Genomic DNA, 138,589 nt, shown 5'->3' with positions numbered 1-138,589 from the left:
TTTTTTCCTGCTGATCCTTTTTTTTGTGCCGGATCAGTTTTTTTCTAAGCCAGATCCGTTTTTTTTTCCGCCGGATCCGTTTTATTTTGCTGATCTTTTTTTTTTTGCCAAATTTGTTTTTTCCCGCCGATCCGTTTTTTTTGTGCCGGATCCGTTTTTTTTTACGCCAGATCCGTTTTTGTTTTTTTTTGCCGAATCCGTTTTGTTCCCGCCGATCGGGTTTTTTTTTCGCCAGATCCGGTTTTTTTTTGCCGATTGTTTTTTTTTTGCTTAATCCGTTTTTTCTCGCCGATCCGTTTTGTTCCCGCCGATCGGTTTTTTTTGCACCGGATCCATTTTTTTACAAGCCAGATCCGTTTTTTTTTCCGCCGGATCAGTTTTATTTTGCCGATCCGTTTTTTTTAACAAAATCCGATTTTTTTCGCCTATCCGTTTTTTTCCGCCAGATCCGTTTTTTTCCGCCGATCCGTTTTTTTTTTTTTGCCGAATCCGTTTTGTTCCCGCCGATCGGGGTTTTTTTTGCGCCGGATCCGTTTTTTTACAAGCCAGATCCGTTTTTCTTCTGCCGGATCCGTTTTTTCCTGCTGATCCGTTTTTTTTGTGCCGGATCCGGTTTTTTTTACCTAATCCGTTTTTTTTTGCTGATCCGTTTTTTTTGCGCCAAATCCGTTTTTTTACGCCAGATCAGTTTTTTCCGCCGATCCTTTTTTTTTTTGCCGAATCCGTTTTGTTCCCGCCGATCGGGTTTTTTTGCGCCGGATCCATTTTTTTACAATCCAGATCCGTTTTTTTTTTGCCTTGAATCCGTTTTTTTTTATGCCAGATCCGTTTTTTTCTGCCGATCCGGGGTTTTTTTTGCCGATCCGTTTTTTTTTTGCGCCGAATCCGTTTCTTTTACGCCAGATCCGTTTTTTTTTCCGCCGGATCAGTTTTATTTTGCCGATCCGTTTTTTTTTTTACCTAATCCGTTTTTTTTTCGCCTATCCGTTTTTTTTGCGCCAAATCCGTTTTTTTCCCGCCACAACCGTTTTTTTCCGCCAGATCCGTTTTTTTCCGCCGATCCGTTTTTGGTTTTTTTTGCCGAATCCGTTTTGTTCCCGCCGATCGGGGTTTTTCTTCCGCCGGATCCGTTTTTTCCTGCTGATCCATTTTTTTTGTGCCGGATCCGTTTTTTTTTTACCTAATCCGTTTTTTTTGCCGATCCGTTTTTTTTGCGCCGAATCCGTTTTTTTTACGCCAGATCAGTTTTTTCCGCCGATCTGGTTTTTTTTTTTGCCGAATCCGTTTTGTTCCCGCCGATCGGGTTTTTTTGCGCCGGATCCATTTTTTTACAAGCCAGATCCGTTTTTTTTTCCGCCGGATCCGTTTTATTTTGCTGATCCGTTTTTTTTGCCGAATAGTTTTTTTTTTTTGCCGATCCGTTTTTTTTTGCGCCGAATCCGGTTTTTTTACGCCAGATCCGTTTTTTTCTGCCGATCCGGTTTTTTTTTGCCGAATCCCTTTTGTTCCCGCCGATCGGGTTTTCTTGCGCCGGATCCATTTTTTTACAAGCCAGATCGGTTTTTTTTTCCGTCGGATCAGTTTTATTTTGCCGATCCGTTTTTTTTACCTTATCCGTTTTTTTCGCCTATCCGTTTTTTTTGCGCCGAATCTGTTTTTTTTTCCGCCACATCCGTTTTTTTCCACCAGATCCGTTTTTTTCCGCCTATCCGTTTTTTTTTTGCCGAATCCGTTTTGTTCCTGCCGATCGGGGTTTTTTTTGCGCCGGATCCGTTTTTTTACAAGCCAGATCCGTTTTTCTTCCGCCGGATCCGTTTTTTCCTGCTGATCCGTTTTTTTTGTGCCGGATCCGTTTTTTTTTACCTAATCCGTTTTTTTTCGACGATCCTTTTTTTTGCGCCGAATCCGTTTTTTTTTTACGCCAGATCAGTTTTTTCTGCCGGGTCCATTTTTTTCCGCCGATCCGTTTTTTTTTTCTGATGCTGCATGTGTGTGTGTCTGATGCTGCATGTGTGTGTGTGTGTGAGATGCTGCATGTGTGTGTGAGATGCTGCATGTGTGTGTGTCTGATGCTGCATGTGTGTGTCTGATGCTGCATGTGTGTGTGTGTCTGATGCTGCATGTGTGTGTGTCTGATGCTGCATGTGTGTGTGTGACTGATGCTGCATGTGTGTGTGTGTCTGCTGCATGTGTGTGTGTGTGTGTGTCTGATGCTGCATTTGTGTGTGTGTCTGATGCTGCATGTGTGTGTGTGTGATGCTGCATGTGTGTGTGTGTGTCATGTGTGTATGAGGTATCTGGGGTGTATGTGATGGCTGCGTGTGTGATGGGTGTGTGTGATGGCTGCGTGTGTGTGATGGCTGCGTGTGTGTGTGATGGCTGCGTGTGTGTGATGGCTGCGTGTGTGTGTGATGGCTGCGTGTGTGTGATGGCTGTGTGTGTGTGATGGCTGCGTGTGTGTGTGTGATGGCTGCGTGTGTGATGCATTTGTGTCAAAGCTGCATGTGTTTGTGAGCTGCGTTTGTGATACTGCGTGTGTGTGTGATACTGCGTGTGTGTGTGTGATGCTGCGTGTGTGTGTGATGCTGCATGTGTGTGTGTGATGGCTGCGTGTGTGTGTGTGATGGCTGCGTGTGTGTGTGTGATGGCTGCGTGTGTGTGTGATGGCTGCGTGTGTGATGCATTTGTGTCAAAGCTGCATGTGTTTGTGAGCTGCGTTTGTGATGCTGCGTGTGTGTGTGATGCTGCATGTGTGTGAGCTGCGTGCGTGTGTGAGCTGTGTCTGTGAGCTGTGTGCCTGTGTGAGCGTGTGTGTGAGCTGCGTGCCTGTATGTCATTATACAGTATGGAGAACTGTGGCCATTATACAGTATAGAGCATCATGTGCAGTCATTATACAGTATGGAGCATCATGTGCGGTCATTAGACAGTATGGAGCACGATGTGTGGCCATTATACAGTATGGAGCATCATGTGCGGTCATTATACAGTATGGAGCATCATGTGCGGCCATTATACAGTATGCATGCGGTCATTATACAGTATGGAGCGTCATGTGTGTTCATTATACAGTATGGAGCGTCATGTGTGGCCATTATACAGTATGGGGCATCATGTGTGGTCATTATACAGTATGGAGCACTGTGTGGCCATATTTTTTTGTTTATAATTATTGTATATGAAACAGTATGATCAGCAGTGCTAAATGGGTGTGATTGGGATGTAGATATGGGTGTGACTAATTATGAATGGGTGTGGTCAGAGGCGTGGCCTAAAATTTGCCACGGCGCGCCTTGCGCGCCGCAAACTTTGTCCCTCTTTCCCGTCTTCAAAAGTTGGGAAGAATGTACAAACCGATAGCTGCTATTGCACAGGTGCCCCAAGTGCCACTGACAAAATTGATATTTTATTTTTGCTCAAGTAAATCTGCAAAAGGGATTAAGTGCACAGTAACCATGCAATTATGCTGCAGTGCAGGGGCCAAGGCTGGCATCTGCCTGCAAAAGCGTTTATTTTTTTTATTCACTATGTGATTGTATTCATTATGGAAACTAGGGGGCGGGTCAGTGAGGGATCAGTGACCTGTCAGCATTTTGCATTATGAATAGCTAATCGGAGCATCACATGAAGACCCCCACAGGCCGCCCCGAAGGCTGAAGCACAAGCATATCATTAACTCAATACTGAAAATAAAGATTAAACAACAACCACAAGACGGATTTCAGCACCAGGTCTCACTGTAATCAGTATAACGGCGCCGACCTGACACTGTGTGTAGTTTGCTGAACACAATCCTGCTGACAGGTTCCTCAGAGCACGTGGGGAACGGCATAAAATAAAAGCCATAAAACTGTGACAAAATTGAATTTTCTTTTCAAATTGCACCCCATTTTGCTTTTTTTTCTGCTTTCCACTTGAACCTAATATTAAGTGCAGCCATTAGAACTTACAAATTGTCCTGCAAAAAGATAAGCTGGTCATAAAACTATATGAATATATAAAGCTATGGCTGCGAGAATGGCGGGAGTGGAAAACGATAAACCAAAAATATAAACTTTTATTTTCCCCTTTTTTTCTCAAACTTCCTTTGTCCCTTTTTTGCTTCTTAAACGGGCTGTTTCACATTAATAAATGATATTGACTGTGTACAGAAAGTAAATCTATGGCACTTACTAGTATTTTGTAATTGTCCACATTGCCTCCTTTGTTGAGTTGACTCATCTTTCTATTGCAGTATACACTTCTCATTTCCATGGTTACAGACTACCCTGCAATACAGCACCAGTTGTATTAGGCTGCTTTCACACTAGCGTCGGTACGGGGCTGTCGCACTGTGTCGGCCTGACATACCGACGAATACTGTGAAAAAAATGCCCGACGTGGCAGCGGAAGCAGTCTTACGACGCTTCCGCTGCCCCATTGCAAGGTCCGGGGAGGAGGGCACGGCGTTTTGGCCGCGCATGTGCAGCGCCCCAGAGTCCTGTTCATTGCAGTATTGTTGCTCCGCCACTAAGGGGGGCTATTGCACCTACGCTATTGCAGTATACACTTCTCATTTCCATGGTTACAGACTACCCTGCAATACAGCACCAGTTGTATTAGGCTGCTTTCACACTAGCGTCGGTACGGGGCTGTCGCACTGTGTCGGCCTGACATACCGACGAATACTGTGAAAAAAATGCCCGACGTGGCAGCGGAAGCAGTCTTACGACGCTTCCGCTGCCCCATTGCAAGGTCCGGGGAGGAGGGCACGGCGTTTTGGCCGCGCATGTGCAGCGCCCCAGAGTCCTGTTCATTGCAGTATTGTTGCTCCGCCACTAAGGGGGGCTATGGTACGTCTGATGGCACTGAAGGAGTTCACCTGACCAGGTATCACAGACACCAATACACTTCACAGTCTGGCCTCCAGGGGGAGCTAAGGGCGCTATGTATTAGGCCACTCCTCACAATTTGGTAAAACTGGGGTTTAGATAGGAAGTTAGAGAGAAAGCTGACTAGGTTGGAACCAGGCAACATCCTGTGGCAGAGGGTGTTGCAGGGGAAGATTCAGGGGGGTCCCTGTCAGGGGTGGGATCCTGACAGAGGCCTAGCGAACAGAAAGGCCTTACTTCAAACCTACGGCAGGACAGTCAGTTCTAGGCAGGCTGTCTCACCCAAAATCACCTAAGCAGACACAGGGGGCAACATTTTGAGAGGGGCGACTCTAGGGTCTCGGAAGAACTCCGAGCCCACCTGTCATACGGGTGCGTCCTATCCATAGCATCTGGGGGACGAAGAAGAACATCATAATCGAGTTGTGAGGGAACACGAGAAACAGACACAACAGTTGTGAGGACTATCCCGTAAGCACAGCAGGGAAGGACTACAACACATAAGCGCTAGAAGGTAGGCACAGTTTTCCACCTGCAAAGGGAACTCTGGAGGTGCCATTGGACCGGCCGGACTCAGGCAGCCCGGTTAACCGTATTCTGGACTGAGGATCCTGAAGCCTTCAGTAAAGAGGTAAAGAGACTGCAACCTGGTGTCCTCGTTATTCACCGCGACGTGCACCGCACACCAACATCATCACTTTCCATCTTCACTGCACGCCCCTCAGCAGGGTCACGGACCACGTCTAGCCACCGTGACAACCCCAGAACTGAGACAGAGAGGCCTGGTACCGGGTACCCCTCCGCCCTGCGGCAGTGGGGGCGCTCCACATGCGCGGTTGAAAATGGCAGACTAGACGCACAAAAAAACGTTACATGTAACATTTTTTTGTTGCGGCGGTCCCCAAAACACGACGGTTGCGACGTCTGGCAATATGTCGCAATTAGTGTTGAGCGATACCTTCCGATATCGGAAAGTATCGGTATCGGATTGGATAGGCCGATAATCAAAAAATATCGGATATCGCCGATACCGATACCCGATACCAATGCAAGCCAATGGGACCAAAATATCGGAATTAAAATAAACCCTTTCTTTCCTTGTAGGTTCATTCTACATGAAGGAAAATTACTAAGAATAATGTAGGATGTATTGGGGGAGGTGGCGGAGACATTAAAGGCATAGAGGTTTAGCCCAATCAAATAGAATAGCAGGAATTTTAAAAAATTTTTAAGATGTTCGGAGTTACAAAGATATTGACTATGTTAAGATTTTTTTAATTTGTCAGATATTGATGTTTCACTACTTCCATGCCCTTCACCTTCTTTTTTACTTCTCCCACACTTTCTTCTTCATCATCCTCAGCAGCATCTTTGACATCAACTTCTTCTTTACCTTGTTCATCTTCTTCTTCATCTTCTACCTATTATTTTTTTTGTTACATTCTTCATATTCTTTTTATTAAACTATTATTCTTCTTCATATTATACTTCTTCATCATATTCTTATTTGTGACAGGCATTCCTGTAGTTGTTATCTATAAAAGTTTGAAGATTACAACTTCCGTTCTGCCTGTCACAAAAGAGTTACAACAGGATTTGTCCGTGTTCAGTTAGGCCTGCAGCAGCAGGCTTTTTCCAGGGGCACCACGAGGAGGAACGGACTCACCCCCATACACTGCTTAGTCTTCTTCTGCTTATAATTAAGATAATATTGCTTGCTCTGATGTTTAGTCTTATGCTTAATGTTCTTCTGCTCTTTGTTCTGCAGCCTCTTGTTCTTCTGCTTCTCGGTCTTCCGTGTCGTCGTCTCCAGGGTCGTCGTCTCCGGGGTCGTCGTTGTCATCGGGGTGGTCTTCAGGGTCGTCGTCTCCAGGGTCGTCATCTCAGGGGTTGTCGTCTCTGGTGTCGTCGTCATCTTAGGGGTGGTCTTCAGGGTCGTCGTCTTTAGGGTCTTGAACTTGGAAATGTAGCAGAAGGTACAAGAAGGCTGAGAAAATGCCGAGAACCAGCTGATGGAACTGGAACCCGGATGGCTACCCGAAGGTCCAAGAGCCAATGGAACTACCGAGGACCAGCTGACGTTACTGGAACCCGGTTAGTAAGCAGGAGGTACCCGTGCCAGAAAGCACTACCAAGGACCACCTGACGTTGGTGGAACTCGGATACCCAGAAGGAGGCACCTAAGCCAAAGGCTCTGCCCGGAACCAGCTGACGGTACTGGAACCAGGATGGGGGCCTATTCAAGATTGTCATCCTACAGCCCCTAGCGGTGTTGGAGCCCAGGGTCAGCAGGAGGAGCAGAGTGCAGGCCGAAGCCTGCACTGGAGGCACTTTAATATCTGATGGAGTGTCAGCGTGGCGGTCGCACGACACATTGCAGGTTACACAGCAGGGGAGCAGCTGACGTTACTGAAAAAATTAGCAAAATTTGGGCGCTGTTGCTATTAAATTTAAGGGTTAAATTGCGGAAAAAATTGGCGTGGGCTCCCACGCAATTTTCTCCGCCAGAGTAGTAAAGCCAGTGAATGAGGGCAGATATTAATAGCCAGGAGAGGGTCCATGGTTATTGGCCCCCCCGGCTAAAAACATCTGCCCCCAGCCACCCCAGAAAAGGCACATCTTTAAGATGCGCCAATTCTGGCACTTGGCCACTCTCTTCCCACTCCTGTGTAGCGGTGGGATATGGGGTAATGAAGGGTTAATGTCACCTTGCTATTGTAAGGTGACATTAAGCCAGATTAATAATCGAGAGGCGTCAATTATGACACCTATCCATTATTAATCCAACTGTATGAAAGGGTTAAAAAAACACATACACATTATTAAAAAGTATTTTAATGAAATAAACACACAGGTTGTTTTAATATTTTATTGCTCTCTCAATCCACCTAAAGACCCTCGCTCTGTAACAAAGGAAAAATAATAAACCAACAATATACATACCTTCCGATGATCTGTCACGTCCCACGATATAAATCCATCTAAAGGGGTTAAAATATTTTACAGGCAGGAGCTCTGCTAATGCAGCTGTGCTCGTGCCTGTAAAAAACCCCAGGGAATGAAGGTAATGTAGGTCAACGACCTGTATTTACCTTCATTCGCGGTGATGCGCCCCCTGCTGGATGTCCCTAGAACGTGGGAAAATATTCAGAAAAGTTACCAGGCTCGAGGTCATATGAGGACATCTAGCAGAGGGCGCATCACCGCGAATGAACTGTATGTAAACCATGTCTCATATCATGTCGGGTTATGATATTAACATAATAACTATCACCTCTGCCTTTATCACCCACTCATGGTTTTGGATTACAAAAAATGATATTAAATACAGATCAAATACTGCCAGTTTTAGGACAACCTTGGTTTGGAGAGGAAAAAGATAGGAGAGACGGTCAACACAAACAAAACTAAAGTTTATTAATAATGAGAAATATTATTATCATTGTAGAAAATTACTGGTACAGATATAATTACAACAGGACATTTACACAACATTGTCCTGCCATGAAACACGTCCAATATCTGAATCAAAAAAGGCAGCAAATTGGTCCCGTATGTGACCAGCGGCTGCAGGTGACCGCAGCGGGTGATACTGGAAATCGGGGAGTGGGTGTGCTACTGGTTCATCCTGTTCAAAATTGGGTCGCTCCTTAGTCATTATGTAATTGTGGAGAACCACACAGGCTTTGACCACCTCGTCGACTGTTTCCACTTTTAGATTTATGGCTGATGCAAGAATTCGCCATTTAGCGACCAGAATGCCAAAGGTACACTCTACTGTTCTTCGGGCCCTGGTCAATCTGTAGTTAAAGATCCTTCTAGTGTGGTTCAAGTCCCGACTGGAATAGGGCTTCAGTAGGTTTTCACACATCTGGAAGGCCTCATCCCCAACCATAACGAATGGCAGAGGTGGACCTTGAGTGTTGGGGAGAGGTTGTGGCGGGGGAAAATTGAAATTTTGGCCATACACACGCCGGCCCATATCTGAGTTCTTGAAAGTCTGGGAATCGTTGAAACGGCCAAAAGCTCCAATGTCCACGGCGATGAAGCGACAAGCTCCAATGTCCACGGCGATGAAGCGACATTCCGCATCAGCTATTGCCATGAGCACAACAGAAAAATATTTTTCATAGTTGAAGTACTCCGATCCTGTCCTGGCAGGTTTGATAATGCGGATGTGCTTTCCATCCACCGCTCCTAAACAGTTGGGGAAATCACAAACACTCCAGAATTTTTCAGCTATTTCAAGCCACATGTCCATGGTGTATAAACTCATCCCGGAGTACATTCCACAAAGTCCGGCAGGTGTCCGCAACTATTCCGGAAAGGGTGGATATTCCAAGCCGGTATTGGATGATAAACTCTCTCCGGTTGCCAGAAATCTGTAAGAAAAACAGAAACAAAAAACATTACAATCTATTCTATTTATGGTGTGTTAACACTAAAGAAAGATAGGTAAATAGCCAAAACATACATGTGTGAAAACAAAAAATTTGGACTGTCATTGGGTTTAGATTTGTAACGTACCTTAATGTAACCAGCAAACGTTCCTCCGGTGGAATCGCTCTACGGAGCTGGGTGTCCTGTCTCCGTATGGTTCCTTGGACATGAGCAAGCAAATCCTGGAATGAGTCTTGCGACATCCTTGTATATGCGTGAAATTTCTCCGGGTTGGCATTAAGCTCGGCATAGAGCGTGTGATAAGCTCCACGGCTCTCACGTACTTCGATAATGGGGTGCCTCCAAAAACGCCTACGTTGTCTCCTTCTCCATCTTTCGCGATTTCTGTCTTGCTCCCAAGCAAAAGCACAGGCAAGAAACAGCTTGAAGCTGAAATCCAGGTTGAAACAAAAGCTCTCCATGCGAAGATCCATCATGACACAGGATACAGTAGCAAACTGTTAAAATTTCAGTAGCCCTAGGGTCTAAATATAGAGATCCCAACATATACGCCCTCTTTAGTCCCATTGGCGGTGTCTGGTTATCTTGATTTTTCTCTTGTGAAATTTCTCTTCATGGGAAAAAAAACACAAACGCAGGAAAAAATGCATGTAAACGCGTACAAACGCTGCGTTTTTTTACCGCATGCGAAAACGCATGCGTCTAAAAAACGCAGCGTTTGTCCGCGTTTACATGCGTTTTTTACACCACCTGCGTTTGCATTTTAAACGCTGCCTTTTTAAACGCAAATGTGAAACTAGCCTTAGTGAGTCGCCCACCAGGGCAGCAGGGTACTCGGTATCGGGTTCGGTCGATCTTAAAGGGGATGTCGCGGTGGCTGCGACCTGGCCCGTGGCCCTGGGACTTGCTGAAAAAGTGGATCAGTCTTTTAAGGGGTTGTTGAATAAAGTTTGTCGCGACACCCCCTGTGGTGTTCGGTCAGTGGGGACTGACGCAGCTTAAAAGGGGTCCTCTGGGGTGATAATATGGCGGCCAGATGGTGACGCTTCCCACAGGTGAAGCAGGGTCCCCAGGGCTCCCAGTGTATGGCAATGATGGTGTATGCCGGTAGATGAGAAAAGGACACAGCGCTGCAGTCTTTACCTGGTTTACTGAAGTTGTAACAGGCCTCAGTCCAGGGTACCGGCAATAGGTATACAAGAAGTCTAGGGAGACCGGAAACAAGTGAATTCCCCTTGGCAAGTCAGGTTGGGAGCCTTCCACTTTGCGCTCGCTATAGTCCCTTGCTGCCTGAAGTGTCCTAACAAGGTCCTGAACACACATTTGGAACCGCAGGATTCAGTCTATTCAGAAGATCGGGAGTGTGGTACCAAAACATTAATATCTTATACTGATTCTCTTTATAGGGGGTACTGATAGATGATTTAGCCACCATTTCCCAAATGATATGCCATTTTTGCGTTGAGAGTTCTTTTCCCAGAATGGATTCCCATCTGCTCATGTAAGGATGCCTTGGTTGACGACCATCTTGGGTGGAACAGAGAATTTTTTAGATTTCTGAAATCAAACCTTTAGTCGTCATCCCCCTCCTGCAGAGCCTCTCAAAATCAGTTGGCAGACAGATTCCCAAGGAGCCAAAGAGGGAGGAGGCAAAATTCTTGATTTGTAAGTATTGGTAAAATTCTTTATTAGTAATTGAGAATTTAGATTTAACTTCATCAAATGAAAGCTGCCCAAGCGTGTCCCTGTCCACCACATCCGCAAACCTAAATAGACCTGCAGAGGACCATTCATGGGCCATTGCATGTTCCAGACTGCTTGGTAACAGGGGTTGGAATATGAAGGAAATCATAGGCGAATTTTGAGAGGCTAATCCGAACTTCTTCATACATGAGTGCCAAATTTCCCTTGTAAATTGAATGGAGCCCAAAAGGGGCTCCGGGACAATCGCAGTCCTCTTAGACTGTAGCAGAAAATTAGGATGGATTGAGGCCAACCAAAACTTCTCTATCTCTGTCCATTTATCGTATGCCCAAAAGGAGGCCAACAAAGGGATTCTACGAAGATGAGCAGCCCAAAAATATTTCGTTATATCTGGAACCGATAGTCCCCCCGTGACTTAAGGGAGACGAGAACACGCTTAGAGATCTCATCTCATCATAGCCGCCTGGAGGGACGTGAGCTCACTCGTAGGAACCTTGACCGGTAAGGTCTCAAAATCATAGAGTAGTTTGGAGAGGAGGGACATCTTGACTGAGGAAATCCCACCCAAAAATGATACTGGGAGCTACTTCCATTTATCTAACAATCTCTTCAACTAAGACAGGAGTGGCGGAAAATTGGAACTATATAGGTTGTCATAAGAGAAGGAAAGTTTGACCCCCAAGTATTGAATATTCTCAACTTTCCACCTGAATTTAAAATTCAACTTCAGATGATCCAGTACATCTGGTATGTTCAATGGAAGGGCCTCAGTTATTGACGTGTTCAAATTATACCCCGACAAATCACCATATTGTTTAAGGTCATCCATCAGATTAGGAAACATAGCATGGAGATTAGTCAGAGTCAAAAGAACATTGTCAGCAAATAGGGAGATCTTACACACCTTATCCCGAACCTCTATCCCCGAAATGTTCGGGTTTTGCCTGACTATAGCCGCTAACGGCTAAATGCATAAGGCATATAATATGGGTGATAGAGGATAACCCTGATGGGTCTCATTGGATATTTTAAATGGGGAAGACGAATGGAAGGGGAGCTTGATTGAGGCAGTGGGAGCGTTGTACAGTACTCTTATAGCTGCTAGGAAGGGGCCCAAAAAGCCAAAGGCCTTTAACCCCTTCCCGACCTGTGACACAGCGTATGCGTCATGAAAGTCGGTGCCAATCCGACCTGTGACGCATATGCTGTGTCACAGAATGATCGCGTCCCTGCAGATCGGGTGAAGGGGTTAACTCCCATTTTACCCAATCTGCAGAGACAGGGGGAGTGGTACTTCAGCCCAGGGGGGGTGGCTTCACCCCCCCGTGGCTACGATCGGTCTGATTGGCTGTTGAAAGTGAAACTGCCAATCAGAGCGATTTGTAATATTTCACCTAAAAAACAGGTGAAATACTACAATCCAGCCATGGCCGATGCTGCAATATCATCGGCCATGGCTGGAAATACTGAAGTGGCCCCCCCCACACCCACCGATCGCCCCCCCAGTCCTCCGTTATGGGGTCCGGTTCCCTCCGTCCGCCTGCCGGCTCCCCCGTCCTGCTGTCCGCTCCCTCCTTGTTTGGATTCACCCCCCCTGTGGTCCGATCACCCCCCCGTGCTCCGATCCACCCCCCCACCACCCCTTCATACTAACCGATCCTCCCGGTGTCCGTACGTCTCCTCGCTGGCCGCCGCCATCTTCCAAAATGGCGGGCGCATGCTCAGTACGCCTGCCGAATCTGCCAGCCGGCAGATTCCTTACAAGTACATTTTGATCGCTGTGGTAGGTTCTATCACAGCGATCAAAATAAAACAAATAATAAATAAACCCCCCCTTTATCACCCCCATAGGTAGGGACAATAATAAAATAAAGAAAATATTATTTTTTTTTTTTTCGTTTTCCACTAGGGTTAGGGTTAGAACTAGGGGTAGGGTTAGGGGTAGGGTTAGGGTTACGGGTAGGGTTACGGGTAGGGTTAGGGTTACGGGTAGGGTTAGGGTTATGGCATGTGCACACAGTGCGGATTTGGCTGCGGATCCGCAGCGGATTGGCCGCGGATCCGCAGCGGATTTGGCTGCGGATCCACAGCGGATTGGCCGCTGCGAATTCGTAGCAGTTTTCCATCAGGTTTACAGTACCATGTACACCTATGGAAAACCAAATCCACTGTGCCCATGGTGCGGAAAATTCCGTGCAGAAACGCTGCGTTGTATTTTCCGCAGCATGTCAATTCTTTGTGCGGATTCCGCAGCGTTTTACACCTGTTCCTCAATAGGAATCCGCAGGTGAAATCCGCACAAAAAAACACTGGAAATCTGCTGTAAATCTGCAGGTAAAACGCAGTGCCTTTTACCTGCATATTTTTCAAAAATCGTGCGGAAAAATCTCACACGAATCTGCAACGTGGGCACATAGCCTTAGGGTTGGAATTAGAGTTAGGGTTGGAAATAGGGCTAGGGTTGGAAATAGGGTTAAGATTAGGCTTGTGGTTAGGGTTACGGATAGGGTTAAGGGTGTTTTGGGGTTACAGTTGTGGTTAGGGTTGGGATTAGGGTTAGGGTTGGAATTAGGGTTACGGGTGTGTTGCGGTTAGGGTTGTGGTTAGGGGTGTGTTGGGGTTAGGGTTGTGATTAGGGTTATGGCTACAGTTGGGATTAGGATTAGGGGTGTGTTAGGGTTAGTGTTGAAGTTAGAATTGAGGGGTTTCCACTGTTTAGGCACATTAGGGGTCTCCAAACGCAACATGGCGCCACCATTGATTCCAGCCAATCTTGCGTTCAAAAAGTCAAATGGTGCTCCCTCCCTTCCAAGCCTCAAAGTGCGCCCAAACAGTGGTTTACCGCCACATTTGGGGTACCAGCGTACTCAGGACAAACTGGGCAACAACTGTTGGGGTCCAATTTCTCCTGTTACCCTTGCAAAAATAAAAAATTACTTGCTAAAACATAATTTTTGAGGAAAGAACAATTATTTTTTATTTTCACGGCTCTGCGTTATAAACTTCTGTGAAGCACTTGGGGGTTGAAACTGCTCACCACACATCAAGATAAGTTCCATCGGGGGTCTAGTTTCCAAAATGGGGTCACTTGTGGGGTGTTTCTACTGTTTAGGCACATCAGGGGCTCTGCAAATGCAATGTGACGCCCGCAGACCATTCCATCAAAGTCTGCATTTCAAATGCCACTACTTCCCTTCCGAGCCCCGGCATATGCCCAAACAGTGGTCTACCCCCACATATGGGGTATCAGCGTACTCACAACAAACTGGGCAACAAATATTGGGGTCCAATTTCTCCTGTTACCCTTGGGAAAATAAAAAATTGTGGGCTAAAAAATCTTTTTTGAGAAAAGAAAAATTATTTTTTATTTTCATGGCTCTGCGTTATAAACTTCTGTGAAGCACTTGGGGGTTCAAAGTGCTCACCACACATCTGGATTAGTTCCATGGGAGGTCTAGTTTCTAAAATGGGGTCACTTGTGCGGGAGCTCCAATGTTTAGGCACACAGGGGCTCTCCAAACGCGACATGGTGTCCGGTAATGATTGGAGCTAATTTTCCATTCAAAAAGCCAAATGGCGTGCCTTCCCTTCCGAGCCCTGCCGTGCGCCCAAACAGTGGTTTACCCCCACATATGGGGTATCATCGTACTCAGGACAAACTAGACAACAACATTTGGGGTCAAATTTCTCCTATTACCCTTGGGAAAATAAAAAATTCTGGGCTAAAAATCATTTTTGAGGAAAGAAAATTTTTTATTTTCACGGCTCTGCGTTATAAACTTCTGTGAAGCACCTGGGGGTTATAAGTGCTCACTATGCATCTAGATAAGTTCCTTGGGGGGTCTAGTTTCCAAAATGGGGTCACTTGTAGGGGAGCTCCAATGTTTAGGCACACAGGGGCTCTCCAAACGCGACATGGTGTCCGCTAACGATTGGAGCTAATTTTCTATTCAAAAAGTCAAATGGCACGCCTCCCCTTCCGAGCCTTGCCGTGCACCCAAACAGTGGTTTACCCCCACATATGAGGTATCGGCGTACTCAGGAGAAATTGCCCAACAAATTTTAGGATCCATTTTATCCTGTTGCCCATGTGAAAATGAAAGAATTGAGGCTAAAAGAAGTTTTGTGTGAAAAAAAGTACTTTTTCATTTTTGCGGATCAATTTGTGAAGTACCTGGGGGTTTAAAGTGCTCACTATGCCTCTAGATAAGTTCCTTGGGGGGTTTAGTTTCCAAAATGGGGTCACTTGTGGAGGAGCTCCAATGTTTAGGCACACAGGGGCTTTCCAAACGCGACATGGTGTCCGCTAACGATGGAGATAATTTTTCATTCAAAAAGTCAAATGGCGCTCCTTCCCTTCCGAGCCTTACCATGGGCCCAAACAGTGGTTTACCCCCACATGTGAGGTATTGGTGTACTCAGGAGAAATTGTCCAACAAATTTAAGGATCCATTTTATCCTGTTGCAAATGTGAAAATGAAAAAATTGAGGCTAAAATAATTTTTTTGTGAAAAAAAAGTACTTTTTCATTTTTACGGATCAATTTGTGAAGCACCTGGGGGTTTAAAGTGCTCACTATGCTTCTAGATAAGTTCCTTTGGGGGTCTAGTTTCCAAAATGGGGTCACTTGTGGGGGAGCTCCAATGTTTAGGCACACGGGGGCTCTCCAAACGCGACATGGTGTCCGCTAAAGATTGGAGCCAATTTTTCATTGAAAAAGTCAAATGGCGCTCCTTCCCTTCCGAGCCCTGCCGTGCGCCCAAACAGTGGTTTACCCCCACATATGAGGTATCAGCGTACTCAGGACAAATTGGACAACAACGTCCATGGTCCAGTTTCTCCTTTTACCCTTGGGAAAACAAAAAAATTGTTACTAATAGATAATTTTTGTGACTAAAAAGTTAAACATTCATTTTTTACTTCCATGTTGCTTCTGCTGCTGTGAAACACCTGAAGGGTTAATAAACTTCTTGAATGTGGTTTTGAGCACCTTGAGGGGTGCAGTTTTTAGAATGGTGTCACTTTTGGGTATTTTCAGCCATATAGAACCCTCAAACTGACTTCAAATGTGAGGTGGTCCCTAAAAAAAATGGTTTTGGAAATTTTGTTGTAAAAATGAGAAATCACTGGTCAAATTTTAACCCTTATAACTTCCTAGCAAAAAAAAAAATTTGTTTCCAAAATTGTGCTGATGTAAAGTAGACATGTGGGAAACGTTATTTATTAACTATTTTGTGTCACACAACTCTCTGGTTTAACAGAATAAAAATTCAAAATGTGAAAATTGCAAAATTTTCAAAACTTTCGCCAAATTTCCTTTTTTTTCACAAATAAACTCAGAAATTATCGACCTAAATTTACCACTAACATGAAGCCCAATATGTCTCGAAAAAACAGTCTCAGAATCGCTAGGATCCGTTGAAGCGTTCCGGAGTTATTACCTCATAAAGGGACACTGGTCAGAATTGCAAAAAACGGCAAGGTCATTAAGGCCAAAATAGGCTGGGTCATGAAGGGGTTAAGGTTTCCAACAAGAAGGACCATTTAAGGCCACCAAATGCCTTTTCCACATCCAGACTCAATATCAGAAACTGTAGTTTATTTTTGTTAGCTACATCCTTTAAGTCTATTGCCCTTCTAGTGTTGTCTCCCCCTGCCGGTTAGGGACAAAAATCACCTGATCCTTGTTGATAAGCTGTGGAAGCCAATAGTTCAACCTACTAGCCAACAAGTGAATAAATACCTTAAAATCAAAGTTAAACAGCGCTATTGGCTGGTAGTTTGAACATTCCAGAGGATCCTTCCCCACCTTTGGGACAAGGACCAACTAGGAATGAGCCAATGCTTCCGACATGGGGGAGCCCTCCAAGAAACAGTTACAGAGATTGACCATGTGTGAGGCATCTTTTTAATGTGTGGAGAGGTTGTTTGTTTTTACTGTGTATATATATTAACATAGATTTTAATTGTTGTTGTACTAGAGAAACTTACCTCAGTGCTGGGCAGTGGATGGTCTCCATCTTGATTGACGGGGCTGTCTCCTTTCTTACTTCTGTGGCATACACCATCAGCTGTGGGACCCTTTATTGAAAGGAACTAAGGGCATCATTCTGATCTTGGAATACATCATTGGACCTTCCCCTTGTCATTTTTCTATATCATCTACCCTTTGATCCTATTTCCACGCCATCTGGACCATGCTTTCCCCAAGGATGATCAGGATGCCTTACTATTGGAACCAAAATCCCAGTATCTTTATTGTTTTCTACTTACCATTAGATGGACTCATGATGTGGACCAGGATGACTGCAGAACTATAATGGGACTGTTCTCATGTGTCAAGGGCTTAGTTTCTTCCCTTGCATCAAAAGACTATATATGACTGATCATAAATGGCAATTTTATCTGTTCACATACAACAACATACAATATTATTTCCATTGTCCAACTTAAATTTATTCACATCCTCAATTTGCCTCTTATTTAAACCTCTTTTGGTATATAATTTTGTTAATGTTTTAATAAACTTCTCAATCTTAAACCTAGATATCCAACTCTTCACGAGTCACTTTATTACATTCTCTGCAATTATGCATATATGTATTGTTCATATTTTACAACTACTCATTAGTGATGAGTGAGTGTGCTCATTACTAAAGATTTCCGAGCATGCTCGGGTTGTCTCCGAGTATTTTGGGCGTGCTCGCAGATTATGTTTGAGTCACCGCAGCTGTATGATTTGCGGCTGCTAGACAGCCTAAACTCATGCAGGGATTGCCTATTTGTTAGGGAATCCCCACATGTATTCAGGCTGTATGGCTGTATAGCAGCCGCAAATCATGCAGCTGCGGGGACTCAAACATAATCTCTGAGAATGCCCAAAATACTTGGAGAACACCTGAGCATGCTCGGAAATCTCGAGTAACCAGCACACTCACCCATCACTACTACTCATCATTTATTTGTAGATAATACTCCTATCTTTCACCATATATTAATCATTTGTGTCATGCTCTTTCATTCACCTTATTTATTACTTCTTTCACTCACTTTCACATCACATGGCATCTTCTTCCTGAGGCATCTCACTACCATTGATTTTGTATCCCTGTATAGTGTGGACTGTGGGTTTTTACATAGCCATAGGTCAGTAGTTGGTGTGAAGATGCACAACTGTCTCTTCTCTATTTCTGTTCCCTTAGTGTGTTGGCTCTCTGGACTGTGCACATGCATCCACTATCAAACCCCACGCACTTCCGGGAGCACTCGATTTATGCATGCGTTCCAGTAAGAACCATCCCGGAATTGGATTTCCATCAGAGGAGTGACACACGCCGCATGCTCCGGATAGCCCGGACAGCTGACAAGTCCATGACACCACATAAGCCCCACCATCTCCTTTTTCTATTGGCTCTTAGTCCTTTAAAAGGCTTGACTCTCCTCACCCAGACACCCCCCGGAAGGAGCAAGGGTGAAACGTATGTCAGGGTGAGGGTGAATGCACCATCAGTCCTGTTACCAAGTCCTAGTTCTTCTGTGCTCCTTTATATTCAGGCAGGGTCGGACTGGCCTGGCGGGGTATTGGAGAAATCCCAGGTGGGCCCTTGGCAGTGGGAAGGAGAGGAGAAAAAGAAAAAATAAATCTGTGGTTTTTAGGGGCATGGGCCCTTTAAAAGCGCAGACACTGAAAGTGCAGGGGCGCGCGCATGCAGCGGTCATTACCTGAATGGCGGCCTCTCACATCCCGATCGATGGTGGCAAATGTGCGCCCGTCATAACCAGCGCATGACGTCAGTGTCATGTGCTGCATGCGACAGACGCACATCAGCCGCCGGCCTCTGCTGGGTCGACGGCCATTTTACTATGTGAGCACCGGACCTGCAGAGGAGGAGAACGCTGCCTGGCGCTGGGAGGTAAGAGGAATCTTCTGTCTCTGTCTGTGTCTCTGTCTGTCTCTCTGTCTGTCTGTCTCTCTGTCTGTCTATCTCCATGAAGCCAAGATAAGAGTCCAGGATGGATATATGGGGGCAGAAAAAAAGGACCAGGACGGATACATATGAGAGGCCAGGATGCATACATATCGGGGGCAGGAAAAAAGGACCAGGATGGATACAAGGGTGGCGGCAGGATGGATATATGGGGGGCAGGACAAAGAACCAAGATGGATACACGTGAGGAGCCAGGATGCAGATATATTTGCGACCAGGATGAATATAAGGTAGAGCCAGGATGTGTGTGTGTATATATATATATATATATATATATATATATATATATATATATATATATATATATATATATATATATATATAACGCTGGGAGCGTCACTCTGTCCGAAGCCTCTATAGACTGCGCAAGCGCAAGCGCCGGCGCAGTCTGGACCGCACAGAGCGACGCTCCCAGGAGATCGCGGTATGCGTAAGCGCTGAACGCACACCGCGATCTCCACCGGACAAGCAGGGACGAGCCAGGAGGCGGAGGGTGAGTATACTTACCTGTCCCGTTCCACCGACGCGCTTCCGGGCGTGGCTGTGCTGGGCGCGGCGGCTGTGCTGGGTGCGGCCATTTTCTTGGTCCTGCTCCCGGAGTCGGCGCCTGCGCAGTCCGCGCTTTCCGGCGCCATTTTCTTGAAGACACATTGCAGTGTCTTCAAGAAAATGGCGCCGGAAAGCGCGGACTGCGCAGGCGCCGACTCCGGGAGCAGGACCAAGAAAATGGCCGCACCCAGCACAGCCGCCGCGCCCAGCACAGCCACGCACAGCCGCCGCACCCAGCACAGCCGACCATAGCCGCCCACAGCCACGCACAGGCGCCCACAGCCACGCACAGCCGCCCGCCGCACCCAGCACAGCTGCCCACAGCCACCCATAGCGACGCACAGCCGCCGCACCCAGCACAGCCGACCACAGCCACGCACAGCCGCCGCACCCAGCACAGCCGCCCATAGCCACGCACAGCCGCCGCACCCAGCACAGCCACCCACAGCCGCCGCAGCCGCTGCACCCAGCACAGCCACCGCACCCAGCACAGCCGTCCACAGCCGCCCACAGCCACGCACAGGCGCCCACAGCCACGCACAGGCGCCCGCCGCACCCAGCACAGCTGCCCACAGCCACCCATAGCCACGCACAGCCGCCGCACCCAGCACAGCCACGCACAGCCGCCCACAGCCGCCGCACCCAGCACAGCCGACCACAGCCACGCACAGCCGCCGCACCCAGCACAGCCGCCCATAGCCACGCACAGCCGCCGCACCCAGCACAGCCACCCACAGCCGCCGCAGCCGCTGCACCCAGCACAGCCACCGCACCCAGCACAGCCGTCCACAGCCGCCGCACCCAGCACAGCCGCCCATAGCCACGCACAGCTGCCGCACCCAGCACAGCCACCCACAGCCGCCGCAGCCGCTGCACCCAGCACAGCCACCGCACCCAGCACAGCCGCCGCACCCAGCACAGCCGCCGCACAGCCACGCACAGCCGCCCACAGCCACGCACAGCCGCCCACAGCCACGCACAGCCGCCTACAGCCACCGCACCCAGCACAGCCACCGCACCCAGCACAGCCGCCGCACCCAGCACAGCCGCGCACAGCCGCCGCAGCCACGCACAGCCGCCCACAGCCACGCACAACCGCTGCACCCAGCACAGCCGCCGCACCCAGCACAGCCGCCGCACCCAGCACAGCCGCCGCACCCAGCACAGCCGCCGCACCCAGCACAGCCGACCATAGCCGCCCACAGCCACGCACAGGCGCCCACAGCCACGCCCGCCGCACCCAGCACAGCTGCCCACAGCCACCCATAGCCACGCACAGCCGCCGCACCCAGCACAGCCGCCGCACCCAGCACAGCCGACCACAGCCACGCACAGCCGCCGCACCCAGCACAGCCGCCCATAGCCACGCACAGCCGCCGCACCCAGCACAGCCACCCACAGCCGCCGCAGCACCCAGCACAGCCACCGCACCCAGCACAGCCGTCCACAGCCGCCCACAGCCACGCACAGGCGCCCGCCGCACCCAGCACAGCTGCCCACAGCCACCCATAGCCACGCACAGCCGCCGCACCCAGCACAGCCACGCACAGCCGCCCACAGCCGCCGCACCCAGCACAGCCGACCACAGCCACGCACAGCCGCCGCACCCAGCACAGCCGCCCATAGCCACGCACAGCCGCCGCACCCAGCACAGCCACCCCCAGCCGCCGCAGCCGCTGCACCCAGCACAGCCACCGCACCCAGCACAGCCGTCCACAGCCGCCGCACCCAGCACAGCCGCCGCACAGCCACGCACAGCCGCCCACAGCCACGCACAGCCGCCCACAGCCACGCACAGCCGCCTACAGCCACGGACAGCCACCGCACCCAGCACAGCCGCCGCACCCAGCACAGCCGCGCACAGCCGCCGCAGCCACGCACAGCCGCCCACAGCCACGCACAACCGCCGCACCCAGCACAGCCGCCGCACCCAGCACAGCCGCCGCACCCAGCACAGCCGCCGCACCCAGCACAGCCGACCATAGCCGCCCACAGCCACCCACAGCCACGCCCGCCGCACCCAGCACAGCTGCCCACAGCCACCCATAGCCACGCACAGCCGCCGCACCCAGCACAGCCGCCGCACCCAGCACAGCCGACCACAGCCACGCACAGCCGCCGCACCCAGCACAGCCGCCCATAGCCACGCACAGCCGCCGCACCCAGCACAGCCACCCACAGCCGCCGCAGCCGCTGCACCCAGCACAGCCACCGCACCCAGCACAGCCGCCCACAGCCACGCACAGGCGCCCACAGCCACGCACAGCCGCCCGCCGCACCCAGCACAGCTGCCCACAGCCACCCATAGCCACGCACAGCCGCCGCACCCAGCACAGCCACGCACAGCCGCCCACAGCCGCCGCACCCAGCACAGCCGACCACAGCCACGCACAGCCGCCGCACCCAGCACAGCCGCCCATAGCCACGCACAGCCGCCGCACCCAGCACAGCCACCCACAGCCGCCGCAGCCGCTGCACCCAGCACAGCCACCGCACCCAGCACAGCCGTCCACAGCCGCCGCACCCAGCACAGCCGCCGCACAGCCACGCACAGCCGCCCACAGCCACGCACAGCCGCCTACAGCCACGCACAGCCGCCTACAGCCACGGACAGCCACCGCACCCAGCACAGCCACCGCACCCAGCACAGCCGCCGCACCCAGCACAGCCGCGCACAGCCGCCGCAGCCACGCACAGCCGCCCACAGCCACGCACAACCGCTGCACCCAGCACAGCCGCCGCACCCAGCACAGCCGCCGCACCCAGCACAGCCGCCCACAGCCACGCACAGCCGCCGCACCCAGCACAGCCGCCGCACCCAGCACAGCCACCCACAGCCGCCGCACCCAGCACAGCCACGCACAGCCGCCCACAGCCGCCGCACCCAGCACAGCCGCCCACAGCCGCCCACAGCCGCCCACAGCAACGCACAGCCGCCCACAGCCACGCACAGCCGCCGCACCCAGCACAGCCTCCCACAGCCACGCACAGCCGCCTACAGCCACGCACAGCCGCTGCACCCAGCACAGCCACCGCACCCAGCACAGCCGTCCACAGCTGCCGCACCCAGCACAGCCGCCCGCACCCAGCACAACCACGTCACATACAGCCGCCCGCACTCAGCACAGCCACATACAGCCGCCCGCACTCAGCACAGCCGCCCGCACTCAGCACAGCCGCCCGCACTCAGCACAGCCACATACAGCCGCCAGCACTCAGCACAGCCGCCCGCACTCAGCACAGCCGCCCGCACTGATGGGGGCGCAGGATGGAGCAGCACGTGATAGGATGGGGGCGCAGGATGGGAGCACATGACAGGATGGGGATGAGGATGGAACAGCACATGACACGGTGGAGTGGCACATGACAGGATGGGGGCGCAGGATGGAGCAGCACATGACACGGTGGAGCAGCACATGACAGGATGGGGGCGCAGGATGGAGCAGCACATGACACGGTGGAGCAGCACATGACAGGATGGGGATGCAGGATGGAGCAGCACATGACACGGTGGAGCAGCACATGACAGGATGGGGGCGCAGGATGGAGCAGCACATGACACGGTGGAGCAGCACATGACAGGATGGGGGCGCAGGATGGAGCAGCACATGACACGGTGGAGCAGCACATGACAGGATGGGGGCGCAGGATGGAGCAGCATACGACAGGATGGGAGCAGCACATACCAGGATGGAGACCATATTCCAATATAAATGCTCGCCACCCGGGCGTAGAACGGGTTCAATAGCTAGTATATATATATATATATATATATATATATACACAGTATATATATATATATATATATATATATATATATATATATATATATATATATATATATATATATATACTGTATATACATATATAGGAATATACAGTATATGGGAACCAGGATGGATTTATGGGGGGGAGAGCAGGACAAGGAAACAGGATGCATATATATAGTGGGCCAGAATGCGTATATATGTATATATGAGGGAACCAGGATCAATATATGGAGAGTCAGGATGGACTCATCGGGGGGCAGGACAAGGGAATAGGATGAATATATATGGGGGGCCAGGATGCAGACATATGGGCGACCGGGATGGATATAAGGTAGAGCCAGGATGCATATACAGTACAGACCAAAAGTTTGGACACACCTTCTCATTTAAAGATTTTTCTGTATTTTCATGACTGAAAATTGTACATTCACACTGAAGGCATCAAAACTATGAATTAACACATGTGGAATTATATACTTAATAAAAAAGTGTGAAACAACTTATGTCTTATAGTGGCACAAATTGGAGAACCATGAGTCAAAAAAGTGACCAAAATCAGGTTTAACGAAAAATACAAAAGTTTATTAAAGGCACATAACTGCCATAAGTAAAACATTACCAGTTAACACAAAAGTAATGAAGTGACTAAATCCGTGGTTACAATAGTGAGCTGAGAACACCAGTACGGGACAAATGCAATCATTATTTTATAAACATGCAATGAATGTGCTATCAACAAAATGCACTTAGGCTATCCACCAAACGCTGGCAGCCCGGCTAGATAAATGTGAATATATGCATCAGTGTTACAATAGTAGCCAGAAGCCAAAAATGCACATAATATAAATAAAAGAGATTAATTACCCATGTGGGATGAAGTAGAAGTCCCGTCCGGATCCCAGTCACATACCCCAACGCGCGTTTCGCGTTTGAACGTTACCGCTTCCTCAGGGGGTGTGGCTTAATAGAGGTCTCAGTCTCATATAAATAGCGGTCACATCCGATCATGTGACCAAGTGAAAACGTGAAAATTGCGCATGCGTGAACCGCAGGACCCACTGTATGCATCCCAAGCCTCATTCTCATAACGTCAGTGCCGGTCATGTGAGCGGGCTGGCGCCACGCCCACAACACATGACACGGGACCGCCGCACAGAGAGATGGCCGAGAAGACAGTGAACACCACAAGATAATATGCGAAGACACAAAAGAGCACAGTGAGGTCAAAAATACTATGTTGTAAAAAAAAAAAATCACAGTAATCAGCAAGTGCTAGTCAAAAGATGAAAAGAAAACAGGGTATTTAGTTGATACATTTTTTTGCAAAAAAATGTATACTAAGCTGCTCCACCAAATCGTCAAGGTATACCCTTATAGAGCAGTCCTAACTAATGTATAAAATCCCTATCTGATATATTTAAAACCTGATAATCTGTATAGTACCTGAATAAGCAGGGTTCAGAGAAGGACTATCCATGTGGACATGCAGGATGGAACAGCTTAAATGCAAATGACCCACAGAGGAGTGGTGGACTCCCCAGTCTTGTAGAAACAAGAGAACAATTAGAGAACCAGAAACACATGGGCCAGTTGCACATTGAACAAGTCTATAGGAACCTGTTCACACCACCAGAAAACTTGAAGACACAAAAGAGCACAGCGAGGTCAAAAATACTATGTTGTAAAAAAAAAATCACAGTAATCAGCAAGTGCTAGTCAAAAGATGTAAAGAAAACAGGGTATTTAGTTGATACGTTTTTTTTGCAAAAAAATGTATACTAAGCTGCTCCACCAAATCGTCAAGGTATACCCTTATAGAGCAGTCCTAACTAATGTATAAAATCCCTATCTGATATATTTAAAACCTGATAATCTGTATAGTACCTGAATAAGCAGGGTTCAGAGAAGGACTATCCATGTGGACATGCAGGATGGAACAGCTTAAATGCAAATGACCCACAGAGGAGTGGTGGACTCCCCAGTCTTGTAGAAACAAGAGAACAATTAGAGAACCAGAAACACATGGGCCACTTGCACATTGAACAAGTCTATAGGAACCTGTTCACACCACCAGAAAACTTGAAGACACAAAAGAGCACAGTGAGGTCAAAAATACTATGTTGTAAAAAAAAAAATCACAGTAATCAGCAAGTGCTAGTCAAAAGATGTAAAGAAAACAGGGTATTTAGTTGATACGTTTTTTTGCAAAAAAATGTATACTAAGCTGCTCCACCAAATCGTCAAGGTATACCCTTATAGAGCAGTCCTAACTAATGTATAAAATCCCTATCTGATATATTTATAACCTGATAATCTGTATAGTACCTGAATAAGCAGGGTTCAGAGAAGGACTATCCATGTGGACATGCAGGATGGAACAGCTTAAATGCAAATGACCCACAGAGGAGTGGTGGACTCCCCAGTCTTGTAGAAACAAGAGAACAATTAGAGAACCAGAAACACATGGGCCACTTGCACATTGAACAAGTCTATAGGAACCTGTTCACACCACCAGAAAACTTGAAGACACAAAAGAGCACAGTGAGGTCAAAAATACTATGTTGTAAAAAAAAAAATCACAGTAATCAGCAAGTGCTAGTCAAAAGATGTAAAGAAAACAGGGTATTTAGTTGATACGTTTTTTTGCAAAAAAATGTATACTAAGCTGCTCCACCAAATCGTCAAGGTATACCCTTATAGAGCAGTCCTAACTAATGTATAAAATCCCTATCTGATATATTTAAAACCTGATAATCTGTATAGTACCTGAATAAGCAGGGTTCAGAGAAGGACTATCCATGTGGACATGCAGGATGGAACAGCTTAAATGCAAATGACCCACAGAGGAGTGGTGGACTCCCCAGTCTTGTAGAAACAAGAGAACAATTAGAGAACCAGAAACACATGGGCCACTTGCACATTGAACAAGTCTATAGGAACCTGTTCACACCACCAGAAAACTTGAAGACACAAAAGAGCACAGTGAGGTCAAAAATACTATGTTGTAAAAAAAAAAATCACAGTAATCAGCAAGTGCTAGTCAAAAGATGTAAAGAAAACAGGGTATTTAGTTGATACGTTTTTTTGCAAAAAAAATGTATACTAAGCTGCTCCACCAAATCGTCAAGGTATACCCTTATAGAGCAGTCCTAACTAATGTATAAAATCCCTATCTGATATATTTAAAACCTGATAATCTGTATAGTACCTGAATAAGCAGGGTTCAGAGAAGGACTATCCATGTGGACATGCAGGATGGAACAGCTTAAATGCAAATGACCCACAGAGTTTTCTGGTGGTGTGAACAGGTTCCTATAGACTTGTTCAATGTGCAAGTGGCCCATGTGTTTCTGGTTCTCTAATTGTTCTCTTGTTTCTACAAGACTGGGGAGTCCACCACTCCTCTGTGGGTCATTTGCATTTAAGCTCTTCCATCCTGCATGTCCACATGTCTTGATGTCAAGAAAGTCCACCTCAGTTTTGCTCATCTGATACGTCAGTTTGTACGTATTCTCATTGAGTTGATGCATGAACTCATGTAGGGCCACATCAGGTCCTTGCCATATGATGAATAAATCATCAATATAGCGTAGCCAGCACTGCACATGGTCCGCAGCCCGCGGCCCCCCTCCGCCAAACACCTCCCTCTCCCAATAACCCAGGAAGAGATTGGCGAAAGAGGGCGCACAGGCCGCGCCCATGGCAGTGCCGCGCTGCTGTAAATAAAAAACATCCTTAAAGACGAAAAAGTTCTTAGTCAAAATAAATGTCAAGAGTTCCATGATCAACTCACAGATAGCGCCATCCCAGTTGCTGGCATCCAGGAAGAAGCGGACCGCCTCCAATCCGTCCCTATGACCGATACAAGTATACAAAGACTGTATATCTGCGGTGACAAGACACATGTCCTCCTCTAACTGTATCCCATTGATCCGACGGAGGACGTCCGACGTGTCCCTGGCATAAGAGGGGAGCGACTCGACCAACGGCTTTAAATAATAGTCCACAAACTTGCATATAGGGTCACTCAACCCTCCCATACCAGAGACTATCGGACGACCTGGTGGATCAATGGGATTTTTATGGATCTTAGGAATGAAGTAGAGTGTTGGGACCCTAGGGAATTTGGTAAGAAGACCATCCAACACATGTTTGGGGATAATGCCCCTATCATGGGCATCAACCAAAATTCCCTCCAATTCATGGGAGAAAGCATCAGTGGGGTTATAATCAAGTTTTTTATACGTCTCCTTATCTCTGAGATGTTTAAATGCCTCTCTCTCGTAGAGAGTATTAGGCCAAAGTACCACGTTTCCCCCCTTGTCCGCCGGTTTGATGACTATGTCGTCATACTTTTGTAGTTGTTCCAAGGCCAATCTTTGTTTAGATGTTAAATTATCATATCTACGCCTTGTTGAAATTTTTTGGAAATCCTGCAACACCATCTTAGTAAAGATTTCCACTGCCGGACAAGCAGACAAGGGGGGAAACCTGGTAGACCTGGGCCGACAATCATGTGGAAAAGTACCTACCACTCCAGATGTTTGCTAATCCAGGAGATCCTCCAGTGCCATGAGCGCCTCCCTTTCCACATCATCACTTGTCAACAAGCAGTTGTCTTTCTCAAATAATTTCTTAAAGATCAATTTCCTTGAGAACAAGTATAAGTCCTTGGTAGCTGTGAAAAGATTGAATTTATTAGTAGGGGAGAATGTCAGACCCCTCTGTAAGACATCCAATTGATCATTAGAAAGCATGTAATGGGAAAGGTTGATTACCTCAAGGCCCTTATAGCCTTTTTTTATTTTTTTAGGTAGCTTGAGCGTTTTTACGCTTAGCCATGCTTCTCTCACGGTTGAGACCAGAATTGCGTAGATCATAAAATTTTGGTTGATTTTTATTTGACTCTTCACTTGAGGCAATAGATACCGTGGAGGCAGATCTGGCACGGGAGGATCCCCTCGATCGATTTCCACTTCTATTCCATCTATAGACCATATTGGACTGTCGGTCACTCAAGTCACGTTGGAATTTTCTTGATTTGTTTTCACATATACTTTTCTCCCACTTACTGAATTCATTGTCCAATGTGTTGTGGGCGTGGCGCCAGCCCGCTCACATGACCGGCGCTGACGTTATGAGAATGAGGCTTGGGATGCATACAGTGGGTCCTGCGGTTCACGCATGCGCAATTTTCACGTTTTCACTTGGTCACATGATCGGATGTGACCGCTATTTATATGAGACTGAGACCTCTATTAAGCCACACCCCCTGAGGAAGCGGTAACGTTCAAACGCGAAACGCGCGTTGGGGTATGTGACTGGGATCCGGACGGGACTTCTACTTCATCCCACATGGTTAATTGATCTCTTTATTTATATTATGTGCATTTTTGGCTTCTGGCTACTATTGTAACACTGATGCATATATTCACATTTATCTAGCCGGGCTGCCAGCGTTTGGTGGATAGCCTAAGTGCATTTTGTTGATAGCACATTCATTGCATGTTTATAAAATAATGATTGCATTTGTCCCGTACTGGTGTTCTCAGCTCACTATTGTAACCACGGATTTAGTCACTTCATTACTTTTGTGTTAACTGGTAATGTTTTACTTATGGCAGTTATGTGCCTTTAATAAACTTTTGTATTTTTCGTTAAACCTGATTTTGGTGACTTTTTTGACTCATGGTTCTCCAATTTGTGCAACATTTATGGTTGAGTCGCCATTTTTTTCTAAAATACACAGCTGATGTTCTTTTATGTGCATATTTATTTATGTCTTATAGTCTAGGTTCTTCAAAGTAGCCACCTTTTGCTTTGATGACTGCTTTGCACACTCTTGGCATTCTCTTGATGAGCTTCAAGAGGTAGTCACAGGGCATGGTTTTTAATTCACAGGTGTGCCCTGTCAGGTTTAATAAGTGGGATTTCTTGCCTGATAAATGGGGTTGGGACCATCAGTTGTGTTGTGCAGAAGTCTGGTGGATACACAGCTGATAGTCCTACTGAATAGACTGTTAAAATTTGTATTATGGCAAGAAAAAAGCATCTAAGTAATGAAAAACGAGTGGCCATCATTACTTTAAGAAATGAAGGTCAGTCAGTACGAAAAATTGGGAAAACTTTGAAAGTGTCCCCAAGTGCAGTTGCAAAAACCATCAAGTGCTACAAAGAAACTGGCTCGCATGAGGACCGCCCCTCGGAAAGGAAGACCAAGAGTCACCTCTGCTTCTGAGGATAAGTTTATGCGACTCACCAGCCTCAGAAATCGCAGGTTAACAGCAGCTCAGATTAGAGACCAGATCAATGCCACACAGAGATCTAGCAGCAGAAACATCTCTACAACAACTGTTAAGAGGAGACTGTGCAGCAGGCCTTTATGGTAAAATAGCTGCCAGGAAACCACTACTAAGGACAGGCAACAAGCAGAAGAGACTTGTTTGGGCTAAAGAACACAAGGAATGGACATTAGACCAGTGAAAATCTGTGCTTTGGTCTGATGAGTCAAAATTTGAGATCCACCATGTCTTTGTGTGACGCAGAAAAGGTGAACGGATGGACTCTACATGCCTGGTTCCCACCGTGAAGAATGGAGGAGGAGGTGTGATTGTGTTGGGGTGCTTTGCTGGTGACACTGTTGGGGATTTATTCAACATTGAAGGCATACTGAACCAGCATGGCTACCACATCATCTTGCATCGGCCTGCTATTCCATCAGGTTTGCGCTTAGTTGGACCATAATTTATTTTTTCACAGGACAATGACCTCAAACACACCTCCAGGCTGTGTAAGGGCTATTTGACCCAGAAGGAGAGTGATGGGATGCTACGCCAGATGTCCTGGCCTCCACAGTCACCAGACCTGAACTCAATCGAGATGGTTTGGGGTGAGCTGGACCGCAGAGTGAAGGCAAAAGGGCCAACAAGTGCTAATTATTTCTGGGAACTCCTTCAAGATAGTTGGAAGACCATTCCTGGTAACTACCTCTTGAAGCTCATCAAGAGAATGCCAAGAGTGTGCAAAGCAGTCATCAAAGCAAAAGGTGGCTACTTTGAAGAACTTAGAATATAAGACATAATTTCAATTGTTTCACACTTTTTTGTTAAGTATATAATTCCACATGTGTTCATGTGTTAATTCATAGTTTTGATGCCTTCAGTGTGAATGTACAATTTTCATAGTCATAAAAATACAGAAAAATCTTTAAATGAGAAGATGTGTCCAAACATTTGGTCTGTACTGTATGTGGGGGGCCAGGATGTGTAGTATATATATATATATATATATATATATATATATTACACATATATATATATATATATATATATATATATATATATAGGGCAGCCAGGATGGTTATATATGGGGGAGCCAGGATGCATATATATGGGGGGCCAGGATGGCTATACAGGGAGCCAGGATGCATATGTAAGTGGGTCCAGGATGGATGTATGGGGGGAGGCCAGGACAATGAACCAGGATAGATATATGGGGGGCAGGACAAGGGACATATGGGGGCCAGTATGGATAGCTGGGGGGTAGGATGGGTTTCTGGGGTGCCAGGCTGCACAAGGTACATAGAGGCCAGGGACATAGGGCCCAGGTTGGGGTATATTATAAAATAAAGGGGGCCAGGCTGGGCAATATTAAATAAATGGGGCCAGGATGAGGGACTTAATTACTGTTCGGGGGCCAGTATGAGGAGCATGCTATATTAGTTTATGGTGACAAGAGAGGAGCATAATTTCTTTAGGGTCCAATTAGGGACATATTGCTACTGTAATATAATTTACTTTTTAGGGGTCCTGTTACTGTGCAGGGCGGCACTATGTGGCTTTTTTTCTTCATGAATATTTCTTCTAGTGTAGAAGTCAGGGGAAAAGTGGGGAAAGTGATCTGGAAGTGATCAGCTATTGAAGACTGTGTGCTATTTTTTGCAGAGATGAGTCCAGGCTGGAAGAAGCAGGTCTGTATTTGCCACTAGGCACTTGAGGGCATTATACAGTATGGAGCATCATGTGAAGCCATTATACAGTATGGAGCATCATGTGGGGTCTTTATACAGTAGTGAGCATCATGTGTGGCTAATAGACAGTGTAGAGCACTGTGTGGTCATTATACAGTATGGAGCATCATGTGTGGCCATCATACACTATCAAGCACTGTGTGGCTATTATACAGTATTGAGCATCATGTAGGACATTATACAGTATGGAGCACTGTGTGGCCATTATACAGTATGGAGCATCATGTGTGGCCATTATATAGTATAGAGCACTGTGTGGTCATTATACAGTATGGAGCACTGTGTGATCATTATACACTATGGTGCACTGTTGTCATGTTCCCAATGGCAGGGAATTAACAAAAGAACACGAGCAAAAACAGGACGAGCTCTAGGGTGATGGAACCTGAGCTGACCGCGATCCTGAACCTCAACACACAACTAGCAGCAGCCGGGGAACGTTCCTGGGGGGGCTCTAGACGTCTCGCGCCAGCCGGAGATCTAGCTTCCCCTATCAGAAGAATCACAGACCTCTCTTGCCTCCAGAGAAATATTCCCACAGAAATAGCAGCCCCCCACATGTAATGACGGTGAAATGAGAGGAAGGCACAAACGTAGTTATGAAAACAGATTCAGCAAAATGAGGCCCGCTAAAGCTAGATAGCAGAGGATACAAAAGGTGAACTGCGCGGTCAGCTTAAAACCCTTCAAAATACCATCCTGAAATTACTTGAACTCATGTGCCAACTCATGGTACATGAGTGGTAATTTCAGCCCACTAGAGCAACCAGCAGCAGAGATTTACATATCTGCAAGCTGGACTAAAAACATGAAAGCAAACATGAAACAGGGAAATCCAGACTTAGCTTGTCCTGTAGGCTTTAGGAGCAGGTAGCAAAGGTAACAGAGACACACTGATACATTGATAGCCGGCGAGGGAATGACAGAGAAGCCAGGTTAAATAGGAACTCCCACTTCCTGATGGAACAGGTGGATGCCAGAGACTGTAGGGAACGCAAGTCACCCAGTACCATCTGCAGCCACCAGAGGGAGCCCAAAAACAGAATTCACAACAGTACCCCCCCCTTGAGGAGGGGTCACCGAACACTCACGAGAACCACCAGGGCGATCAGGATGAGTCCTATGGAAGGCACGGACTAAATCAGTGGCATGAACATCAGAGGCGACTACCCAAGAATTATCCTCCTGACCATAACCCTTCCACTTAACCAAATATTGGAGTCTCCGTCTGGAAACACGAGAATCCAATATCTTCTCAACAACATACTCCAATTCACCCTCCACCAGCACCGGAGCAGGAGGCTCCACCGAAGGAACAACCGGTACCTCATACCTCCGCAATAACGACCGATGGAAGACGTTATGGATAGCAAACGATGCTGGGAGGTCCAAACGAAAAGATACAGGGTTAAGAATCTCCAAGATCTTATAAGGACCGATAAACCGAGGCTTAAACTTAGGAGAGGAGACCTTCATAGGAACAAAACGAGAAGACAACCATAACAAGTCCCCAACACGAAGTCGAGGACCCGCACGACGACGGCGATTAGCGAACTGCTGAGTCTTCTCCTGGGACAACTTCAAATTGTCCACCACATGACTCCAAATCTGGTGCAGCATATCCACCACCATGTCCACTCCAGGACAATCAGAAGTCTCAACCTGACCAGAGGAAAAACGAGGATGAAACCCCGAATTACAAAAGAAAGGAGAAACCAAGGTAGCAGAGCTAGCCTGATTATTGAGGGCAAATTCAGCCAGGGGCAAAAAGGCAACCCAGTTGTCCTGATCAGCAGACACAAAACACCTTAAATAAGTTTCCAAGGTCTGATTAGTTCGTTCCGTCTGGCCATTCGTCTGAGGATGGAATGCAGACGAAAAAGACAATTCAATGCCCATCCTAGCACAGAACGCCCGCCAAAATCTAGACACAAACTGGGATCCCCTGTCAGAAACGATGTTTTCCGGAATCCCATGCAAACGAACCACGTTCTGAAAAAACAGAGGGACCAACTCAGAGGAGGAAGGCAACTTAGGCAAGGGTACCAGATGAACCATTTTAGAAAAACGGTCACACACAACCCAGATGACGGACATTTTCTGAGAGACAGGGAGATCTGAAATAAAGTCCATGGAAATGTGCGTCCAAGGCCTCTTCGGGATAGGCAAAGACAACAACAGTCCACTGGCCTGAGAACAGCAAGGCTTAGCCCGAGCACAAATCTCACAAGACTGCACAAAAGAACGCACATCCCTTGACAAAGAAGGCCACCAAAAGGACCTGGCCACCAAGTCTCTAGTACCAAATATTCCAGGGTGGCCCGCCAACGCAGAAGAATGGACCTCAGAGATGACTCTACTGGTCCAATCATCCGGAACAAACAGTCTTTCAGGCGGACAATGATCAGGTCTATCCGCCTGAAACTCCTGCAAAGCACGACGCAAGTCTGGGGAGACAGCAGATAATATCACCCCATCCTTAAGGATACCAGTGGGCTCAGAATCTCCAGGGGAGTCAGGCGCAAAACTCCTAGAAAGAGCATCCGCCTTAACATTCTTTGAACCTGGCAGGTATGAGACCACAAAATTGAAACGGGAGAAAAACAACGCCCAACGAGCCTGTCTAGGATTCAGACGCCTGGCAGACTCAAGGTAAATCAGATTCTTGTGATCAGTCAAGACCACCACACGATGTTTAGCACCCTCCAGCCAATGACGCCAGTCCTCAAATGCCCACTTCATGGCCAAAAGCTCCCGATTACCAACATCATAATTCCGCTCGGCGGGCGAAAATTTTCTAGAAAAGTACGCACATGGCCTCATCACCAAGCCATCGGAACTTCTCTGCGACAAAACCACCCCCGCACCAATCTCGGAAGCATCAACCTCAACCTGAAAAGGAAGTGAAACATCTGGCTGGCGCAACACAGGAGCAGAAGAAAACCGGCGCTTAAGTTCCCGAAAGGCCTCCGCAGCCGCAGGAGACCAATCAGCAACATCAGCACCCTTCTTAGTCAAATCAGTCAAAGGTTTAACCACACTAGAAAAATTAGTTATGAAGCGACGGTAGAAATTAGCAAAGCCCAAGAATTTCTGAAGACTCTTAAGAGAAGTAGGTTGCGTCCAGTCACAAATAGCCTGAACCTTGACAGGATCCATCTCAATAGTAGAAGGGGAAAAGATGTACCCCAAAAAAGAAATCTTCTGGACCCCAAAAAGACATTTTGAGCCCTTTACAAACAAAGAATTGGCCCGCAAAATCTGAAATACCTTCCTGACCTGTTGGACATGGGATGGGACTCCCAATCATCAGAAAAAATCAAAACATCATCCAAATACACAATCATAAATTTATCCAGATATTCACGGAAAATATTGTGCATAAAGGACTGGAAGACTGAAGGAGCATTAGAAAGTCCAAAAGGCATTACCAAATACTCAAAATGGCCCTCAGGCGTATTAAATGCGGTTTTCCACTCATCCCCTTGCTTTATTCGCACAAGATTATACGCACCCCGAAGATCTATCTTAGTAAACCATTTAGCCCCCTTAATGCGAGCAAACAAATCAGTCAATAATGGCAAAGGGTACTGATATTTGACTGTAATTTTATTCAAAAGACGATAATCTATACAAGGCCTCAGGGAACCATCTTTTTTGGCCACAAAAAAAAAACCTGCTCCTAAAGGGGATGAAGATGGACGGATATGTCCCTTTTCCAAGGACTCCTTAATATAATCCCGCATAGCAGTATGCTCTGGCACAGACAGATTAAACAAACGACCTTTAGGAAATTTACTGCCAGGAATTAAATCTATAGCGCAATCGCAATCCCTATGAGGAGGGAGCGAATTGAGCTTAGGCTCCTCAAAAACATCTCGATAGTCAGACAAAAACGCAGGGACCTCAGAGGGAGTAGACGAAGCGATGGAAATCGGAGGTGCATCATCATGAACCCCCTGACATCCCCAGCTTAACACAGACATTGTTTTCCAGTCAAGGACTGGATTATGAGCTTGTAACCATGGCAGACCAAGCACTAGGACATCATGTAGATTATACAGTACAAGGAAGCGAATCACCTCTTGATGAACGGGAGTCATACGCATAGTCACATGTGTCCAATATTGTGGTTTATTCCTAGCCAATGGTGTAGAGTCAATTCCCTTCAAGGGGATAGGGACCTCCAGAGGCTCCAGACAAAAACCACAGCGCTTGGCAAATGACCAATCCATAAGACTCAGGGCAGCGCCCGAATCTACATAGGCATCTACGGAAATGGATGACAATGAACAAATCAGAGTCACAGACAAAATGAACCTAGACTGCAAAGTGCCAATGGCAAAAGACTTATCAACCTTTTTTGTGCGTTTAGAGCATGCTGATATAACATGAGCTGAATCACCACAATAAAAACACAACCCATTTTTCCGTCTATAGTTTTGCCGTTCGCTTCTGGACAGAATTCTATTACATTGCATAGTCTCAGGTGCCTGTTCAGTAGACACTGCCAACTGGTGTACAGGTTTGCGTTCCCGAAAACGCCGATCAATCTGAATAGCCATTGTCATAGACTCATTCAGACCTGTAGGCGCAGGAAACCCCACCATAACATCTTTTACTGCCTCAGAAAGGCCCTCTCTGAAATTAGCAGCCAAGGCGCACTCATTCCACTGAGTAAGTACTGACCATTTCCGAAATTTCTGACAATATATTTCTGCTTCATCTTGCCCCTGAGAGAGAGCTAATAAAGCTTTTTCAGCCTGAATCTCTAAGTTAGGTTCCTCATAGAGCAAACCCAATGCCAGAAAAAACGCATCCACACTGAGCAACGCAGGATCCCCTGGTGCCAATGCAAATGCCCAATTCTGAGGGTCGCCCCGCAGGAAAGATATAATAATCTTAACCTGCTGAGCAGGGTCTCCAGAGGAGCGAGATTTCAAAGAAAGAAACAATTTGCAATTGTTCCTGAAATTCAGGAAACTAGATCTATCCCCAGAAAAAAACTCTGGGGTAGGAATTCTAGGTTCAGACACAGGAGCATGTACAACAAAATCTTGTATATTTTGCACCTTAGCAGCAAGATTATTCAGGCTGGAAGCCAAACTCTGGACGTCCATGTTAAACAGCTGAGGTCAGAGCCATTCAAGGATTAAGAGGAGGAAAGAAGCAGCAGGCTGCAATTATGGCTAGGCAGCACACTCTGAGTAAGAGAGAGGAAAAAAAAAGAAAAAAAGAAAGGTTCCTCAGACTTCTTTTCCTCCTACTTCAGCCAATACAATTAACACTTTGTGGGCCGGCTATACTGTCATGTTCCCAATGGCAGGGAATTAACAAAAGAACACGGGCAAAAACAGGACGGGCTCTAGGGTGATGGAACCTGAGCTGACCGCGATCCTGAACCTCAACACACAACTAGCAGCAGCCGGGGAACGTTCCTGGGGGGGCTCTAGACGTCTCGCGCCAGCCGGAGATCTAGCTTCCCCTATCAGAAGAATCACAGACCTCTCTTGCCTCCAGAGAAATATTCCCACAGAAATAGCAGCCCCCCACATGTAATGACGGTGAAATGAGAGGAAGGCACAAACGTAGTTATGAAAACAGATTCAGCAAAATGAGGCCCGCTAAAGCTAGATAGCAGAGGATACAAAAGGTGAACTGCGCGGTCAGCTTAAAACCCTTCAAAATACCATCCTGAAATTACTTGAACTCATGTGCCAACTCATGGTACATGAGTGGTAATTTCAGCCCACTAGAGCAACCAGCAGCAGAGATTTATATATCTGCAAGCTGGACTAAAAACATGAAAGCAAACATGAAACAGGGAAATCCAGACTTAGCTTGTCCTGTAGGCTTTAGGAGCAGGTAGCAAAGGTAACAGAGACACACTGATACATTGATAGCCGGCGAGGGAATGACAGAGAAGCCAGGTTAAATAGGAACTCCCACTTCCTGATGGAACAGGTGGATGCCAGAGACCGTAGGGAACGCAAGTCACCCAGTACCATCTGCAGCCACCAGAGGGAGCCCAAAAACAGAATTCACAACAACTGTGTGGTCATTATACAGTATGGAGCATCATGTGTGGCCATTATACAGTACTGAGCATCATGTGGGGCCATTATACAGTTTGGAGCACTGTGTAGTCATTATACAGTATGGTGCACTGTTTGGCCATTACACAGTATGGAACATCATGTGTGGTCATTATACAGTATTGAGCATCATGTGTGGCCATTATGCAATATATAGAGCACTGTGTGGCCTGTTGTGAATTCGGTTTGTGGGCTCCCCCGGTGGTCTGTTATGGTAGTGTCTCTTATGTGCCTTCCTCCATCTCTGATTACCTGTCGCCACCCTCTAGGGGAGTTTCCTATTTAAGGCTGCTTGGCTGTTAGTCATATGCCGGCCAACAATGTGCTAGTAGCATTCTGTTGCATTCACCTGCCTCAAGTCCCAGTTCAGCTAAGTTGAATTTTGTTTCTTGTTTTGCTATTTTTGTCCAGCTATCTGCAATGTGACTCTTCAGTGCTGGAAGCTCTTGTGGACAGAAAATTACCACTCCAGTGGCATGAGTTGTCACTGGAGTTTAAAGTAATTTCTGGATGGTGTTTTTGAATAGTGTTTTTTTAGGTTGACCGTGAAGTAACTCTTTCCTGTCCTTCTGCTATCTAGTAAGCGGACCTCACTGTGCTAAATCTGCTGTTCATCCTACGTATGTCATTTCCTCTGAACTCACCGTCAATATCTGTGGGGGCCTACTATCATCTTTTGGGGTTCCTCACTGGAGGTAAGGCAGGCCTGTATATTCCTCTTATAGGGGTAGTTAGATCTCCGGCTGGCGCGTGGTGTCTAGGGCATCGTAGGTACATCCCCCGGCTACTGTAAGTGTTGTGTCAGGTTCAGGTCACGGTCGACCTTAGTTTCCATCACCCGAGAGCTAGTCCGTTTAGTATTTTTATTTCCCTGGTCTTTGGGGGTAACCATAACAGTTTGGCCGGCCAGTAAAAAATCTATGTGTTAAAATATGCACTAAAGCAGGAAGGAGGAGAAAGGGTTTTTTTTTTTTTCTGTGTTTGAAAGTGCACTTAGTTTGCTCATTTGTATTCCTTGCTTAAACTGCAGTCTTCAGCCCTTTTTTTTTTTCTCTCTCCTCTTAACCTCTGAATGCTTGGGTTACACCCATTTGAAACATGGATCCACAGAGTTTAGTTGCAGGTTTGAATAACCTTGCGACAAAAGTACAGAACCTACAAGATTTTGTTGTACGTACTCCAATGTCTGAACCTAAGATTCCTCTGCCTGAATACTTTACCGGAGACAGATCCCGGTTTTTGAGTTTCAGAGAAAATTGCAAATTGTTTTTGTCTCTGAGATCTCACTCTGCTGGTGATCATACTCAACAAGTTAAAATTGTTATCTCTCTACTGCGCGGCGACCCACAAAGTTGGGCATTTGCATTGTCGCCAGGGGATCCTGCGTTGTTAAATGTAGATGCGTTTTTTCAGGCTTTGGGGTTGCTTTATGAAGAACCTAATTTGGAGATTTTGGCTGAGAAAGCCTTGATAGCTCTTTCCCAAGGGCAAGATGAAGCTGAGATATACTGCCAGAAATTCCGTAAATGGTCGGTGCTTACTAGATGGAATGAGTGCGCTTTAGCAGCTATTTTCAGAGAAGGTCTCTCTGATGCCGTGAAGGATGTCATGGTGGGGTTCCCTGTGCCTACAGGTCTGAATGATGCCATGAAATTGGCCATCCAGATTGATCGGCGTTTACGGGAGCGCAAATCTGTGCACCATATGGCGGTATCTTCTGAGCAAAAACCTGTGCACCATATGGCGGTGTCTTCTGAGCAAAGACCTGTGCACCATTTGGCGGTGACCTCTGAAAAGGCATTAGAGCATATGCAATGCGATCGTGTTTTGTCTAGAGGCGAACGTCAAAATTACAGGCGCAAAAATGGATTGTGTTTCTACTGTGGAGATCCAGCTCATGTTATATCAGCATGCTCTAAACGTATAAATAAGGTTGATAAAAAGGTTGATAAATCTTTTTCAACAGGTACCTTGCAGTCAAAATTTCTTTTGTCCGTGACATTGATTTGTACCTTATCATCTGTTACTGTGAATGCTTATGTGGATTCTGGCGCCGCTCTGAGTCTCATGGATTGGTCCTTTGCCAAGCGTTGTGGGTTTGATTTGGAGCCGTTGGAAGTTTCTATTCCCCTGAAGGGTATTGATTCTACACCTTTGGCTAGCAATAAACCACAATATTGGACACAAGTGACTATGCGTCTTACCCCAGACCATCAGGAGATTATTCGTTTCCTTGTGTTATATAACCTACATGATGTATTAGTGCTTGGATTACCATGGTTACAGATTCATAATCCCGTCTTGGACTGGAAATCTATGTCTGTGTTGAGCTGGGGATGTCGGGGTATTCATGGGGATGCACCTTTGGTTCCTATTTCTTCATCTACTCCCTCTGAGATCCCAGCATTCCTGTCAGATTTTTATGATGTCTTCCAAGAGCCTAAAGTTGATTCTCTTCCTCCTCACAGAGAGTGTGACTGCGCTATTGAATTGATCCCCGGTAGTAAGTTTCCTAAGGGTCGCTTGTTTAATTTGTCTGTGCCTGAACATACTGCTATGCGGGAGTATATCAGAGAATCCTTGGAAAAGGGTCATATTCGCCCCTCGTTGTCTCCACTAGGGGCAGGATTTTTCTTTGTAGGTAAAAAGGATGGTTCATTGAGACCTTGTATCGACTATCGACTTTTGAATAAGATTACTGTTAAATACCAGTACCCGTTACCTTTACTGACTGATCTGTTTGCTCGCATAAAGGGGGCTAAGTGGTTCACTAAGATCGATCTACGTGGTGCGTATAATTTGGTGCGGATTAAGCAGGGGGATGAGTGGAAGACCGCATTTAATACGCCTGAAGGCCATTTTGAGTATTTGGTAATGCCTTTCGGTCTCGCAAATGCCCCTTCCGTTTTTCAGTCCTTTATGCACGATATTTTCCGTGAATATCTGGATAAGTTTATGATTGTGTATTTGGATGATATTCTTGTTTTTTCGGAGGACTGGGAATCTCACGTTCAACAGGTCAGGAGAATTTTTCAGGTCTTGCGAGCTAATTCTCTTTTTGTAAAGGGCTCAAAGTGTAGTTTTGGAGTTCAGAGAATTTCCTTTTTGGGATATATTTTTTCCCCTTCATCTATGGAGATGGACCCTGTCAAGGTTCAGGCTATTTGTGAATGGATGCAACCTACTTCTTTGAAGAGTCTGCAGAAGTTCTTGGGTTTTGCTAATTTCTATCGCCGATTTATAGCGGGTTTTTCTGCCATTGCTAAACCTTTGACTGATTTGACCAAAAAGGGTGCTGATGTTGCTAATTGGTCCTCTGCGGCTGTGGAGGCCTTTCAAGAGCTTAAGCGCCGCTTTTCTTCCGCCCCTGTGTTGCGCCAACCTGATGTGTTACTTCCGTTCCAGGTTGAAGTAGATGCTTCGGAGATCGGAGCAGGTGCAGTTTTGTCGCAGAAAGATCCTGACTGCTCAGTAATGAGACCATGTGCATTTTTCTCCCGAAAGTTTTCGCCCGCTGAGCGAAATTATGATGTGGGAAATCGGGAACTTCTGGCCATGAAGTGGGCGTTTGAGGAGTGGCGTCATTGGCTTGAGGGTGCTAGACACCAGGTGGTGGTCCTCACTGACCACAAGAATCTAATTTATCTTGAGTCGGCCAGGCGTCTGAATCCTAGACAGGCGCGCTGGTCGTTGTTTTTCTCCCGATTTAACTTTGTGGTGTCATATCTGCCTGGGTCCAAGAATGTGAAGGCGGATGCCCTCTCTAGGAGTTTTGAGCCTGACTCGCCTGGTGATTCCGAACCTACCGGCATCCTGAAGGATGGGGTGATATTGTCAGCTGTCTCCCCAGACCTGCGGCGTTCTTTGCAGGAGTTTCAGGTGGATAGGCCTGATCGCTGTCCGCCTGGTAGACTGTTTGTCCCTGATGATTGGACCAGTAGAGTTATCTCGGAGGTTCATTCTTCCGCGTTGACAGGTCATCCTGGAATTTTTGGCACCAGGGATTTGGTGTCTAGGTCCTTCTGGTGGCCTTCTTTGTCTCGAGATGTGCGCATGTTTGTGCAGTCTTGTGATGTTTGTGCTCGGGCCAAGCCCTGCTGTTCTAGGGCCAGTGGGTTGTTGTTGCCCTTGCCTATTCCTAAGAGGCCTTGGACACACATCTCTATGGACTTTATTTCTGACCTTCCGGTTTCTCGTAGGATGTCTGTCATCTGGGTGATTTGTGACCGTTTTTCCAAGATGGTTCATTTGGTACCTTTACCCAAATTGCCCTCCTCCTCTGAGTTGGTTCCTCTATTTTTTCAGAATGTGGTGCGTTTGCATGGTATTCCTGAGAATATAGTGTCTGACAGGGGTACTCAGTTTGTGTCTAGATTTTGGCGGACGTTCTGTGCCAGGATGGGTATCGATTTGTCTTTTTCGTCTGCATTCCATCCTCAGACTAATGGCCAGACTGAGCGTACTAATCAGACCTTGGAGACTTACTTGAGGTGTTTTGTGTCCGCTGATCAGGATGATTGGCTTGACTTTTTGCCGTTGGCAGAGTTTGCCCTTAACAATCGGGCCAGTTCTGCCACTTTGGTTTCTCCATTTTTTTGTAATTCAGGGTTTCACCCTCGGTTTTCGTCCGGTCAATTGGAGTCTTCGGATTGTCCTGGAGTGGATGCTGTGGTTGATAGGATGCATCAGATTTGGGGACAGGTTGTGGACAATCTGAAGTTGTCCCAGGAGAAGACTCAACAGTTCACTAATCGTCATCGGCGTATTGGTCCTCGTCTTTGTGTTGGGGACCTGGTGTGGCTGTCTTCTCGATTTGTTCCTATGAAGGTCTCGTCTCCTAAGTTTAAGCCTCGGTTTATCGGCCCTTATAGGATTCTGGAGGTTCTTAATCCTGTGTCCTTTCGTTTGGACCTCCCAGCATCTTTTAATATCCATAATGTTTTCCATCGGTCATTATTGTGGAGGTATGAGGTACCGGTTGTTCCTTCTGCTGATCCACCTGCTCCTGTGTTGGTTGAGGGTGAATTGGAGTATGTGGTGGAAAAGATCTTGGACTCCCGTGTTTCCAGACGGAAACTTCAGTATCTGGTTAAGTGGAAAGGTTATGGCCAGGAGGATAATTCTTGGGTGACAGCATCCGATGTTCATGCTCCCGATTTGGTTCGTGCATTTCATAGTGCTCATCCAGATCGCCCTGGTGATTCTGGTGAGGGTTCGGTGCCCCCTCCTTAAGGGGGGGGGTACTGTTGTGAATTCGGTTTGTGGGCTCCCCCGGTGGTCTGTTATGGTAGTGTCTCTTATGTGCCTTCCTCCATCTCTGATTACCTGTCGCCACCCTCTAGGGGAGTTTCCTATTTAAGGCTGCTTGGCTGTTAGTCATATGCCGGCCAACAATGTGCCAGTAGCATTCTGTTGCATTCACCTGCCTCAAGTCCCAGTTCAGCTAAGTTGAATTTTGTTTCTTGTTTTGCTATTTTTGTCCAGCTATCTGCAATGTGACTCTTCAGTGCTGGAAGCTCTTGTGGACAGAAAATTACCACTCCAGTGGCATGAGTTGTCACTGGAGTTTAAAGTAATTTCTGGATGGTGTTTTTGAATAGTGTTTTTTTAGGTTGACCGTGAAGTAACTCTTTCCTGTCCTTCTGCTATCTAGTAAGCGGACCTCACTGTGCTAAATCTGCTGTTCATCCTACGTATGTCATTTCCTCTGAACTCACCGTCAATATCTGTGGGGGCCTACTATCATCTTTTGGGGTTCCTCACTGGAGGTAAGGCAGGCCTGTATAGTCCTCTTATAGGGGTAGTTAGATCTCCGGCTGGCGCGTGGTGTCTAGGGCATCGTAGGTACATCCCCCGGCTACTGTAAGTGTTGTGTCAGGTTCAGGTCACGGTCGACCTTAGTTTCCATCACCCGAGAGCTAGTCCGTTTAGTATTTTTATTTCCCTGGTCTTTGGGGGTAACCATAACAGTGGCCATTATACAGTATTGAACATCATGTGGGGCCATTATACAGTATGGAGCACTGTGTGGCCATTATACAGTATAGAGCACTGTGTGGCCATTATACTGTACACAGCATCATGTGGGGCCATTATGCAGTATTGAGCATCATGTGGGGTCGTTATACAGTATGGAGCACTGTGTGGCCATTATACAGTACTAGATGGTAGCCCGATTCGAACGCATCGGGTATTCTAGAATATGTATGTAGTTTATTTATGAAGATTTTAGAATAATACATTGAATACACAGGATTCATACACTGCGTCTGTCGCTGATTGTTCGCAGCCGACCATGTAGTATATAACAGCCCACGTAGTATATTGCACAGCCACGTAGTATATTGCACAGCCACGTAGTACATTGCACAGCCACGGAGTATATAGCACATCCCACGGAGTGTATAACAGCCCACATAGCATATAACAGCCCACTCACGCAGTGTACAACACAGCCCACGTAGTGTATAACACAGCCCACGTAGTGTATAACACAGCCCACATAGTGTATAACACAGCCCACATAGTGTATAACACAGCCCACGTAGTGTATAACACAGCGCACATAGTGTATAACACAGCCCACGTAGTGTATAGCACAGCCCACGTAGTATATTGCACAGACCACGTAGTATATAGCACAGCCCACGTAGTATATTGCACAGCCCACGTAGTATATTGCACAGCCCACGTAGTATATTGCACAGCCGAATGAAGCAAACGCATGAGACCTGTTGATGCTTCTGATATTTTCCATGAAATTTCTACTGTGTTGATGCATTCCTTTCATTAACTGCTCAAACAGATCTTGAGTAAACTGATTGTCAGATGGTTTTTCATCAATGAAATTCAGAGAGTCGCATTTAGAGCAAACTGCATTCATATTCCCACACTAGTATTCATGAATTGTACTTTCATTGTCTGTTACGTAATGTGCAAGTTGTTGAATATTGTCCTGGTCGTGCCTTAGTTGGTAGAGCATTCGTTTTTTTATGAATTTGACGATCATGTTGTTCCTGTCATACAACAGTTTGTTGTGGTGTCTCCGGTTGGTGATGGTGTCTGTTAGATTCCGCATCCTGGGCTTGTCTGGCGGCAGTTTGTTGTGGTGTCTCCTGTTGGCGACGTTGTCTGTGAGATTCCACATCCTGGGCTTGTCTGGCGGCAGTTTGTTGTGGTGTCTCCGGTTGGTGACGGTGTCTGTTAGATTCTGCATCCTGGGCTTGTCTAGCAGCAGTTTGTTGTGGTGTCTCCTGTTGGCGACGTTGTCTGTGAGATTCCACATCCTGGGCTTGTCTGGCGGCAGTTTGTTGTGGTGTCTCCTGTTGGCGACGTTGTCTGTGAGATTCCACATCCTGGGCTTGTCTGGCGGCAGTTTGTTGTGGTGTCTCCGGTTGGTGACAGTGTCTGCGAGATTCCACATCCTGGGCTTGTCTGGCGGCAGTTTGTTGTGGTGTCTCCTGTTGGCGATGTTGTCTGTGAGATTCCACATCCTGGGCTTGTCTGGCGGCAGTTTGTTGTGGTGTCTCCTGTTGGCGACGTTGTCTGTGAGATTCCACATCCTGGGCTTGTCTGGCGGCAGTTTGTTGTGGTGTCTCCTGTTGGCGACGTTGTCTGTGAGATTCCACATCCTGGGCTTGTCTGGCGGCAGTTTGTTGTGGTGTCTCCTGTTGGCGACGTTGTCTGTGAGATTCCACATCCTGGGCTTGTCTGGCGGCAGTTTGTTGTGGTGTCTCCTGTTGGCGACGTTGTCTGTGAGATTCCACATCCTGGGCTTGTCTGGCGGCAGTTTGTTGTGGTGTCTCCTGTTGGCGACGTTGTCTGTGAGATTCCACATCCTGGGCTTGTCTGGCGGCAGTTTGTTGTGGTGTCCCCTGTTCCCGATGTTGTCGTTTTCTTGCTGCTGCTGCTTTTCTGTCATCCTCATTGGCGTATTTTCGTTTACGACCTATTCTAAGATAGAAACACAGGGAGATGCCACCCATACAGGGAGATGCAGGCACGCACCCTACACAATGGCGGCACTTGACAGCAGTGGAGGACAATGATGATTCCAGAATTCGCGGCAGACTGTGCAAGTCGCTGATTGGTCGAGGCCGGCTGGCAAGGCGGGATTTCCGAGACAGACAGACAATTAGACCCTTAGACAACACAATGGCGGAACTTGACAGCAGTGGAGAACAATGATGATTCCAGAATTTGCGGCAGACTGTGCCCGTCGCTGATTGGTCGAGGCCGGCTGGCTGTGCCCAATCAGCGACGCGGGATTTCCAGGACAGACAGACAATTAAACCCTTAGACAATTATATATATAGATTATATTACTGCTTTTTATTTTTAACACAGATTGTTATATGGGGAAAAAAAACATTGACCAAAAAAACCTGACAATACATTATTCCCTGATGATGGCGGCACTGCAACCTTATTATAACGGGAATTGCTCAGTGTGAGTGATTACTGTTCTGTCCTGAAGGTTTAGACCAGAGCGGTCTCTACTGGTAATAACCAGTACTGCACACAGATAGAAGCATTTTCTTAGTTCTACCAGTAGGTGTCAGTAGCGCTCAGGGTAACGGCATCACATAGAGATCAGGAGGCAGAAAAGCAGAATATGGAGAAATAGTGAAAAAGTACAAATACATGGATAGATACGTATTTTATGAAAAATGTAGAAGTTTTGTACAGTTTATTATCTCGAGCTTCCAATCAATATTAATCATTCCAGATGTATTTGAGGGTATAATGATGATATGACTGAGGGTAATGATATAATGATGATTTTGTGCTATAAATTGAATATTTTCTGCATGTATAAAAAGTTTGTGTCACGCTGTGTTGTCCAGGATGCTCTACACTGGCTATTCACAGGCACGGTCCCACTACTGATAGGCACGGGGGTTTTGACCTGCTCCGTTTCCGACCTGGGCCGGTTCACCCCTCATTAGGACAACCTCGTAGCTCCGAGCTCCCCCAGAGTCACTATAAATGCACTCAATACTTGGTCAGGGCTCCTTTTGCATCAATTACTACATCAATGCAGCGTGGCATGGAGGCGATCAGCCTGTGGCACTGCTGAGGTGTTATGGAAGCCAAGGTTGCTTTGATCGCAGCCTTCAGCTTGTCTGCATTGTTGGGTCTGGTGTCTCTCATCTTCCTTTTGACAATCCCCATAGATTCTACATGTGGATATGGTCAGAAAGAAACACTTGAAATAGATCACTCTGTTTGTAATGACTATAAAATATATGAGTTTCACTTTTTGTATTGAACAACTGAAATAAATTAACTTTTTGATGATTTTCTAATTTAGTGAGAAGCACTTATACATATATGTGTCAGTATACTCCTGCATGTATGTGTTAGGCTAAGTTCACATTAGCGTTCGGGGGTTTGCGGAGGGCTGCATACGTCCTCTTTTAAGCCCCGCCTACTTCTGCATACTTCTACATTCATCCCGCGTACCTATCTTTAACCCCTTCGCGCCATGCGCCGTACTAGTACTGCGCTGCGGGAGGTGCATTTGTGCCAGCCGCAGTACTAGTACAGCGCCGCCATTTTCCGGTCACCGCAAGGCATCGCGCGGCGATCGGGTTCCGATCACTGCTGTCCCTGACAGCAGACCATCTCTGCACGTAGCCCCGGGGGGCTGCACCGCCCCCCGCATCAGCGATCGCTGTGATTGGCTGGTCAATTCTGGCCAGCCAATCTCAGCGACATGACAATAAAGTAAAAAAAACAAAACGACTGGCTGTGATTGGGGCTGTGTGACGTCGCACCATTCACAGCCGTCACAGTAGGTGGGGTGATCGCCACGTCACGTCACCTGATTAACCCCTATGGCGCTGATTGGCTGAACAATAGCTTCTAGCCAATCAGCGCCAAAGGGGTTAATTTAAAATACCGATCACTGCCCTGCACGCCATCTTTCTCTCAGATTTGGCGTGCAGAGCGGTTGTCCAAGCCCCTCTGTCTGACCTGAGTGAAGGAATCCATTGGTGGCCAGTGTGACCAACCCGGCGATCTCCTGCCCTCCTGTGCTGTGTGCTGCTCCAGCTCCGTGCTCTCTGCTGCCATCTGCCTGCTGTGTGAGGCCTGTGATCACAGCAGCAGCAGCAGCACCTCCCCACCCCTTTCCCATCCCTGTTCCAGTACCCCCACCCTCCAATTGATTTTTTAGCGCACTTTTTTGCGCTTTTTTTCCTGTGCGCGGCGTCCCGCGCAGAGCATTCGTGCTCTTCCCGTGTTCGCAGTGCTCTGATCAGTATCGCTGCTGATCAGAGACTGTGCCACAGGACTTCTTTTTTTTTTAGCTAGTTAGCGTAGCAGACATTGCAGTCTAAGCGACGTCCTTTTTTTTTTTTTAGAAAAAAAATAGTAGCAAGTACAGTGTAGTTTTAGACGTAACAAGGTAGCGTAGCCGGCGTCAATATTTGGTGACGTCCCTCCATCCCTGTTCCAGTACCCCCCTCCAATTCAATTTTTAGCACACTTTATTGCGCTTTTTTTCCTGTGAGCGGCGTCCCGCGCAGTGCATTCCTGCTCTTCCCGTGTTCGCAGTGCTCTGATCAGTATCGCTGCTGATCAGAGACTGCGCCACAGGGCTTTTTCTTTGTTTAGCTAGTTAGTGTAGTGGACTTTGCAGTCTAAGCGACGTCCGATTTTTTTTTTTACAAAAATATAATAATAGTAGTTAGTAGAGTGTAGTTTTAGACGTAGATTAGCTGGTGTCACAGCGTTAGTGACGACCGGTCTTTTTTTTTTAGAGAAAAAAAAAATTGTACAGAGTAGTTTAGTGGTAGCTTGTTAGTGTAGCCGGCGTCACAGCGTTAGTGACGACTGATCATCTTTTAGAAAAAAAAAATCATACAGAGTAGTTTTATAGGTAGGGAGGTAGCGTCTTTTCTGCATCAAAAAAATCTGCTATCGCTAGATAATCTCTAGTGCATTAGGGGAGCGTACGTCACACTGTTAGTGGCGTTCGCTTTTCTTTTGTACAAAGAATAATTAGTTGCGTCGTCTAATTTTTAGCGAGTGCATTAGGGGAGCGTACGTCACACTGTTAGTGGCGTTCGCTTTTCTTTTGTAAAAAGAATAATTAGTTGCGTCACCTAATTTTTAGCGCGTTCATTAGGGGAGCGTATGTCACACCGTTAGTGGCGTTCGTTTTTTCTTTTGTAAAAAGAATAATTAGTTGCGTTGTCTAATTTTTAGCGAGTGTATTAGGGGAGCGTACGTCACACTGTTAGTGGCGTTCGCTTTTCTTTTGTAAAAAGAATAATTAGTTGCGTCGCCTAATTTTTAGCGCGTTCATTAGGGGAGCGTACGTCACACTGTTAGTGGCGTTCGTTTTTTCTTTTGCAAAAAAAAATGTAGTTGCGTAGGGTAAATTTATACTTTTTTTATGCAAACTTATTTTTTTACATCTGATTTTTCTTTTCATCTTTTTTTCTTGTTTCTTCTACATTTTTTCTCACTACTTGTTTTTTTCTCTCTGATTGGTTATAATAAAGAGTACCCTATACAAAAGCCCCACACATTACACGTGTAAAAGCACCACCTACACACACATCCCCAGGGTTTGGGGAAAAAAAATGGCCCATTCGTCAACGAGGCGCTATTCACCAGAGGAGGCTTACGCCATCCTTGCGTCCGACACGGATACAGCCAGTGAGGAAGATCCCACATTCCTCTATTCCTCCTCCTCCTCATCTGGTGAGGAAGGACCCCCAACAAGGCGCCCTAGGACCCAGGCAACTCCTGCAGCAATCGATCCCATATGGATTGCACCCCCTGAAAATTTTCAGCCCGTCATTCCGGATTTCAGCAGCAGCTCAGGAATCCAGTTTGACACGACTGACCTCACTGAAATTGATTTCTTCAGTGATGAAATAATAAATCTTATGGTGGCCCAGACGAACCTGTATGCCCAACAATTTTTCACCCAAAATCCCACGTCATCACACGCCAGATGGACCCCACGTAAATGCAGCAGAGATGATGACATTTTGGGGAATTGTGCTGCATATGGGCATAATCAAAAAGCCAAAGCTTCGGCAATACTGGAGTACTGACATTGTCTACAGTACACCGGTATTCCGCATGGCCATGAAAAGGACACGATTTGAAGGGATCCAAAAAATGTTGCATTTCAGTGATAATGCTCCTCGAGACGATCCAAACTTTGATCGTCTATATAAAATTTGGCCAGTGATTGAACACTTCAGCAGAAAGTTTGCTGAGGCATACACACCCCAGACGGACGTCGCTATAGATGAATCTCTCATTCACTTCAAAGGGAGGCTAAAATTCCGACAGTACTTGCTCAGTAAGAGGTCCAGGTACGGAATAAAGCTGTACAAACTGTGCGAGAGTACCTCAGGGCTGTCATGTTCTCAATGGCAAGAGAACATAGCATCAGCATATATAGGAACTAGCTCTTGGAAGATGGGAACTGAACTGACCATGAACTAAACCTACCGCACAACTAGAAGTGGCCGGGTAGCATTCCTGCTTTTTATCCCTATATGCCCAGCGCCAGCCGGAGGACTAAATAATGCTAGCAGAGGAAAATATTAGTCCTAGCTCACCTCTAGAGAAATACCCCGAAAGGAGACAGAGGCCCCCCACATGTATTGGCGGTGATTTAAGATGAAATAACAAACGCAGCATGAAAATAGGTTTAGCAAATTTGAGGTCCGCTTACTAGATAGCAGAAGACAGAAAGGACACTTTCATGGTCAGCTGAAAACCCTATCAAAACACCATCCAGAAATTACTTTAAGACTCTGGCATTAACTCATAACACCAGAGTGGCAATTCCTGTACACAAGAGCTTTCCAGACACAGTAACGAAACAACAGCTGTGAACTGGAACAAAACTGCAAAAACAAACATGGACAAAAGTCCAACTTATCTAGTTGTTGTCTAGGAGCAGGAACAAGCACAGAGAGGCTTCTGATAACATTGTTGACCGGCAAGCAACTAACAGAGAAGCAAGGTTATATAGCGACTCCCACATCTTGATGGGAACAGGTGAACAGAGAAGATGATGACACAAGTTCAATTCCACCAGTAGCCACCGGGGGAGCCCAGAATCCAAATTCACAACAGTACCCCCACCTCAAGGAGGGGGCACCGAACCCTCACCAGAACCACCAGGGCGATCAGGATGGGCCCTATGAAAGGCACGAACCAGATCGGAGGCATGAACATCAGATGCAGTCACCCAAGAATTATCCTCCTGGCCGTATCCCTTCCACTTGACCAGATACTGGAGTCTCCGTCTGGAAACACGGGAGTCTAAGATTTTCTCCACAACGTACTCCAACTCACCCTCAACCAACACCGGAGCAGGAGGCTCAACGGAAGGCACAACCGGTACCTCATACCTGCGCAATAATGACCGATGAAAAACGTTATGAATAGAAAAGGATGCAGGGAGGTCCAAACGGAAGGAAACAGGGTTAAGAATCTCCAATATCTTATAAGGGCCGATGAACCGAGGCTTAAACTTAGGAGAAGAGACCCTCATAGGGACAAAACGAGAAGACAACCACACCAAATCCCCAACACAAAGCCGAGGACCAACACGACGGCGGCGGTTGGCAAAAAGCTGAGTCTTCTCCTGGGACAACTTCAAATTGTCCACCACCTGCCCCCAGATCTGATGCAATCTCTCCACCACAGCATCTACTCCAGGACAATCCGAAGATTCCACCTGACCGGAGGAAAATCGAGGATGAAACCCCGAATTACAGAAAAACGGGGACACCAAGGTGGCAGAGCTGGCCCGATTATTGAGGGCGAACTCCGCCAATGGCAAAAAAGCAACCCAATCATCCTGGTCAGCAGACACAAAACACCTCAGATATGTCTCCAGGGTCTGATTAGTCCGCTCGGTCTGGCCATTAGTCTGAGGATGGAAAGCAGACGAAAAAGATAAATCTATGCCCATCCTAGCACAGAATGCCCGCCAAAATCTAGACACAAATTGGGTTCCTCTGTCAGAAACGATATTCTCAGGAATACCATGCAAACGAACAACATTTTGAAAAAACAGAGGAACCAACTCGGAAGAAGAAGGCAACTTGGGCAGGGGAACCAAATGGACCATCTTAGAGAAACGGTCACACACCACCCAGATGACAGACATCTTCTGAGAAACAGGCAGATCTGAAATAAAATCCATCGAGATGTGCGTCCAAGGCCTCTTAGGAATAGGCAAGGGCAACAATAATCCACTTGCCCGAGAACAACAAGGCTTGGCCCGAGCACAAACGTCACAAGACTGCACAAAGCCTCGCACATCTCGTGACAGGGAAGGCCACCAGAAGGACCTTGCCACCAAATCCCTGGTACCAAAAATTCCAGGATGACCTGCCAACGCAGAAGAATGAACCTCAGAGATGACTCTACTGGTCCAATCATCAGGAACAAACATTCTATCAGGTGGGCAACGAACCGGTCTATCCGCCTGAAACTCCTGCAAGGCCCGCCGCAGGTCTGGAGAAACGGCTGACAATATCACTCCATCCTTAAGGATACCTGTGGGCTCAGAGTTACCAGGCGAGTCAGGCTCAAAACTCCTAGAAAGGGCATCCGCCTTAATATTCTTAGACCCCGGTAGGTATGACACCACAAAATTAAACCGAGAGAAAAATAATGACCAGCGCGCCTGTCTAGGATTCAGGCGCCTGGCGGTCTCAAGATAAATCAAATTTTTGTGGTCAGTCAATACCACCACCTGATGTCTGGCCCCCTCAAGCCAGTGGCGCCACTCCTCAAAAGCCCACTTCATGGCCAAAAGCTCCCGATTCCCAACATCATAATTCCGCTCAGCGGGCGAAAATTTACGGGAAAAGAAGGCACAAGGCCTCATCACGGAGCAGTCGGAACTTTTCTGTGACAACACTGCCCCAGCTCCGATCTCCGAAGCGTCGACCTCAACCTGAAAAGGAAGAGCAACATCAGGCTGACGCAATACAGGGGCAGAAGAAAAACGGCGCTTAAGCTCCCGAAAGGCCTCCACAGCATCAGGGGACCAATCAGCAACATCAGCACCCTGCTTAGTCAAATCGGTCAATGGCTTAACAACATCCGAAAAACCAGCAATAAATCGACGATAAAAGTTAGCAAAGCCCAAAAATTTCTGAAGACTCTTAAGAGAAGAGGGCTGCGTCCAATCACAAATAGCTTGAACCTTAACAGGATCCATCTCAATGGAAGAGGGAGAAAAAATATATCCCAAAAAGGAAATCCTCTGAACCCCAAAAACGCACTTAGAACCCTTCACACACAAAGAATTAGACCGCAAAACCTGAAAAACCCTCCTGACTTGCTGGACATGAGAGTCCCAGTCATCCGAAAAAATCAGAATATCATCCAGATACACAATCATAAATTTATCCAAATAATCGCGGAAAATGTCATGCATAAAGGACTGGAAGACTGAAGGGGCATTTGAAAGACCAAAAGGCATCACCAAATACTCAAAGTGGCCCTCGGGCGTATTAAATGCGGTTTTCCACTCATCCCCCTGCCTGATTCGCACCAAATTATACGCCCCACGGAGATCAATCTTAGAGAACCACTTGGCCCCCTTTATGCGGGCAAACAAATCAGTCAGCAACGGCAATGGGTATTGATATTTAACCGTGATTTTATTCAAAAGCCGATAATCAATACATGGTCTCAAAGAGCCGTCTTTTTTTGACACAAAGAAAAAAACGGCTCCTAAGGGAGATGACGATGGACGAATATGTCCCTTTTCCAAGGACTCCTTTATATATTCTCGCATAGCAGCATGTTCAGGCACCGACAGATTAAATAAACGACCCTTTGGGTATTTACTACCCGGAATTAAATCTATGGCACAATCGCACTCTCGGTGCGGAGGTAGCGAACCAAGCTTGGGTTCTTCAAAGACGTCACGATAGTCAGACAGGAACTCAGGAATTTCAGAGGGAATAGATGATGAAATGGAAACCAAAGGTACGTCCCCATGAGTCCCCTTACATCCCCAGCTCAACACAGACATAGCTCTCCAGTCGAGGACTGGGTTGTGAGATTGCAGCCATGGCAATCCTAGCACCAAAACATCATGTAGATTATACAGCACCAGAAAGCGAATAATCTCCTGGTGATCCGGATTAATACGCATAGTTACTTGTGTCCAGTATTGTGGTTTATTATTAGCCAATGGGGTGGAGTCAATCCCCTTCAGAGGAATAGGAGTCTCCAAAGGCTCTAAATCATACCCACAGCGTTTGACAAAGGACCAATCCATAAGACTCAAAGCGGCGCCAGAGTCGATATAGGCGTCCGTGGTAATGGATGACAAAGAGCAAATCAGGGTCACAGATAGAATAAACTTAGACTGTAAAGTGCCAATGGAAACAGATTTATCAAGCTTTTTAGTGCGCTTAGAGCATGCTGATATAACATGAGTAGAATCACCACAATAGAAACACAACCCATTTTTCCGTCTAAAATTCTGCCGCTCGCTTCTGGACAGAATTCTATCACACTGCATACTTTCTGGCGTCTTCTCAGTGGACACCGCCAGATGGTGCACTGGTTTGCGCTCCCACAGACGCCTATCGATCTGAATAGCCATTGTCATGGACTCATTCAGACCCGCAGGCACAGGGAACCCCACCATAACATCCTTAATGGCATCAGAGAGACCCTCTCTGAAAGTCGCCGCCAGGGCGCACTCATTCCACTGAGTAAGCACAGACCATTTACGGAATCTTTGGCAGTAAATTTCAGCTTCATCTTGCCCCTGAGATAGGGACATCAAAGTTTTTTCTGCCTGAAGCTCCAAATGAGGTTCCTCATAAAGCAACCCCAAGGCCAGAAAAAACGCATCCACATTGAGCAACGCAGGATCCCCTGGTGTCAATGAAAAAGCCCAGTCTTGAGGGTCGCCCCGGAGCAAGGAAATCACAATCCTGACCTGCAGTTACACTCTGAAGATCCATTACAAACAGGTGAACACAGAGCCATTCAAAGATTAGAAGGAGAGAAAGAAAAAAAAAAAAAAAGGCTGCAGATAGACAGACTGGCAAGAGGTCCAATTAAGAGCACACTCAAAACTAGAGGGAAAAAAAAAAAAAAATTCAGCAGACTTCTAATTTCTCTCCTTTCTCAGCCAAGGATTTTAACCCTTTAATGGGCCGGTCAAACTGTCATGTTCTCAATGGCAAGAGAACATAGCATCAGCATATATAGGAACTAGCTCTTGGAAGATGGGAACTGAACTGACCATGAACTAAACCTACCGCACAACTAGAAGTGGCCGGGTAGCATTCCTGCTTTTTATCCCTATATGCCCAGCGCCAGCCGGAGGACTAAATAATGCTAGCAGAGGAAAATATTAGTCCTAGCTCACCTCTAGAGAAATACCCCGAAAGGAGACAGAGGCCCCCCACATGTATTGGTGGTGATTTAAGATGAAATAACAAACGCAGCATGAAAATAGGTTTAGCAAATTTGAGGTCCGCTTACTAGATAGCAGAAGACAGAAAGGACACTTTCATGGTCAGCTGAAAACCCTATCAAAACACCATCCAGAAATTACTTTAAGACTCTGGCATTAACTCATAACACCAGAGTGGCAATTCCTGTACACAAGAGCTTTCCAGACACAGTAACGAAACAACAGCTGTGAACTGGAACAAAACTGCAAAAACAAACATGGACAAAAGTCCAACTTATCTAGTTGTTGTCTAGGAGCAGGAACAAGCACAGAGAGGCTTCTGATAACATTGTTGACCGGCAAGCAACTAACAGAGAAGCAAGGTTATATAGCGACTCCCACATCTTGATGGGAACAGGTGAACAGAGAAGATGATGACACAAGTTCAATTCCACCAGTAGCCACCGGGGGAGCCCAGAATCCAAATTCACAACACAGGGCACACCCACAGATGTAGGGTCTACGAGGGGAAGGACACTCAGATTAACCCCCCTGAATGCCCTCCTGACCTGGGGGTGAGTGGGAAAATTGTGTGGGAATTGCTGCACCCACTGCTGGATAAGGGTTATCACTAGTGTTGAGCATTCCGATACCGCAAGTATCGGGTATCGGCCGATACTTGCGGTATCGGAATTCCGATACCGAGATCCGATATTTCTGCGATATCAGAAATCGGAATCGGAAGTCCCCACAGTGCTAAAATCACTATAATGTAAAGTGGGCGGTGCGTGGGCAGAGACTGCGTGTCTCTGTGCGGGCGGAGTCTGTGCAGGCCTGCCAGGGATCTCATTCTATGCAGCCGGCGCTGTATCCGGGCTGCCCAGGCTTGATGCGGCGTGGGAGGGCTCTGCGGCGTGCTGGGGGGTCTCTGCGGCGTGCTGGGGGGTCTATAAGGCGTGCTGGGGGGGTCTCTGCGGCGTGCGGGGGTCTCAGCGGCGTGCGGGGGTCTCTGTGGCGTGCTGGGGGGTCTCTGCGGTGTGCTGGGGGGTCTCTGCGGCGTGCTGGGGGGTCTCTGCGGCGTGCTGGGGGGTCTCTGCGGCGTGGGGGGGGTCTCTGCAGCGTGGGGGGGGTCTCTGCGGCGTGGGGGGTCTCAGCGGCGTGCGGGGGTCTCAGTGCGGGCATCGTCCGATGGGACTACAAGTCCCATCGGGCTATGCCTGCTACACTGACAGTGATTGCCACATTAGCCAATGATGGGACAGTAGTAGTCCCATCATCCGGCTAATGTGTTGAATGAAAAAAAATAAAAAATACTCCATACATACATTCTACATACATACATATAGACATACAGTACATTCATACATTACATACATGACATACATGACATACATTACATTAAACATAGATTACATACTCACCATTACTTGTCATTTTGATCCCCGAAGCCAGTGTCATCTATAAAAAATGTGAAAAAAACAAACAACCAATATACTCCCTGTCCGCAGAAATCCACGAGTGTCCCACGACGATCTCCCGTGGAGAGCAGCAGCATCAGATAATGCGACCGCTCTCTAGGGGCTCAGAAACACAATGACGGGAGGAAGGTATCCTTCCGCCACTGTATTCCTCCGCCGCTGTAAAAAAAAAAAAGTCCCTAGTCTCACTTTATGGCATTGCTGTATGAGACATTTTCCCATGCAGCAATTATATAAAGTGACACTTTGAACTCAGGTAACCTCAGTGATGCACTGCAGGAGCCATTGTCTCCTGTCAGTGTGTCACATAGGGTCCTATAGAGCAGTGACATCACCCGATGTCACTGTTCTATAGGGGAGATCGTCGTGGGACACTCGTTATTAATTGGACTACGGCGGACAGGTAGTATGCGGTTTATTATTTTACGTTTTTTGCAGGCGCTGAAGTATGGTAAGTATGGTGAAATGAAGAATATTAAAATACTTTTACCTAATGTGTGCGTGTTTTATTAACCCTTTTCTTACTATTGGATTAATAACGGATAGGCGTCTTATTGACGCCTCTCCGTTATTAACCCGGCTTAATGTCACCTTACGATAGCAAGGTGACATTAACCCCTTATTACCCCATATCCCACCGCTACACGGGAGTGGGAAGAGAGAGGCTAAGTGCCGGAATTGGCGCATCTTACAGATGTCGGACAGATGTCGGACACCGTCAGACTGGGGCACCGGAGAATCCTCCAGGGGGCCCCGCCCCCCAGCCCCTGCCTCCTTCATTTGTGCCTGCCCTGCATAGCTGCGGGGAGCAGGGCTCACTTTACTGTATAGCCGGCAGCGGCTGGCAGACTGCACAGGTGATGGGAAGTGCAGGCGCAGCTCCTTCACATCACCTTCTGCCGCTGCCGGCTTCTACTCTGCCAGGAGCTGTGTGTGTGTGTGCCGACCCTCACTTCAGCCAGCACAGTCAGCAGAACAGCTGACTCTGAGGCTGAGAGGAGACGAGCACTTGCACACTACAGTTTGTCCCGCAGTCACCTGTCTCATCCTGTGCTCTGTCCCTCTGCTCCTCTTCCACAAAGCCCTGGGCAGCAGTGTAAACGCTGATTGGCTGCAATTCAGCCAATCAGCGTTAGTTTTCTTTGTGTGAGCTCACAGCACAGCTCAGGCAAGGAGCTGTGCTGTGATTGGTCAGCAGTCCTACCCAAGCAGCACACGGCCGTGTATTGTGCAGAGGGATGGCTCGCTGCAGTCAGTGGTGTGAGTGTAAGTAAATAAACAGTTATGATGCCTGCACCCTGAGGAGTAGATCAGTGGCCATAGAGGCAGTTAGGCGAGGGGGCCCCATGCATCCTTAAGGTAATACAGGGGAGGGGGCCCACAGTGATATTATAATTTTCTTGTGAGCCCTCTCCCCCATTGTGTCAACCACCTCTATTTTACTGTGGCTCCCCTTTCCCCCTCTCAGTAAGCCCACAGGAAATCAGAGGTGAAATAGTGGGGGAGGGGGCCCACAGGATATTGGGTGACAGTGGTGAAGGGAGTCCTCAGGTAATTAACACCTTTACGACATCAGCCTTACATGTATGGCGCGTGTTAAATGCCAGTGTCAATCTCTGACAGCAGCATATAACACATGCCAACATGCGTGCACATCATTCTCTCACCCATTGGCACCCATGATGTGATCGTGGGTCGCCGATGGGTTGTTATGACAGCCAGGGGTCTTCTTCCTGTGGCCAGGCTTTAAAGGAGACCGTGATTTTTGCTATGTGCAGTGATGCTGTGGTATCACTGTATATAATAGCACATGCGATCGGATGATCGCATTTTCATGTCCTCTAAGGGGGCTAACTGTACCAGTGAAAGGAAAAAACAAAATTTTAAAAATTCCTAAAAGTTTAAATCACCCCTTTTTATCCAATTGAAAATAAATATATTTAAAAAATAAAAAACAACACATATTTGGCATTGCTGGGTTCAGAAAAGTATGATATATCAAAATATAAAAACAATTAACTCGATCAGTAAACACCGTAAACAGAAACAACTCAAGAACGCCAAATGTCCTTTTTTCTGTTCGCCACAATTACACAAAAAAAGCTATAACAAATGATGAAAAAAAATCACATCTATCCTAAAATGATACTAATAAAAACAATGTCTCGCCCCCAACAGAAAGCTTCCCTGTGTGTAATAAAATATGCAGCAGTCGCCGTCTTCTGCCGCTGTGTCGTTGCTTGTGTCTTCTTCATTGCAGTGGAATATGGCCACCGGTAAGTATTTTACTACACACAGTGGACCTACATTACTGCTGTCCTGTGTAGTGTAGTATATAGAGGATCTGTCAGCTCTCCCGTGTGGTGTATAGAGGATCTGTCAGCTCTCCCATGTGGTGTATATAGAGGATCTGTCAGCTCTCCCGTGTGGTGTATAGAGGATCTGTCAGTTCTCCTGTGTGGTGTAGTATGTAGAGGATCTGTCAGCTCTCCTGTGTGGTGTATAGAGGATCTGTCAGCTCTCCCGTGTGGTGTATAGAGGATCTGTCAGCTCTCCCGTGTGGTGTAGTATATAGAGGATCTGTCAGCTCTCCCGTGTGGTGTATATAGAGGATCTGTCAGCTCTCCCGTGTGGTCTAGTATATAGAGGATCTTTCAGCTCTCCCGTGTGGTGTAGTATATAGAGGATCTGTCAGCTCTCCCGTGTGGTGTATAGAGGATCTGTCAGCTCTCCCGTGTGGTGTATAGAGGATCTGTCAGTTCTCCTGTGTGGTGTAGTATGTAGAGGATCTGTCAGCTCTCCTGTGTGGTGTAGTATATAGAGGATCTGTCAGCTCTCCCGTGTGGTGTAGTATATAGAGGATCTGTCAGCTCTCCTGTGTGGTGTAGTATATAGAGGATCTGTCAGCTCTCCCGTGTGGTGTATAGAGGATCTGTCAGCTCTCCCGTGTGGTGTATATAGAGGATCTGTCAGCTCTCCCGTGTGGTGTATAGAGGATCTGTCAGTTCTCCTGTGTGGTTTAGTATGTAGAGGATCTGTCAGCTCTCCTGTGTGGTGTAGTATATAGAGGATCTGTCAGCTCTCCCGTGTGGTGTAGTATATAGAGGATCTGTCAGCTTTCCTGTGTGGTGTAGTATATAGAGGATCTGTCAGCTCTCGTGCGTGGTGTAGTATATAGAGGATCTGTCAGTTCTCCTGTGTGGTGTAGTATATAGAGGATCTGTCAGCTCTCCCGTGTGGTGTAGTATATAGAGGATCTGTCAGCTCTCCCGTGTGGTGTATAGAGGATCTGTCAGCTCTCCCGTGTGGTGTATAGAGGATCTGTCAGCTCTCCCGTGTGGTGTATAGAGGATCTGTCAGCTCTCCTGTGTGGTGTAGTATATAGAGGATCTGTCAGCTCTCCCGTGTGGTGTAGTATATAGAGGATCTGTCAGCTCTCCTGTGTGGTGTAGTATATAGAGGATCTGTCGGCTCTCCCGTGTGGTGTAGTATATAGAGGATCTGTCAGCTCTCCTGTGTGGTGTAGTATATACAGGATCTGTCAGCTCTCCTGTGTGGTGTAGTATATAGAGGATCTGTCAGCTATCCCGTGTGGTGTAGTATATAGAGGATCTGTCAGCTCTTCTGTGTGGTGTAGTATATACAGGATCTGTCAGCTCTCCTGTGTGGTGTATATAGAGGATCTGTCAGCTCTCCTGTGTGGTGTAGTATATACAGGATCTGTCAGCTCTCCCGTGTGGTGTAGTATGTAGAGGATCTGTCAGCTCTCCCGTGTGGTGTAGTATATAGAGGATCTGTCAGCTCTCCTGTGTGGTGCAGTATATAGAGGAGCCATGAGCTCTCCTGTGTGGTGTAGTATATAGAGGATCTGTCAGCTCTCGTGCGTGGTGTGGTATATAGGATCTATCCTGTGTGGTATTTTTAAACGGTATGGTGGGCCCCAAGAAAGATTTTTCTCTGGTGGGCCCAAGGTACTCCAGTCCGACGCTGCTTGTGCTCCCTTTTTTTTGGTGTTTTAAATTCACTGAAAAAGGCCTCATATATATATATCTGTGCTCCATGTTTGGTCATTGGAGGCCGGTGTACTTATTTTTTGACTGTGATAGTCAAATTCTATACAGCACTATTTTGTATCAAAAAAATTCAAAGGCCACAGATTTGCCAGTGTGGTGTTTCCGTTACAGCCGTCATATATCTCTGTGCTCCAAGTTTGGGCATTGGAGGCTGGTGTACTTATTTTTTGGCTGTGTGATACTCAAATTCTATACAGCACTATTTTGCATAAATTAACTTAAAAAAAATTGAATACAGTCTGTTCGGTTAGGCTGAGGCCTGCCTGGTGTTTGGTTTTGAAAAATCATAGATTTGCAGGCATAGTGATCACATATTATTTCGCTACTAATAAAGACATTTGTGTTGAGCATTTGAAATAGTGCAGTAGTCCATTTAAAATGGTTAAGGCAAGGGGCAAAGGACGGGGAAGTGGACGTGATGCTGATGGTGCATCCAGAGGATGAGGCAGTGGGCAAGGTGAAAGTGGGCCACAACAAAGACCCACATCTTCTCGCTCGACATTCCTGTCCCAGTTTCTAGGGGACCGCAGCACACAACTATTGAAGCCAGAGCAGTGTGTAACGGTTGTTGGTTGGATAGCGGATAATGCTTCCAGTCACTTAGCCACCACCACCTTGTCTTCCACACGGTCAAGTCTGAGTAGCCGTGAGTGAGGCCAGGATATTCCTCACCCTGATCCTCCTTCCTCCCACCATGCCGAGTGCCCTGAGACAACTGATGCCACACTTGGACACTCTGAAGAGCTGTTCAGTTTTCCATTTCAAGATTCAGAAATCTCTGCCGGTCAACTTGAAGTGGGGAAAGATGAGATCGCATGTAAAGCTGCCCAAAGCTTTGACCAGCCCCAGTCACACGAAGGCAATGGTGGGAAAGTGTCACAAGAGGTGGACCATGACGAGTTCTAATTTCTAGAAAGTCAGGAGGAGGAGCAGGGTGCACATGTGGAAGAGGAGGTGGTGGATGTCATAGTAAATGACCCAAGCTGGCAGGAGGACATGCGTAGCGAGGACAGCAGCACAAATGGGGAAGGAGGCATATCCCCCAACAGGCAGGAAGAAGCAGTGTGGTGGCCACAGACAGAAGGCGTGCATCCGTTCCCTGTAAGGGTATGTGCACACTTTGCAGATTTACCTGCGGATTTTTCTGCACTAAATCCGCAGTTATTGGCAGAAAACGCAGGTGCGTTTTTGGTGCGGTTTTCAGTGCGTTTTTCTGCAGATTGTCTGCGTTTTTGACATAAATAAAGGTTTACAAACTTGAAAAAATTCAGTAACAAAAAAAAATGTCACTTCCTTGTCCAACCCCTTCTTCTTTCATCCTCCATGTTGTGAAAACATCAAATTGAGTGGAAGCAACCACAGCATGCCGCAGATACAGCTCCACAGGCCGCACCGTATACTTATGCTGGGGTTGCTGCTGCAAATATTGAATAATCATAGACAGCATTTAAGTGCCACGTATTTAAGTGCCACGTGTCATGTATTTAAGTGCCACATGTCACGTATTTAAGTGCCACGTGTCACGTATTTAAGTGCCACGTATTTAAGTGCCACGTATTTAAGTGCCACGTATTTAAGTGCCACGTATTTAAGTGCCACGTGTCACGTATTTAAGTGCCACGTATTTAAGTGCCACGTATTTAAGTGCCACGTGTCACATATTTAAGTGCCACGTGTCACGTATTTAAGTGCCACGTGTCATGTATTTCAGTGCCATGTATTTAAGTGCCACGTGTCACGTATTTAAGTGCCACGTATTTAAGTGGCACGTATTTAAGTGCCACATATTTAAGTGCCACGTATTTAAGTGCCACGTATTTAAGTGGCACTTAAATACGTGACACGTGGCACTTAAATACGTGGCACTTAAATATGTGACACGTGGCACTTAAATACGTGGCACTTAAATACGTGCCACATGGCACTTAAATACGTGACACGTGGCACTGAAATACGTGACACGTGGCACTTAAATACGTGGCACTTAAATACGTGGCACTTAAATACGTGGCACTTAAATACGTGACACGTGGCACTTAAATACGTGACACGTGACACTTAAGTACGTGACACGTGGCACTTAAATACGTGGCACTTAAATACGTGGCACTTAAATACGTGGCACTTAAATATGTGGCACTTAAATACGTGGCACTTAAATACGTGACACGTGGCACTTAAATACGTGGCACTGAAATACGTGGCACTGAAATACGTGACACGTGGCACTGAAATATGTGACACGTGGCACTTAAATACGTGACACGTGGCACTTAAATACGTGGCACTTAAATACGTGGCACTTAAATACGTGGCATGTGGCACTTAAATACGTGGCACTTAAATACGTGGCACTTAAATACGTGACACGTGACACTTAAATACGTGGCACTGAAATACGTGGCACTGAAATACGTGACACGTGGCACTGAAATATGTGACACGTGGCACTTAAATATGTGACACGTGGCACTTAAATACGTGGCACTTAAATACGTGGCACTTAAATACGTGGCATGTGGCACTTAAATACGTGACACGTGGCACTTAAATACGTGGCACTTAAATACGTGACACGTGGCACTTAAATACGTGGCACTTAAATACGTGACTCGTGGCACTTAAATACGTGACACGTGGCACTTAAATACGTGACACGTGGCACTTAAATACGTGACACGTGGCACTTAAATACGTGGCACTTAAATACGTGACACGTGGCACTTAAATACGTGGCACTGAAATACGTGACACGTGGCACTGAAATATGTGACACGTGGCACTTAAATACGTGACAAGTGGCACTTAAATACGTGGCACTGAAATACGTGGCACTGAAATACGTGGCACTGAAATACGTGACACGTGGCACTTAAGTACGTGGCACTTAAATACGTGGCACTTAAATACGTGGCACTTAAATACGTGGCACTTAAATACGTGACACGTGGCACTTAAATACGTGGCACTTAAATACGTGACACGTGGCACTGTAATATGTGATACGTGGCTCCTAAATACGTGGCACTAAAATACAATAAAAATAAAAAAACAAACACTTGGAAAAAATATTTTAATGAAATAATGACACACACTTTTTGACAATCCCTTTATTACACGGGTAATCCACCTGAAGACCCTCGACCTGTAACAGAAATAAAAAAACAAACCAAATTCATACTCCCTGGCCCTGTCCGCAGAAATCCAACGAGGGTCCCACGTCGATCTGCCATGGAGAACAGACACATCCGGAGATGTGTCTGCTCTCCACGGCTGCAGCAACACACTGACAGGTGCTTTGGCACCTGTCGGTGTGTTACTGTGCATGCGCTAGAGTTTACCGGCGGTCATTGACCCCGGTACTCTCGCTTTACGGCACTAGAGCGTGGGAAAGTTCACACGCACCTGTAGTGCCGCAAATAGAGACGCCGGCGCCATTGAACTCCGGAACAGTGCACGATACACTGCTAGGAGCTTCGCTCCTGGCAGTGTATCGCCGGAGAGCAGGGGATCGGCGTGGGACACTCGGTATTGGATTCTGCGGACAGGGAGTATGGATTTTGTTTATTTTTTTTGGACTTTTTCCCTAGGGCGAGGGCTTCGCGTACCAGTGTGCTGTATGGTGAGTATATGCTCTGTTATATGTTGTATGTAATGTCTGTCATGTATGTTACGTTTATTGTGTGTGTATTGTGTGTGTTTGTGTTACTTACAATTGTGCTAAGTCGCCGGAAACACAGGGACAACTCTCCCATCCTAATATTGGATCGGAGTAGTAGTCCCATACGGCGACTTAGCACAATGGTGGCACTATCGTCGCATGGGGACACACACACATACACAGACACACACACAGACATACACAGACATACATACCAGATCTATCAAACGGCTGACATCGATCCCCATGCGACGATATGTCTCCATGATGACAGTCACACTCCGCCCACGCACTTCCGCCCACGCACTTCCTCCCGCTTCCCCGCACTTCCTGCTGCAGCTGTTTCTACACCCCAAACCGCATAAAACCCGCAGATATTTTTTCTTCTGCGGGTTTGACACTCACAATGGAGTTCTATGGGTGCAGAACCGCTGCAGTTCCGCACAAAGAAGTGACATGCTGCGGGTTGTAAACCGCTGCGTTTCTGCGCGGTTTTTCCCGCAGCATTTGCACAGCGGTTTGCGGTTTCCATAGGTTTACATATAAATGTAAACGCAATGGAAACTGCAGCGGACCCGCAGCGGCAAAATCGCGGCGGTTCCGCGGTAAAAACCGCAAAGTGTGAACATGGCCTAACACCAACGTGAGTGAAGTTGCCATTCCACCTGTGAGATCTTCCCGAGTCTGGCTATTTTTTAACCCCTTAAGCCCGTATGACGTACTATCCCGTCGAGGTGGGGTGGGCCTTAATTCCCGGTGACGGGATAGTACGTCATACGCGATCGGCCGCGCTCACGGGGGGAGCGCGGCCGGGTGTCGGCTGCATATCGCAGCTGACATCCGGCACTATGTGCCAGGAGCGGTCACGGACCGCCCCCGGCACATTAACCCCCGGCACACCGCGATCAAACATGATCGCGGTGTACCGGCGGTACAGGGAAGCATCGCGCAGGGAGGGGGCTCCCTGCGGGCTTCCCTGAGACGATCGGTACAAGGTGATGTACTCACCTCGTACCGAACGTCTTCTCCCTGCAGGCCCCGGATCCAAAATGGCCGAGGGGCTGTATCCGGGTCCTGCAGGGAGCACTTCCGGGTCGGAGCAGGCTGCAGATGAAAGCTGCAGCCTGCACGGCTGTAAGTGAGATCGGAGATCTCACAGAGTGCTGTGCACACTGTGAGATCAGCGATCTGTAATGTCCCCCCCTGGGACAAAGTAAAAAAGTAAAAAAAAAAATTTCCACATGTGTAAAAAAAAATAAAAAAAATTCCTAAATAAATAATAATAAAAAAAAAAATATTATTCCCATAAATACATTTCTTTATCTAAAAAAACCAAACAAAAACAATAAAAGTACACATATTTAGTATCGCCGCGTCCGTAACGACCCAACCTATAAAACTGGCCCACTAGTTAACCCCTTCAGTAAACACCGTAAGGAAAAAAAAAAAAAAACGAGGCAAAAAACAACGCTTTATTACCATACCGCCGAACAAAAAGTGGAATAACACGCGATCAAAAAGACGGATATAAATAACCATGTTACCGCTGAAAACGTCATCTTGTCCCGCAAAAAACGAGCCGCCATACAGCATCATCAGCAAAAAAATAAAAAAGTTATAGTCCTGAGAATAAAGCGATACCAAAATAATTATTTTTTCTATAAAATAGTTTTTATCGTATAAAAGCGTCAAAACATAAAAAAAATGATATAAATGAGGTATCGCTGTAATCGTACTGACCCGACGAATAAAACTGCTTTATCAATTTTACCAAGCGCAGAACGGTATAAACGCCTCTCCCAAAAGAAATTCATGAATAGCTGGTTTTTGGTTATTCTGCCTCACAAAAATCGGAATAAAAAGTGATAAAAAATGGTCACGTGTCCGAAAATGTTACCAATAAAAACGTCAACTCGTCCCGCAAAAAACAAGACCTCACATGACTCTGTGGACCAAAATGTGGAAAAATTATAGGTCTCAAAATGTGGAGACGCAAAAACTTTTTTGCTATAAAAAGCGTCTTTTAGTCTGGTTTCACACTTGCGTTTTTATCTGCATGCGTTTTTTTAAAAAACCGCATGTGTGAAAAAATGCATGTAAACGCGGTAAAACGCATGCGTTTTTATAGAAAAACACAAGAAAACAAGAAAAAAACAAAAAACCCTAACCCTACCCCTAACCTGAAATACGTGGCACTGAAATACGTGGCACTGAAATATACGTTTATATACGTATATACGTATATAAGTGCCACGATATTTCAGTGGCCACGTATATAAGTGCCACGTATTTAAGTGCCACGTATTTAAGTGCCACGTATTTAAGTGCCACGTATTTAAGTGCCACGTATTTAAGTGCCACGTATGTACGTGCCACGTATGTACGTGCCACGTATGTACGTGCCACGTATGTACGTGCCACGTATGTACGTGCCACGTATTTAAGTGCCACGTATTTAAGTGCCACGTATTTAAGTGCCACGTATTTACGTGCCACGTATTTACGTGCCACGTATTTTTCAGTGCCTGAAATACGTGGCACTGAAATACGTGGCACTGAAATACGTGGCACTGAAATACGTGGCACTTAAATACGTGGCACTTAAATACGTGGCACTTAAATACGTGGCACTTAAATACGTGGCACTTATATACGTGGCACTTATATACGTGGCACTTACATACGTGGCACTTACATACGTGGCACTTACATACGTGGCACTTATATACGTGGCACTTATATACGTGGCACTTATGACTGTCAGAAAATGTTCAGTAAACGGTTAGGGGTGAGGTTAGGGGTAGGGTTTCAGGTAGAATTGGGGAGTTTCCACTGTTCAGGCACATCAGGGGCTCTCCAAACGCGACATGGCGTCCAATCTCAATTCCAGCCAATTCTGCGTTGAAAAAGTAAAACAGTGCTCCTTCCCTTCTGAGCTCTCCCGTGCGTCCAAAAAGGGGTTTACCCCAACATATGGGGTATCAGCGTACTAGGGACAAATTGAACAACAACTTCTGGGGTCCAAGTTCTCTTGTTATCCTTGGGAAAATAAAAATTTGGGGGGCTAAAAATCATTTTTGTGGGAAAAAAAATATGTTTTATTTTCACGGCTCTGCGTTGTAAACTGTAGTGAAACACTTGGGGGTTCAAAGTTCTCACAACACATCTAGATAAGTTCCTTGGGAGGTCTAGTTTCCAATATGGGGTCACTTGTGTGGGGTTTGTACTGTTTGGGTACATCAGGGGCTCTGCAAATGCAACGTGACGCCTGCAGACCAATCCATTTAAGTCTGCATTCCAAATGGCGCTCCTTCCCTTCCGAGCTCTGTCATGCGCCCAAACAGTGGTTCCCCCCCACATAGGGGGTATCAGCGTACTCAGGACAAATTGGACAACAACTTTTAGGGTCCAATTTATCCTGATACCCTTGTGAAAATACAAAACTGGGGGCTAAAAAATCATTTTTGTGAAAAAAAAAATAATTTTTATTTTCACGGCTCTGCGTTATAAACTGTAATGAAACACTTGGGGGTTCAAAGTTCTCACAACACATCTAGATAAGTTCCTTGGGGGGTCTAGTTTCCAATATGGGGTCACTTGTGGGGGGTTTGTACTGTTTGGGTACATCAGGGGCTCTGCAAATGCAACGTGACGCCTGCAGACCAATCCATTTAAGTCTGCATTCCAAATGGCGCTCCTTCCCTTCTGAGCTCTGTCATGCGCCCAAACAGTGGTTCCCCCCCACATAGGGGGTATCAGCGTACTCAGGACAAATTGGACAACAACTTTTAGGGTCCAATTTATCCTGATACCCTTGTGAAAATACAAAACTGGGGGCTAAATTTCATTTTTGTGAAAAAAAAAAAAAAAATTATTTTCACGGCTCTGCGTTATAAACTGTAGTGAAACACTTGGGGGTTCAAAGCTCTCAAAACACATCTAGATAAGTTCCTTAGGGGGTCTACTTTCCAAAATGGTGTCACTTGTGGGGGGGTTTAATGTTTAGGCACATCAGGGGCTCTCCAAACGCAACATGGCATCCCATCTTAATTCCAGTCAATTTTGCATTGAAAAGTAAAATAGCGCTTCTTCCCTTCTGAGCTCTGCTATGCGCCCAAACAATGGTTTACACCCACATATGGGGTATCGTCGTACTCAGGACAAATTGCACAACAACTTTTGTGGTCTAATTTCTTCTCTTACCCTTGGGGAAATAAAAAAATGGGGGTGAAAAGATCATTTTTGTGAAAAAATATGATTTTTTATTTTTACGGCTCTGCATTATAAACTTCTGTGAAGCACTTGTTGGGTCAAAGTGCTCACCACACATCTAGATAAGTTCCTCAGGGGGTCTACTTTCCAAAATGGTGTCACTTGTTAGGGGTTTCAATGTTTAGGCACATCAAGGGCTCTCTAAATGCAACATGGCGTCCCATCTCAATTCCAGTCAATTTTGCATTGAAAAGTCAAATGGCGCTCCTTCCCTTCCGAGCTCTGCCCTGCGCCCAAACAATGGTTTACACCCACATATGGGGTATCAGCGTACTCAGGACAAATTGCACAACAATTTTTGGGGTCCAATTTCTTCTCTCACCCTTGGGAAAATAAAAAATTGGGGGTGAAAAGATCATTTTTGTGAAAAAATATGATTTTTTATTTTTACGGCTCTGCATTATAAACTTCTGTAAAGCACTTGTTGGGTCAAAGTGCTCACCACACATCTAGATAAGTTCCTTAGGGGGTCTACTTTCCAAAATGGTGTCACTTGTTAGGGGTTTCAATGTTTAGGCACATCAAGGGCTCTCTAAATGCAACATGGCGTCCCATCTCAATTCCAGTCAATTTTGCATTGAAAAGTCAAATGGCGCTCCTTCCCTTCCGAGCTCTGCCCTGCGCCCAAACAATGGTTTACACCCACATATGGGGTATCAGCGTACTCAGGACAAATTGCACAACAATTTTTGGGGTCCAATTTCTTCTCTCACCCTTGGGAAAATAAAAAATTGGGGGTGAAAAGATCATTTTTGTGAAAAAATATGATTTTTTATTTTTACGGCTCTGCATTATAAACTTCTGTAAAGCACTTGTTGGGTCAAAGTGCTCACCACACATCTAGATAAGTTCCTTAGGGGGTCTACTTTCCAAAATGGTGTCACTTGTTAGGGGTTTCAATGTTTAGGCACAACAGGGGCTCTCCAAATGCAACATGGCGTCCCATCTCAATTCCAGTCAATTTTGCATTGAAAAGTCAAATGGCGCTCCTTTGCTTCCAAGCTCTGCCATGCGCCCAAACTGTGGTTTACCCCCACATATGGGGTATCAGCGTACTCAGGACAAATTGTACAACAACTTTTGGGGTCTATTTTCTCCTGTTACCCTTGGTAAAATAAAACAAATTGGAGCTGAAATAAATTTTGTGTGAAAAAAAGTTAAATGTTCATTTTTATTTAAACATTCCAAAAATTCCTGTGAAACACCTGAAGGGTTAATAAACTTCTTGAAAGTGGTTTTGAGTACCTTGAGGGGTGCAGTTTTTAGAATGGTGTCACACTTGGGTATTTTCTATCATATAGACCCGTCAAAATGACTTCAAATGAGATGTGGTCCCTAAAAAAAAATGGTGTTGTAAAAATGAGAAATTGCTGGTCAACTTTTAACCCTTATAACTCCGTCACAAAAAAAAATTTTGGTTCCAAAATTGTGCTGATGTAAAGTAGACATGTGGGAAATGTTATTTATTAAGTATTTTGTGTGACATATGTCTGTGATTTAAGGGCATAAAAATTCAAAGTTGGAAAATTGCGAAATTTTCAAAATTTTCGCCAAATATTCGTTTTTTTCACAAATAAACGCAAGTTATATCGAAGAAATTTTACCACTATCATGAAGTACAATATGTCTCGAGAAAACAATGTCAGAATCGCCAAGATCCGTTGAAGCGTTCCAGAGTTATAACCTCATAAAGGGACAGTGGTCAGAATTGTAAAAATTGGCCCGGTCATTAACGTGCAAACCACCCTCGGGGCTTAAGGGGTTAAATACTCTGCCGCTAACCCTAAACAGGCCATTTGCAGCACCTGCCATGCCTGCTTCAGCAGGGGTAGCAAAACAACCAGCCTGACCACCAGCATGATCAGGCACATGTAAGCAAAGCACCTGACTTTGTGGGCCGAACCCCAGGCTCGAGGACCACTGCATGCTGGTCACACCACTGCTTCTTCCACTGTTTTGCATAGAAGCCAATCCCTAGTACACCGTGCATGTGAAGATGCCTCTAGCTCTGCACCTGTTGTGGCCCACAGTCAAGCAGCACCATCAGCAAGCCCGTCCACGTCCTTGACGCAGCACAGCGTTCAGTTGTCTAAAACCCAGTCTTTGGAACACAAGCAGAAATACCCAGCCAACACCCCACAGGCCACAGTCTTCAATTCTAATATTTCTATTCTGCTTGTGCTAGAAATGCTGCCTTTTAGGCTTGTTGAGACGGAAGCATTCCGCAACCTGATGGGGGCGGTCATCCCAAGGTACTCGGTCCCCAGTCGCCACTATTTCTCCCGGTGTGCCGTAATGGCATTACACCAGCATGTGTCCCACAACATTACCCGTGCCCTCAACAATGCTGTTACCGGGAAAGTCCACCTAACCACGGACACGTGGACAAGTGCTTGTGGGCAGGGACGGTACATCTCAATGATGGCACACTGGGGTAACTGTTGTGAATTTGGATTTGGGCTCCCCCGGTGGTTACTGGTGGAATTGAACTTGTGTCATCATCTTCTCTGTTCACCTGTTCCCATCAAGATGTGGGAGTCGCTATATAACCTTGCTTCTCTGTTAGTTGCTTGCCGGTCAACAATGTTATCAGAAGCCTCTCTGTGCTTGTTCCTGCTCCTAGACAACAACTAGATAAGTTGGACTTTAGTCCATGTTTGTTTTTGCATTTTTGTTCCAGTTCACAGCTGTTGTTTCGTTACTGTGTCTGGAAAGCTCTTGTGATCAGGAATTGCCACTCTGGTATTATGAGTTAATGCCAGAGTTTTAAAGTAATTTCTGGATGGTGTTTTGATAGGGTTTTCAGCTGACCATGAAAGTGTCCTTTCTGTCTTCTGCTATCTAGTAAGTGGACCTCAAATTTGCTAAACCTATTTTCATGCTGCGTTTGTTATTTCATCTTTAATCACCGCCAATACATGTGGGGGGCCTCTGTCTCCTTTCGGGGTATTTCTCTAGAGGTGAGCTAGGACTAATATTTTCCTCTGCTAGCATTATTTAGTCCTCCGGCTGGCGCTGGGCATCTAGGGATAATAAGTAGGAATGCTACCCGGCCACTTCTAGTTGTGCGGTAGATTAGTTCATGGTCAGTTCAGTTCCCATCTTCCAAGAGCTAGTTCCTATATATGCTGATGCTATGTTCTCTTGCCATTGAGAACATGACAGTTTGACCGGCCCACTAAAGGGTTAAAATCCTTGGCTGAGAAAGGAGAGAAATAAGAAGTCTGCTGAGATTTTTTATTTTTTTTTTTTCCCTCTAGTTTTGAGTGTGCTCTTAATTGGACCTTTTGCCAGTCTGTCTATGCTGCAGCCTTTTTTTTCTCTTTCTCTCCTTCTAATCTTTGAATGGCTCTGTGTTCACCTGTTTGTAATGGATCTTCAGAGTGTAAATGCAGGTTTGAATAATCTCGCCACGAAGGTACAAAATTTGCAAGATTTTGTTGTTCATGCACCTGTGTCTGAGCCGAGAATTCCTTTGCCGGAATTTTTCTCGGGGAATAGATCTGGTTTTCAGAATTTTAGAAATAATTGCAAATTATTTTTGTCCCTGAAGTCTCGCTCTGCCGGAGACCCTGCACAGCAGGTCAGGATTGTGATTTCCTTGCTCCGGGGCGACCCTCAAGACTGGGCTTTTTCATTGACACCAGGGGATCCTGCGTTGCTCAATGTGGATGCGTTTTTTCTGGCCTTGGGGTTGCTTTATGAGGAACCTCATTTGGAGCTTCAGGCAGAAAAAACTTTGATGTCCCTATCTCAGGGGCAAGATGAAGCTGAAATTTACTGCCAAAGATTCCGTAAATGGTCTGTGCTTACTCAGTGGAATGAGTGCGCCCTGGCGGCGACTTTCAGAGAGGGTCTCTCTGATGCCATTAAGGATGTTATGGTGGGGTTCCCTGTGCCTGCGGGTCTGAATGAGTCCATGACAATGGCTATTCAGATCGATAGGCGTCTGCGGGAGCGCAAACCAGTGCACCATCTGGCGGTGTCCACTGAGAAGACGCCAGAAAGTATGCAGTGTGATAGAATTCTGTCCAGAAGCGAGCGGCAGAATTTTAGACGGAAAAATGGGTTGTGTTTCTATTGTGGTGATTCTACTCATGTTATATCAGCATGCTCTAAGCGCACTAAAAAGCTTGATAAATCTGTTTCCATTGGCACTTTACAGTCTAAGTTTATTCTATCTGTGACCCTGATTTGCTCTTTGTCATCCATTACCACGGACGCCTATATCGACTCTGGCGCCGCTTTGAGTCTTATGGATTGGTCCTTTGCCAAACGCTGTGGGTATGATTTAGAGCCTTTGGAGACTCCTATTCCTCTGAAGGGGATTGACTCCACCCCATTGGCTAATAATAAACCACAATACTGGACACAAGTAACTATGCGTATTAATCCGGATCACCAGGAGATTATTCGCTTTCTGGTGCTGTATAATCTACATGATGTTTTGGTGCTAGGATTGCCATGGCTGCAATCTCACAACCCAGTCCTCGACTGGAGAGCTATGTCTGTGTTGAGCTGGGGATGTAAGGGGACTCATGGGGACGTACCTTTGGTTTCCATTTCATCATCTATTCCCTCTGAAATTCCTGAGTTCCTGTCTGACTATCGTGACGTCTTTGAAGAACCCAAGCTTGGTTCGCTACCTCCGCACCGAGAGTGCGATTGTGCCATAGATTTAATCCCGGGTAGTAAATACCCAAAGGGTCGTTTATTTAATCTGTCTGTGCCAGAACATGCTGCTATGCGAGAATATATAAAGGAGTCCTTGGAAAAGGGACATATTCGTCCATCGTCATCTCCCTTAGGAGCCGTTTTTTTCTTTGTGTCAAAAAAAGACGGCTCTTTGAGACCATGTATTGATTATCAGCTTTTGAATAAAATCACGGTTAAATATCAATACCCATTGCCGTTGCTGACTGATTTGTTTGCTCGCATAAAGGGGGCCAAGTGGTTCTCTAAGATTGATCTCCGTGGGGCGTATAATTTGGTGCGAATCAGGCAGGGGGATGAGTGGAAAACCGCATTTAATACGCCCGAGGGCCACTTTGAGTATTTGGTGATGCCTTTTGGTCTTTCAAATGCCCCTTCAGTCTTCCAGTCCTTTATGCATGACATTTTCCGCGATTATTTGGATAAATTTATGATTGTGTATCTGGATGATATTTTCCTGTGAGCGGCATCCCGCGCAGTGCATTCATGCTCTTCCTGTGTTCGCAGTGCTCTGATCAGTATCGCTGCTGATCAGAGACTGCGCCACAGGGCTTTTTCTTTGTTTAGCTAGTTAGTGTAGTGGACTTTGCAGTCTAAGCGACGTCCGATTTTTTTTTTTACAAAAATATAATAATAGTAGTTAGTAGAGTGTAGTTTTAGACGTAGATTAGCTGGTGTCACAGCGTTAGTGACGACCGGTCTTTTTTTTTTAGAGAAAAAAAAAATTGTACAGAGTAGTTTAGTGGTAGCTTGTTAGTGTAGCCGGCGTCACAGCGTTAGTGACGACTGATCATCTTTTAGAAAAAAAAAATCATACAGAGTAGTTTTATAGGTAGGGAGGTAGCGTCTTTTCTGCATCAAAAAAATCTGCTATCGCTAGATAATCTCTAGTGCATTAGGGGAGCGTACGTCACACTGTTAGTGGCGTTCGCTTTTCTTTTGTACAAAGAATAATTAGTTGCGTCGTCTAATTTTTAGCGAGTGCATTAGGGGAGCGTACGTCACACTGTTAGTGGCGTTCGCTTTTCTTTTGTAAAAAGAATAATTAGTTGCGTCACCTAATTTTTAGCGCGTTCATTAGGGGAGCGTATGTCACACCGTTAGTGGCGTTCGTTTTTTCTTTTGTAAAAAGAATAATTAGTTGCGTTGTCTAATTTTTAGCGAGTGTATTAGGGGAGCGTACGTCACACTGTTAGTGGCGTTCGCTTTTCTTTTGTAAAAAGAATAATTAGTTGCGTCGCCTAATTTTTAGCGCGTTCATTAGGGGAGCGTACGTCACACTGTTAGTGGCGTTCGTTTTTTCTTTTGCAAAAAAAAATTTAGTTGCGTAGGGTAAATTTATACTTTTTTTATGCAAACTTATTTTTTTACATCTGATTTTTCTTTTCATCTTTTTTTCTTGTTTCTTCTACATTTTTTCTCACTACTTGTTTTTTTCTCTCTGATTGGTTATAATAAAGAGTACCCTATACAAAAGCCCCACACATTACACGTGTAAAAGCACCACCTACACACACATCCCCAGGGTTTGGGGAAAAAAAATGGCCCATTCGTCAACGAGGCGCTATTCACCAGAGGAGGCTTACGCCATCCTTGCGTCCGACACGGATACAGCCAGTGAGGAAGATCCCACATTCCTCTATTCCTCCTCCTCCTCATCTGGTGAGGAAGGACCCCCAACAAGGCGCCCTAGGACCCAGGCAACTCCTGCAGCAATCGATCCCATATGGATTGCACCCCCTGAAAATTTTCAGCCCGTCATTCCGGATTTCAGCAGCAGCTCAGGAATCCAGTTTGACACGACTGACCTCACTGAAATTGATTTCTTCAGTGATGAAATAATAAATCTTATGGTGGCCCAGACGAACCTGTATGCCCAACAATTTTTCACCCAAAATCCCACGTCATCACACGCCAGATGGACCCCACGTAAATGCAGCAGAGATGATGACATTTTGGGGAATTGTGCTGCATATGGGCATAATCAAAAAGCCAAAGCTTCGGCAATACTGGAGTACTGACATTGTCTACAGTACACCGGTATTCCGCATGGCCATGAAAAGGACACGATTTGAAGGGATCCAAAAAATGTTGCATTTCAGTGATAATGCTCCTTGAGACGATCCAAACTTTGATCGTCTATATAAAATTTGGCCAGTGATTGAACACTTCAGCAGAAAGTTTGCTGAGGCATACACACCCCAGACGGACGTCGCTATAGATGAATCTCTCATTCACTTCAAAGGGAGGCTAAAATTCCGACAGTACTTGCTCAGTAAGAGGTCCAGGTACGGAATAAAGCTGTACAAACTGTGCGAGAGTACCTCAGGGCACACCCACAGATGTAGGGTCTACGAGGGGAAGGACACTCAGATTAACCCCCCTGAATGCCCTCCTGACCTGGGGGTGAGTGGGAAAATTGTGTGGGAATTGCTGCACCCACTGCTGGATAAGGGTTATCACTAGTGTTGAGCATTCCGATACCGCAAGTATCGGGTATCGGCCGATACTTGCGGTATCGGAATTCCGATACCGAGATCCGATATTTCTGCGATATCAGAAATCGGAATCGGAAGTCCCCACAGTGCTAAAATCACTATAATGTAAAGTGGGCGGTGCGTGGGCAGAGACTGCGTGTCTCTGTGCGGGCGGAGTCTGTGCAGGCCTGCCAGGGATCTCATTCTATGCAGCCGGCGCTGTATCCGGGCTGCCCAGGCTTGATGCGGCGTGGGAGGGCTCTGCGGCGTGCTGGGGGGTCTCTGCGGCGTGCTGGGGGGTCTATAAGGCGTGCTGGGGGGGTCTCTGCGGCGTGCGGGGGTCTCAGCGGCGTGCGGGGGTCTCTGTGGCGTGCTGGGGGGTCTCTGCGGTGTGCTGGGGGGTCTCTGCGGCGTGCTGGGGGGTCTCTGCGGCGTGCTGGGGGGTCTCTGCGGCGTGGGGGGGGTCTCTGCAGCGTGGGGGGGGTCTCTGCGGCGTGGGGGGTCTCAGCGGCGTGCGGGGGTCTCAGTGCGGGCATCGTCCGATGGGACTACAAGTCCCATCGGGCTATGCCTGCTACACTGACAGTGATTGCCACATTAGCCAATGATGGGACAGTAGTAGTCCCATCATCCGGCTAATGTGTTGAATGAAAAAAAATAAAAAATACTCCATACATACATTCTACATACATACATATAGACATACAGTACATTCATACATTACATACATGACATACATGACATACATTACATTAAACATAGATTACATACTCACCATTACTTGTCATTTTGATCCCCGAAGCCAGTGTCATCTATAAAAAATGTGAAAAAAACAAACAACCAATATACTCCCTGTCCGCAGAAATCCACGAGTGTCCCACGACGATCTCCCGTGGAGAGCAGCAGCATCAGATAATGCGACCGCTCTCTAGGGGCTCAGAAACACAATGACGGGAGGAAGGTATCCTTCCGCCACTGTATTCCTCCGCCGCTGTAAAAAAAAAAAAAGTCCCTAGTCTCACTTTATGGCATTGCTGTATGAGACATTTTCCCATGCAGCAATTATATAAAGTGACACTTTGAACTCAGGTAACCTCAGTGATGCACTGCAGGAGCCATTGTCTCCTGTCAGTGTGTCACATAGGGTCCTATAGAGCAGTGACATCACCCGATGTCACTGTTCTATAGGGGAGATCGTCGTGGGACACTCGTTATTAATTGGACTACGGCGGACAGGTAGTATGCGGTTTATTATTTTACGTTTTTTGCAGGCGCTGAAGTATGGTAAGTATGGTGAAATGAAGAATATTAAAATACTTTTACCTAATGTGTGCGTGTTTTATTAACCCTTTTCTTACTATTGGATTAATAACGGATAGGCGTCTTATTGACGCCTCTCCGTTATTAACCCGGCTTAATGTCACCTTACGATAGCAAGGTGACATTAACCCCTTATTACCCCATATCCCACCGCTACACGGGAGTGGGAAGAGAGAGGCTAAGTGCCGAAATTGGCGCATCTTACAGATGTCGGACAGATGTCGGACACCGTCAGACTGGGGCACCGGAGAATCCTCCAGGGGGCCCCGCCCCCCAGCCCCTGCCTCCTTCATTTGTGCCTGCCCTGCATAGCTGCGGGGAGCAGGGCTCACTTTACTGTATAGCCGGCAGCGGCTGGCAGACTGCACAGGTGATGGGAAGTGCAGGCGCAGCTCCTTCACATCACCTTCTGCCGCTGCCGGCTTCTACTCTGCCAGGAGCTGTGTGTGTGTGTGCCGACCCTCACTTCAGCCAGCACAGTCAGCAGAACAGCTGACTCTGAGGCTGAGAGGAGACGAGCACTTGCACACTACAGTTTGTCCCGCAGTCACCTGTCTCATCCTGTGCTCTGTCCCTCTGCTCCTCTTCCACAAAGCCCTGGGCAGCAGTGTAAACGCTGATTGGCTGCAATTCAGCCAATCAGCGTTAGTTTTCTTTGTGTGAGCTCACAGCACAGCTCAGGCAAGGAGCTGTGCTGTGATTGGTCAGCAGTCCTACCCAAGCAGCACACGGCCGTGTATTGTGCAGAGGGATGGCTCGCTGCAGTCAGTGGTGTGAGTGTAAGTAAATAAACAGTTATGATGCCTGCACCCTGAGGAGTAGATCAGTGGCCATAGAGGCAGTTAGGCGAGGGGGCCCCATGCATCCTTAAGGTAATACAGGGGAGGGGGCCCACAGTGATATTATAATTTTCTTGTGAGCCCTCTCCCCCATTGTGTCAACCACCTCTATTTTACTGTGGCTCCCCTTTCCCCCTCTCAGTAAGCCCACAGGAAATCAGAGGTGAAATAGTGGGGGAGGGGGCCCACAGGATATTGGGTGACAGTGGTGAAGGGAGTCCTCAGGTAATTAACACCTTTACGACATCAGCCTTACATGTATGGCGCGTGTTAAATGCCAGTGTCAATCTCTGACAGCAGCATATAACACATGCCAACATGCGTGCACATCATTCTCTCACCCATTGGCACCCATGATGTGATCGTGGGTCGCCGATGGGTTGTTATGACAGCCAGGGGTCTTCTTCCTGTGGCCAGGCTTTAAAGGAGACCGTGATTTCTGCTATATGCAGTGATGCTGTGGTATCACTGTATATAATAGCACATGCGATCGGATGATCGCATTTTCATGTCCTCTAAGGGGGCTAACTGTACCAGTGAAAGGAAAAAACAAAATTTTAAAAATTCCTAAAAGTTTAAATCACCCCTTTTTATCCAATTGAAAATAAATATATTTAAAAAATAAAAAACAACACATATTTGGCATTGCTGGGTTCAGAAAAGTATGATATATCAAAATATAAAAACAATTAACTCGATCAGTAAACACCGTAAACAGAAACAACTCAAGAACGCCAAATGTCCTTTTTTCTGTTCGCCACAATTACACAAAAAAAGCTATAACAAATGATGAAAAAAAATCACATCTATCCTAAAATGATACTAATAAAAACAATGTCTCGCCCCCAACAGAAAGCTTCCCTGTGTGTAATAAAATATGCAGCAGTCGCCGTCTTCTGCCGCTGTGTCGTTGCTTGTGTCTTCTTCATTGCAGTGGAATATGGCCACCGGTAAGTATTTTACTACACACAGTGGACCTACATTACTGCTGTCCTGTGTAGTGTAGTATATAGAGGATCTGTCAGCTCTCCCGTGTGGTGTATAGAGGATCTGTCAGCTCTCCCATGTGGTGTATATAGAGGATCTGTCAGCTCTCCCGTGTGGTGTATAGAGGATCTGTCAGTTCTCCTGTGTGGTGTATAGAGGATCTGTCAGCTCTCCTGTGTGGTGTATAGAGGATCTGTCAGCTCTCCCGTGTGGTGTAGTATATAGAGGATCTGTCAGCTCTCCCGTGTGGTGTATATAGAGGATCTGTCAGCTCTCCCGTGTGGTCTAGTATATAGAGGATCTTTCAGCTCTCCCGTGTGGTGTAGTATATAGAGGATCTGTCAGCTCTCCCGTGTGGTGTATAGAGGATCTGTCAGCTCTCCCGTGTGGTGTATAGAGGATCTGTCAGTTCTCCTGTGTGGTGTAGTATGTAGAGGATCTGTCAGCTCTCCCGTGTGGTGTAGTATATAGAGGATCTGTCAGCTCTCCTTTGTGGTGTAGTATATAGAGGATCTGTCAGCTCTCCCGTGTGGTGTATAGAGGATCTGTCAGCTCTCCCGTGTGGTGTATATAGAGGATCTGTCAGCTCTCCCGTGTGGTGTATAGAGGATCTGTCAGTTCTCCTGTGTGGTTTAGTATGTAGAGGATCTGTCAGCTCTCCTGTGTGGTGTAGTATATAGAGGATCTGTCAGCTCTCCCGTGTGGTGTAGTATATAGAGGATCTGTCAGCTCTCCCGTGTGGTGTATAGAGGATCTGTCAGCTCTCCCGTGTGGTGTATAGAGGATCTGTCAGCTCTCCCGTGTGGTGTATAGAGGATCTGTCAGCTCTCCTGTGTGGTGTAGTATATAGAGGATCTGTCAGCTCTCCCGTGTGGTGTAGTATATAGAGGATCTGTCAGCTCTCCTGTGTGGTGTAGTATATAGAGGATCTGTCGGCTCTCCCGTGTGGTGTAGTATATAGAGGATCTGTCAGCTCTCCTGTGTGGTGTAGTATATACAGGATCTGTCAGCTCTCCTGTGTGGTGTAGTATATAGAGGATCTGTCAGCTATCCCGTGTGGTGTAGTATATAGAGGATCTGTCAGCTCTCCTGTGTGGTGTAGTATATACAGGATCTGTCAGCTCTCCTGTGTGGTGTATATAGAGGATCTGTCAGCTCTCCTGTGTGGTGTAGTATATACAGGATCTGTCAGCTCTCCCGTGTGGTGTAGTATGTAGAGGATCTGTCAGCTCTCCCGTGTGGTGTAGTATATAGAGGATCTGTCAGCTCTCCTGTGTGGTGCAGTATATAGAGGAGCCATGAGCTCTCCTGTGTGGTGTAGTATATAGAGGATCTGTCAGCTCTCGTGCGTGGTGTGGTATATAGGATCTATCCTGTGTGGTATTTTTAAACGGTATGGTGGGCCCCAAGAAAGATTTTTCTCTGGTGGGCCCAAGGTACTCCAGTCCGACGCTGCTTGTGCTCCCTTTTTTTTTGGTGTTTTAAATTCACTGAAAAAGGCCTCATATATATATCTGTGCTCCATGTTTGGTCATTGGAGGCCGGTGTACTTATTTTTTGACTGTGATAGTCAAATTCTATACAGCACTATTTTGTATCAAAAAAATTCAAAGGCCACAGATTTGCCAGTGTGGTGTTTCCGTTACAGCCGTCATATATCTCTGTGCTCCAAGTTTGGGCATTGGAGGCTGGTGTACTTATTTTTTGGCTGTGTGATACTCAAATTCTATACAGCACTATTTTGCATAAATTAACTTAAAAAAAATTGAATACAGTCTGTTCGGTTAGGCTGAGGCCTGCCTGGTGTTTGGTTTTGAAAAATCATAGATTTGCAGGCATAGTGATCACATATTATTTCGCTACTAATAAAGACATTTGTGTTGAGCATTTGAAATAGTGCAGTAGTCCATTTAAAATGGTTAAGGCAAGGGGCAAAGGACGGGGAAGTGGACGTGATGCTGATGGTGCATCCAGAGGATGAGGCAGTGGGCAAGGTGAAAGTGGGCCACAACAAAGACCCACATCTTCTCACTCGACATTCCTGTCCCAGTTTCTAGGGGACCGCAGCACACAACTATTGAAGCCAGAGCAGTGTGTAACGGTTGTTGGTTGGATAGCGGATAATGCTTCCAGTCACTTAGCCACCACCACCTTGTCTTCCACACGGTCAAGTCTGAGTAGCCGTGAGTGAGGCCAGGATATTCCTCACCCTGATCCTCCTTCCTCCCACCATGCCGAGTGCCCTGAGACAACTGATGCCACACTTGGACACTCTGAAGAGCTGTTCAGTTTTCCATTTCAAGATTCAGAAATCTCTGCCGGTCAACTTGAAGTGGGGAAAGATGAGATCGCATGTAAAGCTGCCCAAAGCTTTGACCAGCCCCAGTCACACGAAGGCAATGGTGGGAAAGTGTCACAAGAGGTGGACCATGATGAGTTCTAATTTCTAGAAAGTCAGGAGGAGGAGCAGGGTGCACATGTGGAAGAGGAGGTGGTGGATGTCATAGTAAATGACCCAAGCTGGCAGGAGGACATGCGTAGCGAGGACAGCAGCACAAATGGGGAAGGAGGCATATCCCCCAACAGGCAGGAAGAAGCAGTGTGGTGGCCACAGACAGAAGGCGTGCATCCGTTCCCTGTAAGGGTATGTGCACACTTTGCAGATTTACCTGCGGATTTTTCTGCACTAAATCCGCAGTTATTGGCAGAAAACGCAGGTGCGTTTTTGGTGCGGTTTTCAGTGCGTTTTTCTGCAGATTGTCTGCGTTTTTGACATAAATAAAGGTTTACAAACTTGAAAAAATTCAGTAACAAAAAAAAATGTCACTTCCTTGTCCAACCCCTTCTTCTTTCATCCTCCATGTTGTGAAAACATCAAAATGAGTGGAAGCAACCACAGCATGCCGCAGATACAGCTCCGCAGGCCGCACCGTATACTTATGCTGGGGTTGCTGCTGCAAATATTGAATAATCATAGACAGCATTTAAGTGCCACGTATTTAAGTGCCACGTGTCACGTATTTAAGTGCCACATGTCACGTATTTAAGTGCCACGTGTCACGTATTTAAGTGCCACGTATTTAAGTGCCACGTATTTAAGTGCCACGTATTTGAGTGCCACGTGTCACGTATTTAAGTGCCACGTATTTAAGTGCCACGTATTTAAGTGCCACGTGTCACATATTTAAGTGCCACGTGTCACGTATTTAAGTGCCACGTGTCATGTATTTCAGTGCCATGTATTTAAGTGCCACGTGTCACGTATTTAAGTGCCACGTATTTAAGTGGCACGTATTTAAGTGCCACATATTTAAGTGCCACGTATTTAAGTGCCACGTATTTAAGTGGCACTTAAATACGTGACACGTGGCACTTAAATACGTGACACGTGGCACTTAAATACGTGGCACTTAAATACGTGGCACTTAAATACGTGACACGTGGCACTTAAATACGTGGCACTTAAATACGTGCCACATGGCACTTAAATACGTGACACGTGGCACTGAAATACGTGACACGTGGCACTTAAATACGTGGCACTGAAATACGTGGCACTTAAATACGTGGCACTTAAATACGTGACACGTGGCACTTAAATACGTGACACGTGACACTTAAATACGTGACACGTGGCACTTAAATACGTGGCACTTAAATACGTGGCACTTAAATACGTGGCACTTAAATATGTGGCACTTAAATACGTGGCACTTAAATACGTGACACGTGGCACTTAAATACGTGGCACTGAAATACGTAGCACTGAAATACGTGACACGTGGCACTGAAATATGTGACACGTGGCACTTAAATACGTGACACGTGGCACTTAAATACGTGGCACTTAAATACGTGGCACTTAAATACGTGGCATGTGGCACTTAAATACGTGGCACTTAAATACGTGGCACTTAAATACGTGGCACTTAAATACGTGACACGTGACACTTAAATACGTGGCACTGAAATACGTGGCACTGAAATACGTGACACTGAAATATGTGACACGTGGCACTTAAATACGTGACACGTGGCACTTAAATACGTGGCACTTAAATACGTGGCACTTAAATACGTGGCATGTGGCACTTAAATACGTGACACGTGGCACTTAAATACGTGGCACTGAAATACGTGACACGTGGCACTTAAATACGTGGCACTTAAATACGTGACTCGTGGCACTTAAATACGTGACACGTGGCACTTAAATACGTGGCACTTAAATACGTGACACGTGGCACTTAAATACGTGGCACTGAAATACGTGACACGTGGCACTGAAATATGTGACACGTGGCACTTAAATACGTGACAAGTGGCACTTAAATACGTGGCACTGAAATACGTGACACGTGGCACTTAAATACGTGGCACTGAAATACGTGACACGTGGCACTTAAGTACGTGGCACTTAAATACGTGGCACTTAAATACGTGGCACTTAAATACGTGGCACTTAAATACGTGACACGTGGCACTTAAATACGTGACACGTGGCACTTAAATACGTGGCACTTAAATACGTGACACGTGGCACTGTAATATGTGATACGTGGCTCCTAAATACGTGGCACTAAAATACAATAAAAATAAAAAAACAAACACTTGGAAAAAATATTTTAATGAAATAATGACACACACTTTTTGACAATCCCTTTATTACACGGGTAATCCACCTGAAGACCCTCGACCTGTAACAGAAATAAAAAAACAAACCAAATTCATACTCCCTGGCCCTGTCCGCAGAAATCCAACGAGGGTCCCACGTCGATCTGCCATGGAGAACAGACACATCCGGAGATGTGTCTGCTCTCCACGGCTGCAGCAACACACTGACAGGTGCTTTGGCACCTGTCGGTGTGTTACTGTGCATGCGCTAGAGTTTACCGGCGGTCATTGACCCCGGTACTCTCGCTTTACGGCACTAGAGCGTGGGAAAGTTCACACGCACCTGTAGTGCCGCAAATAGAGACGCCGGCGCCATTGAACTCCGGAACAGTGCACGATACACTGCTAGGAGCTTCGCTCCTGGCAGTGTATCGCCGGAGAGCAGGGGATCGGCGTGGGACACTCGGTATTGGATTCTGCGGACAGGGAGTATGGATTTTGTTTATTTTTTTTGGACTTTTTCCCTAGGGCGAGGGCTTCGCGTACCAGTGTGCTGTATGGTGAGTATATGCTCTGTTATATGTTGTATGTAATGTCTGTCATGTATGTTACGTTTATTGTGTGTGTATTGTGTGTGTTTGTGTTACTTACAATTGTGCTAAGTCGCCGGAAACACAGGGACAACTCTCCCATCCTAATATTGGATCGGAGTAGTAGTCCCATACGGCGACTTAGCACAATGGTGGCACTATCGTCGCATGGGGACACACACACATACACAGACACACACACAGACATACACAGACATACATACCAGATCTATCAAACGGCTGACATCGATCCCCATGCGACGATATGTCTCCATGATGACAGTCACACTCCGCCCACGCACTTCCGCCCACGCACTTCCTCCCGCTTCCCCGCACTTCCTGCTGCAGCTGTTTCTACACCCCAAACCGCATAAAACCCGCAGATATTTTTTCTTCTGCGGGTTTGACACTCACAATGGAGTTCTATGGGTGCAGAACCGCTGCAGTTCCGCACAAAGAAGTGACATGCTGCGGGTTGTAAACCGCTGCGTTTCTGCGCGGTTTTTCCCGCAGCATTTGCACAGCGGTTTGCGGTTTCCATAGGTTTACATATAAATGTAAACGCAATGGAAACTGCAGCGGACCCGCAGCGGCAAAATCGCGGCGGTTCCGCGGTAAAAACCGCAAAGTGTGAACATGGCCTAACACCAACGTGAGTGAAGTTGCCATTCCACCTGTGAGATCTTCCCGAGTCTGGCTATTTTTTAAATACTCTGCCGCTAACCCTAAACAGGCCATTTGCAGCACCTGCCATGCCTGCTTCAGCAGGGGTAGCAAAACAACCAGCCTGACCACCAGCATGATCAGGCACATGTAAGCAAAGCACCTGACTTTGTGGGCCGAACCCCAGGCTCGAGGACCACTGCATGCTGGTCACACCACTGCTTCTTCCACTGTTTTGCATAGAAGCCAATCCCTAGTACACCGTGCATGTGAAGATGCCTCTAGCTCTGCACCTGTTGTGGCCCACAGTCAAGCAGCACCATCAGCAAGCCCGTCCACGTCCTTGACGCAGCACAGCGTTCAGTTGTCTAAAACCCAGTCTTTGGAACACAAGCAGAAATACCCAGCCAACACCCCACAGGCCACAGTCTTCAATTCTAATATTTCTATTCTGCTTGTGCTAGAAATGCTGCCTTTTAGGCTTGTTGAGACGGAAGCATTCCGCAACCTGATGGGGGCGGTCATCCCAAGGTACTCGGTCCCCAGTCGCCACTATTTCTCCCGGTGTGCCGTAATGGCATTACACCAGCATGTGTCCCACAACATTACCCGTGCCCTCAACAATGCTGTTACCGGGAAAGTCCACCTAACCACGGACACGTGGACAAGTGCTTGTGGGCAGGGACGGTACATCTCAATGATGGCACACTGGGGTAACTGTTGTGAATTTGGATTTGGGCTCCCCCGGTGGTTACTGGTGGAATTGAACTTGTGTCATCATCTTCTCTGTTCACCTGTTCCCATCAAGATGTGGGAGTCGCTATATAACCTTGCTTCTCTGTTAGTTGCTTGCCGGTCAACAATGTTATCAGAAGCCTCTCTGTGCTTTTTCCTGCTCCTAGACAACAACTAGATAAGTTGGACTTTAGTCCATGTTTGTTTTTGCATTTTTGTTCCAGTTCACAGCTGTTGTTTCGTTACTGTGTCTGGAAAGCTCTTGTGATCAGGAATTGCCACTCTGGTATTATGAGTTAATGCCAGAGTTTTAAAGTAATTTCTGGATGGTGTTTTGATAGGGTTTTCAGCTGACCATGAAAGTGTCCTTTCTGTCTTCTGCTATCTAGTAAGTGGACCTCAAATTTGCTAAACCTATTTTCATGCTGCGTTTGTTATTTCATCTTTAATTACCGCCAATACATGTGGGGGGCCTCTGTCTCCTTTCGGGGTATTTCTCTAGAGGTGAGCTAGGACTAATATTTTCCTCTGCTAGCATTATTTAGTCCTCCGGCTGGCGCTGGGCATCTAGGGATAATAAGTAGGAATGCTACCCGGCCACTTCTAGTTGTGCGGTAGATTAGTTCATGGTCAGTTCAGTTCCCATCTTCCAAGAGCTAGTTCCTATATATGCTGATGCTATGTTCTCTTGCCATTGAGAACATGACAGTTTGACCGGCCCACTAAAGGGTTAAAATCCTTGGCTGAGAAAGGAGAGAAATAAGAAGTCTGCTGAGATTTTTTTTTTTTTTTTTTTCCCTCTAGTTTTGAGTGTGCTCTTAATTGGACCTTTTGCCAGTCTGTCTATGCTGCAGCCTTTTTTTTCTCTTTCTCTCCTTCTAATCTTTGAATGGCTCTGTGTTCACCTGTTTGTAATGGATCTTCAGAGTGTAAATGCAGGTTTGAATAATCTCGCCACGAAGGTACAAAATTTGCAAGATTTTGTTGTTCATGCACCTGTGTCTGAGCCGAGAATTCCTTTGCCGGAATTTTTCTCGGGGAATAGATCTGGTTTTCAGAATTTTAGAAATAATTGCAAATTATTTTTGTCCCTGAAGTCTCGCTCTGCCGGAGACCCTGCACAGCAGGTCAGGATTGTGATTTCCTTGCTCCGGGGCGACCCTCAAGACTGGGCTTTTTCATTGACACCAGGGGATCCTGCGTTGCTCAATGTGGATGCGTTTTTTCTGGCCTTGGGGTTGCTTTATGAGGAACCTCATTTGGAGCTTCAGGCAGAAAAAACTTTGATGTCCCTATCTCAGGGGCAAGATGAAGCTGAAATTTACTGCCAAAGATTCCGTAAATGGTCTGTGCTTACTCAGTGGAATGAGTGCGCCCTGGCGGCGACTTTCAGAGAGGGTCTCTCTGATGCCATTAAGGATGTTATGGTGGGGTTCCCTGTGCCTGCGGGTCTGAATGAGTCCATGACAATGGCTATTCAGATCGATAGGCGTCTGCGGGAGCGCAAACCAGTGCACCATCTGGCGGTGTCCACTGAGAAGACGCCAGAAAGTATGCAGTGTGATAGAATTCTGTCCAGAAGCGAGCGGCAGAATTTTAGACGGAAAAATGGGTTGTGTTTCTATTGTGGTGATTCTACTCATGTTATATCAGCATGCTCTAAGCGCACTAAAAAGCTTGATAAATCTGTTTCCATTGGCACTTTACAGTCTAAGTTTATTCTATCTGTGACCCTGATTTGCTCTTTGTCATCCATTACCACGGACGCCTATATCGACTCTGGCGCCGCTTTGAGTCTTATGGATTGGTCCTTTGCCAAACGCTGTGGGTATGATTTAGAGCCTTTGGAGACTCCTATTCCTCTGAAGGGGATTGACTCCACCCCATTGGCTAATAATAAACCACAATACTGGACACAAGTAACTATGCGTATTAATCCGGATCACCAGGAGATTATTCGCTTTCTGGTGCTGTATAATCTACATGATGTTTTGGTGCTAGGATTGCCATGGCTGCAATCTCACAACCCAGTCCTCGACTGGAGAGCTATGTCTGTGTTGAGCTGGGGATGTAAGGGGACTCATGGGGACGTACCTTTGGTTTCCATTTCATCATCTATTCCCTCTGAAATTCCTGAGTTCCTGTCTGACTATCGTGACGTCTTTGAAGAACCCAAGCTTGGTTCGCTACCTCCGCACCGAGAGTGCGATTGTGCCATAGATTTAATCCCGGGTAGTAAATACCCAAAGGGTCGTTTATTTAATCTGTCTGTGCCAGAACATGCTGCTATGCGAGAATATATAAAGGAGTCCTTGGAAAAGGGACATATTCGTCCATCGTCATCTCCCTTAGGAGCCGGTTTTTTCTTTGTGTCAAAAAAAGACGGCTCTTTGAGACCATGTATTGATTATCGGCTTTTGAATAAAATCACGGTTAAATATCAATACCCATTGCCGTTGCTGACTGATTTGTTTGCTCGCATAAAGGGGGCCAAGTGGTTCTCTAAGATTGATCTCCGTGGGGCGTATAATTTGGTGCGAATCAGGCAGGGGGATGAGTGGAAAACCGCATTTAATACGCCCGAGGGCCACTTTGAGTATTTGGTGATGCCTTTTGGTCTTTCAAATGCCCCTTCAGTCTTCCAGTCCTTTATGCATGACATTGTCCGCGATTATTTGGATAAATTTATGATTGTGTATCTGGATGATATTCTGATTTTTTTCGGATGACTGGGACTCTCATGTCCAGCAAGTCAGGAGGGTTTTTCAGGTTTTGCGGTCTAATTCTTTGTGTGTGAAGGGTTCTAAGTGCGTTTTTGGGGTTCAGAGGATTTCCTTTTTGGGATTTATTTTTTCTCCCTCTTCCATTGAGATGGATCCTGTCAAGGTTCAAGCTATTTGTGATTGGACGCAGCCCTCTTCTCTTAAGAGTCTTCAGAAATTGTTGGGCTTTGCTAACTTTTATCGTCGATTCATTGCTGGTTTTTCGGATTTTGTTAAGCCATTGACTGATTTGACTAAGCAGGGTGCTGATGTTGCTGATTGGTCCCCTGATGCTGTGGAGGCCTTTCGGGAGCTTAAGCGCCGTTTTTCTTCTGCCCCTGTGTTGCGTCAGCCTGATGTTGCTCTTCCTTTTCAGGTTGAGGTCGACGCTTCTGAGATCGGAGCTGGGGCTGTGTTGTCGCAGAAAAGTTCCGACTGCTCCGTGATGAGGCCTTGTGCCTTCTTTTCCCGTAAATTTTCGCCCGCTGAGCGGAATTATGATGTTGGGAATCGGGAGCTTTTGGCCATGAAGTGGGCTTTTGAGGAGTGGCGCCACTGGCTTGAGGGGGCCAGACATCAGGTGGTGGTATTGACTGACCACAAAAATTTGATTTATCTTGAGACCGCCAGGCGCCTGAATCCTAGACAGGCGCGCTGGTCATTATTTTTCTCTCGGTTTAATTTTGTGGTGTCATACCTACCGGGTTCTAAGAATATTAAGGCGGATGCCCTTTCTAGGAGTTTTGAGCCTGACTCGCCTGGTAACTCTGAGCCCACAGGTATCCTTAATGATGGAGTGATATTGTCAGCCGTTTCTCCAGACCTGCGGCGGGCCTTGCAGGAGTTTCAGGCGGATAGACCGGATCGTTGCCCACCTGATAGACTGTTTGTTCCTGATGATTGGACCAGTAGAGTCATCTCTGAGGTTCATTCTTCTGCGTTGGCAGGTCATCCTGGAATTTTTGGTACCAGGGATTTGGTGGCAAGGTCCTTCTGGTGGCCTTCCCTGTCACGAGATGTGCGAGGCCTTGTGCAGTCTTGTGACGTTTGTGCTCGGGCCAAGCCTTGTTGTTCTCGGGCAAGTGGATTATTGTTGCCCTTGCCTATTCCTAGGAGGCCTTGGACGCACATCTCGATGGATTTTATTTCAGATCTGCCTGTTTCTCAGAAGATGTCTGTCATCTGGGTGGTGTGTGACCGTTTCTCTAAGATGGTCCATTTGTTTCCCCTGCCCAAGTTGCCTTCTTCTTCCGAGTTGGTTCCTCTGTTTTTTCAAAATGTTGTTCGTTTGCATGGTATTCCTGAGAATATCGTTTCTGACAGAGGAACCCAATTTGTGTCTAGGTTTTGGCGGGCATTCTGTGCTAGGATGGGCATAGATTTATCTTTTTCGTCTGCTTTCCATCCTCAGACTAATGGCCAGACCGAGCGGACTAATCAGACCCTGGAGACATATCTGAGGTGTTTTGTGTCTGCTGACCAGGATGATTGGGTTGCTTTTTTGCCATTGGCGGAGTTCGCCCTCAATAATCGGGCCAGCTCTGCCACCTTGGTGTCCCCGTTTTTCTGTAATTCGGGGTTTCATCCTCGATTTTCCTCCGGTCAAGTGGAGTCTTCGGATTGTCCTGGAGTAGATACTGTGGTGGAGAGATTGCATCGGATCTGGGGGCAGGTGGTGGACAGTTTGAAGTTGTCCCAGGAGAAGACTCAGCTTTTTGCCAACCGCCGCCGTCGTGTTGGTCCTCGGCTTTGTGTTGGGGATTTGGTGTGGTTGTCTTCTCGTTTTGTCCCTATGAGGGTCTCTTCTCCTAAGTTTAAGCCTCGGTTCATCGGCCCGTATAAGATATTGGAGATTCTTAACCCTGTTTCCTTCCGTTTGGACCTCCCTGCATCCTTTTCTATTCATAACGTTTTTCATCGGTCATTATTGCGCAGGTATGAGGTACCGGTTGTGCCTTCCGTTGAGCCTCCTGCTCCGGTGTTGGTTGAGGGTGAGTTGGAGTACGTTGTGGAGAAAATCTTAGACTCCCGTGTTTCCAGACGGAGACTCCAGTATCTGGTCAAGTGGAAGGGATACGGCCAGGAGGATAATTCTTGGGTGACTGCATCTGATGTTCATGCCTCCGATCTGGTTCGTGCCTTTCATAGGGCCCATCCTGATCGCCCTGGTGGTTCTGGTGAGGGTTCGGTGCCCCCTCCTTGAGGGGGGGGTACTGTTGTGAATTTGGATTTGGGCTCCCCCGGTGGTTACTGGTGGAATTGAACTTGTGTCATCATCTTCTCTGTTCACCTGTTCCCATCAAGATGTGGGAGTCGCTATATAACCTTGCTTCTCTGTCAGTTGCTTGCCGGTCAACAATGTTATCAGAAGCCTCTCTGTGCTTGTTCCTGCTCCTAGACAACAACTAGATAAGTTGGACTTTAGTCCATGTTTGTTTTTGCATTTTTGTTCCAGTTCACAGCTGTTGTTTCGTTACTGTGTCTGGAAAGCTCTTGTGATCAGGAATTGCCACTCTGGTATTATGAGTTAATGCCAGAGTTTTAAAGTAATTTCTGGATGGTGTTTTGATAGGGTTTTCAGCTGACCATGAAAGTGTCCTTTCTGTCTTCTGCTATCTAGTAAGTGGACCTCAAATTTGCTAAACCTATTTTCATGCTGCGTTTGTTATTTCATCTTTAATCACCGCCAATACATGTGGGGGGCCTCTGTCTCCTTTCGGGGTATTTCTCTAGAGGTGAGCTAGGACTAATATTTTCCTCTGCTAGCATTATTTAGTCCTCCGGCTGGCGCTGGGCATCTAGGGATAATAAGTAGGAATGCTACCCGGCCACTTCTAGTTGTGCGGTAGATTAGTTCATGGTCAGTTCAGTTCCCATCTTCCAAGAGCTAGTTCCTATATATGCTGATGCTATGTTCTCTTGCCATTGAGAACATGACAGGTAACATAGTGGAAGCCGTGACCCAGTTGGACCTTGAGATGGAACACATCCTCCCCACGCTGAGGATTGCTGGCCCTATGTCAATCAGGGTTGCCCCCACAGTCTACAGCTCCTGCATCTCCTCCTCCTCTTCATCCTCCATCTCTGAAATCAGTCAGAAGCTGGAAGCACTGCAGCACTGCCTCAGCCAAGCGGCAACAGGCTGTGCTGAAGATAATCTGCATAGGTGACAAACCGCACAATGCAGAAGAGTTGTGGACAGCGCTGAAAGAGCAGTCAGATGTTTGGATGACACTGCTGAACCTACAGCCAGGCATGGTCATGTGTGACAATGGCCATAACCTGGTGGCGGCTCTGAGGCAAGGTGAGCTCACACACGTACCTTGCTTGGCCCATGTGCTTAATCTCTTGGTTCAACTTTTTCTGAAAAGCTACCCGGAGCTGCCGGATCTGCTAGTGAAAGTACGCCGTCTGTCTGACCATTTTAGAAAGTCAGCTACAGCTTCAGCCGCACTTGCCGTGCTTCAGCAGCGTTTTCAGATTCCAGCTCACCGACTATTGTGTGATGTCCCCCATCCCCACGCGCTGGAACTCTACGCTGCATATGTTGGAAAGGATTTGTGAGCAGAAGAGGGCCATTGTTGACTACCAACATCAACAAGGCCATTGAATTTCAGGTCAGACTCCACACATAAGACCTCAGGAGTGGACATGGATGTCAGACATATATAACATCCTCCAAAACTTTGAGGACTGCACTAAGATGGTGAGTGGCGATGATGCCATAATTAGCATCACTATCCCGCTTCTCAGCATTCTGAAAAACTCTCTGCTCACAATCAAAGAGGATGCATTGCAGGCGGAGCACGAGGACATGGAGCAAGGAAACATACAGGGGGATTACACTCAGCCCAGTCTCATGTCTTCTCAACGTGGATTGGTAGGCAATGAGGAGGAAGAACAGGAGCTACTTTCATGTGCTATAGATGGTACTACAAACACATCTGTATTAGCTTCTGTTCAGTGGGGATGACCTGAGGACAGGGAGGAGGAGGAGGATGATGAGGAGGAGGAGGACAGCATGGTCAGTCGTCCTGTTGGTGAGGACATGGAAGTCTTGCCTGTTAGCAGTCTGGCACGCATGGCTGACTTTATGTTGCGCTGCATTTCACGTGACCCTCGGATTATCAAAATTTTGGGTGACACTCATAACTGGTTGGTGACACTTCTAGACCCACGCTACAAGGAGAACTTTCAATCTCTTCTGCCTGAGGCAGAGAGGTGTACTAAAATTTTGCAGTACCACAGGGCCCTTGTAGCGGAATTACTTAGAAAATTCCCATGTGAGAACGCTGGCATCAGACGTCGAGTTTGTTGTACAACCAAGGACTCCAAGCAAGAGAGAGAGAGAAGTACAATCCAGCTCAGGCAGGGGAACAATGGCCAAGTTCTGGGACAGTTTTCTCAGACACTCCTATCGTGGCGGCACAGAGGCAAGGGTGTTGTGAAATTGGATTTTGGGCTCCCCCGGTGGCCACTGGTGGAACTGAACTTGTGTGCATCATCCTTTCTGTTCACCTGTTCCTATCAGGATGTGGGAGTCGCTATTTAGCCTGGCTCCTCTGTCACTTCCATGCCGGTCAACATTGTAATCAGAAGCCTTTCTGTGCATGTTCCTGCTGCTAGACAACTCCCAGCTAAGTTGGACTTTAGTCCTTGTTTGTTTTGTATTTTGTTCCAGTTCACAGCTGTACTTTCGTTTCTGTGTCTGGAAAGCTCTTGTGATCTGAAATTGCCACTCTGATGTTATGAGTTAATACTAGAGTCTTAAAGTAATTTCAGGATGGTGTTTTGATAGGGTTTTCAGCTGACCATGAAAGTGCCCTTTCTGTCTTCCTGCTATCTAGTAAGCGGACCTCAATTTTGCTAAACCTATTTTCATACTACATTTGTCATTTCATCTAAAATCACCGCCAATATATGTGGGGGCCTCTGTCTGCCTTTCGGGGAAATTTCTCTAGAGGTGAGCCAGGACTATGTTTTTCCTCTGCCAGGATTAGTTAGTCCTCCGGCTGGCGCTGGGCGTCTAGGGATAAAACGTAGGCAACGCTACCCGGCTACTGCTAGTTGTGCGGCAGGTTTAGTTCATGGTCAGTTTAGTTTCCATCCTTCCAAGAGCTAGTTCTTATGTTTGCTGGGCTATGTTCTCTTGCCATTGAGAACCATAACAGTTTGACCGGCCACAAAGGGTTAAAGTAATTGGCAGAGAAAGGAGAGAAAAGAGAAGTCTGCTGAAGATTTTTTTTTTTTTTTTTTTTTGCAAGTCTGCCTATATTGCAGCCTTTCTCTCTCTCTCTCTCCTTCTAATCCTGGAATGGCTCTGTGTTCACCTGTTTAAAATGGATATTCAGAGTTTAGCTGCAGGTTTGAATAATCTCACCACGAAAGTTCAAAATTTACAAGATTTTGTTGTTCATGTTCCTATATCTGAACCTAGAATTCCTTTGCCTGAATTTTTCTCGGGGAATAGATCATGCTTTCAAAATTTCAAAAATAATTGCAAGTTGTTTTTGTCCCTGAAATCTCGCTCTGCTGGAGATCCTGCTCAGCAGGTCAGGATTGTGATTTCCTTGCTCCGGGGTGACCCGCAAGACTGGGCTTTTGCATTGGCTCCAGGGGATCCTGCGTTGCTCAATGTGGATGCGTTTTTTCTGGCCTTGGGGTTGCTTTATGAGGAACCTCATTTGGAGCTTCAGGCGGAAAAGGCCTTGATGTCCCTATCTCAGGGGCAAGACGAAGCTGAAATATACTGCCAAAAATTCCGTAAATGGGCTGTGCTTACTCAGTGGAATGAGTGCGCCCTGGCGGCGAATTTCAGAGAGGGTCTCTCTGATGCCATTAAGGATGTTATGGTGGGGTTCCCTGTGCCTGCGGGTCTGAATGAGTCCATGACAATGGCTATCCAGATCGATAGGCGTCTGCGGGAGCGCAAACCTGTGCACCATGGGGCGGTGTCTACTGAGAAGACGCCAGAGAATATGCAATGTGATAGAATTCTGTCCAGAAACGAACGGCAGAATTTTAGACGAAAAAATGGGTTGTGCTTCTATTGCGGTGATTCAACTCATGTTATATCAGCATGCTCTAAGCGTACTAAGAAGCTTGATAAGTCTGTTTCAATTGGCACTTTACAGTCTAAGTTTATTCTATCTGTGACCCTGATTTGTTCTTTATCATCTATTACTGCGGATGCCTATGTCGACTCTGGCGCCGCTTTGAGTCTTATGGATTGGTCCTTTGCCAAACGCTGTGGGTATGATTTAGAGCCTCTTGAAAATCCTATACCTCTGAAGGGGATTGACTCCACCCCATTGGCTAGTAATAAGCCACAATACTGGACACAAGTAACTATGCGGATTAATCCGGATCATCAGGAGATTATTCGCTTTCTTGTGCTGTATAACCTACATGATGTGTTGGTGCTGGGATTGCCATGGCTGCAGTCTCATAACCCAGTCCTCGACTGGAAAGCTATGTCTGTGTTAAGCTGGGGATGTAAGGGGACGCATGGGGACGTACCTTTGGTTTCCATTTCATCATCTATTCCCTCTGAGATTCCTGAATTCTTGTCTGACTATTGTGACGTTTTTGAAGAACCTAAGCTTGGTTCACTACCTCCGCACCGGGAGTGCGATTGTGCCATAGATTTGATTCCGGGTAGTAAATACCCTAAGGGTCGTTTATTTAATCTGTCTGTGCCTGAACATGCTGCTATGCGAGAATATATAAAGGAGTCCTTGGAAAAGGGACATATTCGTCCTTCGTCATCTCCCTTAGGAGCCGGTTTTTTCTTTGTGGCTAAGAAAGATGGCTCTTTGAGGCCGTGTATTGATTATCGGCTTTTGAATAAAATCACGGTTAAATATCAATATCCGTTGCCACTGTTGACTGATTTGTTTGCTCGCATAAAGGGGGCCAAGTGGTTCTCTAAGATAGATCTCCGTGGGGCGTATAATTTGGTGCGAATTAAGCAGGGGGATGAGTGGAAAACCGCATTTAATACGCCCGAGGGCCACTTTGAGTATTTGGTGATGCCTTTTGGTCTTTCAAATGCCCCTTCAGTCTTTCAGTCCTTTATGCATGACATTTTCCGTGATTATTTGGATAAATTTATGATTGTGTATCTGGATGATATTTTGATTTTTTCGGATGACTGGGACTCTCATGTCCAGCAGGTCAGGAGGGTTTTTCAGGTTTTGCGGTCTAATTCCTTGTGTGTGAAGGGTTCTAAGTGCGTTTTTGGGGTTCAAAAGATTTCCTTCTTGGGATATATTTTTTCCCCCTCTTCCATCGAGATGGATCCTGTCAAGGTTCAGGCAATTTGTGAGTGGACGCAGCCCTCTTCTCTTAAGAGTCTTCAGAAATTTTTGGGCTTTGCTAACTTTTATCGTCGATTTATTGCTGGTTTTTCTGATGTTGTTAAACCATTGACTGATTTGACTAAGAAGGGTGCTGATGTTGCTGATTGGTCCCCTGCTGCTGTGGAGGCCTTTCGGGAGCTTAAGCGCCGCTTTTCTTCCGCCCCTGTGTTGCGTCAGCCTGATGTTGCTCTTCCTTTTCAGGTTGAGGTCGACGCTTCGGAAATCGGAGCTGGGGCGGTTTTGTCGCAGAGAAGTTCCGATTGCTCCGTGATGAGACCTTGTGCTTTTTTTTCACGTAAATTTTCCCCCGCCGAGCGGAATTATGATATTGGGAATCGGGAGCTGTTGGCCATGAAGTGGGCTTTTGAGGAGTGGCGTCATTGGCTTGAGGGGGCTAGACATCAGGTGGTGGTATTGACTGACCACAAAAACTTAATTTATCTTGAGTCCGCCAGACGCCTGAATCCTAGACAGGCGCGCTGGTCGTTGTTTTTCTCTCGGTTTAATTTTGTGGTGTCCTACCTGCCGGGTTCTAAGAATGTTAAGGCGGATGCCCTTTCTAGGAGTTTTGAGCCTGACTCCCCTGGTAATTCTGAACCTACAGGTATCCTTAAGGATGGAGTGATATTGTCTGCCGTTTCTCCAGATCTGCGGCGGGCCTTGCAGGAGTTTCAGGCGGATAGACCTGATCGTTGCCCACCTGGTAGACTGTTTGTTCCTGAGGATTGGACCAGTAAAGTCATTTCTGAGGTTCATTCTTCTGCGTTGGCAGGTCATCCTGGAATCTTTGGTACCAGGGATTTGGTGGCAAGGTCCTTCTGGTGGCCTTCCCTGTCACGAGATGTGCGAGGCTTTGTGCAGTCTTGTGACGTTTGTGCTCGGGCCAAGCCTTGTTGTTCTCGGGCTAGTGGATTGTTGTTGCCCTTGCCTATCCCGAAGAGGCCTTGGACGCACATCTCGATGGATTTTATTTCGGATCTTCCTGTTTCTCAGAAGATGTCTGTCATCTGGGTGGTGTGTGACCGTTTCTCTAAGATGGTCCATTTGGTTCCCCTGCCTAAGTTGCCTTCTTCTTCCGAGTTGGTTCCTCTGTTTTTTCAAAATGTGGTCCGTTTGCATGGTATTCCGGAGAATATCGTTTCTGACAGAGGTACCCAATTCGTGTCTAGATTTTGGCGAGCATTCTGTGCTAGGATGGGCATAGATTTGTCTTTCTCGTCTGCTTTCCATCCTCAGACTAATGGCCAGACCGAGCGGACGAATCAAACCTTGGAGACATATTTGAGGTGTTTTGTGTCTGCAGATCAGGATGATTGGGTTGCTTTTTTGCCTTTGGCGGAGTTTGCTCTCAATAATCGGGCCAGCTCTGCCACCCTGGTGTCTCCTTTTTTCTGTAATTCGGGGTTTCATCCTCGATTTTCTTCTGGTCAGGTGGAATCTTCGGATTGTCCTGGAGTGGATGCTGTGGTGGAGAGGTTGCATCAGATTTGGGGGCAGGTGGTGGACAATTTGAAGTTGTCCCAGGAGAAGACTCAGCTTTTTGCCAACCGCCGGCGTCGGGTTGGTCCTCGGCTTTGTGTTGGGGACTTGGTGTGGTTGTCTTCTCGTTTTGTCCCTATGAGGGTTTCTTCTCCTAAGTTTAAACCTCGGTTTATTGGCCCATACAAGATATTGGAGATTCTTAACCCTGTGTCCTTCCGTTTGGACCTCCCTGCATCTTTTTCTATTCATAATGTTTTTCATCGGTCATTATTGCGCAGGTATGAGGTACCGGTTGTGCCTTCCGTTGAGCCTCCTGCTCCGGTGCTGGTTGAAGGCGAGTTGGAGTACGTTGTGGAAAAAATCTTGGACTCCCGTGTTTCCAGACGGAAACTCCAGTATCTGGTCAAATGGAAGGGATACGGTCAGGAGGATAATTCTTGGGTGACTGCCTCTGATGTTCATGCCTCCGATCTGGTCCGTGCCTTTCATAGGGCTCATCCTGATCGCCCTGGTGGTTCTGGTGAGGGTTCGGTGCCCCCTCCTTGAGGGGGGGGTACTGTTGTGAAATTGGATTTTGGGCTCCCCCGGTGGCCACTGGTGGAACTGAACTTGTGTGCATCATCCTTTCTGTTCACCTGTTCCTATCAGGATGTGGGAGTCGCTATTTAGCCTGGCTCCTCTGTCACTTCCATGCCGGTCAACATTGTAATCAGAAGCCTTTCTGTGCATGTTCCTGCTGCTAGACAACTCCCAGCTAAGTTGGACTTTAGTCCTTGTTTGTTTTGTATTTTGTTCCAGTTCACAGCTGTACTTTCGTTTCTGTGTCTGGAAAGCTCTTGTGATCTGAAATTGCCACTCTGATGTTATGAGTTAATACTAGAGTCTTAAAGTAATTTCAGGATGGTGTTTTGATAGGGTTTTCAGCTGACCATGAAAGTGCCCTTTCTGTCTTCCTGCTATCTAGTAAGCGGACCTCAATTTTGCTAAACCTATTTTCATACTACGTTTGTCATTTCATCTAAAATCACCGCCAATATATGTGGGGGCCTCTGTCTGCCTTTCGGGGAAATTTCTCTAGAGGTGAGCCAGGACTATGTTTTTCCTCTGCCAGGATTAGTTAGTCCTCCGGCTGGCGCTGGGCATCTAGGGATAAAACATAGGCAACGCTACCCGGCTACTGCTAGTTGTGCGGCAGGTTTAGTTCATGGTCAGTTTAGTTTCCATCCTTCCAAGAGCTAGTTCTTATGTTTGCTGGGCTATGTTCTCTTGCCATTGAGAACCATAACACAAGGGGTGCTGTCACAAGAAGTGCAATGTTTGGGAAGATGGTGAGGGAGTACCTTGCAGATCGCGCAAACATCCTCCGGGATTCCTATGTGCCTTTGAATTATTGGGTATCCAAGCTGGACACGTGACATGAACTGGCTGTCTACACCTCGGAGGTCCTGGCCTGCCCTGCTGCTAGCATTCTGTCAGAGAGAGTTTTTAGTGCCGCTGGTGGAATTATAACAGAAAAGCACATCCGCCTGTCAACTGAAAATGCTGACAGGCTGACTCCTATAAAAATTAACAAGGCCTGGATTGGGAAAGACTTCTGTACACCACCAAGTGAAAACAGCAAAACATAACCTCAAATACATTCTCTCTTTTGGGGAGGCGTATTCTTATGCACCTCTTCACAACCCAACATGGGTATACTCTTACAGATTTGGTCTGTTTGTTCTTATCCTCCTCCTTATCCTCATCCTCCTCATCCAGAACCAATATATCACCAGGGTGAACGTGGTCTGTATGGTGCATTTTGGCCAAGCATGCTGATGGCACTCTTTTATTTTTTTTAAAAAGGACAACACATTGGGGAACTGGGCATGACATTACATTGGGCCTACTTCTTAACTCGGTCTCCTGCAAACTGTCCTGTACCTGCCAGTAGATCACCAGGGTGAACGTGCTCTGTACTGTTATAGGCCAGTGAATTTTGGGCAAAGGGGCTGTGCTGGCACTATTTTTTTAAGTAAAAAAAGGACATTACATTGGGAAATTGGGCATGACATTACATTGGGCCTACTTCTTAACTCGGTCGCCTGCAATCTGTCCTGTATCTGCCAGTAGATCACCAGGGTGAACGTGCTCTGTACGGTGCATTTTGGCCAAGGGCACTTTTTTTTTTAAAAAAAAGGATCCCACATTGTGGAATTGGGCATGACATTCCATTGGGCTGTCATTGTTCCTGCCACTAGATCACCAGGCTAAACGTGCTCAGTACTGTTATAGGCCGTTAATATTTGGGCTAGGGGCATGCGATGGCACTAGTGTACTTTAAAAAAAGGTACCCCCATTGGGGAATTGTTTGGCAGATCATGCACTGCATTACAAGTCTCAGAGACCCACACCACTACATTGGCCCTAATTCTTAACTGTCTCCTGCAATGTCTCTTCCTTATCTCCGACAACATGACCTGGGTGAACATGCTTTGTATTGTTATAGGCCCGTGAAGTTTGGGCATGGGTGGCTGTGATGGCAATAGTATATTTTTAAAAAAGGTACCCCCCCATTGGTGAAACCACATCCTTGATAGCAAACACTTCACATTTGTGTACCTTAAAGAGCTCACTGGAAAAGCTCATTTTTGTGTTGCCTGGTTGCGCAAATTGGACACAATACACTTCATATAAATTTGATAATGCAATGATGTTAGTTTGGCTCAGTAGTTTATTACAAATATTTCTTTGTCCACTATATTAGTTTCTCTCCTTGAGAGCCATAACTTTGGCTGCCTCAAATGTACAAATGGCGAATATACAAATGGTGATTTGTAAACAAGATTGAAATACTGTACACCGAATGCATTCAGACAATCACATAGCTGCATGTCTTGTAAAACATTTACAGATGTGACAGACAATGCTCATAGTGACACAATCTTGATAAATGTTTGTTTTCTCACTTCAGAAACAGTTCGAAGCCTATATATGTTTGCTGTTTGTCATTGTAAAACATTAAGGTTTACTGAAACTCTGCCTGTGGTGGTTTGATCTAAATCCTTGTGGTTTTTATTTTCTAGTGGTTTATGGCCACTCGTCTCATGACTCCATGATATCTCAGTTTAATACAACCTTGAAAGCTGGCCACTTGAAGGTCTGGGTGAAACTAGAGTCACTACATAGTGTAAATCACTATATAAGACCAGAGAAACATGACTAAGACAGATGCCAAAAACTGGGGTACCTGTACATGTACAGTGTGCTGATACCTGCATAATTGGGGATGCCCATGCAGTGTAGGTAATCTCAAAGGGGTTCTCTGTCTTGGTGTTGCTTCTCGGATATTCCAGACGGATGATATTTAAAAGCCTCTTGGTGATGATCTAAGTAGACTGTATGAAGTTAATCTTCATATATACACGTAATCAGTATATTTATGTAATCCTTATATGTAATCATTAACTTTTGTATGTTATTGGTAACATATACAAAAATGTATGCACTCACACTATTCAATCTTGATATTCCTTGAATTTTGTAGTTTGCAATGAAATTGCGTTGTATTGCTAGGATTAGACTTTTTTAAAGCCGTAACTGAACCTTAGTGTTAAAAACATGGCAAACACAATTGCCAAATTCTCCTGTAAATAATTCTGCAAAGATGGAACCATCATACCATAAAAAATACGAGTGGATTTTCATGGGCACATCCAGTATGTGTGTTCCAAGGCCTAATGGGGTGCATATGACTATGCAGCAGGGCTCGCCTTCCTGCCAATGTGTAAAACAAAGGAGTATGGAGTACAAAATGCATATTGTGAAGTGGATTTTCATGGGCCCATCCACTATGTGGGGTCAAAGGCTTATTGGGGTGCATATGAATTGGTAGCAGGGCAGGCCTTGAATTCAATGCAACACTTTTTCAGGAGTCCCCCCTGGACATCTTATGACAGGGGTACTGTGGTGTGTCGTAATTCTTGGCAGCCCATCCACTCACAGCATAGGCTACAACAGCTTAGGAGACCCACTGTTTCATATTGGCCCTTTAAGAAGATTAATGCCGCCTGATGCACCAGTAAAAATAGGCTCTGTGACTTTAAGAGTCCCTCCTTTGTAAATGAAACAAGATGGGTCTGCTTATGTGTCACACACCACATGGCCAGCTAGAGGTGTTAAAGGGAACCTGTCACCCCATTTTTTCCATATGAGATAAAAAATACTGTAAAATAGGGCCTGAGCTGTGCATTGCAATAGTGTATTTTGTGGACCCCGATTCCCCACCTATGTTGCCGAAATACGTTACCAAAGTAGTCGTTTTCGCCTGTCAATCAGGCTGGTCTGGTCAGATGGGCGTGATGTCTTCCCCCAGATCTTGCTTAGTTTTCCGTTGGTGGCGTAGTGGTGTGCGCATGCCCAAGGTCCCGAATCCACTGCACAGGGGAGTGAAAAGCGCGCGATGTGCACTATTTCATTGGTGATCGGTGGGGGCGGCCATCTTCCTTTGGCTGCGCGTGCGCAGAAGCGGCGCTCTGCTGGCCGCGGCTTCAGGAAAATGGCCGCGGGATGCCGCGCGTGCGCAGATGGAGATCGCGGCAGCCATTTTCCTGAAGCAGAGATGCGAACTCTGCTTCAGGAAAATGGCTGCCGCGATCTCCATCTGCGCACGCGCGGCATCCCACAGCCATTTTCCTGAAGCCGCGGCCAGCAGAGCGCCGCTTCTGCGCACGCGCGGCCAAAGGAAGATGGCCGCCCCCACCGATCACCAATGAAATAGCGCACATCGCGCGCTTTTCACTCCCCTGTGCAGTGGATTCGGGACCTTGGGCATGTGCACACCACTACGCCACCAACGGAAAACTAAGCAAGATCCACGCCCATCTGACCAGACCAGCCTGATTGACAGGCGAAAACGACTACTTTGGTAACGTATTTCGGCAGCATAGGTGGGGAATCGGGGTCCACAAAATACACTATTGCAATGCACAGCTCAGGCCCTATTTAACAGTATTTTTATCTCATACGGAAAAAACGGGGTGACAGGTTCCCTTTAAATGTTACAATGACATTTCCCAGTGAATGCATTTGTAGTGGTTGAAAGCAATGTTAAAGTTGAAAAACGCTTCAAAAGCGCTGCGTCTGAACTAAGCCTAAGAGGGAGAGGAAATTTTCGGCCTGGGGTTAAATATTTGGCCTTACAGTCCAGCAAAACCCGTTTTGGTTTCGTTTTAATGTGTTTTTTGTGGCACCAGGAAAAATGGCATGAATCACGGGAAAAAATTATTAAGGCTGTGAACTAGGAGTCAGGAATCCTTCCAGGGGCGATCCCCATGATGTTCCTGTGTCTTTTGAGCAGTGTTTCCATCATTTTTAGACCTTAAAAGGACCCCCGGGGGGGGATCGTAGTAAAAATACTTGGGTCTCCCATAGACTTATATTGGGTTCGCTGTTCTGGCCGAGTACCCGAGTATTCCAATTTGCTCGACCCTAGCAACGAGCATTTTAATGCTCGCCCATCACTATTCAGAAATTAATATTTTGTGTAATAACCATAATTTTTAATCACAGCTTTCATGCATCTTGGCATGCTTTCCAGCAGTGTTTCACACTGCTTCTGGCACAAACATTTAAGCAGTTCTTCTTTGTTTGATGGGTTGTGACTATCCATCATCCTCTTGATTACATTCCAGAGGTTTCCAGTGGGGTTCAGGTCTGGAGAATGGGCTGCCCATGGCAGGGTTTTGATGTGGTGGTTTCTTAATTTTGGCCAGAGCTGTATATATTACCCCAATTGCCACTGCACACATGCAATCAGGAAGAGCTGAGTCAATGCTCAAGAATTAGCACTTCTAATAGATGCTCCATTTCTCGTGCGGCTGAGGACTAGTCTTATTAGTGTTGGTAGGGGCCAATATCCATGGACCTTCACAGCTTTTTAATATCAGCTTTTATCTGTCTGTTTTGCCGTAGCTGGTTATTAAAAATGGAGGGGGCCCCAATTAATTTTTTGGATGAGTCCATCCATTTTTTAATAACCAGCAAAGAAAAAGCAGACAGCTGTTCACTGATTAATAAGCTGAAAAGTTAAATGTTTATTGGGTCCTTCCCAGCATAATGAGACCAGCTCACAGCCAATGTGGTCTCGTCCTTTCGCGTGGTAAAATGGGGGTAGTAAGCGGTAAAGGTGAAAAATAGAACAAAAAGGGGGTAAGCAGGACAATAGCCCTGAAAACAAATGTGGATAGTAAGATCACTTACAATAACAGAGAATAAAAAGTAATAATAATAATCTTGAAAAAAGAGGCATAGGTTCAAATGTAGGAGGAGGTGTAGTAGGTGGATGAGCTTGAGGCGAATGTGGCGATGAAGGTGGAAGAGGCAGGGGATGAGGTATCCAACAGTTTTTTGGAGGGTTTCTTATAATTTTTTTTTTTTTTTTAGGGACAGCATTTAAAAGAACATAGTATAAAATAAAATAAAAAAGAACAATGTAGATACAGTAGTTGGATGTCCTAGTGGAGAAGGTGGTGTAGGTGGACATTGCAGTGTAGGTGGAAGAGGCAGGCCTGATGGTATCCAACATTATTTTTGTGGATTTTATTTCTCTTCCTTTTTGGTAAGGCCCCAAAATAAAACAAATGGAAAATAAAAATATAACAATGCCTGGGTGCAGATGGTACATTTGTCTGGTTTGCCAAAGGCAAAGACAAGTCCTGTGGACTCCACTCCTGGTTTCTTTTAATGAATGCAAGAGTGCCCAGGTTGTCTTTGGACAGGTGGATGCGCCTATGTGTGACTATATCCCCTGCTGTGATAAACACATGTTCCAACATTACACTTGCCACGGGGCATGCCAGCACTTCCAAGTCAAAAAGTACAAGCCTAGGCCATGTGTCCAGTTTGGAAACCAAGAAGTTAAATGGGCAGACCCATCACTTAGTACATGCAGACGTGTGGACATTGACATATACTCTTCCACCATGTTGTTATAACGCCGGCACCTGGTTGTATAGACCGTATCAGATGGTGGTGCTGAATGCTGTGTCATGCTGATTAATTTTTTTCACATTTTAGCCATGTTAACCCTCCCTTCTGAGGTGATGCCACAGCTGCGTTGGCGACTTCCTCCTCCTCTGCCTTGTGTTTCTTCTGTCAGGTGGGAACGCCGTCAGTAGTGCCTCTACCAGCATGTGCTAGTATTCACACATTTTGCAATCCCACTCCAATGACGGAACAAATAATGGTACTTTGTCTTTGCAGCAGGGATCCAGCAGGGTGGCCACCCGGTAATCAGTAGGGAAGATCTGGGCAACTCTGCGGTCGTTGCGCAGGCACAGCAGACTGTATTGGCTCATTCCGCCCTCTCTCTGTTGGAGTCCCTCAAGGCTCTGTCCTGGGGCCCCTACTTTTTTCCATCTATACCCTTGACCTAGGATAACTCATAAAGTCCCATGGCTTCCAGTATCACCTGTATGCGGACGACACTCAGATTCACCTCTCTCGCCCAGATGTCACCTCTCTGCTGTCCAGAATTCCGAAGTGTCTAGCAGCCATATCCTCCTTCACCTCTCGCTTCCTAAAACTCAGTGTAGACAATACCGAACTCATCATCTTTCCTCCATCTCGCGTATGCCCCCTACCTGATCTATCTATTATGGTAAGCGGCATCACGCGCTCTCCCACACCTGAAATATGCTGCCTCGCGGTAACTCTCGAATCTGCCCTGTCCATCAAACCGCACGTCCAAACTCTTGCCACCTCCTGTCGCCTCCAACTCAAACATATTGCCATAATCCGTCCCTTCCTCTGCCCTCAATCTACTAAAATGCTTGTGCATGCCCTCATCATCTCTCGCCTCGACTACTGCAACATCCTCCTCTGTGGCCTCCCCGCTAACTCTCTTGCACCACTCCAGTCTGTCCTCAACTCTGCTGCTCGGCTAATCCACCTCTCTCCTCGCTACTCCTGTTTCTCCCCTCCGCAAATCCCTCCACTGGCTCCCAATTCCCCAACGAATGCAGTTCAAACTACTAACACTGATCTACAAAGCCATTCACAACCTGTCCCCTCCCTATATCTCTGAACTAATCTCCCAATATCTTCCCTCACGTAATCTCCGATCCTCCCAAGACCTCCTACTCTCCTCCACACTTATTCATTCCTCACACAACCGCCTCCAAGATTTCTCCCCAATATCCCTCATCCTCTCGAATTCCACACCTCAACACGTCCGATTATCCACCACCCTCGAATCCTTCAGACGGAACCTGAAAACCCATCTCTTCAGGAAAGCCTACAGCCTGCAATAACCATTCTGCCGCCTCACCACCACCAGAGCTACTGCACCCCCGACCTTTTGTCTCTTCCCCATTATCCCATAGAATGTAAATCCGCAAGGAAATGAAATTTCAACTCATAGCTGTCAAACAAGTTTATTACAAGACGAATAGTTAGAAATAAAAAAGAGAAATATATAAGTATGCATACATACAAATCAATAATAAAGAGTTTTAGAAATCAAAACAATGAATTAAACATTAACCCCTTCCCGACATGTGACGGTATAGTACGTCACATGTCGGGACCCCCGCTTTGATGTGCGCTCCGGCGGTGAGCGCACATCAAAGTCGCGACATGTCAGCTGTTTTTTACAGCTGACATGTGCGCGCAATAGCGGCGGGTGAAATCGCGATCACCCGCCGCTATTAACTAGTTAAATGCCACTGTCAAACGCAGACAGCGGCATTTAACTACCGCATCCGGCCGTGCGGCCGGATATGAGCGCATCGCCGACCCCCGTCACATGATCGGGGGTCGGCGATGAGTCAGGAAGGTAACCATAGAGGTCCTTGAGACCTCTATGGTTACTGATTGCCGGTGGCTGTGAGCGCCCCCCTGTGGTCGGCGCTCACAGCACACCTGCAATTCTGCTGTGTAGCAGCGATCTTATGATCAGTGCTGCATAGCAGAGCCGATCGGGCTGTGCCTGCTTCTAGCCTCCCATGGAGGCTATAGAAGCATGGCAAAAGTAAAAAAAAAAAGTTTTTAAAAATGTGAAAAAAATAAAAAAAATATAAAAGTTTAAATCACCCCCCTTTCGCCCCAATCAAAATAAATCAATAAAAAAAAACCCCAACCTACACATATTTGGTATCGCCGCGTTCAGAATCGCCCGATCTATCAATAAAAAAAAAGCATTAACCTGATCGCTAAATGGCGTAATGAGAAAAAAATTCGAAACGCCAGATTTACGTTTTTTTGGTCGCCACGACATTGCATTAAAATGCAATAACGGGCGATCAAAAGAACGTATCTACACCAAAATGCTATCATTAAAAACGCCAGCTCGGCACGCAAAAAATAAGCCCTAACCTGACCCCAGATCACAAAAATGGAGACGCTACGAGTATCGGAAAATGGCGCAATTTTGTTTTGTTTTGTTTTTTGCAAAGTTTGGAATTTTTTTTCACCACTTAGGTGAAAAATAACCTAGTCATGTTAGGTGTCTATGAACTCGTAGTGACCTGGAGAATCATAATGGCAGGTCAGTTTTGGCATTTGATGAACCTAGCAAAATAGCCAAGCAAAAAACAAGTGTGGGATTGCACTTTTTTTGCAATTTCACTGCACTTGGAATTTTTTTCCCGTTTTCTAGTACACGACATGCTAAAACCAATGATGTCGTTCAAAAGTACAACTCGTTCCGCAAAAAATAAGCCCTCACATGGCCAAATTGACGGAAAAATAAAAAAGTTATGGCTCTGGGAAGGAGGGTAGCGAAAAACGAAAACGGAAAAACGGAAAAAGCTCCGGGGGTGAAGGGGTTAAAGACAGATTAATGACAAAAAAAAGAAACACATTTTGTACCAAAGTCCCCTGTGCTTTAGCTGCAAAAATTGTATTGTGGTGCTGAAAGGCAACCTGTCACCCCCAAAATCGAGGGCGAGCTAAGCCCACCAGCATCAGGGGCTTATCTACAGCATTCTGTAATGCATTCTGTAATGCTGTAGATAAGCCCCTGATGTATCCTAAAAAAAAAAATGAGAAAAAGAGGTTATATTATACTCACCCAGGGGCAGTCCCAGTCCTGTCCGATGGGCATCGCGGTCCGGAGCCTCCTATCTTCATCAGATAACGTCCTCTTCGTGTCTTCACGCTGCGGCTCCAGCACAAAGTACTGCAGTGTGCAGGCCCCAGGCCTCTCTGACCTTTCCTGGCACCTGCGCACCGCAGCGTGAAGACAAGAAGAGGAAGTCATCCTATCAAGATGGGAGGCCCAGGACCGGACCGCGACTTGGATCGGACCGCTCGCGTGAGTATAATATAACCTCTTTTTCTCATCTTTTAGGATACATTGGAGGCTTAACTACAGCATTACAGAATGCTGTAGATAAGCCCCTGACGCTGGTGGGCTTAGCTCACCATCGATTTTGGGGGTGACAGGTTCCCTTTAACACAAGGAGAGCGCGCGGGGGCGAGGCAGACGGAGAGCGCGCGGGGGCGAGGCAGACGGAGAGCGCGCGGAGGCGAGAAAAAGGGATTTTTTTTTTTTTTAGTAATTATACTCATCTATCTGACATTATCAGACGCCCACGGTGTCATCCCTTTGGGTCCTCACATGGATTGTGGGGGCACCGCCATTCCACTTGGTGAAAAGAAGTCCAGTGATGAAATTACATCTGCAGGGAGGTCTCTGCTCTGGGGGGCACAGGATGGGGAAAAGTCACAATACCTAGAATAAAACAGAAAAAAAATCATGCAGAAAACTGGATACAAGTAGTGGCTGACACCAGTGGCCACCGGGCTAATACTGACCAGCACAGCGTGCGGGCGGAGAATAAAGCCAGGGATCTGGAGACATTGTTGTAAAGCTGTTTTGCTCCCAGAGGTCAGTCATCAACCTGACAGCCTGTGTCCCCAATAATATTAATGAGAACACGTTTTATGTATTAAAAAAAAAACAACCAGGACCGACTCCTCACCATCAGGCAGAGATTCTCATGCTAAGTAAGATCAATCCCTCAGATCTCCATCATCATTCATCCCCTCTCCTGTTCGCCCCCACACACGAAGCACTATACTTCCCTGCACCCCCCACCGCAAGTGACATCACACACACTGACCTGCACAACACGTGACATCAGCCCCCCACACCACACAGACCCATGCGAGTAACATCAGCCCCATTCTGCAGGTAGACCCCCCTGCACGCAGATCCCCCACGCATGCAACATGACCCCCCCCCCTCCCAACAGAGACTCCAGCACACAGCCCCCCTTCCCAACAGACACCCAGCACCGCTAGCAAGGAACATGACCCCCTTCCCACTGAGACCCCCAGCATGCAGTCACCCTTCCCCAGGCAGGCCCCTTCAGCACGCAGTCCCATGCAAACAACATCTCCCCCTTCTCCCCAGGCAGATCCCCCCCCCCAGCATGCACATGCAGCCCCATGCAAGCAACATCACCCCATTCTCCCCAGGCAGCCCCATGCAAGCAACATCACCCCATTCTCCCCAGGCAGACCCCCCGTCCAACATGCACATGCAGCCCCATGCAACCAACATCACCCCATTCTCCTCAGGCAGACCCCCCCACCAGCAGCCCCATGCAAGCAACATCACCCCATTCTCCCCAGGCAACCCCATGCAAGCAACATCACCCCATTCTCCCCAGGCAGACCCCCGTCCAACATGCACATGCAGCCCCATGTAAGCAACATCACCCCATTCTCCCCAGGCAGCCCCATGCAAGCAACATCACCCCATTCTCCCTAGGCAGCCCATGCAAGCAACATCACCCCATTCTCCCCAGGCAGACTCCCACTTAACTTATTGTGACTTTGGAAAATGACCCCAAAATACCCCAAATCTTGCACAAAATCCAGCCATGACATCCACAGCCTCCTCCTGTCTGCTCTGCTCTATGGAGGAAGAGGCAAATCCTGCACAAAACATGCCAAAACCAAATCCTGCACGAAATCCCGCCATGATATCCACAGCTTCCTCGTGTCTGCTCTGTCTGTTCTATGGAGGAAGAGGCACCGCCCTTTTCGGTCACATGGGCATGACGTCGGCAGAGGTCCTTTAGCCGACTTGGATTTAGCCTCTACCGTTCTGTTATATACTACGGCGACTGTGCAATATACTACGTGGCTCTGTTATATACTACATTACTGTGCAATATACTACGTAGCTATGCAATATACTACGTGCCTCTACAATATACTACACGGCTCTGCTATATACTACGTCGCTGAGCAATATACTACATAGCTGTGCAATTCACTACGTAGCTGTGTGTTACATCTTTGCTTTCATCGCGGCTCCCTGATCCCTCTTGCTCTCACCTGTCTTCGGCGTGCCTCCTTTGCCACGGGTTCCCGTCCGGCGTCCTCTCATCTGCGTGCGCGTCCGGACTCTGCTCCTCCCCGGCTGCGCGCACATGCTCGGTTCAGCGCTGTGCGCGTATGTCTCTGAGAGTGTCCCTGCCGCTCTATCTTCTCTCTTTTCCCTGGAGGACCTCAACCCGGAAGTGCTCTCAGCGCTGGCCTTATTAGTCCGCCTCTTCCTTCCAACCTCACCTTGTGATCATTTGTACTTGCAACTGACCTTGGCCGCACTATTGTCCTGCGTCTCTTTTGCCTGACCTTGTGCTTCTTTCTCTATTTCCCTAGGTCCTGTCCTAGTTCCTCATCCAGTCTACCTCCACGCAGTCCTCCTTGCTTGTCCGCTTCCACTGCACCGCCCCTGCTTCACTCTCCAGCCAGTCCTCAGTTATCTTCTGGTTCCGTGCTTCTCTCTTGTACCACTTCACCATCCTGTCTTATCTATTTTAGTCTGGTATACCCTCCTGGTTCCTATTTCTTGCCCTCTCACCCTGTCTTCCAGCTGCCGTGGCGATAGTCTCTCACGGGTCTGCCCCTAACGCTCCCTGTATAGGGGGCGGTTCCATATGGTCAGCTCGCCCGTGGGAGGATCGTTGTCATGGTCCAGTGGGTCCACCCCTTCGTTCCTTATTACGTCTCCGACATTGTCACACTAGTCACAGCAGTAGTAGTTACAGGACTGCACTCGGATGACATCTGAGTGCAGCCTGATTCTTACACTGTGCAATATACTACGTGTTATATACTACGTAGCTATGCAATATACTACGTGCCTCTACAATATACTACACGGCTCTGTGTATATACTACGTGGTTGTGCAATATACTACGTAGCTCTGCAGGAGAAAAATGAGCAATCAGGTATATTAAAAGTAGAAAAGTTTATTAATATAAATCAACAACGGTTCAAAGGATCATAAAAGGTCCTGTTTGAGCAAATATCACATCCCCTTGAAAAAGCGGGTCTTCTCACCCGCGAAACGCGGGTCGGGGTACCTACACCCGGTCCAGGACCCCTGCATCTCTACCTTAGGTGAGCATTCCACCCCCAGTAAGATATTGTTACGTGCATTATTGGTAGTGCTTAATTATGGGGCTCATGGCTTTGCTGCCTATACACAATGCTGATGTCGCACTTTGCACTTTACTTGTGAAATATATCTGCTATATTCAGCAATAAGAGATAGAGGGCGGAGGTACTGTGGCGCTTTGGTGTCGTTTCCTGCAAAAAATCTTTTGTGATGACTTGTCTATATAGTGTACTTTGTTGATTTATATTAATAAACTTTTCTACTTTTAATATACCTGATTGCTCATTTTTCTCCTGAAATATAATAGCTATTCTTTGAGCGGGTCTTCTGGTGTTTTGCTGTCTTTGGGACATGCATATTTTGCTATTGGGGTTCTTGTGCCTACGTAGCTCTGCAATATACTACGTGGCTATGTAATATACTACGTGGCTTGTTGTGAATTCTGCTCTTGGGCTCCATCCGGTGGTTGTTAGTGGTAGTGCAGTTGTCTCTGGATTGTAATCCAGGGCAAGTGTTTCTGCTGATTGCAGCTCTATTAGGTATTTAGGTGTGTAGGATCCAGGACTCCCTGCCAGTTGTTCAATGTTCATGGAGGGATTGCATCTCTGTCTGGCTCCTCATGCCCTGCTGTCAATTCAGCTAAGATAAGTGTCTGGTTTTTGGTCTCTGTAGCACGCATGCAGTGTGCTTTTCTGTTCAGTGCAATTTATTGTGTTTTTGTCCAGCTTAGACTGTGTTTGGATTTTTCTGTCATGCTGGATTCTCTGGAGATGCAGATATACATTCTATGTCTTTAGTTAGATGTAGAATATTAGAATAACCTGCTGTGGATATTTTTAGGGTTTTAATACTGACCGCTTAGAATTCTGTCCTATCCTTTCTCTTTAGCTAGAAGTGCCTCTTTTTCTAAATCCTGTCTTTCTGCCTGCGTACGTATTTCCTCTTAAACTCAGTCAATATTTGTGGGGGGCTGCCTATCCTTTGGGGTTCTGCTCTGAGGCAAGATAGAACTCCCATTTCCAACTTTAGGGGTATTTAGTGTTGTGAATTCTGCTCTGGGGCTCCCTCCGGTGGTTATAAGTGGTAGCGCTGCTGTTTTCGATCGCAGCATTTCATCAGGTGTGTCCACTTAATGCATTACACTGGGCTATTTAGTTTTGTTTCACCCTTTAGTCAGTGCCAGTTGTCCATTGTTCCTGGAGGATTCACATCTCTGTCTGGTCTCTCCTGCTTTGCCGTTCATTTCAACAAAGATAAGTTCTGGCTTTGTTTTTGCAGTCCACATGCTGTGGGCCTTATAGTTCAGTGCATTTCTAGGTTTTGTCTTGTCCAGCTTGGTCTGTATAAGGTCTTGCTCATCCAAGCTGGTGTCTCTGGAGATGCAGATATACCCTCCATACCTTTAGTTAGATGTGGAGATTTTGTATTTTCTGTGGTGGATATTTTCTAGTGTTTTAATACTGACCGCATAGTACTCTGTCCTATCCTTTCTATCTAGCTAGAATGGCCTCCTTTGCTAAATCCTGATTTCAGTCTGTTTATGTTAATTCCCTCTCCTCTCACAGTCAATATTTGTGGGGGACTGTCAATCTTTTGGGGATTTTCTCTTAGGCAAGATAGTTTTTCCGTTTCTTTCTCTAGGGGTATTTATTCCTCCGGCTGTGTCGAGGTGTCTAGGGAGTGACAGGAACATCCCACGGCTACTTCTAGTTGCGGTGTTAAGTTCAGGGTCCGCGGTCAGTACAGGTACCACCTTCTCCAGAGTACGTCTCATGCTGCTCCTAGGCCACCAGATCATAACAATTTAGTCCTCCGGCTGTGTCGAGGTGTCTAGGCCGTTTTAGGAACACCCCACGGCTACTTCTAGTTGCGCTGTCAGTTTAGGTTTGCGGTCAGTACAGGTACCACCTACTCCAGAGATAGTCTCATGCGGCTCCAGGGTCACCGGATCATAACAGTAGCTCTGCTATATACTACGTGGCTGACCAATACACTAGGTAGCTGTGCAATATACTACGTGGCTATGTTATATACTATGTGGCTGTGTTATATACTACGTAGCTCTGCTATATACTACGTACGCTGTGTTATATACTACGTCGTTTGTGTTATATACTACGTCACTGTGCAATATTTTTTTTTTAATCAGATACATTTTTATTAAGGAAAAACAATTATAACAAATGACATCAAGCTGTTATTCACAGATAATCATATATTTTATGAACATAACTCCCCCACCCCCTTTTCTCTCCCTATCCCCCCCCCTTCGAGACCCCTTTAATGCCTTCCCAAATTCCCATCCGATATTCCTTCCCCAATTCAAATTCAATTGTATAGTATGAACATCATCTATAACATTATGCATCCTCCCCACAATTCTAATTCCATTCTATCCATGGCTGCCATATCTTTTGAAATACATCTAGTTTATTTCTCTTAGTATAGATACTTTTTTCCAATAAAATTATATGATCCACCTGCGTAAGAAAGTCTCGTCTAGTCGGAGGCTCCTCTCTGATCCAGAACAGAGCAAACTATTCCTTGCTATAAATAACAGTCTAGCAATCACCAGTTTAACCATAGATACCACTGCTATTTCTTCCACATAGCCTAATATACAGACAAAAGGGTCTCTGGAAATGACACATCTATATACCAATTCAATCCGATTCAATACAACTGTCCAGTAGGCAGACAATATAGGGCAGTGCCACAGCATGTGTAACATGTCTGCCTGTTCCTGCGAACATCGTGGACACTCGGAATCAGACCTCAAACCCATCTTGAACAGTCTATCGGGAGTTCTGTAAGCTCTATGAATCACATATAATTGAGACATCCTCCCAGGTTCGCTCATAGAGATGTTAGTCACATATTCTAAAATAGATTCCCATCTGTCATCATTTAACTCTCCCATTTCAGCTTCCCATTTCCCTCTAGACTTGATGGGATGTTTGACAAGAAAGGTGAATAATAAATCTCTATACACTTCTGAAATTGCCCCCCTTGTCCCGTTGTTCTCCAAAATGGAAGCCAGTGTGATATCAATCTGGATCTCAATAAGTTTTCTCCGACATTGCGACCAATACGCATGCTGAATTCTTTTATAATGATATAAATTTAACTGTGATAACTGGAATTCTGTTTGTAACTCCACGAATGACTTAAGTCCCCCTTGACCCAGTAGCTGACCCATCTTTCTAATTCCTGCCTCTCTCCATGGCCCATATCCTTGCTTAAATTCTTGTAAGTTTATATTATCCCATATAGGAGAGTATTTGGTAAGGCCCGTGGCACTCCTAATCTGTTTACCTTTTTCCCATACCTTATGAATTAGGAGAACAGTAGGAAACCGAGAACCCAGTTTCAAAAATTGCCCCCCTTCCAAACTCTCACCCAGAGGCCATTTTCCAAACAAATATCTCAAACTACTGGGCGATTGCCCCTTTCCCATCTCCTCCCCCCATCTTCCAATATGCTGGCATTGTGCTGATAAAAAAATATACCCAAGGGTTAGGGAGCGCCAAGCCCCCTTCTGCCTTTGGCCTCTGCAAAGTTTCTTGTTTAAATCTTGGGCTTCCCCCCCATATTAGTTCACCAAACAGCGATTTGATTTTACGGAACCTACTCTGCGGAATCCAAATTGTGCAGTACATATAACAACTGCGGCATCACAATCATCTTCAAAAGGTTCACTCTTCCAATTAGAGAAAGATGTAGTTTGTTCCACGCCGAAATTTTTGTACGTATTTTTTGTAGCAGAGGGCTTAGATTAAGTTCTTCAAACCTCATCAGAGGAAGGGCGATTTGTATCTCCAAATATTTAAATTTCGAAACTACCTTCAATTTTGCTGACATTTCCACCTCCCCAGTACCCCTTTCTACCTCATCAATGGGCATAATGCACTATTTGTCCCAATTTATTTTGAGTCCAGAGAATTCCCCAAATTCCTCAATTAATGCCCCCGCGTTATCCAGATTCTCCCCTGAGTCCCCCAAAAATAACAAAATATCATCAGCATACAGAGACACCTTCTCCTCCTTCATTCCATAGACAAATCCTTTTATCTCTCGTGTCTCCCTTATTTTAGCGGCCAAGGGTTCCACAGCTAGGGCAAATAGCAACGGAGACAATGGGCACCCCTGCCTTGTACCCCTATGCAATGAGAAACTATCAGATAATTTATTATTTACCGTATTTTCTGGTGTATAAGACAACTGGGCGTATAAGACGACCCCCAATTTTTCCATATAAAATATGGAATTTGGGATATGCCTGCCGTATAAGACGGGGGTCATCTTATACGCCCAGTCATCTTATACGGCGTGTGGTTCCCAGGGTCTGGAGGAGAGGAAACTCCTTCAGGCCCTGGGATCCATATTCATGTAAAAAATAAAGAATAAAAATAAAAAATATGGATATACTCACCCCTCCGACGAACCCTGGCTGTCACCGCTGCAAGCGTCTGCCTCCGTTCCTAAGAATGCAGTGTGTAGGACCTGCGATGACGTCGCGGCTTGTGATTGGTCGCGTGAGCGGTCACATGAGCGGTCACGTGACCAATCACAAGCCGCAACGTCATGGAAGGTCCTTCACTCTGCATTCTTAGGAACGGAGGCAGACGCTTGCAGCGGTGACAGCCAGGGGCCGTCCGAGGGTGAGTATATCCTTTTTTTTATTCTTTATTTTTTTACATGAATATGGATCCCAGGGCCTGAAGGAGAGTCTCCTCTCCTTCAGACCCTGGGAACATCCAGGATTGCTCCCTGCACACGCCGTACCCGGCGTATAAGACGACCCCCGACTTTTCGGACAATTTTTAAGGGTTAAAAAGTCGTCTTATACGCCGGAAAATATGGTACTCTAATTTTTGCCATTGGAAAGGAGTATAGCAACCCCACCCAAGATATAATCTTAGGCCCGAACCCAAGGCACAACAAAACTGACCACAAATAATTCCATTCTACACGATCAAAGGCCTTATGGGCATCCAAACACACCACCACTCTCTTTCCAGCATTTTCGGCTGGAATTTGCATATTTAAATATAGTCTCCTTAAATTGATTGCTGTGGATTTGTTGGGCATAAATCCAGATTGATCTGGGTGGATTACTTTATCAATCACATGGCTTAGTCTGTTGGCCAAGGCCTTCGCCAAAATCTTTATATCCGCCGTAAGGAGTGAGATTGGTCTGTAGGACTCCGGATTCAGCGGATCCTTATCAGCTTTAGGAATGACCACAACAATGGCCTCTCTCATAGATGTAGGTAGTATTCCCCTCTTCAAACAACGACTCATTAAATACCTTCTCCAATTTAGTTATTACGTCACTGTGCTATATGGTACGTAGCCTGTGATATATACTACCTACATATTCTAGAATACCCGATACGTTAGAATCGGACCACCATCTAGTGTGTGTGTGTGTGTGTGTGTGTGTGTATATATATATATCTATCTCTGTTCTGTAGATTTGTTTGATAAGGCTGCTTATTCTCTGACACTGTACACCGCTCAGTCATGTATAATGTTAGTGGTTTTTCAGGGATTTCCGTTTTAACATTTTTTTTTAGTGTCCATAGGCATGCATTAGTAAAAAATAAAATGTATTGCTGTCCACCAGTCCAGATGATCTTTGTTGATAGGCTGCAGTGCTGATGTCATAACTACAGCGAATATGATGGCTACAGCCAATCACTGGGCTCGGCAGCTGAGCGCGGTGATTGGCAGCATAGGTCCCGTATGGTGTTTTTGTGATGTCACGGTTGTAGATTGGGGGCAGAGGGGAATGACCTTTATAAATCTTTTTTTTTATCCAGCTCCTTCCTCAAACTCAGCAAGTAGAGGAGAACGTTCTGATGGTGCTGAACACTTGGTCCCGGTCTCCCCCAGTGATCTGACTACTTTCGTAATAAAGTATGTGCCTAATAATTTGAACAAAAAAAACATCATGGAGGATCACTTTAAGAAGTATGGCAAAATTCTGAGTATAACCTGCAAAGTAAAGCAAAAAATGGCCATCATTCAGTTTAATAACCATGTGAGTAAAAAAAAAAAAAAATTGTAATGTGCTTATACTTTTGATTTCTGGATCATTGGTAAAAGGGATAATCTGGTTTCATATTGGGATGTTGGTGAAGCTGGTGACGTCACTTCAAAAGATATCTCCCAGCTTGTGAGAGTGAGCGACGGGTATGGTGTACCCTTTTTGTTCATTTGGTATAGGACAGGTACACAATACCATGACAGTCGTGCAGAATTGTGGTTTGATTGGCACCTATGAGTACATTTACTAACCAAACTATGGTGGTTTATTCATCTTCAGCAGGTAAAATATATGTATTTATACATCTTTATAAATAAGGGTATGTTCACATCATGTTTTTTTCTCCTTCGCCTCATTGGGGGACACAGGACCATGGGTGTTTTTGCTGCTGCCACTAGAAGGACACTAAGCAAATAGACAAAGAGTTAACTCCTCAGCAGTATACACCCTCTGCTGCCTCTCTCATGAACCAGTTCTTGCTTAGTCTCTGTAGGAGGCACTAGGGTCTGGTTTCAGACCTCGATTTTGTTATATTATTTTTTATTTGGATTCCAGGAGCGACGGGGCCTTTTAAGGTCTTTATCTCCTAATATCAACAGGCGGGAACGCGGAGTGTCGCTTCCCCGTACCCCCTCCTGCAACCTCTGAGTCTGCCTGGGCTCTCATAGGGCGATGGATCCTTAAATGAGTCTGCTCTCCCCACACCAACAACGGACGGGAACATGAGGTGTCGCCCTCACGTACCCCCTTCCGGAGCCAGGCCTTCACCCTGAAAAGCAGACCGCGGCCCTTCATGCCCGGCTTCCTATGAAGTTACTTCAGCGGAGGCTCCCTTAAAGCATCTATGTGCCACTGCACCACCACTGTCAGAAAGCGGCTGGTGCCAGGAGGCAAACGGGCCCTCTCCACCTCCCTGTCAATGGGATGGTGGATTGAGGAAGAATGGAGTGGCACAGACCCTTCCCTTGTGGACAGCAGCCGACTCTGCTATACCGTGAGTACCTGGAGGCGGGGGATTGCACCTCCGCCGTGCACAGCCGCTGACTGCTGCCGTCACCGCCGCCTCTGCTGTGCTAGTTTCCGCTGCCACGGGCGTCACTGTTGGCCGCGGCCACTAATTTTGTTCCCGGCTTCTGGCTGCGGTAGGCCCAACAACGCCCATGGTCCCCGCCAGCTCCGCCCCCTCATGGCGACTCTGCCCCCTTTCCGAGTGCTTCTGGCCGGGTCTGCACAGAGTGGGCGGGGACTCGCTCTGCATAGTCTTCCTGGCCTCCCCTGCCTTTTCTCAGCTCACTGTCTCTGGCGCTTCTCACAGTTCACGAGAAGCCCCAATTCTCCTATCAGACCTTACTTCCTGGTGCGTCCTAGGCAGGAAGCTTGTGGGGGACGCCATTACCCTCTTAAGATCTGCGGCACAAGCACTTCTCTGGGGCACTCAGGACCTGGGAAAGATAGCCACACACCACTGCAGGTGCACGCTACTTAACTCCTCTGCTGCAGGTTCACATAATCCATATGCTGCAGGCACATCCCTTCAGCCTTTCAACAGCCTTTTGCAGCTTCCCTCGGAACTTTCAGTATGTCTCAACAACATTTTCAAATCACTGCTCTGCCCTTCGGGCCTGCCACCGCCCCCCAGAGTATTCACAAAAGTCATGGCAACCGTCATGTCTATTCTACACTCCCGGGGCGTGGTGATTCTACCCTAGCTGGATGATCTTCTCATCAAAAGTCCGTCCTATTGGGCTTGAGCAGAGAGCGTCACTCTCACCATCGACACACGACTTTCCTTTTTGGGAATGATCTTGGACACTTCCCTACGGTTGGTAATTCTCCCTCCAGAAAAGATTTCCTCTCTAACCCGGGGATTCCAAATGCTATCTCTGGCCCGCTCTCACTCCGTGCGGTTCGCCATGCAGGTCCTCGGGAAAATGGTGGCATCCATCGAGGCAGTACCGTTTGCCCAATTTCACTTCCGTCCCCTGCAGCAGACTTTGATCTCAGCCTGGGACAAGAATCCAGCCTTCCTGGGTCGCCGCTTTCGCCTGGCATCCATAATCAGGCGGTCTCTCAGGTGGTGGACTGCAACGTCGTCCTTGGATCAGGGAAGGTCCCTTCTCCCTGTACACTGGCTGGTAGTGACCACCGACGCCAGCCTCCTTGGATGGGGTGTGGTCTTTCGTCACCACACGGCTCAGGGATGTTGGTCTACTCAGGAAGCCAACCTTCCAATCAATATGCTCGAGATCCGATCGATAAGGCTGGCTCTTCATCAATTCCATCACCTTTTGGCCGGACGTCTGTTGTGAAATTGGATTCTGGGCTCCCCCGGTGGCCACTGGTGGAATTGAACTTGTGTCATCATCCCCTTTGTTCACCTGCTCCCATCAGGATGTGGGAGTCGCTATTTAACCTTGCTCCTCTGTCAGTTTCATGCCGGTCAACAATGTAATCAGAAGCCTTTCTGTGCATGTTCCTGCTGCTAGACAACTCCCAGCTAAGTTGGACTTTAGTCCTCGTTTGTTTTTGTATTTTGTTCCAGTTCACAGCTGAAGTTTCGTTTCTGTGTCTGGAAAGCTCTTGCGATCTGAAATTGCCACTCTGATGTTATGAGTTAATACTAGAGTCTTAAAGTAATTTCAGGATGGTGTTTTGATAGGGTTTTCAGCTGACCATGAAAGTGCCCTTTCTGTCTTCCTGCTATCTAGTAAGCGGACCTCAATTTTGCTAAACCTATTTTCATACTACGTTTGTCATTTCATCTAAAATCACCGCCAATATATGTGGGGGCCTCTGTCTGCCTTTCGGGGAAATTTCTCTAGAGGTGAGCCAGGACTATATTTTCCTCTGCCAGGATTAGGTAGTCCTCCGGCTGGCGCTGGGCGTCTAGGGATAAAACGTAGGCAACGCTACCCGGCTACTGTTAGTTGTGCGGCAGGTTTAGTTCATGGTCAGTTTAGTTTCCATCCTTCCAAGAGCTAGTTCTTATGTTTGCTGGGCTATGTTCTCTTGCCATTGAGAACCATGACAGACGTCTTGTCCGGATCCAATCAGACAATGCCACGGCTGTGGCATACATCAGTCGCCAGGGAGGCACGCAAAGCAGAAGAGCGATGATTGAAGTTACGCACATTCTACAATGGGCCGAGAAAAACCAATCGCTCATCTCCGCAGTTCATATTCCATGAGTAGAGAATTGGATGGCGGACTTTCTCAGCTGCCAGGGCATAGCCTCAGGAGAGTTGTCTCTTTACTCAAAAGTCTTTCATCGGATTTGCCAGCATTGGGGCACTTCAGATGTGGACCAAATGGCCTCCAGGCTGAACGCCAAGGTTCCGGCATTAGTAGCCCGATCCCGCGATCCATTCGCTATTGGCTCGGATGCTCTAGTACTTCCATTGAGCCAGTTTTGCCTCCCTTACATCTTTCCACCACTTCCGCTGATCCCAAGGGTCATCCGGAAAATCAAAGCGGAAGGCGTTCAGTGATTCTTGTCGCTCCAGACTGGCCTCGCCAAGCCTGGTATGCGGAGCTAGTACATCTAGTTGCTGACATTCCCTGGCAGTTACCGGATCTACTCTCCCAGGGACCCATTTGCCATCAGAACTTGAGAGTGCTGAGTTTAACGGCCTGGCCATTGAATCCTGGATTCTAGCCCAGGCTGGGTTCTCGCGTCAAGTGGCATATACCATGATCAACACTAGGAAGCCTGTTTCCATGCATATATACCATCATGTTTGGAAAAACATTTTTTTCATGGTGCAAGGATAAGGGTCGTTCCCCATTGGTGTTTTCTATCCCCTCCATTCTGGAGTTTCTCCAAGCGGGATTGGTTTCAGGCTTAGCACTGGCCTCTCAAGGGCCAGATCTCGGCTGTATCCGTCCTTTTCCAGCAACGGATAGCTTCCAAGCCACAAGTTAGGACCTTCATGCAGGGAGTTTCGCATCTTGTCCCTCCATACAAGATGCCTTTAGAACCTTGGGACCTTAACCTGGTCCTCAGTGCCTTACAAGAGACCCCCTTCAAGCCAATACAGGATGTTTCTCTCTCTTTCATGGAAGGTTGCCTTTCTTGTGGCAATAACATCCATCAGACGGGTCTCGGAACTGGCAGCTTTGTCGTGCAAACCTCCATTTCTGATTTTCCACCAGGACAAGGTGGTGCTCAGGACGTCCCCATCCTTCTTGCCTAAAGTCATCTCGGATTTTCAACTGAATGAAGACATAATCCTGCCCTCGTTCTGTACGGATCCAGTCCATAGTACTGAGAAAGCTCTTCACACTTTGGACCTGGTGAGGGCTCTCAGAAAGTACCGCATATACTCGAGTATAAGCCGACCCCCCTAATTTTGCCACAAAAAACTGGGAAAACTTAATGACTCGAGTATAAGCCTAGGGTGGAAAATGCAGCAGCTACTGGTGAATTTCAAAATTAAAAATAGATGCTCCATACCGTTCATTATGGCCCCATAGATGCTCCACATAAAGCTGTGCCACATATAATGCTCTGCACCATTCATTATGGCCCCATAGATGCTCCACATAAAGCTGTGCCACATATAATGCTCTGCACCGTTCATTGTGGCCCCATAGATGCTCCACATAAAGCTGTGCCACATATAATGCTCTGCACTGTTCATTATGGCCCCATAGATGCTCCACATAAAACTGTGCCATATATAATGCTCTGCACCGTTCATTATGGCCCCATAGATACTCCACATAAAGCTGTGCCATATATAATGCTCTGCACCGTTCAGTATAGCCCCATAGACGCTCCACATAAAGCTGCCCCATATATAATGCTCTGCACTGTTCATTATGGCCCCATAGACGCTCCACATAAAGCTTCCCCATATATAATGCTCTGCACAGTTCATTATGGCCCCATAGATGCTCCATAGAAAGCTGTGCCATATACAATGCTCTGCACCTTTGATTATGGCCCCATAGATGCTCCATAGAAAGCTGTGCCATATAAAATGCTCTGCACCTTTGATTATGGCCCCATAGAAAGCTGTGCCATATACAATGCTCTGCACCTTTGATTATGGCCCCATAGAAAGCTGTGCCATATACAATGCTCTGCACCTTTGATTATGACCCCATAGATAGCGTGCCATATACAATGCTCTGCACCTTTGATTATGGCCCCATAGATAGCGTGCCATATACAATGCTCTGCACCTTTGATTATGGCCCCATAGATAGCTGTGCCATATAAAATGCTCTGCAACTTTGATTATGGCACCATAGATAGCTGTGCCATATACAATGCTCTGCACCTTTGATTATGGCCCCATAGATAGCTGTGCCATATACAATGCTCTGCACCTTTGATTATGGCCCCATAGATAGCTGTGCCATATATAATGCTCTGCACCTTTGATTATGGCCCCATAGATGCTTCACATAAAGCTGTGCCATATATATAATGCTCTGCACCGTTGCCCCATAGATGCTCCATAGAAAGATGTGCCATATATAATGCTCTGCACCGTTCATTATGTCCCATAGATGCTCCACATAAACCTGTGCAATATACAATGCTGCTGCTGCAATAAAAAAAAAAAAAAAACACATACTCACCTCTCTTGCTTGCAGCTCCTCAGCGTCCCATCTCGGCGTCTCTCCGCACTGACTGATCAGGCAGAGGGCGGCGCGCACACTATATGCGTCATCGCGCCCTCTGACCTAAACAGTCAGAGCCAGAGGATGCGGAAGACAGAGCGGCGCCTGGCGTGTGGAACGAGGGAAGGTATATATGACATACTTACCTGCTCCCGGCATCCCTGGCTCCCTCTCCCGGACAGCTGGTCTCCGGGTGCCGCAGCCTCTTCCTCTGTCAGCGGTCACCGTTACCGCTGATTAGAGGAATGAATTATGCGGCTCCACCCCTATGGGAGTGGAGTCCATATTCATTTCTCTAATGAGCGGTCCCACGTGACCGCTGAACAGGGGACGAGCTGCGGCACCGAAGACCGTGGGACGGGCAGGGGGAGCGCCGGGACTAGGTGAGTATGCGACCCCACCGCCGACCGTGACTCGAGTATAAGCCGAGAGGGGCACTTTCAGCCCAAAAATTTGGGCTGAAAATCTTGGCTTATACTCGAGTATATACGGTACATTTCCAGAACAGCGTCTTAACGCAAATCTGATGCTCCTTTTTGTGCTTCCAGGACACAGAAAAGGTTTGCCTGCCTCTAAGGCCACGATAGCCAGATGGATTCGTTCGGCAATCCAAGAAGCTTACCATGTCAAAGGTCAGCCTATCCCCGCAGGGATTAAGGCACACTCCACTCAGTCATTCGGCACCAGGCATCCGCACAGCAAGTGTGTAAGGCTGCGATTTGGTCCAGTCTTTACACGTTCGCTAAACATTACTACATTCATTCTCAAGCCTCTTCAGATGCGGCCCTCGGCAGTTTCGCATCTGTAGGCTTCATTTAATCACTTAATCCTTTAAGCATTGGGTGCGCGAGGTTTCACCTGTCGTGATGTTTTCTCACCCAGGGATTGCTTTAGGATGTCCCATGGTCCTGTGTCCCCCCAATGAGGCGAAGGAGAAACAGGGATTTGTGTGTACTCACCGTAAAATACTTTTCTCCGAACCAGTCATTGGGGGACACTGCACCCGCCCTGTTAGCCCGTTAACTTGTAGTCTGTGTTGGTTTTGACATATTGCAATTCTGTTTAGCTCCTACTGCTTTGGCACCAAACTGGTTCATAAGAGAGCCAGCAGAGGGTGTATACTGCGGAGGAGGAGTTAACTTTTTTGTGTATTTGCTTAGTGTCCTCCTAGTGGCAGCAGCATAACACCCATGGTCCTGTGTCCCCCAATGATTGACTCGGAGAAAAGGATTTTACGGTGAGTACACACAAAAATCCCTGTTTTTCCCGTGGGTTTTGAGCAGATTCTTTCCAAAAAATGCTCCAAAGAATGACAAACTTTTCATGTGTGGAGTTTTGAGCCTCTTCTAAAAACGCCAAGTGGTTAAAATAAGTGAGCTTGACCGTTCTTCAGGCGTTTTCTACTAGATAGTCACTCCATACTTGTCAATAAGAAGGCTTAAAAACACTCGGAAGAAGTCTGGGTGTTTTTTTTTTTTTTGTTCTCTTTCAAAATTCTGAGTGTTTTTCTCCTTCGCCAAATTGGGGGACATAAAACCATGGTGTGTTATGCTGCTGTCGCTAGGAGGCTGACACTAAGTTGAGACAAAAAAAGTTAGCTCCTCCCTTGCAGTATACACCCTCGTGCTGGCTTCCAGAGACCCAGTTCAAGCTTAGTGTCCCCCTGAGGAAGGTAGTCGCCAAAACGCGCGTCGGGGTGGACTGGAGCGGCGTGCACGTGTGCTTGTGACCCTTCTATTGTGGTATGTACTGACCTCATATGTATGATCATGGTCACATACACCAATGACAGTTGTTCTGCATGTTGCTAAACAGGCTTGATGTAGTTATATACCTAATATTGATTTCAGGTTTACCGTTTATAATCAGTTACGTGTACCCTGTCTGGTCCGTTTTGATATGTGTAGGGTTTGTAGAGGGGATCCTTATGCCTGCCATGTCATATGCCTGTTTTTTATATGTGTTTTCTTAAATAAAGGTTTTTGTACTATTGTACAAATTGGGACATTTTGACTGCTTTTTTCTGGCCTTTTGTATTTCAAGCTTGGTGTCTGTAGGAGGCACACGGGTCTGCTATTCAGACCAGAACTTTTACCCTTTTGGATTTAACCTTTCTACCCGGACGAAGGGGCGACGGAACCTTTCAAGGCGCCGATCTCCCCGAACCAACAACAGGCGAGCACGGGAGTGTTACCTCTCCGTATCCTCTCCTGCGATGTGGGATGACACTGCCTGAGCTGATTCTAGGGGCGACGGGCCCCTTTAACAGCACCGATCTCCCCCCTCCCTTAACAGACGAGCACTGGAGTGTCACCTCCACGTATCCTCATCTGCAGCCAGGCCTATTGCCGGACATCTCGCCCTGCCCACCAGGTCTGACCCTTGGATGTTCAGAGGCACTCTACATTGTGGCGTCCGTGCAGCCCCCACTGCATCACCACTGAAGAGAGCGGATGATGGAGGGAGGCAGACGGTTCCTTTCCATCCCCCTTTCATGGGGATGGTGGATGGAGGCTCCCCTGCACCGTCCTATCTACCCCGGGCACAGCTCTGACTTGCGGCATCTGCCATCCCCTTCATATCGGGGTAAGTGCCACCCGGGAGGGGTCGTTTTCCAGAAAGCTTAGGAGGGCTCCATAGCAGCAGGGTCCCCGCAGGGCTCCGCGGCTCTTTCTCAGCCGTCCGCAGGTGCGCACCGGCCACAAATTTAGTCCACGGTTTCGGCCTTGGTGTAGGCCGCATCCCGATAGGCCCCGCCCACCGATCGCATCATTCCAGCGGCTCCGCCCACAGACCTGGCACTTCTCGCTCTATGCGAGACTACCCCCCAAATCTCGGCAGCCATCTTCCCTGCAGCACCGTTCTTCTGGCTGCCCTTAGTCTGCACTTGTCAAGCCCTGGAAGCCGGTCTTCTCCCCTACTCAGCGCGCCGCCTCATCTGATTGCGGGACACAGGTCCTGGGTAAGGAAACTGCACTAGATGCTTCCCTGCAGCTTTACCCCTCATAGCTTCCACTAGCAGCGATTTTACTTATATTGGGGTACATCATGTCGCAGTTAAGGGCTAAAAAGGCTACATAGGTTCATACCACCTTTTTCACTGCGTGTACCACCTGCCAGGCTCCTCTCGGCCTCAAAGCTCTCCTCTCTGCCCAGCCTGTGATGCCCAATGTACCCAGGAGCCCTCCGCCGCTACCGACCCCAGTGTATCTAGCCCCCCTGAGTGGGCCGCGTCACTCACAATCCATGGCTTCGCTGGCCAAAGCGATTGAATCCCTTCATGACCCCTCTTGGGAGCGGGGCACTCATTTTACCTGGGTTAAGAGACCCCTCCCTTACAGGGGAATCATCGGCCAACAGTGGCCACTCTCACTTGAAGGAGGTACGGTCATCCAAAAAACGGATCCGCACTACCTCTCCTGAGCATTCACCACGCCATTCAACCTCTGGTGGCTCCACTTCTCGCTCACCCTTTCCAGGGGTTTGCAGCGATCATGACTGAGTATGAGTCTGAGGCGTCCTTGGACCCGGATTCTCTGGAGATTCAATCGACTGTGGATTCCCTCATTGAAGCTGTCGATCATGCGCTAAAGGTTGATGATGACCCTAATGCGGCTCCGGATCATTCGGTATCTTTTACAAGAACCAAGCAAACCCATAGGGTGTTCGCCTCTCATCCGGATTTCTTAGATATAGTCCGGCGACACAGGGAGCGACCGGCTAAGCTCTCTATGGGTAAAAAGGCCCTGGGATTGAAGTATCCCTTTTCCGCAGATCTTGTCAAAGATTGGACGGAACCTCCAACAGTAGATCCTCCTGTATCGCGTTTGGCTACCACGCTAAATGCTTTTATCTGTACCTGATGGGGCTTCAATTAAAAACGCCAGGTAGATTCCCTGGCTCGCTCAGTATATGAAGCCTCAGGTTCCTCTTTATCCCCTTCCTTTGCGGCGGCATGGGTCGCAAAAGCAATGGTTTTGTGGGCAAAATCTATTCAGGACCAGGCTCTTCCGTCTGAGGTGGCGGATCTCGCCAAACAAATCGCTATGGCTGGAGACTGTGATGTATGCGTCTTTAGACGCAGCAGACTATGCGGCAGTTGCTGCCTCAAACGCCATCACCATTAGGTGAACATTTTGGCTTAGAGAGTGACGCATGGATTCCTCCTCTAAAAAGTCTGATTTCTCTGCCTTTTCTGAGCGGATGTCTGTTTGGAGAAAAATTAGACCAGCTTATTTCAGATGCTACAGGAGGGAAAAGCAAATTCCTCCCGCAGCACAGGCCTAAAACTGCTTTTCAGCGTCGGCAACAGTTTCGCTTTCGGCCCTTTTGCAATAGCCCATTCTGGTCCTCCTCCACAGCTTCGTCCAGAACAGAACGATCTCCACGTACAGAGAGAGACCCTCGGCCCTCATACAGGCCGAATCAGTCCTGGCGAGGTAAGCCTAGGCAACCCAGAACCAGGGGATCCAGGCCCTCCAGATTTCCTTCACAATGACTCGGGGAGTTTTCCGGTCGACACTACCAGAGTAGGCGGACACCTGCTTCTCTTTCAACATGTCTGGCTTTCCGTCATCCACGACGAATGGGTCAGAGGCCGGTGTCTTCTGGTTACAAAATAGGTTTCTCCGCCTCCCCTCCTGCACGTTTTTTTCCCTCTCGTCTCCCAAGTTCAGGAGCTCAGTCTCGTGCACTTCACCGCACCATCGAATCTCTCCACCAAAACGGAGTCATTGTTCCAGTTCCAGAACATGAGAGATTCAGAGGTTTTTACTCAAACCTCTTCGTCGTTCCAAAAAAGGATGGGACGGTGCACCCTATTTTGGATTTAAAGCTCCTAAACAGGTATGTAAAGGTCTGGCACTTCAGGATGGAATCCATCCGGTTGGTCATCTCCTCATTGGAGATAGGCGAGTTTCTAGCATCAATAGACATCAACGATGCTTATCTCCATATCCCAGTCTTCCCGCCACATCAAAGGTTCCTGCATTTTGCCACTCAGGAGGACCATTTTCAATTCACGGCCGTACCCTTCGGCTTTGCCACCACGCCCAGGGTATTCACAAAGGTCATGGCGGCGATCATGGCCATTCTTCACTCCTGAGGAGTGGTCATGTTGCCATACTTACTAGACTACATACTAGACGACCTCCTGATGAAAGGTCCGTCCTATGACGCCTGCGAAGCAAGCGTCCGCATTACCTTGGATACCATTTCACGCCTGGGCTGGCTGATCAACTTGGACAAGTCCTCCCCGTTCCAGCTTGATGGATCTCCTTCCTAGGCATGATCCTGGACACGTCCAAGTTGCTGGTCCTGCTTCCTTCATCCAAGGCCCAAGCGATTCTGCAGGGAACCCGGACGCTTTGTCGTCCCTTTCCTCATTCCATTCGATTTGCCATGAGGATCCTGGGAAAAATGGTGGCCGCAGTGGAAGCAGTTCCCGTCGCTCAACTGCACCTCCGCCACTTACATCAGGCCCTGCAGGAGTCCCTTATCCCTCGATCGACCATGTCCTCTGCCCCCGTGGATCAGGCAAGCGCCCAAATGGTGGACTTTGGAATTATCCCTCAGCCAGGGGAGGTCCTTTCTCCCAACCCACTGGCTGGTGGTGACTACCGATGCCAGCCTCCTCTGTTGGGGAGCGGTATTTCACCACCACACTGCCCAGGGGCTTTGGACCATTCGGGAGTCGAGACTTCCGATTAACATCTTGGAGATTTGATCGATCAGATTTGCCCTGAGACGTTTCCACTTCCTCCTCGTGGGTCACCCAAATCGGATTCAATCAGACAACGTCACAGCTGTGGTGTGCATAAACCATCGGGGGGACCCGCAGCAGAGCGGCGATGCGTGAGGTCTCCCACATTCTCCGTTGGGCTGAGAACAACCGCTCCATAATTTCCGCAGTGCACATTCCAGGCGTCGAAAACTGGTTGGCGGACTTTCTCAGCCGTCAGGGTCTCGCCTCGGGAGAGTGGGAACTCCATCCGGAGGTCTTCCAGTAGATTTGCCTTCGCTGGGGGACTCCGGACATGGATCTGATGACGTCCAGACTGAACGCCAAAGTTCCCAACTTCATAGCACGTTCTCGGGATACCCAGGCCATTGGAGTGGACTCGCTGATATCCCCATCGCACCGGTTCCACTTCCCGTATGTGTTTCCTCCGCTTCCCTTTCTACCGAAGGTAATCTGAAAAATCAAGATGGAAGGGGTTCCTTTGATTCTAGTCTCCCCGGATTAACCTCGTCGCGCATGGTACGCGGAGCTTGTTCAACTCGTAACTCGTAGCCGACGTTCCCTGGCAGTTACCAGACCGCCCAGATCTGCTTCGCCAAGGGCCGATCTACCACCAGAGCTCAGGGGTCCTACGTTTAACAGCTTGGCTGTGGAAACCTGGATCCTAACTCAAGCTGGTTTCTCCCAGCAAGTCATTGCCACCATGATAAGCGCTCGCAAGACGTCTTCCGCTCGCATCTATCACCGCACCTGGAAAGCCTTCTTTTCTTGGTGCAGGCTCCGTGGACATCCTCCTCTCGTTTTTTCAATCCCCTCCATTCTGGAATTTCTCCAGTCCGGCTTGGATTCCGGTCTGGCGCTCAGTTCTCTCAAGGGTCAGATCTCGGCATTATCCGTGTTGTTCCAATGCAAGATTGCTACTGACTTTCAAGTCAGGACTTTTGTTCAGGGGGTTTTCCACGTCGTACCCCCCTATAGAATGCCCTTAGAGATTTGGGATCTCAATTTGGTCCTGGCTGTCCTTTAGGAGCCCCCTTTTGAACCTCTGCAGGATGTCTCGCTGATTGTTCTCTCCTGGAAGTTCGCCTTCCTTGTGGCTATAACCTCTATCAGGCGAGTCTCAGAGTTGGCCGCACTGTCCTGCCGGGCGCCCTTCCTTTCCTTCCACCAGGACAAGGTAGTCCTGTGTCCACCTCCGGCCTTTCTTCCCAAGGTGGTTTCATCCTTCCACCTTTAATGAAGAAATCGTTCTTCCCTCCTTCTGCCCACAGCCAAGACATCGGGTTAAAAAGGCCCTTCACACCTTGGACGTGGTGAGGGCCCTTAGGAGGTACATTTCTAGGACTGCCCCCTTCCGCAAATCGGACTCCCTCTTTGTGCTCCCAGAGGGTCACAAAAAGGGTTTAGCTGCTTCTAAAGCCACGATAGCCAGATGGATATGATCAGCTATTCAAGAATCTTATCGGGTCAGGGGCAGACCTATCCTGGTGGAGATTAGGGCACACTCAACTCGGTCAGTGGGTGCTTCCTGGGCCATTCGGCACCAGGCCTTGGCAAAGCAGGTTTGCAAGGCCGCAATATGGTCCAGCCTGCATACTTTCACGAAGCACTACAACGTTCACATTCAATCTTCTGCGGAAGTGGCCCTTGGCAGACGTATTCTGCAGGCGGCCGTTGCGCATTTATAGTCGGTTGATACACGGAGTTATTTGGTTGTATTGTTCCCCACCCAGGGACTGCTTTGGGACGTCCCATGGTTCTGTGTCCCCCAATGTGGCGAAGGAGAAATAGGGATTTTTGTGTAGTCACCGTAAAATCCTTTTCTCCGAGCCACTCATTGGGGGACACAGCACCCACCTTGTTAGCCTTATGGCTCATTTCTTTTTTGGTTCTTGACTTACTCTGATATGTTGTACTCTAATATTATGTAAGATGTTGTTACTGATCTCCTACTGCTTTTACACTGAACTGTGTCTGGAAGCCAGCACGAGGGTGTATATGCAGGGGAGGAGCTAACTTTTTTGTCTCAACTTAGTGTCAGCCTCCTAGAGACAGCAGCATAACACCCCATGGTTCTGTGTCCCCCAATGAGTGGCTCGGAGAAGAGGATTTTACGGTGAGTACACAAAAATCCCTATATTCATTCCTTAATAGATGTTAAAATCTGCTTAAGAAATAACACAATAATAAACATTTAAAGAAAATGGCAACAATAACCATCAACAAGTTGCTTCAAAAAATAAAAGGGTAATGAAAACTTTTTTTTTTTTTCTTGATGTGTTATCTACTAGAAAATCTTGTCTTTTTTGCATTCCTGAAACAAGTGTATGAACATACCCCTACTGTATTGATTTGGGAAAAATAGACTCACAATTGGGATACTGTTTTTGCTTTTACAGAACTCTGTGGCAGCGGCAGCGACATCAGTAAAAAAACTGCACAAAGACGTTATTGCTTTTTGGCCATGGAAAAAAACAAGTGAGTGATTTATATCTCATTTTGCGTTACAAGCCCCTCTTTACAGAGCCACATTATTAAGATGTTCTCTTAGAAAAGCAATGCTTGCTTTGAAGAAAGTCTTAAATAAAATGGCATCCGATTGAGCAGATTTGATTGCATGATATTGGAGACATACACATGGGTGCCATATTGTAGCTCCAGTGTTCTTAGAGCCATGATACACATGTGTGTGTGGTCTCTTAATCCTAGAAATAATTGTCGTTTTTCAGGTCCTGCAAAGAAGAAAGAGGCTCAAATGTCTTTACCTCCTTCACTGTCTCATCTTGTTGGAACAGTAGCTGAGACCTCAGAGGAGAAGTATCGTCTCCTAGACCAGAGGGACAAGCTAATGAGACAAGGTATTCAAAGAATCTGTCAGTTTTGCAATTATTTAGGTAGCTAGAAAAGTAAATGTGTCATTTTGGGAAACTAACCAAAAAAGAAATGGTTAAGTCTCCTAATATATTTTCCAATCACTTTCCTCCTTTTTTTTTTTGTAGCTAGAGTTAAACGAACAGGGTTAGATCAAGCCAAAGTTTTTGTTGGAAACTGTCCTGACATGTGCCCTGAAAAGGAGAGATACATGAGAGATACTCGGAATCAACTTAGCCTCTATGAGTTCCTGCCAGGAACCGACAAGGTAATAGAATCCATTATCTTCTTACCTTCAAATTTTTTGAGCATGTCTGGTATATTTCCCCCCCCCAAAAAAAATAAAAAATCTGTCATTTGTAGCATTTTTCATGTTCAGTTTACCTTGATTTTTCTACATTTTGGTCTGATCGTGACTTGCATAATCCTTTCCTTTCAAAGTTGGACCATGCAGCTGCAATAAAGGAGTACAGTCGCTCTTCAGCAGATCAAGAAGAGCCCCTGGCACACGAATTGCGCCCATTACCAGTGCTGTGTATGACAATGGATTACATGGTGACCAACATCATGGATCTGGGAGAGGAGGATTACAGAGAATGGTATGACTTTGTTTGGAACCGAACACGTGGAATTCGGAAGGTGAGATCTGCCTGAGATGCTCTACTGAAAGATATGTCTATATTGAAATACTGAATCGTTTTTTTTCTACAATTTATAGAATTCAAGAAACTTTTATGTCTCCAGAAAAAAAAACATTATATTAAAATTAGTGATGAGCTAACAGGGCTCAAATAAGGTGTTATCCGAGCATGCTCATGTGCTAAGTATCTTTGGCGTGTTCAAATAATGTTTGAGTTCCCGCAGCTGCATGTCTCTCAGCTGTTTGACAGCTGCAACACATGCAGGCATAGCCTAACAAACAGGCAATCCCTGCATGTGTTGCGACTGTCGAAAAGCCGCGAGACATGCAAGTGTGGGGACTTGAACGTATTTTGCGAGCACGCCGAAGACACTCTGTTAGCACCCGAGCATGCTCAGATAACACCTCAACTGAGCACGTTTGCTCATCACTAATTAAAATGATTGTAAGAGATTGTTCTAAATGTACTTAATTCCATAAAATACAAATTTTTTACCTGTTGAAGATTTTGCTGCCTAGCGCCACCTCTCCACTGCTCCCTGCCGCTGATTGTTTGCACAGCTGCAGTGGTGACGTCCTGTCTAAACTACGCGATTGTTACATTACAGGTACTGTTGTTGCCATGTGCCTCACTATTACTGCTGAAGGAGTCAGTGATTGTCTGCAGCGGTTACATTTTGTAAACAATATATTGCCTAGTTGAACTGCACAATATTGCTGAAGACAGTGATTGACTGCAGTGGTCTTGGGTTGCAGACTGGATCCCTATAAACAAATATCAGTAAGGAGTAGTTAAGAGGTGGCGTTGGAAAAGCAGGTGCATGAACAGGTAATAATGCTCTTTTTTTTTTTAATTATTTTTAACCCCCACCCTACATCTGCCATACATATGCTTAACCAGTTGAGCCTCCGGTGTGTTCTATATACCAGTTGCTACTGTCTAGCCTCTTAGATGCTGCTGTCAATCTCTGATGGCTGCATTTAAGTGGCGCAGTCTGAAGGGGAGGAGTGCCTTAACTCAATTCTTGCCCCCTTTTCCAACGGCTCCTGAAGACCCTGGCACTTCCATGTTTGTATTGTACACTTGAAGTAGATCAGTAATTTGATTGACAGTGTATTGTGTGTAGTGTATTGTAGAAGTGATCAAGCGATTGCCGGTTCTCTTGCATAAAAGAAGAATGAATATAAAGTTTAAATCATTCCCATCCTTCTTACTGCAAAGAAAAAAAAGTCTGATCTTTGGATAAATAATTTTATATTTCTCCCTCGCCTCATTGAGGGACTCAGGACCATGGGTGTTATGCTGCTGTCACTAGGAGTTTGACACTGAGTGAAAATAACAAAATAAGCTCCTCTACAGTATACACCTACCACTGGCTCCAGCCCGAACCAGTTCTTCCTTAGTGTCTGTAGGAGGCACATGGGTCTGCTATTCAAACCATTATTTATTGCTTTCAATTTTTTTAATTTTTACTTTTCAATCTTTATTCCTTTTAATGGATTACAGGGGCGACCGATCCCTTCAGGGTTCCGATCTCCCCAAACCAACAACAGGCATGAATGTGGAGTGTCGCCTCCACGTACCCACTCCTGCACCGTGAAAAGGTATGCCTGAGCTTTTTTAGGGGCGACTGTTCCCTTCAGGGCTCCGATCTCTCCACACATCAACGTACGAAAACATGGTGTTGCCTCTATGTACCCTCTTCTGAGCTAGGCTTAATTCTGCCTGACCAACAGCCCTGCCCCATCCTAAGGCAGTCAACCCCTTGGATGTCCTGAGGCACTTATGGCGTCCGTGCGGCCCCCGCTGTGTCACCACTGACGAACAGCGGCAATGGGAGGAGGTGCACGGTCCCTCTCTACCTCGCGGACAATGGGATGGTGGATGGAGGGTTCCCGGCTCCGTCCACATTGTAACAACGCTGAAGCCCACTCATCAGCGGCGGCGGCGCCATGCCGGGACGCACACCGTTGGTAAGAGAATCCAGGTCGGCATTGAGCCCCTGCAGCAGATTCTCAGTACGAGCTCCTGTCATACGTGGGAGTGAAAAATGGGTCTTGTATGGGTCAGCATCGGTGTCTGGGCAGATTTGTGCACAAGGTGCCTGGGCCCTACACGTGGTGTGCATCCCAAGAGCAGCTTCTAGGACAAACATGACTTCAAATGCCTGCGGGATACTTTCTCAGAGTTCATCTGATTGTGTCTGACTGCACTGGTGATGTGGATTCTTTGAACCGTGTTGGCAGCGTTTTACCCAGAGGTATGGACAGATCCCGAAGAGAGATTGCAGGTGCAAAACAGATTGTAAGAATAACATTTCTCACCTTGCTACAGCTGGTGTTTGCATGTCCAATCTCTCAGGAAGCTCCCACATACGGATTCCGAATAAGGCTGGTTACCACGGCCCCCGTTCGGGCGCCAAAACTGTCGTAGCTGTTTTTGTTCTGACCCAATGTCAGCTGACAGATCACCATTGAGACCCAAATCAAGTAGTTACGCCCGTTATTTTACAAGCGCGCTTGGAGACAAAAAGACACCTCACACATATCCTGTGAGCAAGTCACTCAAAATTCCCTCCGTAGCAAAAGTCTAGGCGTCCTTTTTCCTCAACAGGAACGTTTCCGGTCCTTTCGTAGGCGGACGTCTATTTCTGTCTTGCCATATCTGGCTCGCCGTCTTTCATGACGAATGAGTCAGTCTCCTGGTGTCTTTCATTCAAGACAGTGTTTCCTTCCGGTCTACAGCACGGTTTGTCCCTAGAGAAAGAAGGACGGAGTGGTATGGCCCATCCTGGACCTGAAGCTATTCAACGTAGAAGAGGGAGTTTACTAGCATCCATCGACATACGGGATGCTTACATTCATATATTTCCGACTCTCAAAGGTTTTTGCATCTCGCCGTCCGAGAGGATCATTTCCAATTTAAAGCTTTGCCCTTCGGCCTCACTGCCGATCCCAGGGCATTCACAAAGGTCATGACGGTTGTCGCATTCATTCTGCATGCTCGGGGTGGGGTCGTCCTGTCATACCTAGCATCCTCCTGCTTAAGTGGCAGTCTTTCCAAGCCTGCGAGTAGGCGTCCATACCCCTTTGGACACTTTTCCCGCCTGGGCTAGTGGATAGACTTACACAAATCTTTCCCTGTCCTGGCTCAGCAGGTATCCCTTTTAGGTATGACCCTACACACCTCCCGAGGGTTGGTGATTTTTCTGCGAGACAGGGCAATAGCCCTTCAACAGGGGACTCGGGCCTTGTCGCCCTTTGCCTCACTATCGGCTGGGGCAGTCATCCATTCTCTTTCCACTGTCTATGCCGCTTGTCTTCGAACTCACGGCCCAGGTGCACTGGTCACATCGAGAGTCACCCCTTTCAATCAACGGCTTGGAGATCCGGGCAACCCGGTTGTCCCTGAGGCGGTTTCATCACCCCGATGGGTCCCCCCATCCGAATATATCATTTATCACGGAATCATCCGCAGCCAGGCAGCAAGGCGTGAGATGGAACACATTCTCCGCTCGGTCATCTCAGCAGTTCACATCCCTAGAGTGGGAAGCTGGGCACCAGACTTCCTCAGCCGTCAGGGTCTTGTATCGGTAGAGTGGTCACTTCCTCTGGACATGTTCCATCATATTTATCGCTGGGGGATTCCGGATGGGGACCTGAGTACATCATGGCTAAATGCCACAGTACCCGTTTTTTTAGCCAGAGGCCATGAGGGCGGATACACCTTCCATTCGTGGCATCAGATTCATCCTCCGTTACTTCCAATGGTCATCGGGACAATCAAGGCGACAGGGATGCCGGTTATCCTAGTCTCTCTGGACTAGCCTCCGCCGGGCCTGGTACGCAGATTTGGCTCAGCTCATCGTCAACGCCCCCTGGCGGCCACTGGATTGTCCAGAATTGCTCTTCCGGGGCCCAATCTGCCACCAGGGCCCTGCATCGCTCGGAAACCTACATCAGGGAACATTTATCAAAGTACATTTTTCATCATCCCAGGACAGCGTTTTTTTGCAGGGTGCAAGGATTGAAGTCGTTCTCCCCCTGCTTTCCCCGTTCTGACCTGATCGGTTTTGCTTCAGCGCCCGATTGTTTCTAAACTACAGTTGTAGACTTTCAGGGGGCCTCATTCATGGTGCCTCCCTACAGAAAGCCGTTGGACGTCGGGGACCTTATCTTGATCCTGGACGTTCCGCAGGATGCTTCGTTTGAGCCGCTGCAGGAAGTCTCTCTGACTCTCCTTTCCCGGAAGATTGTTGTCCTGGTTGCAACTTCGATCAGGCGGAGATCGTAGCTAGCCGCTCTTCTGGTCGAGTTCCTTTTTCTTATTTTTTCATCAGAACAGGGTGGTTCCCTGTGGTTCCCGTCCTTTTTTACCCAAGGTGGTCTCTTTTTCCTTAACGAGGACATTGTTCTGCCCTCTTTTTTGACTGACACCAAAACGCCGTTTTGAGAAGGCTCTCGATTCTCTAGATCTCATGAGGGCTCTCAGTAGATACATCTCCCGAACGGAGTTCTTCCGCAAGACGGATGCCTTATTCATTCTTCCTGAGATTCACAGGAAGAGACTAGCCGTGCACAAATCCACAATAGCCAGGTGGATATGCTTGACTATTCTGGAGTCTTACTGCGTCAGAGGAAAGCCTATTCCAGTGGGATTAGGGCACACTTCATTCGTTTGGTGGATGTTTCCTGGACCATTCGGCACCAGGCATCGACGATCCAGTCTGCAAACCCTCTCAAAGCACTACAACATTCACACTTAGCCTTCAGCAGATGCGAGTCTGGGAAGACGGATCTTTCAGATGGTGGCAATGCATCTCTATGCTGTTAGTGCGTGAGGTTGTCCGTCCTGTCGGTTCCCACCCAGGGACTGCTTTGGGACGTCCCATGGTCCTGTGTCCCCCAACAAAGCGAAGGAGAAATGGGGATTTTTGTGTACGCACCGTAAAATCCTTTTCTCCCGAGCCACTCATTAGGGGACACAGCACCCACCCTATTGGCCTGATGGCTGTTTGTTCTTTGGTTTGACATGCTGTATCTGTATTTGATGATTTTTATCTCCTACTGCTTTGTCGCTGAACTGGTTTGAGCAGGAGCCAGTGGTAGGTGTATACTGTAGAGGAGGAGCTAATTTTATTATATTCACTTAGTGTCAGCCTCCTAGCAACAGCAGCAGCAGCATACACCCATGGTCCTGTGTCCCCCAATGAGTGGCTCGGAGAAAAGGATTTTACTGTGATTACACAAAAATCCCTGTCTACCTTTGCTTCAGACTGTTAAAAGGGTTGTCCAGGTTTGAGAAGAAAGCCTGCAGTTACCCCAAGTGACTGCAGGCTTCAGAGTTTTTACAGCGAACGCATCGCGCTGAGGTTTCTCCGGTGCTATAAGCAAGAGCGGGCGGTCACGTGACTGCAAATTTGCCCATCTAGGTTTCTCCAATGCATGCAGGAAAATCTTCACAGTGCGCAGTGTGTGTGATGTGAGGATTCACAAGCCTGCTGTCACATAGCGTGACTGCGGACTTGTAGCCTAAGGCCAGACAACCCCTTTAAGAAAGTAAACACGTAGAAAACTACATAGATTGAGAAATTGTACAAGGAATGACAGATGGAGGGAAACCGTGAAAGATGTTTTTTGTTTTTTTTCCCCCTCCAGCCTAAAAGGGGAGGATTGAGGATGGAAATGCAGGGTAACAAAGGTTACTAATGCCTTATGTTTTATAATAAGTTTATAGGGTTTTTTCTCTTTTTGTTTTTTTCTTAGGATATTACACAGCAGGACTTGTGTGATAAGTTCACTGTGTCTTTGATGGAGAAGTGCGCTCGTTTTCACATTCACTGTGCGTATCAGCTTTGTGAGGAGCCAATGTCCTCATTTGATTCAAAAATAAATAATAAGAATTTGATAAAGTGTTTACACAGCCTAAATAAAATGTACCAGGACCTACAAAATCGTGGCGAGACCTGTCCTCGTGAGCCCGAGTTTAGGGGCTACAGTATTCTACTCAGACTCAACAAGGGAGATATTCTCAGGTACAATCTTATTTCCCTTTTAAAGATAGACCAGAGTCCATTTTGGATTGTTTCTTTACATTACACGTCATCTGGAGGCGGCGCTGTGGTCACTTACTACAGTTACTGTCACCACCGCCTCCTGATGACTGCCTGTTTCTGGGAGGGTGTTAGAGAAGTGACAGCAATTTCAGTCACCGGCTGCATCATCAGTGGCTGACACCACAATTCCTTCACAGCCATCTTCGGTCAACGCAGCTTCTGACACTGCCATCTATTTCCCTAAAATGAGACATCATCAGGGAGCGGTGATAGAAGCAGGGTGAGTGACACCAACGCTGCTCCATAATGATGCTGTCACTCGCCCTGCTTCTATCACCTCCCTCAGATGACGTCCCTTTTCGAAGAGGTGCTGGTGTCAGAACCAGAGATTGTGGCGGCGGAGACTAAAGATTCAGATGGCAGGGACAAAAGTCTGGCAACTACTGAAACTGCAGTCACTTCTCAGTCACATCCCTCCTGAAACAGAACATCATCAAGGAACAGCGGTGACAGAAGCTGTGGTAACTGATAGCAGTGCTGCCTCCTGATAATGTCCTACTTCATGTTCCCTAAAATGAAATGTCGCAAGACGTAAAGAAATAAAAAAATAGAAGGATTAGCAGGATAGGGAGAACAGTGGGTAATTTTATACTGATGCAAATGACAAAAGTGGTTAGGGCATACACTGTGTTCCAAATTTTTATGCAAATAATATTTCCTCATTTTCTCTAAATTACCTATCTGAATTGCAGTCATTGTTATTTTCAAGTCATCTACTATTCTAGTATAATTGCAATGTTTTGGAACTAACTGCATATGAAAACTGCATATTTTTTAAAAAAATATACACTCAAATTGCATGTTCCAAATTATTATGCACAGCAGAGTTTTCAACTTTTTTTTATTTTGAACAAAAAAATGGTCAGCTGTGAAGTTTTAAGCATTATATCAGCTTATTACAAAATGAAATCAAACAGTTTTCAAGTGAAAACTTTATTCTAGGTGATGTTACATTTGCACATAGGACCCCTTGTTCGAAACAAGCTCCTGAACTCTCGCGTCCATTGAATTTGTCAGTTTTTGGATGTTTTCTGCTTCAATTGTTTTGCATGTGGACAGAATACCCTCCCAGAGCTGTTGCTTAGATGTGAACTGCCTCCCGCCATCATAGACACTCCTTTTGATGATGCTCAAGAGGTTCTCAATGGGGTTGAGGTCAGGGGAAGATGGTGGCCACACCATAAGATTGTCCTCTTTTATGCCAATACAGCCAGAGATGCAGATGTGTTTTTTGCAGCATGAGACGGTTCATTATCATGCATGAAAATGATCTGCGGAAAGCA

The 138,589-nt window shown here is 46.8% G+C and overlaps 1 protein-coding gene across 1 annotated transcript; it reads left to right on the top strand.

Annotated features, from left to right (window-relative positions):
* Window positions 1-77,550: 77,550 nt before the first annotated feature.
* Window positions 77,551-137,225, top strand: LOC143790624 (germinal-center associated nuclear protein-like; the record flags this gene model as incomplete). Its single annotated transcript, XM_077279138.1, has 7 exons — window positions 77,551-77,602; window positions 116,082-116,302; window positions 130,079-130,157; window positions 130,409-130,537; window positions 130,679-130,818; window positions 130,992-131,189; window positions 136,957-137,225. Coding segments are annotated over exons 1-7 (1,064 nt in total), but the record flags the coding sequence as incomplete, so codon positions are not given.
* Window positions 137,226-138,589: the final 1,364 nt, after the last annotated feature.

This window comes from Ranitomeya variabilis, unplaced genomic scaffold, assembly GCF_051348905.1.
Source record: "Ranitomeya variabilis isolate aRanVar5 unplaced genomic scaffold, aRanVar5.hap1 Scaffold_42, whole genome shotgun sequence".
NCBI classification, from domain to species: domain Eukaryota; kingdom Metazoa; phylum Chordata; class Amphibia; order Anura; family Dendrobatidae; genus Ranitomeya; species Ranitomeya variabilis.
This window is presented reverse-complemented; position numbering and strand designations above follow the sequence as displayed.